The 144,179-nt window shown below is 45.5% G+C and overlaps 1 protein-coding gene across 1 annotated transcript; it reads left to right on the top strand.

Moving 5' to 3' along the window:
• Nucleotides 1–70,220: 70,220 nt before the first annotated feature.
• On the top strand, nt 70,221–117,842 carry ANKRD60 (ankyrin repeat domain 60). The gene is made up of 4 exons (XM_085614579.1): nt 70,221–70,519; nt 82,685–82,815; nt 102,447–102,612; nt 114,532–117,842. The coding sequence occupies exons 1-4, from the start codon at nt 70,261–70,263 to the stop codon at nt 114,996–114,998; spliced, it is 1,023 nt and encodes a 340-aa protein (XP_085470705.1). The 5' UTR covers nt 70,221–70,260; the 3' UTR covers nt 114,999–117,842.
• The last annotated feature ends 26,337 nt before the right edge of the window (nt 117,843–144,179 follow it).

Raw genomic sequence — 144,179 nt, 5'->3', positions numbered from 1 at the left:
ATACCGATGTAGTGATATATAAGACGTGGTGCCACACAGGTAGTTCATCGTTATCAATTGTATATCTCAGTGACGGCATGATAGATCATAAGGATATTCATAGGAGCCCATAGGGTATATACTTCTATCCTCAACTCAAGGCATGGTGTTTAGCATTGGTGAAACGAGGATATCATTTGTTCAGCTGGCTCCATGGTATACAGTCATTGAGTCCCTTTTCATGCGTTTTCAAACGATACACCCAGCGTTGTTCCCTGTCCAGAAGTCTTTTCTGCAGATTTCTGGTACCATTGATCTTCTCAATGATTGTCCATCGTATATCTGTGTCTTTATGTTGTTTTTCCATGAAATGTGCTGTTAGTCTGGTAGCTGTGATCATACGTCTGATTGTGCTTCTATGTTCACTTATCCGTATTTTTATTTTGCGGCTGGTCATGCCTATGTAAGCCAAATCACAGGGGCACTTAATAAGGTAGATAACTGCTTCTGAGTTGCAGTTTGTATGTGATCTTTGTTCCCATGGGGTACGTAGGCCAAGTTCCAGAGTTTTAGTGTGTCTGGTGAATTCACAGGCTACACAAGATCCACACGGGTAATGTCCGGTTACTGGCGGTGTATTCCATAATGTCGTTTGGACGTCGCCCACGGTCCCAGACAGACCCAAAAATAAAGGGAAACTGGGGATCTGCCTGAGGTATTTTATCTAGTTAACCCCCTCTGTCTTTAACATATTAAAAGCACTCCCAACACTGTGGTCGAGCCCACCCGGACTTCTAGGGGTCTGGGTGACCCGATGATGAAGCATGACACCACTAGGGTGTGTGAGGGTAACTTAAAGAAATACTTATCTCCCCCACGATCATGGTTGGATTAGGCACAACCTTTATTTCAGAATCTTTCACTTTCCTCTTTCCCTCAGTTTTTTGGATCCTTCTCTAGGTCCATTAGAGTATTTTTTTGTGAATACTATTCTCATTGCTGTCATGAGCAGTAGTCCCATTGGTATCATGAGCGCTATTCTCATTGTTGTCATGGGCACTAGTCCCAAGGTTATCAGTGCTATTCTCATTGTTGGCATCGGCACTAGTCCCATTGTTATCACCAGTGCTATTCTCATTGTTGGCATCGGCACTAGTCCCATTATTATCACCAGTGCTATTCTCATTGTTGGCATCGGCATTAGTCCCATTGTTATCGTCAGTGCTATTCTCATTGTTGGCATCGGTACTAGTCCCATTGTTATTATCAGTGCTATCCCCGTTGTCATGAGCACTAGTCCCACTGGTATCATCAGCGTTATTCTCATTGTTTTCATGGGCACTAGTCCCATTGTTATCATCAGTGATATTCTCATTGTTGGCATCAGCACTAGTCCCATTGGTATCATCAGTGATATTCTCATTGTTGGCATCAGCACTAGTCCCATTGGTATCATCAGCGCTATTCTCATTGTTGTCATGGGCACTAGTCCCATTGGTATCATCAGCGCTATTCTCATTGCGGTCATGGGCACTAGTCCTATTGGTATCATCAGCGCTATTCTCATTGTTGGCATTGGCACTAGTCCCATTGGTATCATCAGCGCTATTCTCTTTGTTGTCATGGGTACTAGTCCCATGGTTATCAGTGCTATTCTCATTGTTGGCATCAGCACTAGTCCCGTTGTTATCATCAGTGATATTCTCATTGTTGGCATCGGCACTAGTTCCATTGTTATCATCCATGCTATTCTCATTGTTGGCATCGGCACTTGTCCCATTGTTATCATCCGTGCTATTCTCATTGTTGTCAGGAGCACTAGTCCCATTGGTATCATCAGCGCTATTCTCATTGTTGTCATGGGCACTAGTCCCATGATTATCAGTGCTGTTCTCGTTGTCATGGGCAGTAGTCCTATTGTTATCATCAGTGCTATTCTCATTGTTGGCATCGGCACTAGTCCCATTGGTATCATCATCGCTATTCTCATTGATGTCATGGGCACTAGACCCATGGTTATCAGTGCTATTCTCATAGTTGGCATCGGCACTAGTCCCAATGGTATCATCAGCGCTATTCTCATTGTTGTTATGGGCACTAGTCCCATGGTTATCAGTGCTATTCTCATTGTTGGCATCGGCACTAGTCCCATTGGTATCATCAGCGCTATTCTCATTGTTGTCATGGGCACTAGTCCCATTGGTATCATCACCGCTATTCTCATTGCTGTCATGGGCACTAGTCCTATTGGTATCATCAGCGCTATTCTCATTGTTGGCATCGGCACTAGTCCCATTGGTATCATCAGCGCTATTCTCATTGTTGTCATGGGCACTAGTCCCATGGTTATCAGTGCTACTCTCATTGTTGGCATCAGCACTAGTCCCATTGTTATCATCAGTGCTATTCTCATTGTTGGCATCGGCACTAGTCCCATTGTTATCATCAGCGCTATTCTCATTATTGTCATGGGCTGTAGTCCCATTGGTATCATCAGTGCTATTCTCATTGTTGGCATCTGCACTAGTTCCATTGTTATCATCAGTGCTATTCTCATTGTTCGCATCGGCACTAGTCCCTTTGTTATCATCGTTGCTATTCTCATTGTTGGCATCGGCACTAGTCCTATTGGTATCATCAGTGCTATTCTCATTGTTGTCATGGGCTGTAGTCCCATTGGTATCATCAGTGCTATTCTCATTGTTTGCATGGGCACTAGTCCCATTGTTATCATCAGTGCTATTCTCATTGTTGGCATCGGCACTAGTTCCATTGTTATCATCAGTGCTATTCTCATTGTTGGCATTGGCACTAGTCCCATTGTTATCATCAGTGCTATTCCTATTGTTGGCATCGGCACTAGTCCCATTGGTATCATCAGTGCTATTCTCATTGTTGGCATCGGCACTAGTCCCATTGTTATCATCAGTGATATTCTCATTGTTGTCATGGGCACTAGTCCCATTGTTATCATCAGTGATATTCTCATTGTTGGCATCGTCACTAGTTCCATTGTTATCATCCGTGCTATTCTCATTGTTGGCATCGGCACTAGTCCCATTGTTATCATCAGTGCTATTCTCATTGTTGTCAGGAGCACTAGTCCCATTGGTATCATCAGCGCTATTCTCATTGTTGTCATGGGCACTGGTCCCATTAGTATCATCAGTGCTATTCTCATTGTTGTCATGGGCACTAACTAGTCCCATTGGTATAATCAGCGCTATTCTCATTGTTGGCATCAGCACTAGTCCCATTGTTATCATCAGTGCTATTCTCATTGTTGTCATGGGCACTAGTCCCATTGTGGTCATCAGCGCCATTCTCATTGTTGTCATGGGCACTAGTCCCATTGGTATCATCAGTGCTATTCTCATTGTTGGCATCGGCATGAGACCCATTGTTATCATCAGTGCTATTCTCATTGTTGGCATCGGCACTAGTCCCATTGTTATCACCAGTGCTATTCTCATTGTTGGCATCGGCACTAGTCCCATTATTATCACCAGTGCTATTCTCATTGTTGGCATCGGCACTGGTCCCATTGTTATCATCAGCGCTATTCTCATTGTTGGCATCGGCACTAGTTCCATTGTTATCATCCGTGCTATTCTCATTGTTGGCATCGGCACTTGTCCCATTGTTATCATCAGTGCTATTCTCATTGTTGTCAGGAGCACTAGTCCCATTGGTATCATCAGCGCTATTCTCATTGTTGTCATGGGCACTAGTCCCATGATTATCAGTGCTGTTCTCGTTGTCATGGGCAGTAGTCCCATTGTTATCATCAGTGCTATTCTCATTGTTGGCATCGGCACTAGTCCCATTGGTATCATCATCGCTATTCTCATTGATGTCATGGGCCTAAGACCCATGGTTATCCGTGCTATTCTCATAGTTGGCATCGGCACTAGTCCCAATGGTATCATCAGCGCTCTTCTCATTGTTGTTATGGGCACTAGTCCCATGGTTATCAGTGCTATTCTCATTGTTGGCATCGGCACTAGTCCCATTGGTATCATCAGCGCTATTCTCATTGTTGTCATGGGCACTAGTCCCATTGGTATCATCACCGCTATTCTCATTGCTGTCATGGGCACTAGTCCTATTGGTATCATCAGCGCTATTCTCATTGTTGGCATCGGCACTAGTCCCATTGGTATCATCAGCGCTATTCTCATTGTTGTCATGGGCACTAGTCCCATGGTTATCAGTGCTATTCTCATTGTTGGCATCAGCACTAGTCCCATTGTTATCATCAGTGCTATTCTCATTGTTGGCATCGGCACTAGTCCCGTTGTTATCATCAGCGCTATTCTCATTATTGTCATGGGCTGTAGTCCCATTGGTCTCATCAGTGCTATTCTCATTGTTGGCATCTGCACTAGTTCCATTGTTATCATCAGTGCTATTCTCATTGTTCGCATCGGCACTAGTCCCATTGTTATCATCGTTGCTATTCTCATTGTTGGCATCGGCACTAGTCCTATTGGTATCATCAGTGCTATTCTCATTGTTGTCATGGGCACTAGTCCCATGGTTATCAGTGCTATTCTCATTATTTGCATGGGCACTAGTCCCATTGTTATCATCAGTGCTATTCCCATTGTTGGCATCGGCACTAGTTCCATTGTTATCATCAGTGCTATTCTCATTGTTGGCATTGGCACTAGTCCCATTGTTATCATCAGTGCTATTCCTATTGTTGGCATCGGCACTAGTCCCATTGGTATCATCAGTGCTATTCTCATTGTTGGCATCGGCACTAGTCCCATTGTTATCATCAGTGATATTCTCATTGTTGGCATCGTCACTAGTTCCATTGTTATCATCCGTGCTATTCTCATTGTTGGCATCGGCACTAGTCCCATTGTTATCATCAGTGCTATTCTCATTGTTGTCAGGAGCACTAGTCCCATTGGTATCATCAGCGCTATTCTCATTGTTGTCATGGGCACTAACTAGTCCCATTGGTATAATCAGCGCTATTCTCATTGTTGGCATCAGCACTAGTCCCATGGTTATTAGTGCTATTCTCATTGTTGGCATCAGCACTAGTCCCATTGTTATCATCAGCGCTATTCTCATTGTTGTCATGGGCACTAGTCCCATCGTTATCATCATTGCTATTCTCATTGTTGGCATCGGCACTAGTCCCATTGTTATCATCAGTGCTATTCTCATTGTTGTCATGGGCACTAGTCCCATTGTGGTCATCAGCGCCATTCTCATTGTTGTCATGGGCACTAGTCCCATTGGTATCATCAGTGCTATTCTCATTGTTGGCATCGGCATGAGACCCGTTGTTATCATCAGTGCTATTCTCATTGTTGGCATCGGCACTAGTCCCATTGTTATCACCAGTGCTATTCTCATTGTTGGCATCGCACTAGTCCCATTATTATCACCAGTGCTATTCTCATTGTTGGCATCGGCACTGGTCCCATTGTTATCATCAGCGCTATTCTCATTGTTAGCATCGGCACTAGTCCCATTGTTATCATCAGTGCTATCCTCGTTGTCATGAGCACTAGTCCCACTGGTATCATCAGCGTTATTCTCATTGTTGTCATGGGCACTAGTCCCATTGTGATCATCAGCGCCATTCTCATTGTTGTCATGGGCACTAGTCCCATTGGTATCATCAGTGCTATTCTCATTGTTGGCATCGGCATGAGACCCATTGTTATGATCAGTGCTATTCTCATTGTTGGCATCGGCACTAGTCCCATTGTTATCACCAGTGCTATTCTCATTGTTGGCATCGGCGCTAGTCCCATTATTATCACCAGTGCTATTCTCATTGTTGGCATCGGCACTAGTCCCATTGTTATCATCAGTGCTATTCTCATTGTTCGCATCGGCACTAGTCCCATTGTTATCATCATTGCTATTCTCATTGTTGGCATCGGCACTAGTCCTATTGGTATCATCAGTGCTATTCTCATTGTTGTCATGGGCACTAGTCCCATGGTTATCAGTGCTATTCTCATTGTTTGCATGGGCACTAGTCCCATTGTTATCATCAGTGCTATTCTCATTGTTGGCATTGGCATTAGTCCCATTGTTATCATCAGTGCTATTCCTATTGTTGGCATCGGCACTAGTCCCATTGGTATCATCAGTGATATTCTCATTGTTGGCATCGGCACTAGTCCCATTGTTATCATCAGTGATATTCTCATTGTTGGCATTGTCACTAGTTCCATTGTTATCATCCGTGCTATTCTCATTGTTGGCATCGGCACTAGTCCCATTGTTATCATCAGTGCTATTCTCATTGTTGTCAGGAGCACTAGTCCCATTGGTATCATCAGCGCTATTCTCATTGTTGTCATGGGCACTAACTAGTCCCATTGGTATCATCAGCGCTATTCTTATTGTTGGCATCAGCACTAGTCCCATTGTTATCATCAGTGCTATTCTCATTGTTGTCATGGGCACTAGTCCCATTGTTATCGTCAGTGATATTCTTATTGTTGGCATCGGCACTAGTCCCATTGTTATCATCAGTGATATTCTCATTGTTGTCATGGGCACTAGTCCCATTGTTATCATCAGTGATCTTCTCATTGTTGGCATCGGCACTAGTGCCATTGTTATCATCCGTGCTATTCTCATTGTTGGCATCGGCACTAGTCTGATTGTTATCATCAGTGCTATTCTCATTGTTGTCAGGAGCACTAGTCCCATTGCAATCATCAGCGCTATTCTTATTGTTGTCATGGGCACTAGTCCCATGATTATAAGTGCTATTCACATTGTTGTCATGGGCACTAGTCCCATTGCTATCATCAGCGCTATTCTCATTGTTGGCATCGGCACTAGTCCCATTGTTATCATCAGTGCTATTCTCATTGTTGGCATCAGCACTAGTCCCGTTGTTATCATCAGTGATCTTCTCATTGTTGGCATCGGCACTAGTTCCATTGTTATCATCCGTGCTATTCTCATTGTTGGCATCGGCACTTGTCCCATTGTTATTATCAGTGCTATTCTCATTGTTGGCATCGGCACTATTGCCATTGTTATCGCCAGTGCTATTCTCATTGTTGGCATCGGCACTAGTCCCATTATTATCACCAGTGCTATTCTCATTGTTGGCATCGGCACTAGTCCCATTGTTATCATCAGTGCTATTCTCATTGTTGGCATCGGCACTAGTCCCATTGTTATCATCAGTGCTATCCTCGTTGTCATGAGCACTAGTCCCACTGGTATCATCAGCGTTATTCTCATTGTTGTCATGGGCACTAGTCCCATTGTTATCATCAGTGATATTCTCATTGTTGGCATCGGCACTAGTTCCATTGTTATTATCCGTGCTATTCTCATTGTTGGCATCGGCACTAGTCCGATTGTTATCATCAGTGCTATTCTCATTGTTTTCAGGAGCACTAGTCCCATTGCTATCATCAGCGCTATTCTCATTGTTGTCATGAGCACGAGTCCCCTTGGTATCATCAGCGCTATTCTCATTGTTGTCATGGGCACTAGTCCCATGGTTATCAGTGCTATTCTCATTGTTGGCATCAGCACTAGTCCCGTTGTTATCATCAGTGATATTTTCATTGTTGGCATCGGCACTAGTTCCATTGATATCATCCGTGCTATTCTCATTGTTGGCATTGGCACTTGTCCCATTGTTATCATCAGTGCTATTCTCATTTTTGTCATGGGCACTAGTCCCATTGTTATCATCAGTGCTATTCTCATTGTTGTCATGGGCACTAGTCCCATTGTTATCATCAGTGATATTCTCGTTGTCATGGGCACTAGTCCAATTGTTATCATCAGTGCTATCCTCATTGTTGTCATGAGCACTAGTCCCCTTGGTATCATCAGCGTTATTCTCATTGTTGTCATGGGTACTAGTCCCATTGTTATCATCAGTGCTATTCTCATTGTTGTCATGGGCACTAGTCCCATTGTTATCATCAGTGATATTCTCATTGTTGTCATGGGCACTAGTCCCATTGTTATCATCAGTGATATTCTCATTGTTGGCATCGTCACTAGTTCCATTGTTATCATCCGTGCTATTCTCATTGTTGGCATCGGCACTAGTCCCATTGTTATCATCAGTGCTATTCTCATTGTTGCCAGGAGCACTAGTCCCATTGGTATCATCAGGCTATTCTCATTGTTGCCAGGAGCACTAGTCCCATTGGTATCATCAGGCTATTCTCATTGTTGTTATGGGCACTAGTCCCATGGTTATCAGTGCTATTCTCATTGTTGACATCAGCACTAGTCCTGTTGTTATCATCAGTGATATTCTCATTGTTGGCATCGGCACTAGTTCCATTGTTATCATCCGTGCTGTTCTCATTGTTGGCATCGGCACTTGTCCCATTGTTATCATCAGTGCTATTCTCATTGTTGTCAGGAGCACTAGTCCCATTGGTATCATCAGCGCTATTCTCATTGTTGTCATGGGCACTAGTCCCATGATTATCAGTGCTATTCTCGTTGTCATGGGCACTAGTCCCATTGTTATCATCAGTGCTATTCTCATTGTTGGCATCGGCAATAGTCCCATTGGTATCATCAGGGCTATTCTCATTGTTGTCATGGGCACTAGTCTCATGGTTATCAGTGCTATTCTCATAGTTGGCATCGGCACTAGTCCCATTGGTATCATCAGCACTATTCTCATTGTTTTTATGGGCACTAGTCCCATGGTTATCAGTGCTATTCTCATTGTTGGCATCGGCACTAGTCCCATTGGTATCATCAGCGCTATTCTCGTTGTTGTCATGGGCACTAGTCCCATTGGTATCATCAGCGCTATTCTCATTGCTGTCATGGGCACTAGTCCTATTGGTATCATCAGCACTTTTCTCATTGTTGGCATCGGCACTAGTCCCATTGGTATCATCAGCGCTATTCTCATTGTTGCCATGGGCACCAGTCCCATTGGTATCATCAGCGCTATTCTCATTGTTGGCATCGGCACTAGTCCCATTGGTATCATCAGCGCTATTCTCATTGTTGGCATCAGCACCAGTCCCATTGGTATCATCGGCGCTATTCTCATTGTTGGCATGGGCACTAGTCCTATTGGTATCATCAGCGCTATTCTCATTGTTGGCATCAGCACTAGTCCCATTGGTATCATCAGTGCTATTCTCATTGTTGGCATTGGCACTAGTCCCATGATTATCAGTGCTATTTTCATTTTTGGCATCAGCACTAGTCCCATTGTTATCATCATTGCTATTCTCATTGTTGGCATCAGCACTAGTCCCATTGGTATCATCAGCGCTATTCTCATTGTTGGCATTGGCACTAGTCCCATTGTTATCATCAGTGCTATTCTCATTGTTCGCATCGGCACTAGTCCCATTGTTATCATCAGTGCTATTCTCATTGTTCGCATCAGCACTAGTCTCATTGGTATCATCAGTGCTATTCTCATTGTTGTCAGGAGCACTAGTCCCTGTAACAGTCACTCAAGTATAAGGTTTATTGTCAGCTGCATATCTGATGGTCACTAATTTACATTATTAAAAGGCTTCTGCTCCGGTCACCCCACCTGTAGCACAGCGCCTCACTGTGAAGACAGATAATGAGGTGTGAAGAATCAGAGAACAGAAAGTGTGCCAGCAAGAAAGTAGATGAGGCACATTCAGGCTAATGATGTGTCCGAAACCAATGGAATAGGAGGCAAAGAAACACTGAAGGCAACGCATCTCCAAAAAGATCGAACAATAGGAACCAGTGCATCGCACACTTCCAGCTGCACTCACAGTTTTAATTACATTTACATAGCACTTACAACCCGTGGTGAGGCGACGAGTTATGCATGACATACTAAAAAGCCCACACTCCCTCTCAGAAGTCACCCCACTTACATTTACTGTCACTACCTTCAAACTTGTACAGAGCTCCGCAGTCTTTTAATATGGCTCGCTCTACTGCTCCACGCTTCCTTGTGAAATGGATAAAAAAAAAAAGAAGCCTGCGAGTGGTGCGGGCGCCACAGCGAGACATGCTTTCAATTATCGCGCCCGGGTCTGGGCACGATAATTGAAACCACATGGCCTTTGGTGCGCGTAATAGACACCAATAGGCCATGGGCAGAGCAATGCGCCTGCCTTTGCCTATTGCATGCCGTCTTAGTGAAAAACACGCACGCAAAGGCCAATAGCGGGACACAAAAGGAAAACCACACGCACAAGCGTGTGTGATTCCTAGGGCACTCTCTGAAACCCCATTATTAGCTACTAAATGTCTCGCACTGTGCGAGCAGTGCCGCGCACTGCACCGCTAGGCGCGAGACCTAAAAATGTAGTCAAGTGAAAAAAATATAGCCATGAACAGCTAGGTTTTTACTAGGCGGCTAAAACAGCTCATCCTATCATCGCAACTATCCTGCACAAGTACCGATATCCAGCTATTAAGTGATTTGCCCAAAATCACAGGATGGGGATCCGACGCTAGGACTCATACCCAGGCCCCCAGTTTCAAAGTCTGCAGGTGAGCAATGACTAGGTATCGCGAAAAAAAAACCCACCTTCAATCGCTGCCACACATGCTTTTTATCAATAGAGCATTAAATTGATCTGAGCCTGAAGCGCCAATGTTGCGAGACAAGCTCAGACACTGCCTCAATTGTAAGTCGTACATTCAATGCCTGCAGCGTCCCAAAAGCCCATAAATGATGGGATCCTATCCCCATCCCTCCGGAAAGTGCCCACACTCAGTAAAGTCCCCTGAGAGGCGGAATCCTACCTCCAGCTCTCTCACATAAAACACTACATGAGAGTGCCGCATCTTAAAGAAAGGCCGGTTCCCGCCTTTTAAACAAAACGTGCCAGAGTACTCCAAAGAGAGGCAGGAAATCATACCCACCTCACTTGCACGTCTCACCCGCACCCTCAGCCCCACGAAAAAAAAACAAAAGAAACAGCGCATTTTTCTTTTTTCCCTTCAGCCCAATCCATGTGCACATACTCCGGTGCAGCAGCACGTTAATCTCCTCACTCTGCCTCACTCAGTAGAACTTGGCTTCTGCTTCCTTTACAACCAGGGACCGCTGTTGCATGGTAGCCCGGAAGCTACCAAAACTAGCCCAAAGGCAGCCTGTTGGGGCAATTGATGCATGCAAGGAAAGAGGATGTGCCATAACAGAGACAGCGGCCGACTTTGAAGCTGGGGACAGTGCGAATCTCCACAGGAGGCTCAACATCCAGTGATTGTGTGCAGATCACTTAATTTCACCATAACTAAATTTAAAAAGCGAGTTTAAATAAAAAAAGACGAAGATAACGCAACCCCCGAATATTGTCATGGAAGTGACGTATTCTCTCAGCCCCCAAACCGTGCCTGGGTAGCACTAGAGACTCATACCCCCACACTCGCCCCGACTTCTCCACCTTCAACTTTACTAAAACGTCCCACCACACAAACCAGAAAGATCCCCCACCCTGGACACGGGAAACAAACGATCTACCTATGCAGCCCCCTCTCACCCACCATACTCCTGCCACACCGCCTCTCGGAGCTTTAGCGTGAAAATAGGAATATCCTGGGGGAGAATAACATACCAAAATAAACATCTGAGGGCGAAAGGATATTGTTTTTGAAACAGAGAAATTCGTAGTCTGGGTGAGAGGCGCTCTTGTGTCTGCCATGTCAACTGTATTGAACCAGGATATATAGCGATGTAGGATCTTGGGCAAATTACACCGTCTCCCCTGTCCGTCTGGTCGCGCAGCTGTAAAAAAACAAATAATATTTGCATTGCAATAGGTCTTGCATTTCAATGCGAGACCTATGGCCCTGGAATGCCGGCCGCCATTGTCCCGGCTGCTTACTGCTGGCACGACGTGCTTTGCTTATATTTAAACACGTCGTGCATGCAGTAAGAGATTGTTATTAATAGTGCTCACAGACTAAATAAAATGAAGGCGGTGTTGTGTAGCTGCAAGAGCACTGTCTGAACGGAGGAAAGGCAGCGCCGTATGTGTGCTGTGGAGTGCGAGGGCTGCCGTAAATAAAAATAACTTGCACGGAGGAGGTGGGGGGAGCAGCCAAGTGGACACGGACTGGAATTTATGGCATCAGATTAGCCGGAAAAGCCAATGCATCCAGGGCAGAATTACGAGGTGTGTGCGCGCTTCACAGGAAAAACACATTCAGCACCTTCACATGTGATCTAAAAACAAACCCCTTAATTTTATATTATTACGATGCTGACGAGAGGTACAATAAAACGAGAATGGAGCCTGACCAGTTTAAGGCAAAGGATAGCCCTCTGAAGTTAAGGTGGAAGTCTCCCCGCGCTCCCTACTCATACTGCTGCACGCACATCCGGAACTGGAAACAAAAAGCGGCGCTTATGTGAAAGTGGCACTGTTCAAAAAGTGAAAGCGGCGCCGTTCACAAACCATTAAAGGCGTGCTTAACGTTAAAGCATCCCCGTTCACTAACAATTAAAGGTGTGCCTAAAGTGAAAGGCCACCATTCACAACTAAATAACAAGCTGTCGTCATTGCGCGATTGAGTAAAAAAAGTGCCCACCGACTAATTGAAGGAGACAATATAACGCCGCAAGTAAACGATCCAGTCCTGATGGGGAGTCCCAAAAGGAGACAGAGCAGTAACAAGGAGGAACTAAGAAGCCTCATTTTCAATCGGAAGCCAGCATTTACCATGGAAGATGACGTCAGCTAATGAAAAAGACGGGCGGAGGTTCCACTCCACTTCTAAAACATGCCCTACTACAATGAGCCTCGCAGAGCGTGAAGCGCATGCGTGCTGCAATGCTAGGCGAGACCTAAAAATGAGCCACAGAGACATTGGGGAGGGGCATTTAAGGATGTTCTCGGGTCAGTATTTCAGTGCCTCAGCCTTCTCTCAACCATTGCTTTCTGAGGCTAGTCATAGGCCTAGAAGGTTCTCTCCTGTTAAAAAGATGGAATGAAACGCCTGCTCCTCCTGTCCTCTCAAGTGCTGCCCCACACCTCTTAGCATTGTGCCTATTGTTCCTTCTGCCTTCATCTCACCTATCCAGCTCTCTGTTTCAGTACTTTGAGCCATCTTTTCTGTGACACTGGCTGACAAAGAGCAGAATGATTGTTGTCGTCCACAAAGCACGTGTCTCTTCAATCAAGAAGGAGCTGTTTCATCCTAGGAGAATTTGAGCAGCCACCCTCTTTTCAAGCAGATTGCACACAACCTTTCAAAATACCACGGCGCACGCAAGGGCTATTAGTCCCATTCGTGGGGTTTGAGACCTTTAGCTCTTTATGTCCTGATTTTCCAGCCTACTATGGATTCTGAGCACCTGGGCCAAGTGCCTCTTCTGCACTTTACAGGAGCTCGAGTGGCGAGGCGAAGCAAAGCGGGAGAGGCCTGGTATTGCAATTGCATTTCTCATGTGACAGTTTTGTTTCCCCGATTATTGATTGTTTTTTTTAAAGCTTGAAATGGTTTGGTGGTATCCCATTACAACTACCAGCCCCAGAATGCACCATAATTATGGAATCAAGGAATAATAAAAACCAACGAGGGAAAACGCTGGTTGTTGACCGCCATTCTTTTGCTTTAAAGGCTGCCCATGAGGAAGGGCGTAATGCTTGAAACGCATCGGCAGCAAATTCTAAGGGGCATTGTACATGAGACTTGAGCGACGATCCGGAATGTGCCTCCACAGCAAGGGAACTTTGTTTGTAGATATATATATATTCACTGAAAAAACCATAGGTTTCACACACGTTATAGTTAGGAATTAGCATTTAAAAAACCTTGCAAATTCAGTGAAAAAACCATAGGTTTCACACATGTTATAGTTAGCTGGACATTTTACTGATAAAAAACCATTGAAATTCCCCCGTTATAGTTAGTGCAGGCAACTATAACTCACGCGACCGCAATCCTCTGCTGATGCTAATACTGTATTTAGACACTTATTTACCCATGTCTTCTTCCATTAAATTTTAGCTATACATATATTACAAATATTTTTTTTTCATAAAGACACATATGTCATCAGCAGAGGATTGCGGTCGCGTGAGTTATAGTTGCCTGCACTAACTATAACGGGGGAATTTCAATGGTTTTTTATCAGTAAAATGTCCAGCTAACTATAACGTGTGTGAAACCTATGGTTTTTTCAGTGAATTTGTACGGTTTTTTAAATGCTAAGTTACTTTACGCCATTCGTGGCGTGCGCGCCCACTTAACGCAGTTCGTTCCGTGCGCGCACGGTGCGCTTCGCGCACCGTGCGCGCACAGTGAGCACCGTGAGCACAGTGAGAATTTTTCTTAAAGCACTACATGCCATCCACAAATGGTGCCCTTCGTGCACCATTTGCACACGGAGTGGGGAGAGTATGGATAATTTTTTTTTTTTTTAATTTTTACCGTACGCGTACGGTAAGCGTAATCGGCGAAATTTTCAAAAAAATTAAAATTGCCTTTTTGGCCTTGGGGGATCTTTGGGGACTCCGTCATCATGGCTATGTGCTTAGGAGCTGTCTAAATAGCCCCTTTACATGTTTTTGGCCTTTGTTTTTCAACCCCCCCACAGAGTGCGAGAGAGAAAATGGCGGCCGCCGCTTCCTGGTTTCGACCTATTCGAATGTTTACTAAGATCTAACAGCCAATCAGATTCGCGCTCGCGCACGGCACCGTACGCGTACGGTAAGCTTACCGTAAGCGCACCGTAAGCGCACCGTAAGCGCACCGTAAGCTGCCACAGATATATATATTGATTTAAATGCTATTTTCTCAGGAACTACTGAACAGATTTACACCAGACCTACAAAAGGCACTTCCTTGACCTGAGGACTACCTCTCTGCCAAATTTCAAGTAACTCTGTTCAGCCGTTCGGGCTGTAGCTGTGTCTAAAGGTCCTATGGAAAAATGCATGGGAAAAACGCGTTTTGGGACCCCCCTTTTTTCTCAGCCCCCGCTTGACGAATCCCCCCGAGACTTTCAGGGTAGGAGCAGAGCGTAGCGCCCCACCTATTTTGAAAATTTCGGGAGGATTCGTCGACCGGCGCCAAAGTTATTCCAAATAGAATGTTGCGGTTTTCCTATGGAAACAGGGTCCTAACTATAACTACCTACTGGCGACCGCCAGTAGGTAATATAGTCATCTTATGCTGCGACGTTGATTTTAGTTTAAAAGATTTCTTGTGCAGGTCAAAATGTCTTTGTATTTTTTGCGGTTATTTAAAATCGTCTGTGCAAGAGTGTGTGCTAGTGTTTTAAGCGTGCTGGTTTGCAGTAGATTTGACTAAAAAAAGGAAATGTCATTAATGTGCACTTAATGGTAAAAGATGAAAAGAACATTAGGGTGCTGTATTCTGGAATGATAGCTCATGTGGTAAATAGGTTCCAAAGAATTGTGGGCACCATTTCAGTTTCCAGTCAATAAGACTTCCACGTGCTTTGATATTTTAATTCTTGTTTTCTTGTATTTATTCATTTATTCAATTCGTTTAGCATATCTGTTATTCCCCTGTTTAAGATTTTTTAATCTATTTTTGAAACTAACAAGGGGTTTCTTTTTTCTATTTTTGGGCATTTAAAGAGGTGCTACCAGCACTTGTATAAAAAAGGTCTTTCTTTCAAGCTTTCTGAGTATATTGTTTTCTATTGCTGTATATATAACATAGCAAGCAAAGCAAATAACTTTATTTCGGTTCATTGAGCCATAAAAGTACAGATGCAATATTACAACATATTAAGATACAACCAAAGCCGTTTGATTCAAAATCGGAACACATCAAGCGAATAAAATAAATTCACAAGTAAAACACAGGTAAGAATACCAGTCAGTAAAAATGTTGGGGGGAGATGTGCTTTCAAAGGTATGTAGAATTATAAATCAATCTTAAAACGTGCCAGGATTCTTATACAATACAAGTCATAAGCATATGTTTAGTACCCTCTGTACTCCTCTGGTATTTAAAATGCTGTACAGTCAGGGAGGACACAGAGCCTCGAGAGTATCAGGGGATTGGTTGCTGTCAACCTTTTGCCTGATACTCCACACAATTAGCAAATAACGTGATACAGCAAAAACCAGGCTTTGCCTCGCATCTGATTTTAAAATCCGAAAGGCTCCTGCAAATCTTCTGATTCTTAAATTCCGACAGACAGGAAATAACCATTTTCTCCTTCCATCCGGGTAGGCTGGGCAGAAGAACAAAACATGCTCTTTTGTTTCCTTATTATACCCACAAGAGGGGCATGCAGACCTGGCTGGCTCATGAGTCTTATTCCATGTAGCAGTGAAGGAGGCAAGCGGAAGTGTAATATTTTTATTTATTTTTTCTTTGCAGATTTTATATAGCGCAAACTCGACCCGAAGGTATTGGAGCGCTTTACTTGAGCACCGGTTCCTTTACACATTCATGCACGAGGAGATGAAGGGATTTGCCCAGAATCACAGGATGTGGACGCGACCTCGAGGCTCGAACCCTGGTTTCCAGCACCAAAGTTGGCAGTCTAGCCGATGGACCACATCCTCTCCTATAACAAAATTGAAGATATAACTTCCTGGCTGTTGGAGGGTCCGTCTCATCAAGGAGCTTTTCTAGCTTAAATTCGTTCTTCATCAAAAGAAAAGAATCAGTCAGGGTGCCTAGTGAAGGCGGAGCCTGCAATTGTGTCAGTTTGTTCTGCGCATAATTTCTCTTTAAAAATAATTTGTTAGTAGTGGCAGCTACCGGCGGATCATCCCACAGGTTCCCCCGTCCCATATTACCCTGTGTTTCACGGTATGCTTTCAGACCCAGGGATGTCTAAGACTTCTTTTGATAGGAGCAGAGCTCAGGGGTAGCCCAGTTAAGTCTCCAATAAAGGACTGGTCTGAGTCACCCTCTGTCTGAGATGTGTCTGAGCCCCATATCTAGTCTTGGAGGAAGCAGGGGGGTGCTCGTTGGTAAACGTATCAGCAGATGTAAAACTCGATTTATCACTGATTCCATTTTAGTCATATCCTTGTTGTTACAGTCAGCGCTCTAGCGTTTGCCGCTAGAGCGCCCTTGTCACCCATGACGTGCGTACGCCACGACGGTGGCGTACGCGCAGAGCTTAAATAAAGGGGGCGTGCCCGAGTAGGGCATTCGCGCACCGACACAGTGAGCTGGTGTGGTCTCCGTCATTGCGCGCTGCTGCTGCCAGGACCGCGCTGCGCGACAGCTTAACACTGGCGATGAGGCGGCCGGACCCGCCGCGTGACCCAGTGACAGCGCCACCTCCCGCTGAGCGCATCGCGGCAGCCCCGCGATCGCGCACCTGATGCGCCTGGAAGCCCTCGAGCCTGCCCTGCGGCCGCACCCGTTGTCTCTGCACTGTACAGGCCTGCTCTTTGAGGTGAGCACGTGTGCACCAACCACGGACCACACTACTTTGCGGATGAAGATTCCCGCCCTCCAGCCCTGCCTCAAGCCCGCCTCCTCCCGCCACTGCTTTTAACAAGGCCCACGTGCCAGCCGTTGCCTGAGGCCCCGGCTGTGCTGCCCGTCGTCCGGCCTCTGTGCACCCACCCCACCGCCCGGAGTCACCCTCCACTGCAGTGCCATGGCGGATGACAACGCTCCGCCGCCTACCCACCCATTCCACCCGCCCACAGGCGTCCTGCCTCCTTTTAGTGAGACTGCTGACCCGGCGACAGCCGCACCACGCTGGCAAACGTGGATTGGGCGATTGAACAATTATTTCATCGGCTCCAGGGAGACGGATGGCGCGGTAAAGCGGTCACTCCTTCTTCACTACGCTGGGGAGGAAGTCTACCTGTTGTTCAAGCACCTCCCGAACACTGGCGGAGCAGACGACTACGATGCAGCCGTGATGGCCCTCAACACGCACTTTGACCCCCAGATGAATCCAGATTTCGAGATGTTCAAAATGCGTCAGGCGAAGCAAAAAGAAGGGGAGTCGGTAGACGCATTCCATGTACGGCTGAGGGTGCTGGCAGACACCCATCTGGTCGGCGACCGCGCGAAGGAGGAAATCAGAGCGCAGCTCATCTACGGCATCCGTAGTAAGAAGTTGCGGAGCCTCATCCTCCGCCAACCGAACATTCCAATGGCCGATATCCTGGTGCTAGCCCGCTCCCACGATCTATCCGACGCGCGGGCGGAAGAGATGGAACAAGCACTTAAGCGAGGCGCGGGGCCAAGCGTGACCATCAAAACAGAGCGCGCAGACGCAGTGCGGACGCACGAGAAGAAACGCAGACCAGCAGCCAGACAGTCACCCCCGACGCAGTGCGACTACTGCGGGTATGAAGAACATCAAGGGAAAACCTGCCCAGCGAAAGGAAAGACGTGCACGAACTGTGGCACACTGAACCATTTCTCCTCCGTCTGCAGGAAGCGCGCCACAAGGAAGGATGCTCGAGGGAAGAGGCCCACAAGAGGCATGGTGAGGCAACTGTCCCAACTATCCCTCTCCTCCAGAACCGACACAGGGCCTCGACACACACAAGCCCTACAAGAAGACGACTCGGAGTCCGACGACGAAGAAGAGACATACGTGGTCTCGTTCACCAGGGCCTTAAAAAGCACGAGACGTCCCCAGCCTCGGTGCGACATCATGGTCGCTGGATCAAAGGTGAACGCCGTGATCGACACGGGAGCATCCGTCACTGTTATGGGAGTGCAGCAGTACAACCGCCTCCGACCAAAGCCAGAGCTCAAAACCTCGAAGGCCCGGATCTATGCCTACGGCAGCGATGTTCCTTTGCCCCTCCTGGGGAAGATGACAGTGCCGGTGGGGACGGAGGATGCCGAAATCACCATTGAAGTGCACATCATCAATCAAGAGGTAGACACCCTCCTGAGTGGGCATGCCGCTGAAGACCTGGGGCTCCTGATGTTCCTCCGGAAAGTTCAAGACACGCAAACGGCCGACCTTCTGGATCAGTTCCCTGAACTATTCACCGGCCTAGGGAACATCAAACGCCCACCAGTCAAACTCCACATCGACCGCTCCGTCGCGCCCACAGCCCTGAAGCACAGGCGAATCCCGTTCTGTCTACGACCTCTGGTAGAGGAAGAACTCAGGAAACTCGAAGAACAAGGGGTCATAGAGACAGTCACCGGCCCCACTCCGTGGGTGTCCCCGATGGTAATCGCGGAAAAACCTCGTCAACCAGGCAAGATCCGGGTGTGCATCGACATGAGGCTCCCCAACAAAGCCATCAAGAGGGAGAGGCACATCACGCCCACCATGGATGACATCATCGCAGACCTGAACGGCGCGCGGTGGTTCTCCAAACTGGACCTAAACGCAGGTTACCACCAGTTAACGTTGGCCAAGGAGAGTAGGTACATCACCACTTTCAGCACGCACCTAGGGCTGAGACGATACCGGCGACTCAACTTCGGGATATCGTCAGCGGAGGAGATCTTCCAGAACACTATCAGAGACATCCTACAAGGCCTGCCTGGGGTCATGAATGTGAGTGACGATATCCTGATTCACTCTACAACCGTAGACGAACACTATCGGCGGGTCAGAGCCACACTGACACGCCTCAGAGAATACGGAGTCCCTCTTCACAAAGACAAGTGCCAGCTGTTTCAGCAGCGGATAGAGTTTTTCGGATACACGTTTACAAACGACGGCATCCAAGTGGACCCCCGGAAATCACAAGCCATCAAGGACGCTCCTGCACCCACATCTGCCGCAGAGGTGCGCAGCTTTCTGGGGATGGCCACGTATTGTGGAAGATTCATTCCGAACCTAGCAACAATTGCAGAGCCGCTCCGACAGCTCACGAAAAAGGACGCCCCATGGCAATGGGGGCCCCAAGAAGACTTGGCGTTCCAATCCGTCAAAACAGCGTTCCTTGACCAGGCCACCTTAGTATACTTCGACCCGGCAAAGAAGACAGAGCTGATAGTTGACGCCAGCCCAGTAGGACTTGGGGCTGTCCTCACCCAAGAGCAAGAACCAGGCCGGTGGGCCACGTTGGCCTACGCAAGCAAGGCCCTCACAGCGACCGAACGGAGATATTCCCAGATTGAGCGAGAGGCACTGGCCATACGATGGGGCTGTCGATACTTCCACCTGTACGTCTGTGGCCATCCGTTCACGGTCGTGACGGACCATCAACCGCTGGTACCCCTGTTCAGAGGAACAGCTCCGCACCCCCCGCCACGAATAGAACGGTGGGCTATCGGACTGCAACAGTACCACATGGACATAACGTACCGGCCTGGAGCCAAGAACCCAGCCGATTTCTTGTCCAGGCACCCGGGCCATCGCGAACACATCCCGTAGGGGACAACGGAGGAAGACGATGCCGAAGCACACCTCGATTTCATCGCGGCACTAACATGCCCACAAGTGCTGACGTTACAAGAGATAATGCAAGCCGCGGAACAAGACCCCGTGATGACCAGGACCAAGGAAGCCCTACTGCGAGGGTCATGGGCCAACTTCCTACAGTCCGCCAACACGTGGACACCGGAAGAAAGGGCGGACTTGCAGCAGATCTGGCGAGTACGAAACGAGCTCAGCACCACCAGAGACGGAATAGTCCTGAGAGGGGCCAGGATCGTCGTGCCAACAGCGTTGCGACGCCAAGCCACCCTTCTGGCCCACAAAGGACATCAAGGGACAGAGAAAATGAAGGCCAGGATGCGAGAAAAGGTGTGGTTCCCAGGACTGGATGCCCTGGTGGGTGATATCGTAAGGAGCTGTCCAGCGTGTCAGATGACTAGCGGACCAGAACATCCAGCCCCCATCGCAACTGAAGAGCCAGGAAGACACCCCTGGGCCAAAATCAGTGTTGACTTTGGGACCCTCCCCGAAGGCAGAGTCACGCTAGTAGTGATGGACAACTTCTCCAAGTACCCACTGGTGGAGGCGCTGCCATCCACCGCGTTCACATTTGTAGGGCCAGCACTGGAAAAGATATTCCACATGTTCGGACGCCCGTCGGAACTAAAAAGTGACAACGGGCCGCCGTTTCAAGGCCACGAGTTTAAGGAGTTCCTCGCCCTCCAAGGAATACGACACCGGCGGATCACCCCGCAGTGGCCTCAGGCAAACGGCGAGGTCGAACGCTTTATGAGGACACTGAACAAGACCCTCCGCATTGCCAGTGCCGAACGACTGGACCCCGAGCGAGAAATTCAGCGTTTTCTCGGAGAGTATCGAAGCACACCCCACTGCTCCATCAAGCAAACCCCCTGGGCCCTCATGCTGAAGGGGACCCGCCGGGATGGTCTACCCACAGTCCCAGGATGGGCCCCCCCCCCACCATTTGAGGCGGAACAAGCGCTACGACGACAAGCGCACCGAAACCAGCAGGTGAGCCGGGCGAGAGGGTGTCGGGAGCGCGCCCTCGGGCCGGGGGCCAATGTCCTCATCAGGGACCGACGACCGGGGGGAAAGTTCAAGCCACGATACGAGCCGGGAAGTTGGACGGTAGAACGACGCCGGGGGACAATGGTCACGATTCGCCGGGGAAACGAGTCAGCCACCCGAAACATCTCGTGGTTCAAACGCATTCCCACAGCCATAAGACACCGGCTAGAGTCCGAGGGAGAGGAAGAGGGGGGTGCCCGGGGCCCTGTGAGAGAACAGTCACCACCGCCCGACCACCCCGAAGAGACGGCAGCCCGGGACGGGCCCAGCTCCGAAGCTGAGGAGGCGGAACGTGACGGCCCGGCGACTACCAACACCCGAGCGACGGCCAGGTATGAACTGCGACGGAACCCCCCGCCAAGCAGCCGTCTCAAAGACTTTGCCTGCCAAGTAAGTGACTGAAAAGAGGGACTCCTGGTCCAAGTTTCATTTAGCCAAGTTGGATAGGGATGTTACAGTCAGCGCTCTAGCGTTTGCCGCTAGAGCGCCCTTGTCACCCACGACGTGCGTACGCCACGACGGTGGCGTACGCGCAGAGCTTAAATAAAGGGGGCGTGCCCGAGTGGGGCATTCGCGCACCGACACAGTGAGCTGGTGTGGTCTCCGTCATTGCGCGCTGCTGCTGCCAGGCCCGCGCTGCGCGACAGCTTAACACTTGTGACCCCCAGAGCTCCACCCCATAAAAAGCTGTTCCTAGCCCGGCTTTTTAGGTCTCGCCTGACCCAGCGCATGCGCTGGGTCAGGCGAGACTTTTTGTGAGGGCTTACAAAAAATGCTACCATGGCCAGCCTAGAGCTACAGTGCATGTGCGCGGGTGCGTGCTGCGCTTGATCACGATCACTTTCACTTTCACGGCCGCTTTGATGTTTGATGTGCTCTGTGAGCCAATGCTTGTTTACAAATTGAGCACAGGGCAAAATCTCACTTAGGCTGCGTGCTTCACCAGTGCAGCTGACATATTTGTTTGTGCCATCTGCTCCTAACTATCTAGCAACTCATCCGCCCGCTCTTCTCTGTCTGCCATTAATTCTACCAGTCTCAGCCTCAGCTTTTCCATGGGCAGTCAAGCTGCTGTCTTCTAGCATTTCACTTTGGTTTTCATTCTGATTCATTCCAGGCAACTTTTTCAGACATATCACTAGCCCTGTGCTAGCCATCACTTCTCAGGCACAGCCCGGAAGAGCACACATGCTATTGCGCTGAAGACACTCTCTCATTGTCAGGATGGGGTCTGTCAGATGCCAGGAGCCAGGGTGTCAAACCGTGAGCGGCCTCCGTGCTTTTTCCCGGGTAACACTCCAAAGGCTTCAAAACCAATAACTCCGACCCGCTCGTGCACGCACCAAGCTTTGAAAGAGAAAGCAAAAGTGTTTTGGGGGCCACACTAATAGGAGCGATCACTTTATATGTGAAACAACTTAAGAGCACCCCAACAGCAGAGGTACTTACAATGGGCTCCCAGTGTCTGCTGATGCATTAAATGACTGAAGACTAGTGGAGCCAGGCCATCGAGCCCTTTACCTCTGACATTTCCATAGGCTCACCACATGTGCAGGCTCAGTGTGCAGAGCCTAGAGAGATGCTTTGCAGCTTCTGGCCATTGTTGCTGTTACACCTCGCATGACCAGGGCAAGAGTGTTGCACCCGTTATACTGTACTTTTTAGGCCATTACAATACACATCATGAAATAAAATGTAGCCTTAATCTCATTACATGGCCATAAATTATTTGTTCCGTTCATGATAAAGAGTCACACAAAGTGCCACTCATGAGGAATTAAAAAGTCACACATAAACACATTGCAATCATAGAAATGTTACACATACACAACCTGAAAAGAGGCAGCTGTGAATAGGTGAAAAAAGGTTTGTAAAGCAGTCACTGTCTGTTTGGGTTTCCTCTGTTTCCAACACTGTAAGCTCAGTTTGCATAAAAACGTATTATGTTTATGGAGTGGTGGCTGGCTTCCTGGTTGATTCCTGTTGTCATGATGGCATCTTGTATGAAGTGACCTTTATGAACAATACCTGTATGATTTTGCGTCTAGAATTTCTAACCCGATATCTTGGAGGTGCGAGGATTCTAGAAGCATTTCCTCTGCTTGTGGCTTTGGGAGCTTAGACTGCCGTTGTGGTACTTGATTATTAGCCCTTAGAACCAGAGTCCCACAAACTCAGTTTAGAAGGCAAAATGGAAATTCATAGAGTACCCGCTTCTGAGACTGAGCCAGGTCTGCACACTGCATGTGAACAGTATGTCCCATTGGGTCCGCCATCAGAATCTTCTGCGCTTGGGGGGTTTTGACCATGCTGCAGTCGCTGGCTTTGGTGCAGGTCACAGGGCTGACCATTGCCCCCTCATTGATCCTCCTCTTCCCAGTCATTACATAATGAGGAGGCGGTCCCACCTCCCAACAGGCACTGTAACATGCTAGTATTTTTTTTATTACAATAGAATAAAGGCCCCTCCCACCCGCCTCCATGCCTGCTTGCTTTTCTGTCTGTTGACAGGTAAGAGTACGTGCTGGTTTTTGCTGTGTTTTGTGTTTTTAGGTCTCACCTGAGCCAGCGCATGCGGTGCTCTGGCAAGACATTTAGTAACTGGGTTTTCAAAGTGCTACCCACAGGCTTTTGCCAGCCTCCAGCTTGCTGTTACGCGCACAAGCACGCGCGACGTGCACAGCTGCCATCTGGCTTTCTAAGCCTTACAGCGCGTGAGTCCCCTCCCCTACCCCCTCCCTTCTCCCACTCCCTCCTCGGCAGCTTCATTTTCCTTTCACTTTCGCGGCCACGCAGCCATTGCTTGTTACTCTCCCATTTTCTCTCCACTTGTTGCCTAGCCACGTAATTAACAAGTGCCCCTTGGCTCTCGATTTTTTTATTCCTTGAGAACCCCCTCCTGCTGTTATTTTTCGATGCATTTTTTACTTGTCTCCTTTTCACTGTGATATTTAATTACGCGCTCTCTCGCCGCATTTTCTGTACCATCGACAAGTTCCCAACCTTTCTATAATGCGTTCAACACACAGCTCCATTCCCCCCCCCCACTTACATCTCTTTGCTCCAAACCCCAGTTAGGGTCCTCCCCGCACATCTCCCAACCTCTCTGTTCTTCCCCGTCACTTTCGATCCGTTACCATCCCTGTTTATTTACTTTGCCCCATTTTTCTCTTTCCTATATCCCTTCCTTTTATTTCCCATTTTTCGCGCCTGCCTCATCTGTCCATTTATCTGGCATGCTGTGTGGCAGTTGCGATTTCCTCACTAACTCCTTTGTTTGTTTCCTAGTAGTAAGTGAAAGGGCGAGTTGTGTGGCCCTCAGTGTGGCCTCGAAACCTTCAAATCGACCAGTCTGTCCATCCCTTACAGCCACGTGCTGATTTGGCCATTATTAATTTTTTATTTTAAGTGACTGTGCCTGAAGAGAGCGCTGAACATGCTCCCCCTGGGAGCCCTATTGGCGCATTGGAAAGCTGATACATGCGGTTTAATGTCACCAACACCCAAACAAAGACATTTCACATTCTTGGCGATGCTTTTCCTCTCACAATACTGAACAGTAACTACCTTTAATGTTTTTAATTTATTTGCTTTCTTGTTTGTACTTCTGCCTTCCCTTGTTTTTTTAGTTCTCTAAATGGTTGTTAACATGGTACATGCTTCAGAGGGGGCATTGACAATTTTAGAATCAAAGTTATTTCTGCTTTCAAGTTGCGCTCAATGTTTGTTGTATAAAGTGCCCTAGGCAGCGCTAGGCTGCTTTGAGGCACACAGCCGGAAAGACTATTAAGGAGGCATTGTAGCTGACAATGCGTGTTCCTCAACTCCGCATCCTTCTTAAAACATGTCTTGTGCTGCTTGTCTAACTTTCGGTTGGTATGGTAGCACTGTACATATGTTTAACAGTACTTAGTTTAGCGGTGAGTCAGCTGGTCGGCCACAGTGGTGCCATTTGAATTTCATTTGGTTACAAGTGGCAGAGCGCAGCTTTCTTGTCGGAGGTATTTTCTGATCCAGATTTTTAGTTTGTCTAGGCCACTTTCCCAGTAAGACGTCGTGTGTTTCAACATTTAATCACATGTCGTGTTTGACATTGCTTCTGGATTGCCGCTTACAATTGATGCCTGTGGCAGAATTTGAATAACTTCTCCTGTCTTTTTCTATTTTTAGCAAATGTATATGAAATCGGTTAAGTGATTGCTCAGCATTGTGCTTGGTCCTGATATTGAAAAGCCCACTCATAATTTGTATGACTTATCCGTGCAATGCTTCTTTAGACAATAGAATACAGTAAACATAATTATTATAACATTGTAGGGAATTAAAACGCATATTTTATGGTTCCATCATGTTTGTTTATTTTCTGATTTGGTGGTATGGGCATGTGCCACGTTTCTGTTCAAAATGTTTTTTCTTTCTCTGTTGCTGATGCTTGTGTGTATGGTGGCTCCACGACATAGAGTATGCAAGGGTACAGGTGCTTGTCTTTGTGGAGATGCAGACATGTTTTCATCCCATGAAGTCCAGGTCAGCAACTCTAGGGCAGCAAACGCAAATATGTTTCAATGTCTTTGCTTAGAGACCACCGTTGTAGTGGTCTCCCACACAGGGGTCTATGTTACGCCACTGCTCCCACCTCTGAATGACATGGCAAATCGTGGATCAGTGCTTCCTGAAATGTCTTGCATTTTTTAGTTCTTCTATGGAATGCAGGGTGGAATAACAACAAGCTTTGGCATAGCCAATAGGTCTCGCCTTTGGGACCTTATAAGTGTTTAGCCATGCAACAGTTGATGTTCTTGCACCAAGGATATTGTGCTGCATAACTAAATACTTATAAGGTTCCAAAAGCGAGACCTATTGGCTATGCAAATGCTTGTTGTATATTTGAATTACTGGCGAGATTGGGCAAAAGTGAAATCCTCGTTGCACTTTGACCAGCCCCTCGGTGATTTGATCTAATTTAAGCCTGCACTTTTCGATATGGCGCCGTGAATCTAGTTGCTCTGTGAGGGTCAGTCCCAGGTATTCAAAGGTATGCACACGTTCCAAGGGGGACCGTTTGAATTTAGGATTAGACCTCGTAGAGTGACAGATATTTAGAGCCATGTATTTGGTTTTTGCTACGCTTATTTCCAAACCCCTTTGACTGCAAAAGTTCTCAAAACAGTTTAAGATTTTTTGAAGGCCCATTGGTGATTTAGACAGTAGCAATGGGTCATCGGCAAACATTTAGTCAGGAACCCTAATGGCTGACAGACTTTTAACTTACAGACACAAATTTCACCTTCAAGGGATCCAATGCAACTACTTCAGGACTACTGTTCAAGCCCTTATGCTCTTGCATTAAAATGGGGGCAAAGACCATGGAACATGGCCTCCAATACTCTACACTGACCCTCAAGAGCATCCTACATATGGCAGCATGTCACATTGATGGTCAGAAGAAATGTTATCAGATAGCCCCATCCTGATGTAACTCCGCTGGCTCTCCTTGCCAACCTGCACCATCTTCAGAACTTTTTGCATTGTTTAAAAATCAGCACAGAAGCACCTCCAACTTTATGGCTGACAAGCCCACCATCTCTAGTGGCTCTCCACTTACTCACAGTGAGAACATCATCAAACAGGAAGCATGGAAATATGAGGCTTCTTCCAAGGGCAAATAGTGCCTAATTTGACATTTTATGTGCATGAAAAAGCAAATATTTTATAAAGCTCGCTGTCTATCAGATACAGCCAGATTTGCGGAAGCCACTGAAAACCTTGAAGAAATTAAGATGATTTGGTGCTCTTTTTGTGTCCCTATAGCATTTTGGACAGACATCCAACCAGGAACAAGTTGGCAAGGTGGCTACGTGATGCACCCAAACCGATCCTGTGATCTCAAGGCCCAAGAGCATGCTTAAGTGAGAATATTGATTGAAGATCAACGATTAAGTGATACAATATGACTCTAAGGTATGTGATTCTAATAACGGCAAAGGGGTCATCAAAGGTAGAGTGATGGCTTGATCACTCAATGTACTCAGAAGACTAGTGACCATATTATGTTGAGTGCCCTGGTGGCACAATGGGTGTTTACACCCACTTCCTGCATCCCTGGGGCACTTTGGTATTATAGAAGGTACTGCAGATACGTGTGCGGCCATTCTGTGATAAGGACTGCAATGATGCACATTTTTTGCGGATGCAATCACAAGGTGGAATTCCCTCATTTGCTTGGGGCTCACGCAAATGAGGAAACAATTTGCCCCTATGCCCACACCGTACAACTCAAGCAGGCTCAAAGGCAAAGGAACTGATTGGAGGCACACTGATTGTGTTCCACATGGATGTTGTGTAGAGTAAATGTTACCAAACAAGAGTCACTCTCAAGGGCACACTCCAAAACGGGGTGCAGGTGTGTGCTGTCACTCATGGCACCATCTGCAGGGGCATCCTTGTTCCTCTTTAAATTGCAGACTGGGTCACCATCTTCAAAGCGAAAGGCGTGCCAGTAGCATTAAACAGCCAGTCCACCTTTCACTTATGAATTACTCGAGGGCAAGCAGAAGTCTGTGGTTGTGTGGGGGACACAGCATTTACTATAATAGGGTGTGCTGTTCTAGTCTGCAACCTTTGCACCCATTTGAATGCACACTACTGTGTAAACATGATGGGAGGAAACTTGACAAACGCTCCTACAAAGAAATCAGCAAGAAAACTGCTAACTTCAATAGAAATGATCAAGATGACAAGCGTCCTGTGTGTTACAGATGTGGTTATAAAGGCCACAATGCCACAGAGAAATGGTGTTACCGCTTTGTAAGGATGCCATTCGGCCTTGCTTCAACTGCTGCAGTATTTCAAAGATGAATGCTTAAACTGTTTAAAGGCATTAAAGGAATAACCTACTTCCAAGACGACATTTTAATAATGGGTCGTAACATAAATTAGCATGATGAAAGACTAAAAATAGTATTAAATAAATTGGCGGTAAAAGGGTTAACTGCTGAACTTAAAAAATGCAAATTTAGAATGAAGTCTGTAACATATCTAGGTCACAAAGTAGGTGGTGATGGTATTTCACCAAATAAATGTTTAATTGATGCTATTGAAAAAGCGTCTTCATCCAAATCTAAAGATGAAGTACGATCCTTCCCTGTGGTTGGCGAAATTCTATTACAAATTTGTAAAGAATTTTGCCACAAGAACATATAATTTAGGACAATTGCTTAAAGTCACACATGAATTTGTCTGGAATGATGAACTTGAATGTGATTTTAAGAAAATTAAGAATTATCTAATTTCTGCTTTTCCACTTCAAGCCTTTAACAACCTTGCACAGAGCATCATCACGACCGATGCTAGCGGCAAGGGTCTAGGAGCTGTACTGTCACAAATAAATGATGATGGTGAAGAGGTGACCATTGCGTTTGCTTCTCGTTCATTATCTCCAACTGAGGAAAAATACTCAGTGATAGAAAAAGAGATGCTAGCCACTGTATGGTCAATGGAAAAATTTAGACAATTTGTTTGGGGTAACAGGTTCACCCTCCGTACGGACCATAAACCATTGCTTAAGGTATTAACCTCAGAAGGAATACTCAAAGCCACCCTAGGATTGCAAAAATGAATTGGAGGCTATTTGACTTCACCTATGATGTTGAGTACTTACCTGGGGAGAGGAATCAGGTGGTGGACTACCTTAGGAGATCTCCATTACCTTATGAATCTGATTTATGTCCAGATTGTGATGATTTCAACGTGGCTGTTGTATTTGATGACACTTGTGCAATTATTAAAGAGGAATGGGACAGTGGTTATTCACATGATGATGTGCGGTGTAAAGCCTCAAATCTCATCACCAAAGGTTGGTCAAGTAAAAACGATCTACAGGGAGATCTAAGAGCCATGTGGGAGATCCAGGATGAACTATCTATTGACAACTCAGGTTACATCTGTAGGGGTGAAAGAATTATTGTTCCCACTACAATACTAAAGTGTTAGAAATAAATCACAAGGGTCATCTTGGCATCATAAAGTTGAAGTCCAGAATCAAAATGTTCTATTGGTGGCCAGGTATGGACAGAGATATGCTGATGCAGATAAATCTCAGCAAGCACTTAGACCCACACTTGGCACCAGAGTTCTTCCTGACTGTCCATGGGAAAATCTCAGCATTGACTGGTTAGGTTCAATTGAAGATGAAGAAGGAAATCATATAAACACATTCTTGTTGTTATCGATGACTACTCTAAATGGCCTGACATTAAAATTACTGAAAATTTTGATACTAAACAAATCATCAATTTTTTAGAAAGTCTGTTTTTGCAGGAGGGAATTCCCAAAACAATTCTAAGTGACAACTGGCCACAATTTACATCTAGGAAATATATATATTTATTTTTAGAAAGGAATGGTATTTGCAGGAAGAATACACCAGTCTACAATCCTGCTGGGAATGGAATTGTTGAAAGGTTCAACAGAGTTATCATGGGCAGTATTCAAGCATCTATGAATGCAGGTAAAAATTGGGAAAAAGGACTCATGAGTACATTTTGGGGTTATAGGATCACACCTAATGGCACAGGTTATAGCCCTTTCAGAATTTTAAGAGGCAGAGAACCTTTTACCAAGGACAATGTAACTTGGAACGCGATGAAAGTATGCAGCAAATGGTCACCTGCTCTAGTCCGATCCAATTTAAGGAAGATGCATGATACCTGCAAATTTCAATTTGATAAGACACACAACACTAATGACATTAAATTGAAAACAAGTGATTAGGTTAAAGTAAAGCTATATTCGAAAGTTAAAAAAGGACAAAGCAAATATTCTGCACCGCTACAAGTTATTTCTCCTTACTCAAAATCTGCCAAACTAAGCGATGGGAATGTTTGGCATTACAACAGAATGGCTTTTGTGGTGATTCTTGATCAGGAAAAAAGCTTGTAAAACCGATTTCCTCCATGAATTGGATGTGGGATGAAGTTATAAGTTCATCTAATGCTAATTATGGGTCGTCCAGTTCTCAGCCAGCAAGAGTCATCTCTAAAGCTTCCATTCAACCTTCAAGTCGCACTAATAGATTAACACGAGCTGGTAGAGCAATAAGTTTACCAGTGAAATTCAGGAGTTATGTAATGTGATTTATAAATAAATTGCAAAGGAAGAGGATAGAGGTTTACTGTGCATTTTTCTTCATTTTTTTATATTTTAGCAAAAACCTTTGTTGGTTAAGTTATAGTTTATTAGTTGAATTGTACTCATGTGTTTCTTTTGTTTTATTTTTATTCAATGTTATGTATTATCTTATGCGTCCTATATTTAATGCAGGCCTGGGTACTCAGTCCTTGTGGTTTTTTTAATCAGTTTATTATGTATAGTTGTTTTAGTTGGACTAACACATCTGATGGAAATGCTTTTAAGGATGCCCCAGCTCCTGAAGATATGGAGCTACAATATAAGTAGCCCAGTGTCAGGAGACCAAGATAACTTGGGCCAGAATCACTAATTCTGGTTGGTTATATCTCAACTGCAACTCCGCCAGAATGGGGAATAACATGCAGGTCATAGGTTTTCTGTGCTCATTCCAGTATATTTTTCCCGAATCTGGTTGTGCAGAAATACAGAGGGAGACACCACAGGCCATATTACTGGAGTGCCTCGGGGTGCACCTAAAGCGCCAGCGCTATCATCAGAGGGCGTTCCCTCATTTGCATGGAGGCATGGCCCCATGCAAATGAGGGAATCCCTTTGCCCCTGCACCTGCACCCACTGATGGCAGCCCTCTGGAAGGAGGAAAGAGGGTCCCATGGATCCTCCAGACATCCCCATGCAGGCGGGTGCAGTCACTCACTGCACCCACCTGCAAGGGGATATCTAACCCCCCTACACAGTGCAGGCAAGTTGCAGCCTGCACTGTGAACAAGCATTGCCATAGCCAATAGGTCTCGCCTTTGGGACCTTATAAGTGTTTAGCCATGCAACAGTTGGGTGCCGATTACGATCCGGCAAAAAAATTCCCCGTACGACTCGTATCCGGTCTTTTTACCGTACGAATCGTACAAGTGCCGTACAAACTGCCAATCACGATTCGCATGGTAAAAAGTCCATACGAACCACATTGGGAATTATTCCCCACACGTCCTCGGGTCGGAAAATGTGTCCGCCACGTCCTCGGACGATTTACCGTACAAATGTGAAAAGTGAAGTCCGACCGCGGAATCACGATCCATCCCGTGCATCCGATGTTACAACCGTATGGGAAAAACACCGTCCGCACCGAACACCCATAGCAACCATGGAGACATGTGACCGCATACGCTCCGACCCCCCCCCCCAGCCCCGTATGTACGCGCCGACCCCCCCCAGCCCCCGTATGTACGCGCCGACCCCCCCAGCCCCCGTATGTACGCACCGACCCCCCCCAGCCCCCCGTATGTACGCGCCGACCCCCCCAGCCCCTGTATGTACACGCCGACCCCCCCCAGCCCCCGTACATACGCGCCGACCCCCCCAGCCCCCGTACGTACGTGTCGACCCCCCTGTGTATGTACACCCGTGTACGTGTCGACCCCCCGTGTATGTACACCCGTACGTACGTGTCGTACCCCCGTGTATGTACACCCGTGTATGTGTCGTACCCCCCATGTTTGTACACCCGTATGTACGTGTCGTACCCCCCGTGTATGTACACCCGTGTACGTGTCGTACCCCCCATGTATGTACACCCGTACGTACGTGTTGTACCCCCCCGTGTATGTACACCCGTGTACGTGTTGACCCCCCGTGTATGTACACCCGTACGTACGTGTCGTACCCCCGTGTATGTACACCCGTGTACGTGTCGTACCCCCGTGTATGTATACCCGTACGTACGTGTCGTACCCCCGTGTATGTACACCCGTACGTACGTGTCGTACCCCCCGTGTATGTACACCTGTACGTACGTGTCGTACCCCCCGTGTATGTACACCCGTGTACGTTCGAGTCGTACCCCCACCCGTGTATGTACGGTGCGTACCCCCAGCGCGTGCGCTGGGGGTACGCACCGTACATACACGGGTGGGGGTACGACTCGAACGTACACGGGTGTACATACACGGGGGGGTACGACACGTACGTACGGGTGTACATACACGGGGGGTACGACACGTACGTACGGGTGTACATACACGGGGGGTACGACACGTACGTACGGGTGTACATACACGGGGGGGTCGACACGTACACGGGTGTACATACACGGGGGGTACGACACGTACATACGGGGGCTGGGGGGGGTCGGCGCATACATACGGGGGCTGGGGGGGGGGGGGTACGGCACGTACCGGGCCACCTACTCTGGTCGTTTCGCGCTGTACTTCGCTTTTCCGGCACTTTTTGGGTGCCGTGAAAATATCGCCGTCCGGACTGCTGTCGGTTCGAATCGTACTTCCTGGGTCGTGAAACGCTGCCTGAAAGCGTCCCGACGTCACGTCGCAGCATTCCCGGATCACATTCGTACGTATATTTTCGTCGGTCGGTGTTTTTTACGATTCGTACGGAAAAGGTGTTTCCGTGCGAATCGTAATTCCATGTTTGTAAAGTTTTCCGACCGGGTACGAGTCGGACGGAGAAAACTCTCCGACCGACGGTTCGTACCCGGTTTTTACCGGATCGTAATCGGCACCTTAATGTTGTTGCAGTAAGGATATTGTGCTGCATAACTAAACACTTATAAGGTCCCAAAGGCGAGACCTATTGGCTATGCCAATGCTTGTTTTAAGTTGTGCGAGTAAAATCCAGATGAGCCGCCCACGAACAGAAAAGAAATAAAAAAGCAGCCAAGAAGCTGAGCTGCACTAAATGCAAGAGGCCACGATCTAGCCTGCTTCTTCGACCCCAAGGTTCGCCAAGTGATTGTCCAAGCCACAATTCTCTCCCGCTTGGACTACGCCAATGTCTTACTTCTGGGCGCCAACAAAGCGGAGATAGCACGATTGCAACGTGTACAGAACACCGCGGCAAGAGCCCTGGTCGGTCTTCCACGCAGATGTTCAGCCAAAGCCACAATCCGAAAGCTGCACTGGCTCCCCATCGAATCTCGTATCCAGTTTAAAACCCTTATCATGATCTTTAAAATCCTTAAAACTGGACGCCCAGATCTTCTCCGATCACTCCTCTCACCTTATGTGCCTCAGCGCAACCTGCGCTCTCTAGGCCAACATCTGCTGATGGTCCCCCGCACAAAGCTAGCCCGCACTGGTGGACGTTCTTTCAGAGTGCTGGGAGCCAAACTTTGGAACACCCTGCCAGTGAACATTCGCTCATTGGAAAATCTGTCTACCTTCCGGAAAGCCGTCAAAACTCACCTATTCCCCTCCCTTTAGGCCTCCTAGTTGCTTTCTCTTCTGTCCTCCGCTGAGTTTCCGTGGTTCTTTAGCACCGGGACGCCTCTTTGCTGGGGCAGCTGTTTGCGCTTTATCAAATTATAACATAACATAACATAACAGGTGAAGTTTGTGCTCCAGAAACAATCAATAAATAAATAGGTATACAAGTCCCAAAAAAACAGAAGGGCTTCGCTGGATTTATTGATCATGTTTGACCTAGCGGACCATGTCCGAATATGGTGGGGATAGCACCCTGATTCAGACAAACATTTAAACTTTGAGACCGTGCATCCGGGTCCAGATAGATAATTGGGACCTAAATAGACAAATCCCAATTCGAAATGAGCTCAAACATGGTTGTATGGACATTTTATGTACAGCACAAAAGATTCACAAAGGGATGCAAATTTGCTCCTTCGCATGCTAACATCATGATGGGATGTAGGAAATACAATATACCTGGAATCTGACTGCTGATGACTTTATGTAACGTAATTACTTGACTAAGATTCATTGACGATATTTTTATCATTGGGAAAGGTGAAAAAAATCTAAATTGTGTTACCGATCTTAGCTGTCATGATAACTTCAGATTGACGTCACTAAAAATTAAACTATATTTTTGCATATCTTGGTTACGTGCAATGAAGACAAACTGACCACCTTTATTCATAGAAAAGAAACTGCATTAAATTCTCTACTCCATGCAGAATCATGTCATAGGAGTTCCTTAATTTAAAGTAATCCATGTATTTGTGAGCAGAGCCCCTTGTAGCATACACAAAGGTTTTGCGTAGGAAGGAAAACAATTGAAAACCCACTTTCTGAAATGAGGTTATAAATCTAAGATACTCCAAAATATCTCATCAAGACATCTAATTAAAATAGATGTGTCCTCATATTTGATAAAATTGAAGAAGGTGATTTAAACATACATTGCCATCTATTAAACCAAGAGACCGGACATTTACCTATTTCTTCTCATTACATTTAGTAAGTTGCCTAACACTGGAGATATTTTAACTAAATTACATTTTTCCTGTCATAAAAACCATAAATCCTCAGTACACGATTGCTGCTGGCGCTATATGTAAATAATGAAAATATAGTCGATTAAATTTCCACTAGATGGAGCCAAAGAATCATTGTCGTTCACGAAAAGCAGAAAATGGTGTCATGTTTCGCCACAGCAACAGTTTGATTCAATTAACGGTAATTTATACATGGAAGTGCGGATAAGCCTCTAAAGATTTAAATTTTAGATGGCGAATTTGAATTTCACAACTCCTGGTTACTTTAAATTTAAGTTCATTGAGCGCCTGTAATTACAAATGCCCTAAAGCTCGGGAATGATTAAATCTATTAAAGGCGGCGAAGTCCGGTGTCCCTCTAACACCCTGATGAAGAGTGTGTTTCGCGACCTTTTGCTTTGACGAAGATGTAATAATCTTTATTACAACTGGAATGTTCGCATACACAGTGTGCTCTGTCCTCAAGCCAGCGCGTTTAAACCGGAATACGCCCCTCCCCAGATATGCAATAAATTGTGCACTATACACATGTACATGCGAAAGTGAACTAAAAATAAACACAGTTTGTTGTGTCCTGTGCTTATATGTGTGAGGCCTCAAGTGGCCCTTGGCAGACTCCTTACAATGATTACGTAATCTGGTGGGAGTGACTGGGTGTAGTTAAAAATGTTTGTGGCACAGTACGTTCAGTTAACGGTTGCATGCTGAAGAATAAAGGCGTGCAAACTAGAGCTCGGTTTGTGGTGTGGTCTGTGGTCTGTTACCTGCTCCTGGGCTGGGGAGGATGCAGCTCTGCTAAGTATCACGCATCAGGCGTGATACTAACGCATTGCAGTGTGGTCGCACTGAAATACAAAAGTCACGCATAATAGAGACTCCTTAGCTGTAAAGCTGGAGCTCTAGTATTAATGCACCATATTAAGACTGAAACTAAGCTGGAGAGGCAGCGCGCCGTGGTTGCAGCTCCCGGCATGCTTGGGGGCTGGCACAGAGTCCGCGGCACTAGCTGGTACTGTGATACAATGTAACAATATTGACCTGATACTGCACTGTGCGTGTTTGTTATAAATCCGTGAGGAGTGATGACTCGCACCTATAACAAAGGCGGGACGTCCTGACGCTGCCGCCCGGGGCTGCGCTGCCGCAGTCCAACATAATAAAGTTACAGACTGCTTGCACCGCGTGTGCCACGGACGTGAAATTATTTAAAAATGGAGATCCCACGAGTCGACCAGGTCACCCCCGACAACCGCCACCGGTAAACTACATGGACAGCAGAGAGTCACAGGTCTGTCCTCCTGCTCAGCCACCATCTGCGGTGCAAGTGGGAGAAATGAGTTTCGGCAGCGCTTTAAATTTCTGCCCAAGAAGTCACTGAGTGCGGTGCCGATACAGCTCCTCCGAACTCGTTGCAAGAACCAGCGCAGTCTAGTGCAGGTGACCCGCAGTGCTGGGCGCCAGGACAAGGCACAGTCTGCCAGCAGCTGCGCACCGCCCTCGACCGGTAATAAATCGATGATCAATTGTAATGCGGAAATATGAGATGCCGCCCGCACTCGACCCCAGGCCCACCAGCGCCAGTTGAGAGTGACTTAGTATGGAGGCAGGCCATTGTTACAGTCAGTAAGTGAAGTTAGTGCAGCAAATATAGGTTGCATCAGTGTAACTGCACATTAAAGCGGGAGGAAGCCTGAATGTAACCTGGGCCGCGGCGCCGCCTCAGCAGCTGCTGTGAGAAGGAGTCCGCAGGCTGCACGTCAAGTGCCTGAGAGAGTGAGCGCAGGTAAAGTGTATTTATCCTAATTAAACTAAGTAAACATTGTTTGTGCCACAAATAATGTGTTAATTGCTTAAAAGACTACTAGACTGTGCAACTTACTCTTTTATTATACAACTCAGTTACTCAGTGTGTGTCTTTTTTAAAAATAAATTACAGCCTGCTGCGGCTGGGCTGTGACCCCTAGGCTGTTGATGTGCCTCTCCTGCCCTGCGATTTCAGGTGCTTTGCTGAAGTTCTAAGATCATCTTAGTGTTTCTTGTTGCTCAAATGGGTGTAATGCCTAATATTTATTTGTTTCCCTGGTCTTCATTGCTTAATTTTGCCTTTGACAAAGTGTCACTCATAGTCGTTGAAATGTCACTCATAATGACACTGCAATTATAAAAATGTCACACATAGCGATTTGAAATCTTGGCAGCTATAAGGGCGCTACTGCTGGCGACGAGATAGGGGATACGTGCCCCAAAGATGCAAGACTGCTCTCCCTGAGAGTTTGCAATGGTCCAGTAAACTTCTCGGCGTGCTTCAAAAAGCAGTCTACGGTTGGCGTAGGTGGAGTCAAAGCACAGCTCTAGCTTTTGAGCTGTCCTCTAAGAGGGTGAAGGACCTACAGAGGAGCACAGTTAGTAAGCCTGCAAAAAATCTACTTGTAAGGCCATAATAATAGATACTGTGCCATAGCCTAACACAGAGCCGGCACCGATACAAAGCAGAAGTGCTAAAGACAGTAACAACCAGATATAAAGAAGCGCTAAAGGCAGTGACATCCAGGTGCAAGAAAACGCTAGAGGCAGAGATGACCAGGTGCAAAGAAACGCTAAAGGCAGCAACAGCCAGGCACAACTCCTAAAGTCCAGAGCGGTGAGGAGAACATGCAGGAAGCAAAATCATTACTCACCTTGAAGGAGGAAGATAGCGCCCGTCAACCTCAGCTCGGGCACGATGACCCCCAGCACCAGTGAACATGATGCTTGCAGAGGTGCCACCCAGCCAAGAGGCGCTGAGGATCAAACGCTGTCTGAACAGCATGTACTCTTGACGTCAGTAGGAAACAGCACAAAGCACAATGCTGCTGTGTGTCTGAAACCATCGCCTCCTTTCGATGCCGTCAAGAAGCACAATATTTTGCATCTTCCACCCTGTGCTCCTGAGCAGGGGCGTAACTTAGTCAGTGAGATTCAGGTGGTGTGAATTTCAAATTTTCCAATGGAAAAAGCAATGACCTAGTTGACCAAGGTGCGGATGGACTGTTGAATGAGGAGCAAGGGCAATAGTGATTTTCATTAGGTCAACCTCAGGGGCTGATTCAGAGTTTTGTAGACAGATACTCTGTTGCAACGGTGATGGTGTATAATGTCACTCAAACTCATGGCCGTCTGCCCGGTTTTAGTTTGGCGGACTACAAGTTTTACGCCGATGGAGCTAAATTTTGTGTGAAACTTCCTTTGATACCTCATCGGAGTAGGTGCCATTGGAAGTAAGCCATCCAACTGTACGACCTAATCGAGGTCTGAGGCCAGATGGCTTTATAAATTTGTTTTACTGACCATCACCAACAAGTCTCTACCCCAAAAGGGAACCCACAGACCTCTTTTACTGTACTTCACTTATACATACAGTGCACATACCGTACTGGGTAAATAGCTAAGCCCATAAAATATTCACTTGGGAAGTTAGCGCTAGGCACCTTTCGTATAAATGGTTTCTCTGCTGTACCTTAGAAACAATCTAGAATGGGTTTAAGTAACAAAATAAGGAATACGTCTCACTGTACATTGGCAATATCTTCTCAGCCAGTGTCAAATAACTAATTTTCTTAATGAGTAAAACACCCTTTAATGTAAAATAGTGTGGGAAGATCATTACATGAGACTTTTCGTAAAGAAAGCTTCTGTGCCACCTCCCCTTGTGTAGTGTACACCAACCTTAGCATAATCCTGACAATATTTTAAAGGGTTGCCCTAGGCTTGGCACACAGCAGGCTCAGGTTCTTAATGTTTAAATGATGTGTACACTTAGACTCGCTTGTTTATGCTCTCTGCCCCAGACATGGAGCACTGAATGTAATGTTTCTTTCTACATATTACACCCTCAGATTGGTGCTTGTCTCAGAAAGAGTCCCACAATACTGCATAAAAATTGACTTAGACTTCCTTCTGCTTGATTCCTTTCTTTTCTCAGAGTGACCTCCTTTTTATTAGCTGCATGCCTTCTATTTCTGAGTACAGCCTCCTCTCGGTCTGCCGTCATCTCTCTTATTTTGATTCTGAAATTGAATATAGGTCGCAACCATCACATTATCTAATCTCTGCCAGCCTATTTATCTCCCCAATCTTTCATCTGAAAACATATACCCCCCACCAATGATCCCACCTAAGTGGTATTATTGTTATCTACGACAACGTAACTAGTGTACATGCATGTAATTTTGAGTGCACATGACTAATCATAATAATTAACAATAACCAGTGGATTAACAACTAACCTTGGACATCAGCAATCAGTCTAGCACACACATTTTAGTGTCCACCATTATCGAAAAAACAGACAATGGTAAGCTCCATCATGACATAAGGAACAACATGGCATAGCAACTGAACTACTAAGCCAGTTTCTGGACCAAAAATGAGCATGAGTTATCTGCCTATTCCGTTGGCTTCTACTGAACTACCTGCCTTATTGGACTTTTCACTGCAACCCTGCTTGAAATCCCTGACCTGCAGAAGGAAGACAAGAGGTGAAGTAATATTTCTCCAAGAAACTCATCTGAGACACAAAGGGTTGGATAAACATAAATTGGTAAGTTAGTCTCCCTCCATCAAGAGGAACACAAATGGTGTGGGTATTCTGAGGAACAGAGGCCACATTGTCAAAGCAATCTTAGCTAACAGAGATGGCCAAATATATATGTTAATTATAGTAATCAACAATACACCTTGATTCATGTGCAAAAGCCATGGGATACTCAGAAAGTGACTATTAGGGGAAAGATAATAAATACTGAAACTCAAAACTGCATATCACTGAAGAAAATAATACAACAATCTGATTTAGAGGATGATCTAAAAATATAATTTACCTTGGGATAGAATTCAATAAAAAATCCTCTCTCACAGCGGGGCAGTCCTTCATTACAATGATAGTGAAATACCAGGGATAAAGAAGCAAAGCTTGCAAACTACTTACTAATTATCTCGAACAAAAGACAGACTGAGGGGAGTCAAATCCATCTAAATCGCAAATACCAATCCCAGCCTGAAAGACAACAACAGCAAAGTTTTCTCTAAATATTACAAAAGGCCTCATAAGAGTGATCCGAGAGGAAATAAGAAGACATTACAATACAGTGTAAGACTATCCAACCATCAGAAAAATGCAGAATCTGAAAGAAAAAATGTATGAAAAACATAAAAGCCTGGGTCTTGATATCCCAAAAGAGTTCTGCCACACTAGAGTTCCACTAAATTGCTCCCCTCGATCAAGGTAGATAAGCATTCACAAAACGGTCTCTCGAAGGCAATAAAAATGTGTATTCCAAAAACATAAATAAATGAGTTACCCATATGCAAAACCAAAGTCAGGGTTTGTTAATTAATGTCTTTATGTACAGGCTACAAAATGTAAGCCATCTGCTTATGCAGCTGTTATCCTCTTTTTAATGCCCACCCCCTTGAGCTACAGTCAAGAATTCCTAGACAAAACCAATTCATTTTTACAAGAGATGTAAGTAAACTGAATAAGGCACTGTTCATCCTGACATCCTTGGTGTGGTTTTCCCTCAACTTTTTGCCTTCCAGACTCCTGTTTTCACTGACTTCATTCTGCTGTCTTTGGGACTCTGCACACTTTACCACTGCTTACCAATGCTAAAGTGTTTGTGCTCTCGCCAATAAACATGGTAACATTGGCTTGCATCCATTTGGCATATTTAATTTGCTTTCAGCACCCATTGTGCCTCCCACTTAAGTAGCCCTTTTAACCTGTTTCAGACCTGCCATAGGAGCCTGTGTGTGTAGTTTTAAACTGCCTTCCCGACCTGGCAAAATAATTTTTTGCGATGCCGAATGCTTCCTTTTAAATACACATAACTCACTCCTAGGATAGGCCATAAATAGCCCATACGGCCGTGTGCAGTGTATTCAAAACGTTAGACAAGTGCTTTCAGCTTTTTCATTTCCTGTTGGTCTACCTCTTCCATAGGATAATATTGGGTTAACTTATTACATTTAATAAGTGATAACTTTCATTTTAGGAGCAGGTAGGAATATCGAGTTTGAGTGTCTAACAAATTGTAATTTCAAGCCCTATTGAATGGGAACAGGCTCCAACCATCTTGAACCCAGCACCTGGACCTGCTGTGAGTCTTGCCCCCAAGTGGTGCCACCCAGTCCTGGAGCCTCGGAAGTGGACGTGAAGATGCTCTGCCAGTGATCCTATGGCAGAAACGACACACCACAACGCATCTCTTCGCAGCTCCACTTTGGAACCACCACTGCAAGGTGCTTCCCTGATGCAGGAAAGTGCATCACAGCCCACAGTCTCCTCAAAACTGCCACTGCACAATGCATCCTTGACACAGACCTTCGCATCGCAAGCCCCTCATCAATGCCATCCTTGACGACGTTGCAGGACACCACATTGTAAGCTGCACAACTTCTTCGTAACCACTGGTGTATGACTCATCTTCAACGCAGGACTTTGCATCTCAAGCCCCTCATCGACGCCATCCTTAACAGTGATGCAGGACCTCACATCGCAGCCTTAAAGCTCCTCAGAACCACCCTTGCATGATGCATCCTCAACGCAGGAACTCAGAATGCTCCACAATCAGGATTTAAGGTACTCTTGTTCACAGGCCTCACCTGGTCCCTGTACCCAGACAGCACTCCATCACGGTCAGCCTGAATTGTGGATTTGTCCCAGCCCAATGCAACCAGATATCCAAAGTTAGCGCTTTCTGGTTCTAAGCACTATTTTTCACATAAATCTTTAACATTACATTTCTCCAGTTCTACTGATTGGATTTTGTTGTTTTGGTGTCAAATGAGTTATTAAAAGTTACTCTATTTTTCTAAATTGGTGTGGGATTTTACTAGAGCTGTGTTTCACTTTATTACTGTTTGAAGTGCTTCAAATAATTTACACATTGCCTCTAAGTTAAGTCTGACTGCTTTGTGCCAAGCTACCAGAGGGTTAAGCACAGGTTAATTTGGGGTTTGCTTGTGAATTTACCATGACTGAAATTGTGGATGCTGCTTGAGTAGGGTTTCATCCCCTCTCAACCAGTAACCTAATTCCCAACAGAAGCAAAATGAAAATATATATATAACGTTGACTATTGCTACCAATAGGCAATAACGGAGTTTGCAATATGTTGGAGCTCAACACCTAGACACACACCACCTGCCCCCTCTACCACAGCATACTTAAGAGGCCGGGATGCGTGTCTGCGACGTGACTTGAACACGGACACATAACGCTGTGTAGCTCTGTAAAGGCGCCAACTGTTTACTTCCTTGTAGGTCCTTGGGGGCCATATTGGGAGATGCCTGGGTCCAATTAGTTTTTCGCTTCGTCACACCAAGGCATTGCTGACATTTTATTCCGTTTTTGTTTTGTAGTCTTTTACTCACTTTTATTTTAGCTTCGTTTTGGTTACCAGTATTCTGGCCTTTCAGGGGAGCCTGTACTGCCTCTGAATGGGGGTTGCGGGACCCCAGTTTCCTTCTTATTTCTCCACTGCTTTTATTGGAATCACTCTAGCACGTCTTTGCCTATTGGGACCTCCTCCTGACACGGCCCCTCTATCACAGCCCACTTAAGAGGCCAGGATGCACACCAAAGACAAACCTGTCTGCGCCCGTCCGCAGCCGGACAGCGTCAAGCGCCAGAACCCCTGGCCTTTTTACCTCCCTTTCTTACTCCGGAGACAAACCTATCGAAATTGGTAAAAAAGGTAAGCCTACCTTTTAGCCTCAGTATGATTTCAATATACCTGCCTCCCTGCCTAAACTGTTGTTTTATTCCCGAACCTCTTTGTGGTCACAGTATGAGGGGTCATCCTCACACACCCTAGAATCTTAACCAATAATGTCCATCGCAAGGTTAATTATTTCTCCTTAAAACTCGCCTGCTTATAACGCACAAATTGGACGTTGCTGATGTTATAGATCAAGAAAAACAACCATACTGCTTTTTTGATGGAAACATGGGAAGATGAAGCATCTGACCCAGATTTTAAAGCAGGCATACCTGAAAGCTGTGATTTATTTAGGGAGGACAGGCAACACAAGAGAGGTGGTGGGATAGCAAATATATTAAGACCACCTACAAACCCCTCTCACATTTGAACTATGAAGCACTTCTGTTCAGTTTAAACATTCATAAAGCTACTCCTAAAACTGCCTCTTAATTTACCATCCTCCTGGCACGAGGAAGAACTTTATTCAGTCACTGCCAGGATTCATGGAATCCTGCGAAGACTTACCCAATGTTACCATTTTAGAGGATACTAACTTTTATCTGTAATGTCTGAATGATAAAAAAACAGATCATTTATTTATAATCTACAGAGTTTTGACCTCCAACTGATTAAACTTCCCACTCATGATGCCAACCATTGTTTGATGGTATATTCCCAAACACTCCTGACTTGGAGGTTGGAAAAAATCTGCCTCTGTTCTGGACAGATCATAGGGCCATTATGTTTAAACTAAACAGTCCAATTTCAAATTTCGTTTCCCCAAAGGCACCAGTAGTGCGTAAAGGTCGGGCTTGAAAGAAAATCGACAACTTTAAACTAATCATTATGCTGTGCGAAGCCGAGGGCCTCATTTATGAAGCCCCTTGTGCTGCCGGAACGTCACTTTTTGTGTCTTTTAGTAGGGCAGGAGCATTCTCCATATTTACGAGGCAGCACTAAGCCACTTTTTGTAGCTTAATGCTGCCTTGTAAATATAGATCCCTTTAACACAGTTTTCTGTGTTATAGGGGTGTGCAGTGGGCGTTGCTGGGGGCGTTCCCAGCAACATACATGGCTTTTTGACACTGCCCCAGATTTATGAGAAATTGTAACCCTGCGGCAGCACCAAAAACTTACACCTCCCCAGGGGAGGCATAAGAGAGGCACAACGAGGAGAAATATCTTTATTTCTCCTCGTTTTTCCTTTTTCAATGTGTGCTGTATTCTGCAGCACACATAGAAAAAAGAAAAAGCCTCTTGTACAGGAAGGTTTACCTTCCTGTACAAAAATAATCATCCATGCAACGCAGACATCCTTCACCATGGTGCAAAGTTGTATGTGTTGGTGCACGGCAGCCCATTGTGCGCCGGGGCAGGGGAAAGGGACAGGAATGAACCGTATCTGATAGATACGGTGCATTCCTGTCCTTTTCTTTTGCCATAGGGCAGCGCTGCAGGAAGGCCTGCGGCGCTGCCGTATGGCAAAACCGCATAAATGAGGCCCCAAGCCTTTAATTAATGAGAATATGGAGCAGGCTACCCCCACTTATGATGCGTGGGTCGGTGCAGCTGTCTCCCATTTAGCACCGCTAAGAATAAGGCCAAACTATCGGATGACGCCTTCTGCACCATGGTTTTCTCAATAGCTTAGAGAACTTTAAAACAATGTAGGCACTAAGAACAGTGCTGGAGGATGAACTATGACCTAGAGGAAAAACTAAAATATAAACATCGAATACATGACTGTAAAACACAAATTAAGGCAACTAAAACGAATTTTTTTACAGACAAGAATAGAGCAGCCAACACCACCTCTAAGGAGTTATTTGACACAGTTAGGTCACTATCCATATTTGGTACAGAAACACGGTCACTCCCAACCAAACATTTTGCGATAAACTAGCTTATTTCTTCTTCACTAAGGTAAACATAATATTCCAGGACTTCAACACAATACTGATGGACTTGGCCCTTTTTGGCTAAAGTTCCTTAAACTTTTTGCCTTCCTCCTAGACCTTTTTCTGACACTATGTTGCTGACTTAGATGCTTTGGGCACTTTGTCACTGCTGATCAGTGTCAAAGTGCAAGTGCTCCCTGTATAAAGTGTTATGGTAATTGGTTGTCCATAATTGGTATGTTTGCCTTACTAGTGAAGTCCCTAGTAAAGTGCACTATGTGTGCCAGGGCTGGTAATGCAAATTCTACTAGTGGGCCTGCAGCACTAATTGTGCCACCCACAGACGTAGCCCTAAGAAGAGATCTCAGGCCTGTCACTGCAGTGCCTGGGCGCAGTTTTGTGGAAAATGAATATTTTTCGTTATTTATGTCCCATTATACACCCTCTCTTTCACGTCCCGAGCTCATCATGATGGAGACTAGAAAACCCGGGCACATAAACGTAAGGTTGCACACAACACACTTCTTGCCCTAACTGCAACCACACATTTTTATGGTCAGGCCGATTCCAAGAAATAAGCCCCCGTTTGCCAAGACACAACGACCAATTCCGAGAAACCAGCGCCTGTTTGCTAAGACATGACACCAGACATCCTGTCACAACCATTTCTCTCTCTCTCATCTAAGGAGCCAGCCTAGGGTTATTCCACAACACTCTGCTTCTGCCGTGACTTCCTCATGATTATGACACAGTTACGCTGCTCCTGTCATGACTTCTTTATGATTACAACACGAATAACTGAAATTTGCTCAAGGGAAGCTCCTTCCTCTTTTCTATGTCAAGAATGTATAAATACCATGTTTTCTTTGATTAAAGTAGAGACTATTCCTGAGCCTCCTTAGGTGACGAAGCTCTCCCTTAACTCGAGTTACTGAATAAAGACCCTGAATTCTAACCACCACGGACTCTGCTCTTCATGCTTGACCTTATCGATATTATAGAAATCCCTTTCTCCCCACACGCCGGTGATGCGGACCCGAACCTGTCTCTCCAGATACCGACGGACTTCAAAGTGCACACTGCAGGGTGTTCCTGCATGAACTCCTTCGTGTCAAAGAGGGACCGAGCCGCGGCCTGGCCATCCACACGAGTTGGTGAGGACGACAGCGGAAGTCTCGACCCAGAGCCCGAATCTTGTGAAGTTGCCGAGTCCGAGGTCTTCAGAACCCCGACAAGTCCCTGATCAAGAGCGCAGCGTAACTAGTCCAGTGTCCAGATCTTCAAGGTCTTCAAGTTCTCTGCACCTCGGTGAGTACTGCTAGGGGTGTATCAAGACGGGTTCTGATTTTTCAGAACACGGTCAAGACGGGTTCTAGGTTTTCTAGAAAACGGTATGTTTGTACTCTGATACTCAGGGTATATCAAGTTACCAAGTGTAAATTTTATTGTTTGTTGACGCAATGCCTTTGTTTTCTAAATTATGTAAACTGGGTACCCGGAAGGGGTTACTGGAACAAGATGAACCAGTCCCCCCAAGGGATACTCCTGGTTTCTTCATGTATACGAAATATGGAATTGGTGCCGTTTTGTACTTAGATCTTTGGGAAGATTACACTCAAGATTTAGAAATTACGATTAGTTGGCCAAAGAGTGGCACATGGGATTTAAATTGTATCATGGCAGTTGAAAAGAAATGTTGGGAAAAGAAAGCAAGACCCTCGATGTTAGAGAGTATCGAAATATGACGAAAGGAAGCACATCGAAGGGAACAGAAAGAGCAAAGGAAAGTAGAGAAAGCAAAATGAATGTCAGAAGAAAGTAAGATGAGAAAGTTACAGGATCAGAATGATGATATTAATTTCGAACAAAGAAAAAGGGAGGTCTCGGCCTCCGTGACGGGTATATATCCCATCCTTTCACAAAAGACCGATTCCGATGGTAGTTCAGACCCTAGCATCCCCACAGCACCTCCATGTCCTAAAATTCCTACTGTATCCGAAGACTTCATTACCACCTATTTAATGGAACCACTTCCTGCTTATACTAATCAAACAGCGGTCAGACGGATAGTTACCCAGACGGAACCCATCCCTGACACTTCGGCTGGTGTTCTACCTATGTTAGAATGTGAATACGACCCGACTCCAGGGGAAGGTCCACAAGCAGATGTCTCCTATCGCTTACGGGAAGCTATAGAAGGCATACGGGAGGTACCAAATATCACAAATTGCCTAAATAAAATTTACGAAGCTCTCCGAACAGGAGAAAATTTAGAAGTCCTACAAGAGGCTATTAAAAATAGACCTATCGCTCATAAAAAATGTCTCTCACGATTTATGATTACCTGTTTTATCCGTATGATCTCAAGTGCTGGGAAAAAGGTTCCCGACGACTTACTTCAGCTAGATCAAGCAGTGGTAGCGGGGAATTATAATAAAATAAAAGAAATAGATTTCTTCATCCCTCTCTTTTCCAGTAAGGTTTCCGACTCTCACCAGAAAAATGCCCCTACCCAAGAGACCGAGAATGGGGTTGCAGACGAAAACAGGGAAGAAGAAACTGCTTTTCAAGGAGCAGTACGTTCCCGTATCCCTCGTTCCCAAAGTAGCGGACAACTCAGGAATAAGACTAAAAAATTGTCAGCTTCTTCAGATAGATCGTTCCAACTAACACAAGAAGTTTTGGAGGATTGGATGGACGACGAACCTCCACTCACCACACAAGAAAAAGAACTTGCTCGATCAAGCACCCATTGGGTGTCCCAATACACTATATACGGCCCTGACATAGTCGCTCAAATGTTTTTATCGCTCCCCATGACATCTCAAAGACTAGCCAGTATCTATATGGTTCAACACCTCATTACATTGTATGAAGACACTAGCTACCCGCCCAAAATATTACATCCTCTCTTACGAGACTGTCTAGAAGGGAGGTAGGTGACAAGGGGACAAGAATTCCTAAACATGTTCCTAGATCAACGACAACGCTATGTCCAATACCTTTCTAATGTTTATGACTCAAATCCCCCCCAGTATGGCCAAGGTCAATTTCCTATCCGAGAAGTACATCCCGTTGTAGATTCTGCAGGAAAGCTACAACAAACATTTGTCTACACTCCCCTAACAAAACTAGAGATATTAGAAATTAAGAAAATGGTCCCTTCTCATGAAAAAGATCCTACGGGTTTCCATAGGGAACTCAAAGATATTCTTCAAATGGGTTCCTTTACTTATAAGGACCTCAATATTCTCCTCAAAGTCCTACTGCCTCAAGGAACATACGACAAACTAAAGGGGAAAGATTGAGAGGTGGAAGGGAAAAAGATAGCATGGACAGCTTTAGAGACAGAAGAAACTACTCGTACTCCTGGACAAGGCCTGGGGCCTCTAGTCCTGGAACTCCCTCACCTTCTCCCGAAAATACTCTCCCAGTTATTGGCCACCAAAAAGGAAGATTGGGATGCTATCTCTGCATGCAAACAAAAACCAGATGAGGATATAGGGGACTATTATACAAGATTAGAGAAATGTTTTCTTATCAATAGCGGTCTCTCCTCAGTCCTCAGGTGGAGACGGCTATAGTCGGTTGTTTGTCTCAAAATTTGTAGAAAATGCCTTACCTCAGATCAAAGATAGGGTATTAAAGGTTGAAAGCACTTGGCAAGCAAGTTCCCCTTCACAAGCACTTCAGATGCTCCAGTACCATCAGAACAGAATTAGAGATGAACAGGAACAGGAGAAAAAGAGGACAAAAGATACTAAAATGAAGGTACTGGTAGCACAGACCAATACAATTCCTCAGACTCATAAGCAATGTCCAGTAACACAAGAAAAGGTTACCTGTAATTATTGCAAAAAGCCTGGCCATTTTGTACGTGACTGTCCAGTCTTATAACACAATATTGCAACTGGAAAGACACAACCTCGCACCTATACCACTCGTCCCCCTACTCCAACATCAACCTCCCCAGCTGATACTAAATTAGCCACACAACTCTATCAGTATCCAGTGGCATCCTATCCTGAATTCCCTACAATTTCATGAGACAGCTGGGAGGAACACGATAGTCGTCCACTGATCCCGGTCTCGGTTGACCAAAAGGGTCCCTATGTACATGCTAAGCTCCTAGGTAAAGAAACAACATTTCTGATTGACACCGGGGCCAGTAGGACGACAGTACAACACAACAAAGTTCCCAAGGTACCCCTCTCTGGCTCAAATAGTATTTCCTTGGGTTTTTCAGGTACACCAGTCATTAACAAAGTTTCTGAACCAGTATCACTTCAGGTTGGCCCTCTTACAGCTTCCACCGATTTGGTACTTACTAAGTCCTGTCCTGAAAATCTACTTGGCATCCAGACATTAAAGGAACTGGGTGCTGTGATATGCTGTTCCCCGGAAGGAATCCGACTATATCTCAGAGATTTCAAAGGTCATTTCACGACACGAGAATTAGATGTCAGATTAAGGGACATTCCTACTACATTATGGGCTACGGATCCAACTGACGTAGGGTTCATGGATATTACGCCACACATTGTCTAGTTGAAGGAAGGTGTTGTCCTACCTCGTGTCCGCCAATACAAGTTACCTCCAGATGCGGAACAAGCCCTTATTCAGATTATAGATGACTTAATACAAAAAGGAGTAGTCAGAGAGGTACCTTCCAACATATGTAATTCACCAGTTTTACCAGTGCGAAAGAAGACAGATGACGGTGCACCACCAGTTTACAGATTTGTGGTTGATTTACGTGAACTCAATAAATGTGTGGTACCACAGTACCCTGTGGTCTCAGACATCAGTAGTCTGCTGACAGCTATAGATTCTGATGCCACACATTTTACAGTTATTGACCTTAAAAATGCTTTCTTCAGTATACCCATTCATCCAGACAGTCAACATCTATTCGGATTCTCACTGCAAGGTCGTAGTTTTTGTTTCACAAGAGCTCCTCAAGGATACACAGAAATTCCCAGTATCTACAGTCAGGTACTTAAAAGACAGTTGGATGACATTGTTCTGCCCTCCAATACGACACTGTTACAATATGTCGATGACTTACTGATCACTGCACGTTCCGAACAAGAATGCGAACAAGCCTCACGAACTGTCCTAATGTTTCTTGCACAACATGGCCACAAAGTGTCACCCTCTAAATTGCAATTGTGTTTACAGCAGGTGGCATACTTAGGACACCTGCTGTCAAAGGAGGGTAGGGCACTCACACCTGAAAGAATCAAACTCATTTTCAACATTCCTGTCGCTAAGACACAGAAAGAAGTCCGTGCCTTTATTGGCCTCACTTCCTATTGTAGGCAGTGGATTCCCCCGTTCGCCTATTTGGCCAAACCCCTGATACAATTAACGACCTCCAATTTTGCCACCTCTTCTCCATTACCATGGACACCTGAACATACCTTTGCTTTTGACACTCTCAAACAAGCATTATGCTCTGCATCTGTCCTAGCTACACCCGATTATGCCAAACCTTTTGTCCTCTTCGTCACGGAACGGGAAGGTACAGCCTTGTCAGTGCTCACACAAACACAGGCCAATAAACATCGTCCCTGTGCTTATTTCTCCTGTACTCTTGACCCTGTTGCACAAGGTTTGCCTGCCTGTTTAAAATCCGTTGCAGCTACGGCGCTGGCAATTCGACAAAGTGATTCCATAGTGCTAGCACATCCTCTTGAGGTACAAGTCCCACCTGCGGTAGAATTACTCTTGAATAGGACACAGACACAACACTTGACCATAGCTTGTCTCACAGGTTATGAAGTCACATTATTCCAACCCCACATTATCATCAAACGATGCAATATCCTCAACCCAGCTACACTGCTACCCACTGTTCCGGAAGGCAACCAAACTCACGACTGCTTAGAGATAGTCGAACTAGTCACAAAGCCCCGGTCTGATCTTGTAGACGTACCTCTAAGTACACCCGAACACACACTGTTCGTAGATGGTTCCTGCATGCGCCTCCAAACAGGCGAACTTTCAGCAGCTTATGCTGTCACTACAGAAAATACGGTCCTCCTAGCAGCCAGAATACCCGTGCATTCAGCCCAAGCAGCGGAACTCATAGCCCTTACACAAGCATGCGAGTGGTCCAAAGGGAGACGAGTTATCATCTACACCGATTCGCAATATGCGTTCGGGGTAGTCCACAACTTTGGAATTTTGTGGAAGGAGAGAGGTTTTCTGACCTCTCATGGAACTAAAATACAACACGGGGATCTTATTCTTCAGCTACTAGAATCAATACACAGACCCACAGTAGTAGCTATACTGAAATGCACGGCACACACAAAAGTCATGGACTCCATCACCCGAGGTAATGCTCTGGCGGATGCCACAGCTAAACACGCTGCTCAGACAGGAACACTGGATACTGAAACCACCATTAAGACTGTTTATCCAGTTATCGATCCTACCAAAGATGTAGTAGAAATCCAAAACCAAGCTACAGAGACCGAAAAGAGAAAATGGGAAGAAGAGGGAGGTTCTCACACAGATCAGGGCTGGGTAACAAAAGATAAATCCAAATGGTTTCTCCCTGACATAATGGTTCCTGTAATCATAGAAACTGCCCATGTTCCTGCACATCTAGGAGAAAAAGGAATGTTAGACAGCCTAAATTTGGTATGGCATAAGAAGCATCTGCGTTCAGCAGCCAAACAAAAAGTACGAACCTGTATGATTTGCTGTCAGTTCAATCCAGGGAAAAGTGTCTCGGTTGAACAAGGAGGGTTCCATCCCCCAAATCACCCCTTTGAAGTCCTCCAAATGGACTACATACAAATGGATAGATGTCGGGGACATAAGTATGTCCTCGTAGTAGTCTGTACCTTGACCCGATGGACTGAAGCATACCCTGTCCCAGACTACGGTGCCCAAATGACAGCTAAACAATTAGTGAGGGAATTTTTCCCCGGATATGGGTTGCCGAGAGTCATATACTCCGACAACGGACAACCATTTTCCTCTAAACTAATGGAGGCTGTTTCCTTACTGTTAGTATATACCTCGAAATTCCACTGTGTTCGACACCCCCAAGCAGCAGGCTTAGTCGAATGACATAATCAGCCTCTAAAGACCAAACTAGCTAAAATATGTGCTGACAAACAAATAGACTGGGTTACAGCTCTTCCGGTTGCTCTCTTCTACATGCCAATGGTGGCACATTCCCGGACGGGTCTGTCCCCCTTCGAAGTCACATATGGGAGACCTCCGAATATCTGGGGAGTCCCATCCCCTAGAAAGTTAACTGATATTGATTCAAATGTTTTGACGGATTACCTAGCTTCCTTGATGTCTGCACTACGTTCTTGTCGTTCACAGGTGGCCGCAGCTTTTCCAGACAAAACAACGCCCGAGGAACACGCCATCCAACCCGGGGACTGGATCCTCATAAGGAATTTTGACCGTGCCAGCCCCCTGGAAAGAAGGTGGACGTCTCCCAAGTTGGTGCTACTCACAACGAGGACTGCAGTCAAGGTCGAAGGAAGAAAAGGATGGCTCCACGCTAGCCACTGCAAGAAATTCTTCGGACCAACTCCTACTGACATTTTTTCTAACCCCGAGAAAATAGACACTGAAGCGACAGACTTTATTTCACCCCTTCCTGAACTTTCCCCTCAAGAAGAGTACCGATCATGGCTGCGATCCCATCAGAAACAAGTTTGAGACATTGCATCTGACCTCGACCTACCAGTGGCTGATTAAGTCCAAGACGTAGTTTTGGTGAAGCGGTTGCTGGGAAGTGTCCGGTCACGTATGTATAATTGACTCAGACTAGCAACAAATCATGGAAAATATGTTTAAATACGTAAAATTATTGCATAACAAAGTTTCAATTTTCCTCTCTATCATGATTCTTATTTTTTGTATCACGGCTTGCCTAGGTTGGTTCCTTCATCTAACTTTCCCACCTTCTTCCCCCACGCTTTTGAATAACACAACTATGCATTCACATGTAGATCTCCCTCCACATCTCGAAAATAGAAGAAAATAATTTTTTAATAACACATTCATCTCCACACTCCACCAACACCAAATGGTTATTAACAGAACCAACTGTTGGGTCTGTGGTTTAATGCCACATTCCGTACACGGAGGAATGCCTTTTATTCCTCTCCCTTTCGGCTATGCTGGATCTAAATATGCATTCTCTATGATATTCTCCGCTTCTGTTAGAAACATTCCTGAGATCAAGGCCAAGAACACTAGTACCTGGAACGAGATAAAAACAAAGACAGTACGAGCCATTGAAAAGATGGTAAATTTCACCGCGACATGGGGAGGAGCAGATAATAATGAAAATTCCAGTTATTCCCTTTTTAACGACACTACCTCCTTTAGGGAAACGTTTTCCGTCCAAAAAAGACAGACAGAACAGGGAGGATGGGCTGTGCCCCATAAGGGCCTATTTTGTGTAAGGGGAAAGGGCAAGGGTCAGAAAATGGGAGACAGCGAGTGTAATAAGACATACACCCTACCTGACCTAAATTTCCCAACGATGACCACTGCCCCCAACACCTATTTTATCTGTGGACCTCACGCACGTACTTGGCTACCTCAAGGCTGGTCCAGGAAGTGCTACATTGCATTCCTCCTCCCCCCTTCCTACACCGCCCCAGCAGATTACCATTTAAGGGACCCTCCGACCGTAATTAATAGATGGCGAAGGGGGGCCATAGATGCTGAAGATACAGTGGACCAAGAGGCTGGCGATTTCTTTAAAGGAATCATCCCTTTCTGGGGGCCTATGATCAAACAGCCGCCACATAAGACAACTGACTCGTGTAGTCCAGGGAGCCATAAACGAAACCGCCGGTGCATTAAGCAACATCACGGCTGAGATGGCTGCCGACAGACTCAGGACGTTGCAGAACCGTATGGTCCTAGACATTATATTGGCCGACCGTCGTGGTGGATGCGAACTGATCGGGTCCAGCTGCTGTATATATATTCCGGATAATGCACCCTCGGTGTATTCTGCTATTTCCCGCCTACATGTACTTTCCAGAAAACTAGATGCAGACACTGGTGCTTGGTCCCTGACGGGATGGCTCTGGGGCCTCCTGTCCTCATGGGGATGGAAGGCACTTACAATCATAGGTCTCGCTCTAGCCGTTCTCTTCACCTGTTGCCTCTGTATTCAATGTGGCCCAGCACTCTGTAGTCTCTGTATCACCACCTGCATTCCCAGACCCCAAACTAGAAAGAAAAATAAGGAAGAGATCATGTTACAGGAACAAGTGGACAACCTAATGAACATAGAGGTAGATTAAGAAAGACAATCTTAAAAGGGTATATTATGGGACAAGGAGGGAATGTGGAAAATGAATATTTTTCGTTATTTATGTCCCATTATACACCCTCTCTTTCACGTCCCGAGCTCATCATGATGGAGACTAGAAAACCTGGGCACATAAATGTAAGGTTGCACACAACACACTTCTTGCTCTAACTGCAACCACACATTTTTATGGTCAGGCCGATTCCGAGAAATAAGCCCCCGTTTGCCAAGACACAACGACCAATTCCGAGAAACCAGCGCCTGTTTGCTAAGACATGACACCAGACATCCTGTCACGACCATTTCTCTCTCTCTCATCTAAGGAACCAGCCTAGGGTTATTCCTCAACACTCTGGTTCTGCCGTGACTTCCTCATGATTATGACAAAGTTACGCTGCTCCTGTCATGACTTCTGTATGATTACAACACGGATAACTGAAATTTGCTCAAGGGAAGCTCCTTCCTCTTTTCTATGTCAAGAATGTATAAATACCATGTTTTCTTTGATTAAAGTAGAGACTATTCCCGAGCCTCCTTAGGTGACGGAGCTCTCCCTTAACTCGAGTTACTGAATAAAGACCCTGAATTCTAACCACCACGGACTCTGCTCTTCATGCTTGACCTTATCGATATTATAGAAATTCCGATCAAGGTAAATTACTAAAATATTTACCACAGTTTGTTAACTGCCTTGTTGTCCTGGCACATGCACCCTCTTGCCAGGCCTTACCTTACCTTTTTATGCACATCAGACACTCTTATTGTAGGACCAAGGTACCCCCCGGGCAGGGTGCAGTGTATGTGAAAGGTAGGACATGTACTGAGATGTGTACCATGTCCTGACAGTGAAATACTGCCAAATTAGTTTTTCACTGTTGCAAGGCCATCTTGCCCATAGGACGGAATGGGGAATGCTGTGTCCCATGTTTCCAGCATATCTTCCAAAAGGCATAAGATGGAGAGATGGAGTTTAGTGTGCCTGAACTCAGAATTTGATAACACGTCTTTTTGTGAAAATGTTTTTTAAATTGTGTGCTTAGAAAACATGTTTTTAAAAGTGGCTGGTTTCTTGTCTTAAACCATCCTGTGTGCCTCTGCCTGTTTGTGTATTGACCATCTGGGTTTGCATGTGACAGGGTCTGGGAAGTGTCCTGACCCCAGGGAGGAGTAGGTGAGACAGCAACAGGCTGGCCTATGTTTGATATGGGCGTAGGAGTAGCCCCCTGGATGTGAAGAGGGCTGTGTTGCTGCCCCCAGAGGATGGCTCCACCTCCTGCTGATCGTCTGGGCCCCAGACCCTGACTATCAAAGGAAGAGGGTGTGCACTGGAAGGAAGACACCCAGATCTGGTTTGGACCGAGGTCAGAGCCCACTGAACACAAAGACTTCAAAGGCATTTAGGGGTATAAATGTAAGAGCTGAAACCCCTGAACTCAAGACTGAAATCCAGACTGAAAAAGGATTGAACCTACTTTGTGATCAAGAGGAACCTCTGCCAAAGAAGAACAGCTGAAGAGACTGAAGAGAAGGACTGCCCTTGCTGTGTGTTCTGGGGCTGGCCTGCAGTTTGCTGGTTTGACTAAGGAGAGAACAAGGGACTTTGCTGTGTGCTGTGTCCCCCTGCTTGTGAGGACTTTGCTGTGTCCTGAAGTAGCGTGTCTCCAAGGGCCCGAGGAGAGCTGGTCCCCTGTTGTGGAAACTCAGGAACATAATATTTTCCAACCGTGTCTCAGCGATGCTTGGTGCGTGGTGCTTTTGCACGCCTGAGACTGCCGTGTGGTCCGTGGTACTGTTTACGAGGTGCCCCGTGATCGCATTGCCCCCGCAGCATGAAACATCATCCACACTGCTGCATTGCTGTTTGTGGCCCGAGCCGTCATCGTAACTGAGGCTGTGAGTAAAGATTACTGCTGCCGGCCCAAACCGCAAGGTGCTAACGGCTGACTTGAAACTAAGGACTGTGTCTCAGCGACACTGTGTGCGTGGTGCTTTTTACATGCCTGAGACTGCCGTGTGGTCTGTGGTACTGTTTACGACGTGCCCAGTGATCGCATTGCCCCCGCAGCGTGAAACATCGTCGACTCTGCTGCATTGCTGTTTGTGACCTGAGCCGTCACCGTAACTGAGGCTGTGAGTAAGGATCATCGCCGCCGGCCCGAGCCGCAACGTGCTAAAGGATTTCTTGAAGCTAAGGAAGCTACAAGGTGAAAGGGATCGTGATTGTTGTTCGTCAAAAGGAATCTGCCCAAGATCATTAACGAAGGAGAAGGCAGCGCCGTAACCCCTCCGGCTACAGCGTTGCCTAGCAACCTAGCAACAGAGCCGCAACGTGATCGGGATCACCCAGCAGGACGTCCGGCGAGCAGAGAGAGAGAGCGAGGCAGCGCACTCCCCCAGGTAAGGCTTGGACTCCGGTCGGGAGCCGCAAGCGTGTGGGGCCTGGGGAGGTGTGCAGGAGGAGTACAGGAGCGCTCCGAGCTCTCTCCCGCTGCACTGCATTAGACTCGCTGAGTCCCCGAGCGGCCCGTACCTGCCTAGCAGTACTGAAGCCGCCCATGTAAGCTTACGACCGTTGTCTCTGCTTTTGGGGCCTAGTGGGGCCCGAGTTAAATGCGCAGATTGGCTAACCGCATTATTCTTGCATTACGAACCGCATTATTCTTGCATTACGAACTGCCTAAATTTTGCATTACGAACCGCATGATTATTGCATTACGAACTGCCTGATTTTTGCATTACGAACTGCATTATTATTACATTACGAACTGCCTGATTCTTGCATTACGAATCGCATTATTCTTGCATTACAAACTGCCTGATTCTTGCATTAAGGACTGTCTTATTACTACATTACGAACTGCATAGCATTGCATTAGGACTGCATTAGAGATCGTGAATTGCTCATTAATACCGCAAGGACCTACAAGTGATTGCTGGCCTAATTACCGGCCAAGTGAATTATTATGAATACTCATATGTTGGATTTCTATCGTTTGGTCTCATTGTATTCCTTTTTATAAAGAAACCGCTATTTTTATAAAACCGGTGTGGTGTTCATTTGTGGTGTTATCACTGTGTTACTAGGAGTGTGGTTGCAAATACTTGGGAAACATCGTGTTTACACCGCAAAACCTTTACAACGCGGGTATTACAATGCAAGTCATTACAATGACTTGCGCTGGATGGCGCTCTAACCTAAGGAATAGTATGATTTACCATTCCAACACCTTCCCTACTGTACGTAGACTGGAGTTGGAATAGTAAATCATACTATTCCTAAGTCCAGCGCCCTCCATGTAACGACTTGCATTGTAATGCTTGCGTTGTAAAGGTATCGCGATGTAAACACCGCGATGTAATGTCGTATATTCCAAATAATTTACACATTTCCTTGGAGATAAGCCTGGCTGCTTGTGCCAAGCTACCAGGGGGTTAGCAGGGGTTATCTAATGGTGTGTCCCTCCTTACCCTGACTAGAAGAAAGGGTGCCTATTTGGACTAAGGTACCTACCTCAGCCAACTAGAGATCCCCAGTTCTAACAAATACCAAATAATATTATTTCCTCCCCAAAGACAGTTACGTTTGGGGAACATTTAGGCGATAAACTCACTGACAGCCCCCAGGTTCTTAGATCATTTACTCCTCTTATGAAGAGAAGGTCGCCTCTCTCATAAAAATAACTAAATCAGGATGTCCGGTAGATGGGTGTCCTCTGCAGATACCTCATCCGGTTTCAGAAACCATTGCTGCTCATCTTACCTTGGTATTAAACAAGATTCTTGGTTCAGGCTACTTTCTGGTAGCCTGGAAGAAAGCTTCTATCTTACTTCTTGTAAACAAACCCTCAGTCCACCCTTTAGAGGTGAACAATTATAGGCCCATCTCGCGCCTTCCTCTTCCTGTCAAGATTTTAGAAAAAGCCATGAATCAGGAGATTTAGATTTTTTAAATGTTCAACTATCTTGATGCGGCACAGCATGGGTTCAGACCCAAACATTGTACGCAAACTGCCATTTTGGCAGCTAGGGAAAGAAAACAGAACCATTGTTGTTCTGAGGTGACAATACTGCCTTAATCATGTTGAATTTGTCGCTGCATTTGGCACAGTTGACCACTCTTGTCTGGTTAACCATCTTGAAAGGATAGGTATTAAAGGGACAGCTCTCAAATTGATCAGGTCCTTTCTATCTAATAGAAAGCAAGTAGCGGCATTAGAGGATTTTACATCTGCCCCCTTTACTATTTCCTCAGGTATCCTCATTAAGTTCAATCCTGTTTAATGCCTACATCACTCCATTAACTTATATGAACCTGTGGGTTCTCAGTATTTTCCTATGCCGACGATACCTAATTAGTGGTATCTGTCTCTTCAGACCCAGAAAAAGTGGCTTTCCAGTTCAATCCATGTAAGAGTAGCATCGCTCATTGGATGCAGATGAACTGTTTGAAGCTCAGCTCGAAAAAACTGAGGTGTTGTTATTTGGTAACAACACCGCATTCTGGAACAACTCCTGGTGGCCACCAAACCATGGATCCCTTTCATCCCCATTGCAGAAGACAAGTAATTTGGGGTTCGTTTTTGACAACAAATTAGCCTTCATGGTGCATTCTCAGCAGGTTACATCTTTCAGATTTCCTATGTTAAGAATTCTGAAGAAGATTTTGCCTTTTTCCCATTAGAGCTAAGGAAAAGTTAACTTGGCTCCGGTCATTTCTAAAATAGACTATTGTAAAGTGCTATATGGAAGCTCTCAAATACTCCTTCTCAACAAATTGCAGACATTTCAAAACGCAGCTGCCAGAGTGCTGATGAATCTTCCAAAATTCTGCTCAGCCTCCAAAGCTGTCAAAGAACTGCATATGGCTCCCTATTAAAGCATGAATACAGTTTAAGGCCCTGTGCTGGGCCTATAAGGCCCTACATCAGGACGGTCCTCACTTTCTGCAGGGCATCTTCGAACGGAACTCTCCTTCTTCTACCTTACAGTCTAGCTAAGAAAGTAGCTCCCCAGAATAAAAAAATCACATTGGGGAGGAAGACGTTTTTCTTATTTCGCATCTAAATATTGGAACTCTCTGCCTAAACAGCTCTTGCTCAGTCCAATCTATGGAAGTTTAAGAAGGATTTGAAAACTTGGCTTTTTAGCTCTTTAGTCTACATCTCTTTCTTAATTTCCCAAGGATCTTTTTTAGGTCCGGTTCCCAGGCTTAGTTACTTACCCCCACTTTCGCTCAGTTTAATTTGTGGTTCAATTGACACTAGCTCCAAGACTATTCATCAAAAGGGAATGGATCACTTGTACCTGTAATTCCAGGGTCAGGTGTTGTGACTTGCGTTAAAACCCTTAAGCACGTTCTACAGCGAGGGCGGTATATCTTGATTCTCCGCCGCTATGAACGTGAAAGCATCATCATAGGGTTTAGTTCTGGAATGCTTTCCTCCACCTGGAGGTAGGACCACTAAGTCTCACAGTAGTGACCTGAAATAGTAACAAAAGTGAGGTGAGGGTAGGCGAGAGTGAGTTAAAATTGCTTTGCTCTTCTTCCCAAACACTCTTTATTCAGAAGGAGTGGTAGCAAGGTTAAAAATGAGTTGGTGCTTATATAGAAGTGTTAATGTTCTATAGTACCGTGCTGTTGTAGTGAAAATCAAACAGTCGACATGTTTCAGCCTTGTATTATTGCCCAGGAGGGGTCGGAGGGCTTTCTTCAGGACCAACGTGCAAGTTTGGGTCACAATAATTATAAGTACCCAGAAGGGGTGGTTAACTGACTCACCCTCCTTCTTAGTCACAGGTTAGTGTTACCTATCACTGGAAGAAACAAGATAACAAACATAACACAGGCTTACATATGCATTCTACGTTACATACAGAAGAAGTAAGGAAAGCGGTGATAAGCCAGGTGGTAAAGAGGCCAAGGGAATTGTCCTTGATGGAGGTACACAAAAATTAAAATAACTAAGCAGTACTAAAGAGAAGATGATGCACCAATGCAGTTACTTATGAAAAAAAGACAAATTTACACATTGTTATTCATAAAGTGTATGGGTAGTCACAAAGTATGTGTAAAAATACTGGTAGATGTGGGGGAATGAAGGAATGAGAAATCACAGTCAATGTGCTGTGACAGTATAAAGCAAAAACTATTCATTGACATAGTATGCTGAGAAATCTTCTGTGAATCGCTAACCAAGCTGTAATTGTTGGTAAAGTGGTATTGGGGTTAACGTTTGCTAGCATCATGACTACATAACAAAACGCTATGCGCTTCACTTGTGTTTCAGGAATCTATCGATGAGAGCCGGGCGATACAGTGCCGGCGTTTTCCTCGCAGCGCGGCTCTACAAATGTGCGGTCACGTAGCTTAACTATTCTAAAATGCGGTCTCCTCGGGGGACATGCGGGCAAAGGGTTCTGCCTGTTGATGCAATAATGGAGGAGGGGTGGATTATTACAAGGCGCGGTGTGTCAACAGAATACTCTTGTGAAAGAGTCTCCGCGCTTACCTGAACATTGCAGGCTCCCTTCCTTTTCATTCCTCTGATGGTGCCCCGATGACGCGGGCCCTTCAGAGCGTTGTTAAAATGGCCGTGAGCCTGCATGGTGAAAAGTATATGAAAACTCTCCGAGCTCTTGTCCTCATAATAAGTGAGAGGTTAAAAAGAAACGTTTTGTGTATGTTGCGGGACATGATTTACAAAGAATTATAAAATAAACAAGACTAGTAGTATGGTGTTTTGAATTCACCAGTCAGTTGTTCCCTTGGGATTGGGCAACATAGCAAAGAGACTACGTGCTAGTAATCTATCATGGGGGGTTTGGAAATTGTCTGTTTTTTCTTCAAAGTTCCTGAGTTCGTAACAAACCATGTATACACCAGTCACTAAATATGTCCAGTATTCCCACATGTTGTAGTGTTTGATGGTGTAATGACAACATAGGGGGCTCTGGTTTGGTGAAGTATTATAGCCTGATTAAGAGAATCATAGGGCTCATGTAAGGGTGCTGGACTCTATATGGTCACGTTATGTTAGAGGTAAGGACTGAACTTAAAATTCTGGTTCAGTAGGGTCGGTATATGGTAGAACCTGCTAAGCGAATGTGTGCCAGGGGATGTCATCATTCAAACCTGATTGGTGTGTTCTAAGACAGAACTAAACCCTATGATGATGCTTTCACGTTCATAGAGGCGGAGAATCAAAATATACCGCCCTCGCTGTTGAATGTGCCTGAGGGTTTTAACACAGGTCACAACACCTGACCCTGGAATTACAGGTACAAGTGATCCATTCCTTTTTGATTACTAGCCTATAATAGGAAGTTGAATGGATCAAAGCTTCTCCCTCCCCCTTTTGATTATATAGTACTGAAGCAGCGCGCAGCTGTGGGAGGCCTATCTCCTAATTTCCACTACAACGTCACCTTGAACAATTATCAAGGTTGAAGAACTCAAGAAACCACCAAATTCGGTTCGGGCAAAAGAGATATTAACTCAATGCAAGAGAAGATGGCAGAGCACCAAGGCCTCAGTTACACTGATGAAGACATTACTGCGATACTTGCAGCACCGTCGCTACTAAAGGATAATTAACTGACTCAAACATTATCACAAACTAACGAATGGGACGAACTATCAGAGACTAAGAAAGAACAGGTCAGGACAGCCATACATGGCCTGATAATGACGGAATTCCTCCGCACGAACACAGCCCCTAAGTGACTATGGGTTCACAACGCTCCACGGATCTTTTTACAAGATTTAGCATTTCGAAAGGATTGGTCGGCGATCTCTTAAAAGTGCACCAGGGATTACCTAGTCCTGATTATAAAGACAGCCAATAGACTCTCCGAGGCCTTGGCTATCAAAATCCAACTCAGAGAAGCTAAGTTAAAAACCACAGTGGTAATCTCAGTCTCTAAAAAGAGACTGGAAGAGATCAACCGAGAAATGAACGAAACCAAGGAGTATATCACACAGAATAAAATTCAGAAGCTAGGAAAAGATCTTAAAAGGTTCTCACAAGAAGAAATGCATCCCTATACCAGAGATGATTACACAGTACAGGATCAGCAGAATGACAAAGATACTTCAGGTGACAACTCCTCTGACACCTCGGACTGGAGCGGGGATGACACTCTGCGCACACAGTGTAATAGAGGCCAGAACAGACGCCAACAACGCCGGTGGCAACAACGGGCACATGCCACGATTTGGAGATCACCACCCACCAATGTTCCAACCATATGTACCAAACTATCAAGGATGGATGAACCCTTTCCTACAAGGTCCACCACCCATGGGACCAGTGATGGGCTAACAACAAACACAACGGCCCCATTTTTTAGGAAGAGGCCGGAACAATTCTAGAGGGAGGAGGAAAGGAGTTACTTGGACAGAACAGGAACGCCAAGTTTTGACCCGCAGCATGTCCAAGGAAAGACCAGGCCCAAGCATAACGACACGCTAGTATAGAACTTGACAGACCACACCCTGACAGAAGCACAACGAGAAGTTCTTAATAAAGGACTAGGGTTCGTACCTACCCCTCCGTTGGATACTTTCAAACTTAAATGCGAACTTGCAGAATTCTGTAGAAAGATTAAACTGAAAGCCTTTTTTGCATACAGAGAGGATGAGCGTAATAATGAGGGAACTAACCTGTGCAATATGTCCACTTGCAACCCCCCACACTATCTAGTTCCAGTTGAAATCCAAGCTTTCGAGCAAGCGATAATGAAGGAGGCAGAAGAGGTTCAACAGGCAGTAAAGAAACCATTTGTGAACCTCACCAACCTTGAACGACAAGCCATGGAAGAATTCCGACAAAAATTCTGACCTGGTTATAAAACCGGCGGACAAGGTAGGTGGGATTATGATCCTGACCAAGGAAGGGTACAACAGACAGTGTACAGATCTTCTATCAGACACAAAATTCTACTATAGACTTCAAGAAGATCCTACGAAGAGACTAAGACAAACCATAGATCTTCTGGTAGACGAAGCCGAGTTAAACTCTTGGGACTCCAAAACTGAAGCAGACTTCCTTAGGACTAAATCACCAAGAATACCGTATTTCTACTCTCTGCCCAAGGTACACAAGAACAGGACACCCCCACCAAGACGACCAATCGTCTCCGGCATTGGCTCAGTGTTAGAGCCCTTATCCCAATTTGCAGATTACTTCCTGAAACCCTTGGTGCAGAACACTCCGACCTACCTCAAGGACACCAGAGACCTACTTAATCTACTGAAAGATCGACCTTACCAAGAGAACTCAATGTGCCTTGTGGGCCTTGACATCGAGAGCCTGTATACGAGCCTCCCACAAGTAAAAACCCTGGAGACCATAGAAGAGATACTCTTTTCACAACAGTGGCCACACAGAACACCACGGCACTTTGTATTAGAATGCTGTTGAATGGCCTTGATGGAAATCTTTTTTGAATATGAAGGGAATCTCTACCTACAATGCCACGGGACTTCCATGGTCAGCACGTTCGCCCCTAGTGTAGCCGGGCTATACGTGAGTAATTTCGAACAAACCCATTTCCTAAATAAAAACAACCCATTCAAGAGGAAGATCTTGTTTTGGAGGCGCTACATAGACGATGTCATTATGATATGGAATTACACAGCAGAGAGCATACCGGAATTCCAAGAATGGATCAACACCAGGGACGAGTTCTTAAAATTCACCTACACAGCTGACAAGCACAAATTAAACTTCCTAGACATCACGATCTTTGTGGAAGACAACATCCTGAATACAAAGACATATTATAAACCCACGTCCAAAAACAGTCTCTTATCCTACAAGAGCTTCCACCCACGACCCCTCAGGGAGAACCTACCCTACAGCCAATTCTTATGTATCAGGAGGAATTGTAGCAGACTGGAGGACTACAAGTACCAAGCTTCTAATCTCTGCCTGAAACTGAAGAACAGAGATTACCCTCTCAAAACAATAAGGAAGTGTCAGAAAAGGGCAAGAAATCCACCCAGAGATTCTTTACTTGAAACAACCCCCAAAACTACCACTGACACCCTCACCTGTGTCACAACATACAGTGTAGCATCCAATACAATCAAGAAGATTGTGAATAAAAACTGGGAAATCCTGACTTCGGGAAACTACAATTGGCCTAAACCCAGTGACGGCCCGTGTAGTGCGTTTTACCAGGGCGGTGACGTGGCCAAATGCGATGCAGTGCGCCCAACCAAATTAGTTTTATTAATTTTTTTTGTAACTTACCTGAAATCGGTCGTTTGCCGCATTTTGCAACCCCCCACCCTGCCCCTCCTCTGCGCCACGTCACCGCCCCGGTAAAACGCCCTACACGGGCCGTCACTGCCTAAACCTAGATTTGTGAATAAAAGAACCCGCAATATTAAAGACATCCTTGTCCACACGCGACCTCAAAAAACTCCACCAAGAAAGGAGACGATCACATCAGTATGGAACATGACTCCAATTACCGGCCACTACCCCTGTGGCACATGCTCGGTGTGTAAGTTAACCCAACCAACAAAGATCATACAATTGACACCAAACTTGACCTGGACGATCCGGCACCATACTAATTGCAACACAACACATGTTACTTACATGATTACTTTCGCTTGAGGCACGAGGTACATTGGCATGACCTGTCGCAAAATCAAACAACGGATTCGCGAACATAGGAGCAACATCAAGTGCAAAAAAGTGACTACCAAAATGAGCAACCACTTTGTAGAAGTGAACCACACCATCGAGGAGCTGCGTTGGATCGTCCTAGAAACACTATTGATCAAAGATCACAATGCAGAACGGATTCTTTATGAAAAAGAACAACGCTGGGTCCACCGTCTTAGAACACACCAATCAGGTTTGAATGATGACATCCCCTGGCACACATTCGCTTAGCAGGTTCTACCATATACCAACCCTACTGAACCAGAATTTTAAGTATAGTCCTTACCTCCAACATACCGTGACCATATAGAGTCCAGCCCCTTACATGAGCCCTATGATTCTCTTAATCAGGCTATAATACTTCACTAAACCAGAGCCCCCTATGTTGTCATAACACCATCAAACACTACAACATGTGGGAATACTGGACATATTTAGTGACTGGTGTATACATGGTTTGTTACAAACTCAGGAACTTTGAAGAAAAAACAGACAATTCCCAAACCCCCCCATGATAGATTACTAGCACGTAGTCTCTTTACTGTGTTGCCCAATCCCAAGGGAACAACTGACTGGTGAATTCAAAACACCGTACTCCTAGTCTTGTTTATTTTATAATTCTTTGTAAATCATATCCCGCAACTTACACAATATGTTTCTTTTTAACCTCTCACTGATTATGAGGACAAGAGCTCAGAGAGTTTTCATAGTCTTTTCACCATGCAGGCTCCCGGCCATTTAACCAACGCTCTGACAGGCCCGCGTCACTGGGGCACCGTCAGAGGAATGAGACGGAAGGGAGCCTGCAATGTTCAGGTAAGCGCGGAGACTCTTTCACGAGAGTATTCTGTCGACACACCATGCCTTGTAATAATCCACCCCTCCTCCATTATTGCATCAACAGGCAGAAACCTTAGCCCGCCGGTCCCCCGAGGAGGCCGCAATTTGGCATAGTTAAGGTACATGACCACACATTTGTAGAGCCGTGCTGCGAGGAAAACGCTGGCACTGTATCACCCGGCTCTCATCGATAGATTCCTGAAACACAGGTGAAGCGTGTAGCGTTTTGTTATGTAGTCATGAAGCTAGCAAACGTTAACCCCAATACCACGCTACCAACAATTAAAGCTTGGTTAGCAATTCACAGAAGATTTTTCAGCATACTATGCCAATGAATAGTTTTTGCTTTATACTGTCGCAGCACATTGACTGTGATTTCTCATTCCTTCATCTACCAGTATTTTTACACATACTTTGCGACTTACTCATACACTTTATGAATAACAATGTGTAAATGTGTCTTTTTTTATAAGTAACTGCATTGGTGAATCATCTTCTCTTTAGTACTGCTTAGTTATTTTAATTTTGTGTACCTTCGTCAAGGACAATTTCCTTGGCCTCTTTACCACCTGGCTTAACACCGCTTTCCTTACTTCTGTATGTAACGTAGAACGCATATTTAAGCCTGTGTTATGTTTGTTATCTTGTTTCTTCCAGTTATAAGTAACACTAACCTGTGACTAAGAAGAAGGGTGAGTCAGTTAACCACCCCTTCTGGGTAATTATATTTATTGTGACGCAAACTTGCACGTTGGTCCTGAAGAAAGCCCTCCGACCCCTCCTGGGCGATGATACAGGGTTGAAACATGTCGACCGTTTGATTTTCACTAAAACAGCACGGTGCTATAAAACATTAACACTTCTATAGAAGCACCAACTCTTTTTTAACCTTGCTACCACTCCTTCTGAATAAAGAGTGTTTGGGAAGAAGAGCGAAGCAATTTTAACTCACTCTCACCTACCCTCACCTCACTTTTGTTCCTATTTCTGGTGACTACTGTTAGAACCAGCGGTCCTACCTCCAGGTGGAGGAAAGCATTCCAGAACTAAACCCTATGATGATGCTTTCACGTTCATAGAGGCGGAGAATCAAGATATACCGCCCTCGCTGTTGAACGTGCTGGAGGGTTTTAACGCAGGTCACAACACCTGACCCTGGAATTACAGGTACAAGTGATCCATTCCCTTTTGATTACTAGCCTATAATAGGAAGCTGAATGGATCAACGCTTTTCCCTCCCCCTTTTGATTATATAGTACTAGCTCCAAGACGTCATATGATATTCACACGCTTTATAAACTCATCAATATTAACTTAGTAAACTTCCTATTCAACAATATTTTCTTACTATAAACATTCTATTTGATTATCAAGAGAACATCACATTGTGACAGAATCTGTTATCGGTGTATCAGTGGGTCGTGCGCTGAATACTTTAGTCTTGACATTTTGTCCATAATATCATAGTAGCTCAATATTTTGTCCACTATATCTTAGTAGCACAATATTTCTGGAGCCGATAGTTCAACATTCACACGTATCAGAGCCAATACATACCAATTGCATGGGTTGTAGCCATTCCTGCACCAGCGATGCAGTCCATCCAGACTCATGTATTGCACCTCTGTATCAAGTTCTTGGTGAAGCCTAGATTCAGAATCTGCCCTATCTTAGTCTTTCAATGCACGCCATGGGACCCTCTCTATTTCCCTCAAAGTTCTGCTGAAGCCTTTTCCCTCGCCTGTTACCTTTTCAGCCATCATAGACCAATCCGTATTGCTCTTCATTGTTTTCCCATATATCAATTTACAGGAGCCACTGGTTACTCCCACAGTCTTGTTGTGTCTCTTTTGCCCAGCATTGTCCCAACATCATAAATAGTGCTCCCGGTTTTCCGTTTTTACAAATTTTTACAGATAAATACACACAGAATACTATTTATTTTCCTGTCTGCATTTATTTTTAAATACAGAAACATACAGAAAATAGGTCTTCTTTGGATTTTTTTTTCTACTGTTAATCATGAGTGCAATGTCAGTAGGTGTACAGATTGAGAGGTTGGGGAGATGAAAAAAACAATAGATTTCATAATTAAGCTTACTTAAGTGCAGATCTACAGTTATTTATGCTATTCTACAAAGCAAGTGTTTTCAGATAACTCTATTACACTGTATACTGCTGAAAGCTTTTGGACATTCAAATGCAAATATACATTTATCATTCAAATAAATGTGGAAAAATACCCATTGCAGCTTCATTTATACCGAAAACACAAAATAAATATGGATAAATACAGACAGAAATGTAGGAAAATTAAATACCATGAAACCGGAAGCCCTAATTATAAAATCATTTATCATATTTTGAGGTGGTGTGATCTCCCCACATTCTTAGAAATGCTTCCCAGGATCTATTTCCAAAGTGTTTTCCTTCTCCGCTGCCATTCGTTCCAGCACCATCTTTCAGAACTCTCTGAATCGTGGACACTCCCAGATTATGTGAGTACATTTACTCTCTTGGCCCCGACCCCATAAAGCACATAGCGGCATCCGTCTCGCTAAACCCCAGCATCTGCATCCTGGTATTTTGAGCAAGAGTGAGTGAAATCTAGAGTGTATTTCCACTGCAGGAGGAAACCCATACTAAAAAGCACTAGCTGGAATCTAGGGGTACTTAGGAGTATTAAATTAACCTTGTGGTGAGGAGGGGATTGGACACAATAAAAGTTATCACCCCAGCACTCCATAGGCACTGTCTTCGCTCCTCTTCCTCCCCATGCTAGTTTCCGAAACAAGATAATAATACTCTCTCCGAAAAATATAGGCAGGAAAACCCCTACACAAAAATCCTACAAATTGACATAGGCCCAAGGAAACTGGAGATGTGAAATTCTCAAATTCAAACATATTACAAAGCCTTTTCCCTTGATGAATCTGCAGTCTAGTCTGCTGAAACTAAGGGCAGCCAAAGACCACAATACATCACTCTTGATGCAGCCCAAACAAATCTTCTCCCACCAGCACTATACTCTCACTTTGACCTTGCATGAGACTAGCACTAACTTTGTGACCCACACAAAGAAAGTCTTTATGGATTGAGGAAGAACGCAGACGGTCAACTCCTCAACTAACGGGTCAATCGAGATAGCTAGATAAATAGGGGCAACAACGTTCTAGAATTACAAGTTGCTAAAACAACGCTCTTTTAGGCAAACATGAGAGGGTTTCAGGCCCTTTGCCTTGCTCATCTGATCTACTTCAGTCATGGACCTGATGTATCCCTATGTTTCTCTCCACCCTCTGTGATCTGTAGTCTAATCTATGCTTGTTTTTCTACACTTTAAGCAAGTGTGTCTAAGGTGCTTTCCCTTTTCATGACACTGTAGTTGTGGAACTGTCTGCCCATTGACCATCCACTCATTGCTAACCTTTATTGCAGGGATCTTAAAGCCACTTTGATCTCTTAAGGGATCCGTGAAGCAACTTTTCTCTAAGCAGTCCAAGCACCAAGGTTCCTTCAGATGAAAGTTCTGCTGACAATTGCAAAAAAAGTTTAAAAAGAAGGAACTAAAATTCTAGAAAGTTCTGGAGTGCCCATAACTTCTGTGGTAAGCACTTGTCCCTTATATTGTAAACAGTTCAGAGTTGCACAACATCTAAAACCAAAACCCAGTCCAAAAAACGTCATTGCCAGGTCCTGATTGGAAACCCATATCTGCCCTTACAAAAATGTTCAAACCAGCCTCAGACTGCAGGTGCCACAAATAAATGTAGTCATGGGGGCTGGTTGAGTCATGGTAGCCCAACCTGATCATCAAGCAGCCACTGAGCCTGCAGCCTAGATGGAAAATGTCAGAGAGTTTGATTGGCCAGGCTGGCCATATTTAGTGCAAACAGAAGCCTGTGGCTCCCACCAAGATTGCACGAAGCAGCCGTTTACAATCGCCATTTGGTGAAAACCTGTCTCTTTAACTGATCCTAGTTGCAGAACACCTACTAAGCGCCCTGGATACTCTACCGGGGGACACGTTTACTTTGTAAACAAAAGTGGGCCCAAAATCAGGCACATATCATACATGTCAATAGACCCGATTCAGGCGGGAGACTACCGATTTTTCAGGCCAAAAATGGCTTTATTTTAGGTGTCTCCCACCTGAAATTGCATTTTCTACATTGGAAGTCAATGGGGAATTTTCATTCTCCCGATTTTTTATTTTAAATCTCCCACGTCCCTGTCCTTAAATGATGGCATGTATGACATATGCATTCATAAGATTCAGAGTTTGAAGGGTCCCTTGAGGGACGTCCATTCTGACCGATCGAACCCATCCATCTATTCATTTATGCATTTGTTATTTATTCATGCATTCAGTCACTCTGTCATCCATGCACTCACTGACTTAGCCATCCAACTGCTGACTCATTCGCATATTCACTCACAAAACCGCACAACAGATTCGCCAGTGAAGAAGAACTACTTTCACGTATATAATAGTCGTGCCTATTGGTTTTGTCGATCTGTTACTAAATGTACCCGCTACTCTTTATTTTTTATTCGGATTGGTTTTTTTTATTTTTTAGCACAGACGTTAATCTCTTTCCTGGTTCCATTATTTTTGTCGGCGCTTCAGAGTAAGAAGCGTATTGTGGAGGCAATTATAACGCAATTACTTCAAACCAATGAAACAATTTATACAACACCGTGCCCACCCGCCTGATGCGCTTCAGCGGCACTGCAACAGGGTATGCCCTATAAAAGCAATGATACAATATTACTACGGAACTCTAAAAAAAATATCGCGTAAACGCATTCGGCGTCTTTCTGGTAGATGTAAAAAGTGAGCAAGGTTTCATATAACGACGTTATTTTAAATCTGCCAGCCTCTGAGAAGCAACCCAGTATGTCCCCCGCCGGAATGAGGCTTTTTCCTTCTCTTTTAGGGAGGCGTTTGAAATGTTAATGCCTTCCTCTGTGTAGGGAGGAGGACTTATGGCCCCTGTCACCTAGCGACGCGTCTGTCCCGCTCCCAAAGACACCGGACCAGGCGGGTGCGCTGAGGGCTCTGCTTCGGCCATGGCGCGCCCCATCGGCCTCGTCGCCTCCTCCCCGAGCCGGCCTCTGGCTACAGGCTACCGGCTCCAGGGGCTCCCCAAGCTGGCCTCCTCCCACGGCGGGCGGCAGTACACCGTCACCGTGCGCCTAGAAGCCAGCGGGGAGCTGTTCTCTGTCCCGGGGTGCAGCCCCCAGACCCGGCTCCGGGAGCTGAAGGAACGGCTGGAGACCGTGGCCGGGGTCCCGGCCGAGCTGCAGAGGCTCAGCTACCTGGACGAAGGTGGGATGTGGGGGTGGGGGTGCATGGGGCGGGGGAACTGTACTGTAGGATCTGTAGGTAGTAGGGTCAGTGAGGTGTATACTAGGTTAATAATTATGAGATCGCTCGGAACTTTCGAAACGATTTAAAAGGTGGTTTCAAAACCTTAATGCAGTGTAGAGTGATCATCCAATGTTATAGCAGCCCCTCCCCCCCTCCCCCCGCCAGCATGGACCCAGAGCACGCAGGGTGTTTGGTGCCCGGGCCGGGGACAGTAGCATATCAGGCCTACCTTCATTCTTTGCGTTCTGGTGCTGTACAAGCCACTCCCCCTTTATACATGTAGGCATGCATGTCCTAAAATGCAAAAGAAAAGGGATTGGATGCGCTGAGCTGTTCTTTTCGAACACGGTTCCAGCGCCTCTTCAGGGCTAGTAATGGCTATATAGGTACCCGTAGTCCACCACACCATACTATGCCATACTTGGGGGCTACAGATCTCCGCGAGTGCTCGCCACAGTGTGACCCTGTGCACATCATGATTATTCGCAAAGTTACACTGTACACTGGCACCTGCATACAATAGTGGCTTTTGCATAAATACTGCATAGTTCGTAAATTACGACTGAGATTCGCAGAACTTCAGACTTAAAGCCAGATGTATGAACAATTTTAGCATGCGCAAACCGGTTAGCGACCCGTTTGCTCATGCTAAAATTGTCATGGACATGTACCAAGACAATTTTGCGAGTCGCAAATAAATTGCGATTCACAAAAAAGTGTTTAGACACTCGCTAATTGGAAGGGGCATTCCCTTCCAAATAGTGAGTCTCAAACCCATGTACTAATGTTTTGCGACCACAATTGCGGTCGCAAAACACTCACAATTACCACCTACTTCAAGTAGGTGGTAATGCATTCGCAAATGGGAAGGATTCCCCTTTGCAAATGCATGCAAAATTATTTTTTAAGGGCAGGCAGTGTTCCCAGGGACCACTGCCTGCCCTTAAAAAATTAAACGAAAACGTTTCATTTTTTTCCTTGTTAAATGTATCCCGTTTTCCTTTAAGGAAAACGGGCTGCATTTAAAAAAAAAAAAGATAAACTGCTTTATTTAAAAGCAGTCCCAGACATGGTGGTCTGCTGAGCCCAGCAGGCCACCATCCATGGGAGGGCCTGTAATTCCCAATGGGTTAGCAAAATCGACCCTATTGGGAATCGGTGTCCCTTCCTGCGCATAAACAATCACCCCTGCAACGCAGGCACCATTTGCACTGGTTTTTACAAACAAATAGAAGAGGGTGAAGGCTATGTTACCGCACCTGTCAAGTGAATAGTGTCGGTATAATATAGTTTTATAGTGCAAAGAACCGAGGAGCACTCCCCTCTAAGCTCCTCAATCAGGAACAAGTCCTATCAAAATCATACATACAAAAGGGTTCAGCACTATTGATAAGAAGTCCGTTACAATTAAAGGAATGTCCAAGACGTAGAACTGTTTTTCAAAACGAATTCCTTTCTTTATTTGGTTTTTTTCACAGGCATAGAATATCACAGCCTTGATAACATAAGATAGCCATAGCCAACGCGTTTCGTCTCCTGCATGGAGACTTCTTCAGGGCTATAGAAAAAATACAAAATATACTTTAATACCACAGTTATCAACAAAATAAGTACATACAAAGACCAAAACATTCTAGATAGTTACATTTGTACATCAGTTGTTACAACCATGTACGTCATATCTGATGGTATAGCGTCAATAGTCTATTCACATTTAGGACAAAGAAAAAGAAAGAAAAAAGAAGAAAGAGGGCCTATATGACAAAAAAATGTGCTCATCATTTAAAAATTGCGTTAACATGTATATGCAAGTGCAACATTCACATGAACTCAAAATGTAGACTAGACGTCTCATTACTAATTCATGGCAAAACATGAAAAGCAGAAGATCTTAACATCAATATTGGTTTAAGGGAATGAGGTCATGAGGAATGAGGAATGTTCTTGCCTTGTTATGACCTCATTCCCTTAAACCAATATTGATGTTAAGATCTTCTGCTTTTCATGTTTTGCCATGAATTAGTAATGAGACGTCTAGTCTACATTTTGAGTTCATGTGAATGTTGCACTTGCATATACATGTTAACGCAATTTTTAAATGATGAGCACATTTTTTTGTCATATAGGCCCTCTTTCTTCTTTTTTCTTTCTTTTTCTTTGTCCTAAATGTGAATAGACTATTGACGCTATACCATCAGATATGACGTACATGGTTGTAACAACTGATGTACAAATGTAACTATCTAGAATGTTTTGGTCTTTGTATGTACTTATTTTGTTGATAACTGTGGTATTAAAGTATATTTTGTATTTTTTCTATAGCCCTGAAGAAGTCTCCATGCAGGAGACGAAACGCGTTGGCTATGGCTATCTTATGTTATCAAGGCTGTGATATTCTATGCCTGTGAAAAAAACCAAATAAAGAAAGGAATTCGTTTTGAAAAACAGTTCTACGTCTTGGACATTCCTTTAATTGTAACGAACTTCTTATCAATAGTGCTGAACCCTTTTGTATGTACCATTTGCACTGGTGCTAGGCAGCTTCTTTAACGTCAGAGCTAGGGCAACGCAGGGGTGCACCTTATTTTTGTAAATATGGCGCATCCCTGCGTTTTAAAAATGTCGGAGTGTGGCATTGAAAAATTTGGTGTTACACCGCGCCTATGCATTTGCTTGTAAATATCCCCCATGCTCTTTTGTCTGTTGCACTTAGCTACAGCTTCTTGCTCTAAGCTTCTAGACCTCTCATGGCATGAGAGCGCAACATCCTTCCCGCCGATGCTGTCATAATGTTATGGAAAGAGTGCCCGTGGTGTGCTTTGCATTTAAAGCAATAAGGGCTGTTCATAGCGTGATTAAATTGTTCAATTGTAACAAGTACGTTTAAATTCCACTAATATGAAATAGAGTGAAGAATTGTGGGCACCGCATTGGCCTATGTACTTTAAGAGAGCAGCATTACAAGGGTTGGAACTACAATCCCCCCTTTTTTTTTTTTATTTTTTTTTTTATTAATTTCTTTATTGCGGTTTTGAGGTTCACTGCACATAGTAAAACAGTACTATTTTTCAAACAATTCCGAATAAGAAGCCTCACAGTCTCTGTCCAGCAACAGTTAGTCCGATTGAGGTGGCCTTTGAAGTGTGCAACAAACCAGCAATAAGCATGAACACTGCTAATAACAATCATACGAACTTGTAACTAAACATCCCCCCCTTCCACCCTCCCCCCCCTCGCCGGGCCCACCCACCTAGAGGTCTATCTAACAACATCTCAATCAGGGGTATCCTCCCATCTCTCCCCCTGCCCGGGGGATTCAATCCCCATATGACTAACATCTGACACCACTGTCTGCTCCTCCCTATCTCCTGGACCATTAGCCCCCACGCCTGCAATACTTCCGGGAGCTTGGCATCCCTCCTAGTGCTGCGCATATGTCCCTCCTCCGCTAACGCCCATTCCTGCAGGTTCGTCTTCCAGTTCGCAACCAGCGGCCCACTCTGTTGCAGCCAGTGGATTGCTATTCGCCGCCTAGCAATCACAAGTCCCAACATCAGGAACTTCCTGCTGATTTTATGTTTAGGGTCCCGAGGAATCAGTCCAAGGGGACAAGTACGCAGCTCCAGGGCAACTCTCCATCCTGTTATTCTGTGCAGGTCCTCTAGGATAGCTGTCCAGTATATCTGAATCATCGGACACGACCAAACCATGTGTGGGAAATCTGCCTGTGCATAGTGGCATCTGGGGCACCTGGGATCCCTCAAGCTATCAATAGTGTGTAGGCGCTTGGGTGAGAGGTACGTCATGTGGACCATATTGTATTGTATCTGCTTAAATCTATTGGACACCGCCACCTTACGTACACCCTCGTGAAATTTTTCCCACTCCTGTGGTGTAATCTCCTGTGGGCTCACTTCCTGCCATCTACCTTCTATTTTGAGGGGTGCATATTTTTTGTCTTCCCGTAAAGCCCTGTACAGGTGAGTGACAAGTTTCCGCCCTCCCGCCATGGCTATCATCTTGACCAGAGTATGCCTGTGCTCCGGGGCTTCCGGGAATGTAGGCCATAGATGTCGTGCTGTTGCCGCAGTTTTGGCGTATTGCAAGAATTGCCCCGGCCCCAGCTCATAAGAGTCCACTGCATCTTGGTATGTTATGAACCATAGGTCAGGGTAAAGGTCTGACAGCATAAGACACCCTCCCGCCTTCCATTTGTCAGTAGACATGACCCGGTCAATGTGGGCGAAGGGCGGCATCAGCCAGAAGTCTACCTCTGGGGCAAACGGTCGCACCTGTATAAGTCGTCGAACCACCCTGGCCCAAATGGCAACCAACAATCTATCCAGTGGAGGACATGGGTCCTGTCGCCCTTTTGCATGCCAAAGAAGCGCCCCCAGCTGTCGATCCCCATATGTGTTTGCCAGGAGCGATCGTTCCCATGAAGGGTCCGTATCGAGCCAGGCCACTGCGTGCTGTAATTGGGACGCGAAATAATAAAGTTCAAGGTCCGGGATTTCTAAACCGCCCCTACCCCAAGTACGTTTCATAATTTCTAGGCTTACCCGACAACGTTTTCCATTCCACAATAGTTGTATAAGTATTGCATCGAGATCCCGGAAGACCTGGTGTGGGAGTTCAAAGAAGGAGCCCTGCATTGTGAAGAGACATCGAGGCAACACCACCATTTTAATCAAGGCAATCTTCCCTATCAGCGAGAGCCTGAGTGTGTTCCAGAAGGCAATGCTGCTTCGGAGACCTCTAAGAATCCTCCCTATATTATGTTGGTAAAAAACTTCTCTGTCCCTACTGATCCAGATCCCGAGATAGCGCAACGCATCCGACACCCATGGAAGCCCCAGCTCTGGGAGATGAACCCGGCTCCCCACAGCCTCCGACCCAACCGGGTATAATTGTGATTTAGTGTTATTGACATAGAGTCCAGAGGCCTCGGCAAACTGACCCAGAGTCGCCATCAGCAGCGGAAGCGAGTGCGCTGGCTCCCGTAGATACACCAGTGCATCATCTGCGTACAGTGATACAATATGTTCCATGGCCCCAATTTGGATACCCTGCCCCGTGAGGACCCTACGGAGATGGCATGCTAATGGCTCCATTGCCAGGGCGAACAGTAAGGGGGAGAGCGGACACCCCTGTCGCGTCCCCCTGGCTAGTGATATCACATCCGAGACATAGCGTCCCGTACGGACCCTTGCCACCGGCTGAGTATAGAGAAGTCTCACCCAATTCATAAACCCCTCACCAATCCCCATTTTTAGGAGCACCTGCCATAGATAGTCCCACCGGAGCGAGTCCAACGCCTGTTCGATATCTAGGAATACCAGGGTGTTCCGTTCGGCCCTGCCCTCTAGCGATTGCATGACATGGGCGAGGCGGCGGATATTCCGCAGCGCGTTCCTTCCCGGAATAAAAACGGACTGGTCGTCATGTGCCAAACGCCTGAGATACGGAAGTAATCTGTTGGCCAATACCTGACTAATGATCTTACGGTCTACATTGAGCATTGAGATTGGCCTGTAAGAGGCAGGGGAGTAAGGGGTCCTTCCCTGGCTTGGGGATCATCACAATCAGCGCCTCAGGCAATACGCCAGTCTCACCGGCCTCCAAAACTATGTCGAGGAGCCTAGGGACCAGGACTCCCCCCAACTATTTATATAACTCCGCTGCTATGCCATCCATTCTGGGGGATTTAGCTGTCTTCAAATGGGCGATCGCGGCTCTCACCTCCTCCCCTCTGAAGGGTGCCCCCAGGGATTCCTGACTGTCTGGGTCAAGGCAGGGTAACTCCATCTCAGCAAGGTAGGCTTCCAAAGCCTGTGGGGCGACTCTGGGTGTGGGTTCGGAATATATTTTTTGTAGGTGGGAGGTGAATACTGCGTTAATCTCATTCTGGGTATAGACCATTCGGTCCTGACCAGCTTTAAGGGCCAGTATCGGGAGAGGCTGAGTCTCCACCCTAATCAAGCGCGCCAATATGTGCCCGGCTTTATCACCCTCAGTGTACCATCAACGCCTACTCGTGGTCCTATTATACTTGCCCAGTGACTCCCATAGATCCCATAGATCCCCTATCCTTTGTCGCTGCTCTGTCCATTTGGCCGGCCCCTCAGGGTCTGTGGGAAGTTCTACCTTTAGGGTCCGTAAGCGTTGCGTTGCTCCTGTTGTTTTAGGTCCCGCTCTAACACTCTCCTCACCCCCACCTCCGTGGCCAGGCATATCCCCCTCAACACCACTTTCATTGCATCCCATTTGGACACCCTTGAGCTTGCCGTGTTCCAGTTCACCTTGAAATACCCTGTCGCGATCGCCTCCTTGTAAACCTGGTCCGTCAAGGCCTCAGTATTCAATCTCCATAACGGTATTTTGGAACGCAGGCGGCCCAAAGTGTAGGCCACTAGCAGGGGGGAGTGATCGGACAAATATCGAGCCAAGTATTGTGTCTCAAAAATCCGACCAGCCGCTGTTTCCTGAATAAAACAATAATCCAGCCTGCTATGCGTTTTAGCTGCCGGAGTATAACAGGAGGAGACCCGAGTATCGGGATTACGGTGCTGCCATATATCTAGTAAGTGATAATTATCAATCATCTGGCATATGGATTCCCGTGTCTTAGGTTTAGCATCTACCTTTGGGTGGTATCTATTCCGTTCCCTATCCAAGGCACAATTAAAGTCTCCTGCTATAATGAGTTCCATGTCAGGTGTCAGGTCTAGTTTCCCCAGGACCTTAGCCAGAAAGTCCCCATCGTCGGTGTTTGGAGCATAAACGTTCACTAAACACATATGTCTCCCATTCAGTGTCCCTTTCACCACCACGTATCTCCCATCGGCGTCAGGACTGCATTTTAAACCCTTAAAGGGGACTCCAGGCCCCACCCATATAAGTGCCCCCCTGGCAAACCCTGAGTAGGAGGTCACGAAAAACTGGCCCCTCCACCGCCGTTGGACATACTTCAGGCAATCCCCCCAGAGGTGCGTCTCTTGTAGAAAGGCCACACTTATCTTATATCGCCTCAGGTAAGTTGCTATCCGAATCCGTTTGAGCCCCCTAACATTCCACGTTATAAGTTTATAGATCTGCTGGTCGCCTGCCATAAATAGAGAGTTCCGGTTGACCGCAATACCTGATGCAGAAGTGGTAAAAACCACAATGTATAGGGATGGGAACCCCTCTGTCCCTTCGGAAGGTTCTCATGACCTCTGGTGACCCGGCATAGAACATTCCCCTCATAGAACAATAAAACAAAACGGTGTAAACCCTCCCCCCCACCCACAGGCAGTAGAACCTCATTCGCACAACCCAACCTAGATCCGAGAACTCGGGACTCCGCCCCATAACCACCACCCTCCCCTAAAACCCCCCCCGCAACAATGTAAACAACAATGACAATCTACTAAAGGAAGAACCCCAGTCCTTGATGTACAACCAAACTGCCCGATGCTGCACAGCCCCGCCCAACCAGCGGCCTAGCCGAGCTGGCACAGCACTCCACAGCTGGGATACCTAGACTGCAGTGTGGCGGAGCCGCGCCCCCCAACATCTACGCTCCCACCCCCCTTATAGTCCCCGAAACCTAGGACTTCCCCACAGACGCTCCACAGTAGAGCAAGGGCACAGTAGCGATGAGGTCCTTACTTACAGCATCTAGTGCAGCCCCGTCGACCACCATCCCCCAATTGGCAGTTCCCATACTTGCAAATATGTGACTCACGAGCCACCAGCTAGTAGGTCAGCAGTGCCTTCCGTTTCCAATTGAGTTTCTTGGACGAGGCATAGTGGGGAAAACTGATTTTGCGTCGGTATGCCCCCCAGCTCTTCTCTCAGGGTGCCATCCGGCCCCACCATGATGCGACCTCCGTCTGATGTCCCCTGTGGCGCGGACCGCTGTCCTCCAGTGCGACCAGACTGAGAACGCTGCCGACCGCTCCGTCTCTTCCGCTCCTGCCATCCTTGATGTTGATCTTGCCCCACCAGGCCCGTCGAATCCATCCAGTCCGTGGACTCGCTAAAAAAGTGGACCCTGTCTGCATACTGTACTCTGAGCCGGGCTGGAAACATTAGGCTGTATTTTATATTGAGATCTCTCAACCTCCTCTTGACCCTTCTATAGTAATTTCACAAGTTTTGCACCTTTTTTGTGTAGTCCGGGTAGATATGGATCTCTCGGTTCTCAAACCGGGGGGGACCATTCTTGCGAATGAACTGTAGGATCGCGTCCCGGTCTCTAAAGTTGAACAGACGAGCGATCAGAGTTCTAGGCGGGGACCCCGGTCTCGCGGGGGGGGGGGGGGGGGCAAGGGAGCGGTGGGCTCTTTCCACTGCGAACATCCTGGATAGTCGAAGTCCTCGGAGGGCGGACCCGATCCACCCCTCCAGAAATAGGTCCGCTGCCGGCCCCTCCACCTTTTCCGGAAAGCCCAAAAAACGGAGATTGTTTCTCCTCGAGCGCCCCTCCGCGTCTTCCGCCCTGTCTTCAAGATGAGAGGTGTGCTCCTTCAAGGCAGACACCGTCGCTTGCAAGTGTTGGACCTCCGCTTGCAAGGAGGTCAAGTCCCCCTCCGTAGTAGTGACCCGATCCGCCACCTTCCGTAGGTCCAGGCGCAGGTGATTGATATCCATGGCCATACCATCCATCTTGGCTTCCAATGCTGCCCGTGAGTCTCGAATGGCCTCCAGGATATCTGCCTTATCTTGCGCCGCCGATCCCTGCGGCGGTCCCTGCTCAGGGTTCGGTCTGGGGCGCTCCGCCGACGTTGGGCCCGGTACTGTGTATTGCATAATTTTATTCGCTTGTGCTCCTCTAAGGGGTCTATCTTTCCCCATTTCCAGTGCGGGCTGGCCGGGAGCGTCCTCGAGGCCCTCCAATCCTTAACCCCTGGCCCGGAAAAGCCGTCACGGGGTAACTCGGACCCAAGAGAAGTGTGTATGAGTCCCTCACTGCACCTCAATCCCTTTGCTCTCCAGACTAATGGCGCAGGACCAGCCCAGGGCACCGTCGGATCCGGAGGATATCCACCCTGCCACCATGCATTATCCCAAGTCCGGGTCAATATGGCACAACAAAATGAATCGCCCCCTCAGCCGCCTCGCTCTGTACACGGGGCTCACCAGCGGTCCCCACCGGCCTGCTCTCCACTACGGGACACGTATGTTAGTTATTGTCCAACTCCCCTGGCCCACGGCTGGGCGGCCCCACCACCAACCTGCAGAGCGAGTGCTCTAGCCACCGGTGACCGCCACCAACTCTACGGTCCTGGCCTCCTCAGCTACTGTCTGCACAGGGGGTGCGGCAGGCTCGTCCCCAAATCGAGAGCCCCAGCCTCGCAGTCCAGTCCCGCCGACCGCCAGGCGTCGCGGACACCGCTGCCCCGCCACCGTCAGCGGCGAGTCCCAGGCGTATGCAACAGGGTATCAGGTGGGCCAGTCGCGGTCCAAACTACAGCGCCTGGCTCGCGTAGAGCGTGCACCCGGATCTCTCTCCACGGAGCTGGGGGGGGGGGGGCGATCCACAACACCCCATCACCTCCGGTCGTGCCGTTGCAGGGCCTCCACTCGGCGCGGCGAGGTCAGCGGCTCCAGCCGGGTCTCTGACACGGGTCTCCGCCCCGGGGCCAGTCAGGATCGGCTTACGGCGCGGCCCTTGATCCTCCGGCAAAGGCCAGCGCCGCCATCTTGCGCACCAATGAGCCGCCGCATCTCAGGGCGTCTCATGGCAATTTCCCCTTCTGCGGGCTGTCTTTTCACCTCCAGACAGGGACCCTCGAGGTCAGGGGGAGCTCCGATATCAGTTTCTACAAAGAGAGTCACAACTCCGCCAGGATTTGTGCCAGATTTTTACATACGGGGCAGGAGCTACGCAGAGATGCGACTAGCCGGCCATGCTGTTAGGCCACGCCCCCCCGAACTACAATCCCCGTATTTGAGCTATGGCATGAAAAATTTGCTAGGTTAAACAATTTAACAAGAAACTGGTACATTCCTTTCACTTCCAGACTGATGAGGAGTGGAAGATTTGGAATCCCCATTCCTGGTGAAGCGTGAAGAAATGTGTTGGAATTTTCTCATAGATTTCTTGTCACTAAGTTGGGGAGTCAAACATCTAGAAGAAGAGAATGTAGAATTCGATCTTGTATGCTTTTTCACAGTGTCTAACTCTGAACAGTTGGATCCTGAGCTCTTTGAAACCCCAAAACATTTTCTAATCCTCATTGGAACAAAATCCATGCCTCGTCTCTTGTCTAGTATACTTGGGTAGTGGGAGTGTGCTAGAAATGCCGGATATTCTTGGAGGGTGTTCTTCTTGCTTAGATCTTTCCTTGGTGTAGTCTCCTATCCTATTCTAGGGAAGGCTGATGCACCTGCTGGTGACAAGCAGAACTCAGTCTTGCAGATGCAGTTCTTCTTCTGAAAGAAAAGGTGTGTCTTCATATCTTGGACTTTGCTAGCAAATTCCTCCAGTGGGCCAAACCATTGCAGAGCAGGGGCCCTGCCCTCTTAAGCAAAGTTATGAGAAGATGGTTGCGTTTGCCATGCAGAAGTAGTTTACAAAATTCTCTGCACTCTTCAAATTCTTGGTAGACTACTGCAATCTGCCTTCCAGTTTCTCATCCATGGATGTCTCCTTGCAGCTACAAGACTTCTGGCTGGACTCATCTAACATGATGAGGCTTGCACTTTATTTTTTCTCTGAAGGCCTGATACATCTTCCCATCAGAAAGTTCTTGTATAAGCATTGTGAAGTGTAGAAAATGCAAAACCCTCTCCATAGGCAAGATTCCTCCCTGTGGGGGCTGTTCTTATGATCTCTCTCCGAAATCTTATTCATGGGACCTTGAGGCATGGATCTTTCATAGCAGCTTAGGTTTTGAATGTCAGATTAAAAGGCAGACAGTCTGTTAGCAAGATCTAAAGATCATTGGTATATATCCTTCATGTACTACATCCTTGATATAAAGCATAGGACTGTTATCATCCTAACACCAAGGGTTGCCTCTTTGTCTTCACTTAACTCAGTCTCAGTGCAGACATCGAGCGGGTGGGGAGATACTACCCGTGCGACCTTCTTGATACTCCTTTGTTTCTAGGTTCAAAAAGTGTGTGGCAGGGGAAGAAAATAAGCAGGATCTAAAAGTCCTTTTTTATTTTTTTGTAGTTCTAAGTCCTTTCCCCCGACTCTTACCCTTCACTAGCAAATGTGAGGGTAGTGTGATGTTGTGTGTGATGGGTGACATGACTTCAGCTGCGGATTGCTTTTTTGGTGAATCATTGTTTATGGGTGGTAAAAGTTCATATTAATGGAAATTGCAGGCTGTCTTAATCTCTTACTGTATTGTGTCCCAATCCTAGTGAAAAAACAATCTATTCGCAAGTGCAGGTGAATTTTTACAAGACTTAAGGTGGACCTAGCAAAATGTGACTAATGATGTGTATGATACCCTCCAAGGTGAAAAACAATAACTATGTAAGTTTAAGACTGGTTAAAATAGCACATTAGTGCTTGACCAGAGTAAACCATTATGAGCTAAACTATTCCTATATGAGCAGTACCAAGGCAGATTTGCACTTTGCTGGATACTGTCTGAGATGACATGGTGGACAAAAAAAGTTGAACTAAATATCAGTAGTTGAGATTAATTAAAGCATTCCACCCATCACTTTTTTGTTTTCCTCTGTGCAATGCCCTAAGTTTCATTGCGTATGCCCACACATGAGCAATGTAATCAAAGTGCCATAGAACACAAACTATACTTTATGGACAAGGCCTAACTAGGCTGTACCCAGTCTGAGGTTACTTGTGTTCCCATTCAGAGGTGACCTGACTTGGCATTTTTGGCTGGACTGTTTCTATTCGAGCAGGACGAAGGCTTATTTACTTAAGACTGGTTGCTCTGATAGCATTGCACCATGGGCAAAGAATGATAGACTGGAGCGCATCGTGAATAATTAATAGTGACTGAGATCAGTTCAATTTTTCCACCCTTCACATTTTTATTTTCCACAGTGCCTCATCTCTAAAATAACATTTTTAATGAAACTGTAGATGGAATTCTTAAATTTTGCTTTGTACTCTGTCATGTCTGAACACACTTGCCTTGTCTTCCCTAGGAGATATGCCAAATGAATCCACGTTTAAGTTCAATGATATTGTTCCTGGTGGGACTATTACTCTGCGTCTTTGGTCTCAGGATGGATGGAAGGAACTGGTCCAAGCTGCTGCAGAAGGGGACATCATGAAGGTGATTATTACATATTGAAATTTGGCACTAACAAAGTGAAGATATGGTGCATAAATAATGAATGACTATATTTGTAGGGCACAGTCTACCTTCGAAAAGGTCTCCTGGTGCCAGTATTGTGAAGGGTGCATGACACCAATCCGTAAAGTGTTACATCACATCTATATCCTTCACGTGTGCCTATACAATGACACTTCTGTATTTGTATATCCCTGATGGCTGTTCCATCCTCCTATCCAACTCTCACATCATATGTCTTTATCTGTTTGAACAAAAGTACACCCCTTCGTCCTACCAATCCTGTCACTGTTGACCTTGACATATTGTTCTCTTTTGATGTTCGCCCCTCATGGTTTAACATCCTGACGTTCAAAGCTCCATCCTGACTATGCCCATTCTGACAATCCTCATATGCTCTTGGCTTTGAGCTGCTGAAATTTCCTTTCTTACTTGTCACATAGTTATGGACTTTCTAAGCCTCTTACAGCAATTACCACCTCTGTTTATCCTGCAGACCTGGGCATTTTTTTCCACCCCGCAGTAAGGGGAGTGGATCGCTGTGTAAATCCATTGAATTTTGACGATCCGCTTCTGTCTGCCGTGGATGACATCACGAACTACCCAGGTTGTTGAGAGTTCAGGTGGTTCTGTGGTTACCCTTGTACCATGTTTTTACTACCTAGGCAGATATAGGACCAGCAAAAAATGCCAGAAATCCACTCATGTCTCTGGTCAGCTTGTGGAGCAAAAGTGGGTAGTTTGTACAGGACAATTTGAGTCCACAGGCATACTGAGAAAAAAAGGTGAATTTCTCCCTTTTTTGCCATTTGTAACAGTTTTATGCCCATCCCTAGTTACCCCCCTGGTGTACTTTCAGTTTAGGATCTTGCAATCCTTTGAATATGTGCCATGCTCATATTGACTTTTCACAGTAATTACTCTTTATATATATTATCTATTTACTTCATGTATTAATGTTCTATTATGAGACATTTAACCACTATTTCATATATTAGCTTAAAAGTGTTGTATATTCACAGGTGTTTCTTATCACAGACATTTATTTTTTGTACTCATTTGCTAATCTCATCTCCTCAATTAATCAGAACATATCTAACCAATGTTAAACACTTACTTAGGTCATTATATGCCCTGGTTTTCTGTACATTATCAAATTTTTATCACCCATGAAATGAGTACAGTCAAAACATCTTTTACTATTGTGTCGCAGTACATTGCACAGAGCCCCCAACCCTGGACAGGTGAAATTTGTGCTAGAGAAGACAATAAATAGAGCAGGGTTTGTACCCCATACCTGTTACGCTCTAGAGTGTTCCCAAACATGGACACTTTTCAGCTACGAAAGTTGTAACCACGTCCCTGCCTCTTACCCGCTAGACAGGTACCCTGCATGTTCCAAGGAGGGACCATACCTCAGTGAAAGTCCCACTCTCCTGGCACAAACGACTTTAATTTAGACATATGTGCTTAATGTTACTGACATGAAACCAGCATGGGTAGGTGGTCTCTGTCTGCACAACTCTGGGGCGACCCTGCCAAAGAAATTCATCTTCTGTAGATTCTAGGTGCTGCTACTTTCAAGATTTGTTGACATTTTATGTATCGCCACTATGGTGTCAGTGGGATTGTTCTGAGCTTGCAGCAGTCAAACAAAACAATAAGGAGAAATCGTGAAATACAGACAGTTGCAGTAATCAGTGACTAGCACGAGACTCGTCGTTGACCAGTGTGACTGCTTTCTTTTACCCTACTTATTTATGTTTTACGTAGTAATTGTAAATGGGGCTTGAGTTGGTGTGATGTTGTAGATGGAGTGCTGGGTCTTCATACAAAAGCCTGGAACCATTCAGGTATGGCTAACTTTTTTATTTCTTGTTAGGCCATAGGTCCTTCTATGGCTCCAGCGGTCATCAATCCCACGATTTACCCAGTGTTGGAGCACGGGGTTTCCATATCACGTACTCATCAATCATAAACCCGGCATACAGGTCAATGAATCTTTGATGCCGACTGAGATGTTATGAGCTGAAGTCAATATAAAGTGTTATCAATTATCATTTCTATTAGTTCAACCACTAAAGAGAGTTAGTGTGAGTTAAAAGGTTTTATTTTCAAATCTTTTAGTTATTCATTCTTTTATTAAGGTATTATTTTCCAAGTCTAATCATTAAAAGATAATATAATCAATCAACTGATATTTGGTAATAAAGTAAATCAATAAGGCACGATACAATAATGATGAAACAAGCGTGTTCCATAAAGAAACCTCCCTATTCAAAATAAATCAAACTGAATGCGAGAAGGAAAAAAGGTCAGTTCAGATACCCATGAAGGGTCTTGATGAGAGAATCAAGCATCTTGCCTAATTAGCTGGAAAGTATTCTCAGCTCAATTAACCGCAGACCAAGAGATAAGCTAAGAGGTCTCACAAAATGATCTCTAAGAGAGCTCAGTGAAGAATCTTCTCTTAGAAAGTCTGGGATAAGGGGCACACCTGCTGCTTTAACTAGACTTTGAATACACACTGCTATAAATGCCCATTTTCTATGTTGCTACATTAATATTCTTTCTTCTTCGTGTTGACCAATAATATTTCAGCACACTCCTAGGAATAGGTTTGCTCCCTATCTTGTCAACAGAGTAGAATCATGTTTTAGCCATGTGTCCTTGAATGTTGCGGCACATCCTTTCTTGTTATCGAAAAGCGTTTTCCTTGAATCATTCTCCCTGTTGTCTGCATCTTTTGCGGTGAGGACCTCCCAATTAGCCATCTAATACAAACAAGATTCTATCCACTAGCTAATAAAGAGTAGCTTCTGAAATTGCAACATCTGTACCAAAGAGAAGAAAAACATCTTGCACAATGGTTGTTTAAATGTCTTGTTATTCATTCATGGGGGAAGTGTAGCCCTTGAGTTCCACAGCAATAGTATCAAAACAGAGATAGAGAGAATCCCTCACAAGGATGCTGGCGTTCTGCAATGCAAGCTGGCTGAAAGGAAACAATGGAAGCTGCTTACTGAAGTGCGATGACTATATATTTTAAAAGAAAGGAACAAAAAATCAGACGACTTAAGCATCTAGCATTGCACCCAATATTCGACTGGGTTCATCGAAAGCTGCTTATTAAAATCCGATTTACAGAATGCATTTAAAGAGGGAGCTTATTTTCGGATGATTTAAACATTCAGCATTGCACCCTTTTTTCAACTGGATTTTGGATAAATATCCTTCCTGAAGTTTTTTCAACTACTAGAATTTCAATTTCTATATGACTGCGCAATCTGTCACAATTTTGGTGCTTCCTATATATTTTACGTTCTGGTGATGACCCTGCTTTGAATAACTTATGCCCAGAGGTCGAAACATTGATGACACAACATATGTGGACTGTGTTTTTTTAGAATTTGATGGTGGCTATCAATACTCACTTGACGAGTATTGAATTCAAACAATCTATTATCCCTATCAGCCACATGCATATATTTTTATACATAGCACGTATGCACTTTTCACTATTGATCACTCTCACTGTGCCGTCACTTTATAGGAGCACCATATCTTTTTATGATATAAGTAATGCATAATATTCGCTATAAAATTGATGTATATATTCATGTCTGAGAAGATACATAAGAATAAATGCACTAAACTCATAATTGAAAACCTACCCTAGTAAGGGGTTCTCTCTATCTCTGTTTTGACACTATTGCCGTGGAAGTCAAGGTCTACATTTCCCCCATGGGGACCATCTTTTACATATTTACTGTCCAGCACAGGTCCCTGGGTTATTGGGTTGCCCCTTTTTGTTCAAGAGAATTGTTATTCATTCATGGCATCCTCAGTTATGTCAAGTTAAGAACTCAGGGCCCGATTCACAGAACTAACTTAACCTCTTCAGTGCCCATGACGAGATAGTCTCGTCATGGAGCACGGTTGCGCTGTGCCCATGACGAGACTATCTCGTCATGAACCCCGCCCGCTAATGTAACGCCCGGCACAGGGAAAGGGCAGGGCACTGAAGGGGTTAAGACAAAATCCTAAACTTACTATCATTTTGGTATTCACAGAAGGCACTTACTCATTTTGCTATTCACAGAAGGAACTTACTCATTTCGGTATTCACAGAAGTTAGGAGTCCTAACTTTAGGACTCCTAAATGCCTTCTGTGAATACCGAAAGCCTTAAAATTAGGATTTTTCTCAGTTTAGTAGTAGTACAGTTAGGACTCCTAACTTTAGGACTCCTAAATGCCTTCTTTGAATATCGAAAGTCTTAAAATTAGGATTTTTCTCAATTTAGTAGTAGTAAAGTTAGGACTCCTAACTTTAGGACTCCTAAATGCCTTCTGTGAATACCGAAAGCCTTAAAATTAGGATTTTTCTCAGTTTAGTAGTAGTAAAGTTAGGAGTCCTAACTTTAGGACTCCTAAACTGCGAAAAATCCTAATTTTAAGACTTTCGGTATTCACAGAAGGCATTTAGGAGTCCTAAAGTTAGGACTCCTAACTTCTGTGAATACCGAAATGAGTAGGTGCCTTCTGTGAATACCAAAATGGTAGTAAGTTTAGGATTTTGTCTTAAGTTAGTTCTGTGAATCGGGCCCTCATGCTTTATTTCTATGTTACAGGCCTATAGTTTTTAAGTATGGTTGCCTACTACAAATTTTGCATTTAACAAATGTCTTTTTTAAACGTTAGCTCTGCACATTATACTTTTACTAAAGTATTTTTGCAAATATCTAAATTTGCTGCAGCATCAGCACACAGACCAACATTCCATGCATCGTCACATTCTCACAGCATCCATTCTCACATCCTACAGCAAGGACGCACAGCCCATGCATACATAGACTCATCACATCCACTACATCATCCCCTTTCTTTACACACAGGATGAACCAGACAATCCACATCACTACATATGACTGAATGTTACTGAGTATGAGTGACTGTGGCTAAATGCCTTTTAAGTGATTGTGAGTAAAGTATATTGGCAGCACTCAGTAAGGAGGGGCTAAATTAATCTAGGTGGATTGGTTGTGAAATTGTTCTGCTCTTATCCTCCACTGAGGGAAAATGGGTGTCTAAATCAGTTCCCCTTTCAAGGACAGGGGCAGGTACTGCGTCTGGCCAATTTATGTATGGCACAAGTACGTAAGTAAAACACTTGATCAGATTGTAGATACAAGCAACGACTGAGCTCTGAAATACAAAAACATGTAGTACAGTTTAAATGAGGTAAAACAGTCATCATGGATCCAAAACCTATCCGAACTAAAAGCAGTGAACCTCAGAGAAAAGGGTTGCCTTGAATGATTTTTTAAAATATATTTGATCATGTTAACACAGGGAAAAAACTTTACTTGTCTAGGTCCTGTCATATAAGCCAAATTTAGAAACATACAGGTTTACTCAACTTTGTAATCGGAGAATGGCAAGCAAGTAGGAAGAGAAAGCAAACACCACCCATCTGACAGGCCTCTAGATTGAAACCAAAAAAACAGTCAAAAAACATCAAGGGACACCTTCTTCAGCAGGTTCTCAAAAACTATTACCAGTATTCTACATCGTCATTTAACCTCTGATCATTCAGAATCCGAATTATGTGCTCTCACAAATCACTCCTTCGCATCTCAATTATAGGGCCAGCAGTCTCGAGCCAGTGTATTGCAATATGTCTCTTGGTTAACAGTAGGCATAGTCTCACAGATGTGGAGCATATTTCCCCCTTTTCGGTCTCATAAAACATTTGTTTACAGATAGTCTCTTGCGAGGGATTCTACTGCATGCTTCAATCCTTCCACCACCAGCCACCAAGTAGCATTCAACTACCTTACATGTCCCGATCATATGTAGGAAACTTTCTTAGTAGATGTAAAAATACAGTGCTTAATTTGTAAAAAGTTAGGTGCCAGGAACCTCATCAAGAGGCCACTGCAGCATGTTCAACCCAGTGCCCCTGCCAGTGCTGCCAATGACAATTCAGACTATTCCAGGCCCCCAAAGCTGTTAGAATGGTTTGGGAGGCAGCTATAAGTCATTTTTATTATATATTATATGAATAATAAACAGTTGTTCTGCTCATCTCTAAATTAGAGAGACAGCGCCACCATGTGGCAGCTGTCATAAGTGCCGTTGTTGACAATTAAGTGCCGGTGCCGAGCACCGGAAACCACCAACTCAAATTAAGCACTGTAAAAATACTATCCTACATGGTAAGTTTCAAAGTTGCCTTACTGTGTCCTCACACTTGGACCTAATTTTAAATATCGCAGAGGTATGGTCTCTGCAGAGGGCCCTATCAACAGTTGAAACAATGATAGTGCCCCCCAGGTTTCCCAGTGTGACAGTCAGGAAGCCTGCTAGAAAAATAATGAAGATCGAAAGACTTACTCATCTTCTTCAACCTTGAATATTCAGCTGTGTGCCCACACAAAGGACCATGATCCCTATCTTCTTCAAGAAACAGGCACAGGCTTGTTCTTCTAAAAACCTTATCTAGCACCTTGAAGCACGGCACACTGATCAGAAGGCAAATCACCTGTTTTTCTGGGTTCTTGTGCATTTAATATCCATGATGGAAAGGGAAACTCAGCTCTTCCAGAGGTATACTGACTGATCTTTCCCCTCCGACTATGTCCAAAAGCACATACATGTCACCACCTGGAACATGTCTTGTGCTTCTGCCAACACCTACACCAAAGGAGCTTCTGTCTACAACAAGGTGAACTCTTCTGTACGTCAAAGGAAACCTTCCTCAAGAGGGCACTCTTCAAACCCAGAAAGGCTGGTAAGGTCAGGATGTGGTTGGCTGTAGCCAGGCTCCTTTATATAAGGAGACCAACAGCTTATGTTGACATAACCCCTGTGCTTCCTTGTCCCAATATCAATATCCCTCTAGGGTTGTTTCAAGAAAAGGTCCCATGGGTCTAGATGATCAACTTAGGAGCTTATTTATAAGGCCAATGCACCGTGTGTGCCTCACTTTTTTTGAGGCACCAGCTGTGCAGTGGGCTCACTGTACTTACAAGGTCATGTAAAGTCACCCTGCGTGACTTTTCATGGCCTTGTAAATATGTTTCCCATTCACAGATAACTGCATGAAAGGGTGGGTGTTGCTGTGGGTGTTTCCACGCAACATCAATGGAACCTGGCGCATTTCCAGATTTTCAACATTTTGTAAACTGGAAATGCGTCAGAATCCTACCTCTCCCCAGGAGAGGCGTATGTAGGACCATCGAGGAGAAATACTTTCATTTCTCTTCGTTTTTTCCTCTTTCTATGCGTGCTGCATTCTGCTGCATGCATAGAAAGAGGCAAATGCCTTTAATAATTTTGTTTTGTGCAGGAATGTGTTCCATCCTACACAAAAACAATCATTCCCTGGGCACAAGCACCCTTCTACAATCATCCCCTCAGGGCAGGCACCCTTGCAAAATGACACAAGGGGGCCTGCGCTGGCACAAGGCTGCTGTTAGTGCCAGGAATGCGCAGAATCTTGTAGATATGGCACATTCCTGCCCTTTTATTTTGACACACAGCAGCGCAGCAGCAAGGCTTGCTGCGCTGCAGTGCGTCAACATATTGTAAATGAGGACCTTGGTGGTTGCTATTAGCCTGTATACAGTTTGTGCACCCACTTGAGTCAGTGGATATGTGGTCAGAAGACCCTAACTTTCTCGCTCTAGCAGACAGGAACAGGCATCCAAGCATATATTAGTACATACATGGGGGGAAAATGACAGCCTTCAGAGACTCTGGTGTTTTTATCACAAATGCTGATGAAGCACATATCAACCTGACAAGATCTTAGAGGGTCAAGTTAGCTGCTGAGGAACTTACTTTGATTAAAAGCAGTAGCAGATATGGCAGATGCCCGCGTCAATCTATGGGTGGATGACAAAGTTCAAACAGTGAGGTGAGTGTTCGGGACAATCTTTTCAGTGAGTTTTCTCGTGGGTGATCGCCTCATGGCGTTGTAGATGATGACTTCACGCTTGACTCTTTAACATATAGCACACCTGGTGTGCTTTGGAGGAGTTCACCTTGAGACAGATACTCCACCAGGACCGAGCAAAATGAAGGTGTATTGTGCCAAACATTTCTGCAGAAGGCGCAAAGCTTCCTTCCCCACTTGTTAAGATACTGATATGGCATCAAAATCTGACAAGGACTTCTCTACGGTACATGACATGTCGCAGAACTGATGCCCTGACATAAGAAGAGTGTTGTGCTCTGGCAGATTCAAGCTCAATGTGGAAGCAGCTGGGTGCTCCTTAGACTCCCAGAAGGGATACTATTATAGACCAATCTTTCCAGTCTTGAACATGGCACAAATCAGTGACTGGAAGTACCTTATTGCTATGGAAATTCTCACTGGCACACGATCTCACCTTAGCCAGACACCTTGGTTGAAGAAGGGAGAGGAAAGGCTTTTTCCACATTTTTAGGTCGAGCCTGGACAGCGCATGCGCTTCTCTGCGAGGCATGCTGTATTCGAGTATGGACTTGAAGCTCTGTCCACTCTCCGCCCATATTTGTCAATGGCCTGTGTCATTGTCTTTCGTAAATGCTGGCTTCTGATTTGTTAATAGGCTTGTTAGTCCCTTCTTAGTACCACCTTATCGTCATTTGTATCCTCCCATGAGGACTGGCCTTTTTACTTCGGTTGTTACACGGTATTTCTTACTTAGTCTGTAAGCACTATTTTCTTTAATAGGTTTCTCCTACTGCAGGCACAACATGCTTTCCTGCAACATTCAGCGCGCCATGAGTGCTTTCACATTCCAAGGAGCCCGGGACAAAGGCGGGCGCTTCTTTGAAATGCAGTAGGTCTTACATTTACAAGAGTTTGAGCTATTGGCATTGCAAATGACAATGCATGTAATTTATGTGTTAATTATCAAAACAGATAAATAAAAGGCATTGTCATTTACAATGCCAATAGCTTACACTCTCGCAAATGCAAGACCTATTGCATTGCAAATGCTTGTTATTTTTATTATCATCCACAAATTTACCTAGCATAGGTTGTGAATGCAGCTATGTATTGCTGAACATGCTGGACATATTTGTTTTTTGTTTTGGGAATCGTCAAGGTCAGATAATGACTCCTCTTATACTACTGCCTTGTGATAGAGGATAATGTCCACTGCATAAGTGTGCAATTCTCAGATAGTGTATTAGTTAACAGGAGCTATTGCTCAGTTTCTGCTTTGAGGCCATATGTGGATGCAGGATGTGGGAGATGGACATGCACACTCAGTAACACAAACACACTCAGACATCCAGGAGAGGGAAGACCGTACCCTGCCTAATACTAATCATATGAAGCACCCTACAAACCTTGACTAGATTCATTCGGTGGAGACCCAAATCGGGAACCCACTCCCCTCATGTATCCAAACATATAGACACACTTTTATTACTTTCATAGGAAACTAGTGTGCACTTCATGACAGACTATACAGAATTTACCAGGGAGAGCTAGTAGGTTGGCTATCAGCTTTGAGTGTAGGCAGAGAAGTCTGTACCACACATTTATGGCTGGGTTACCACCAATCATTAGCCAACTCATGGCTTGGTCATGGTTATGGTAGTCACTAATGATAAAGGGAGTATCACTTTCGGTGGGTACCTACGTCCCAACAGAATCTAGCAATATTTGTGTATCAGTACAGAAATCATGTAGAGCAGCTCTCAAAAAACCTGTGACACAAGTCTTCTGCATCGAAAAACAATTTAACCGACTAGAATTATAAAATGAGGAGCTGGGCGGCACATGACTATTTCACCAATCACTTTCGACTTTGTGGCCTCTTTAGAGTCCTTAACAGATTATTTTTCCTAAACCGGGTATTTCTGACAGTGGAATCAATTTCATATCCACATACTTGAAGACAATGTGTGAGAAGTGTGGAGTTTATTAAAAGTTCTCCTCATTGTACTGTCCCAAGACCAATGGTCTTGTAGAGTACTTTAATATTATAGGCAGTCTAAAAGCCTCGTAAAGGAGAAAGTGGGTCATCCTCCTATCCGGCCTGTCCGCAGGCCTTCCCACCCAGATTGCTCTCGAGAATGGTGCACAAGGGAACCTGAAGTCACCCACTGTGGTTGTGTTTGACTCTGTTTAGAATTAAGATAAAGATAGTCCAACGCCTGAATAAAGCCAAGGGCAGCCTCCCAGCAAGGAAGGAATGTATACAGAGTTTGTGTAACCAAACAACCTCTCTTGTAGGTATCAGAAAACCCATGAAATTCTCATATTGGAATGCTTTTGTTTTCAATTGTTAACCTTCGGTCTAGAATTTGTTCAAAGAACTTTAGACTATATCAGGGCCTCTTTGTGCCTCTTTTTAAAAATGGTGTATCTGTGATGAAAGACAGTGAAGCAATTAATCATATTGCATCTTTTTGGTAGCCAGGATCCTGAAGCAGTCCTCTGCAACATCCATTTGGAGTCAAATCAATTCATAACGAAGTGTTAGCCAACCACCTGCATTGGCGAACTGAATGTACCCTTTTTGATATAGAGGACAAAATACAGAACTTTGAGAAAATGGGAAAATGTAGCAGGAAAAAGACTTGGGGCTGCTTTGCTAACAGAGCAGAGGAGGGGAGGAGTAGTTTGCCCTCCCATAGTGCACATGAATGTTTGACCGGCGGTCTAGGGCCAGCCAAACAGCCATGCGCACTTTGGATGTTCTCCACACAAGCTGCATTATACAGCCTGTGAGGAGAACATGCTCAGGCCCCCAGTCTCTGTCTGAGCACTGAACCACGGTGGTCAGACCAATCATAACGCTGTGTTGTGATTAGCTTAGGCGAGCCAATCACAAGGCTGCATTTCAGCATTGTAATTGGCTCGGGAGTCTGGATGCTGCTCTGTGTTCCTGTTCTGGAGACGACGGTGGAGAGAGCGGCAAGACGCTGCGAGAAGGTAAGTTTTTTCTTTTCTTCTTTAACAAGCACCCACCCACCCCTGATGTGTGTCATCCACCACTGTGTAAAGTTTGGTCATTTACTAAGGAATTTAAAGCGCCCCAAGCAGGTGTCTCGACCTGCATAGTTGTAGATATAAGATTTGGAAAGGCAGATCAGTATAAATAGTCCGGTGCCAGAAAGTAGAGATTATTGTGGAGTGCCAGAGGCCTCTGTCTGTCTCTCTCGCTCTCGCTCTCGCTCTCTCTCTCTCTCTCTCTCTCTCTCTCTATTGCTCTTTCACTCTGACCCTTATTCAGTGAATTTGCCTGAAGGTCTGTTGATTCTGTGCAAAATACTCTGTTTTAGGGAGGACAAGTTTTGGATGCAAGTCCCTTTTTATACCTTCATGCGGGGATGCCTCTTCCCAGCAATAAATAACAAGGCATGGACAACATCAATCAGATGCTGGTTTCCAAGACTCTGCCATGCCAAAGTGTGCAATGTAACAACATGGTCATAGTATTCACTCCCCAATGTTTTAAAAGACTGGACAGGAAGGAAGAATGATAATGGTGGCCTGGTGAAGTCCCCTGTTGTCCCTATTCCAGGCTTTGGCAATCCTCTGGGATTCTCTCTTAAAACCCTCACTTCTTGCAGACTAAAATGGGTGGTATTAATCCGCAGAATATTTTGGCAAAATTATGGGGAGGCATTGAAGCTAGTGTTTATGAGATGTAGCTTGCCACCACTCTCTGAAAGCTCTTTATTTTATTTCATTCACACTTTCATACCAATGGGATTGAGTTTTGCCACAAAAGGAACCTCAACAGTTGAACTTCCTCTGTTATCACATTGGTTTTCCATATCCTCCTTATATTTGATTGGACCCCTCCATCTTTTCATAGTTTTGATTTCAGTTGTCTTGCACACGGCTTCTAGGTTGCTTTGAGGAGTGTGCTTGGTGTGCCCAAGAAGAAGATTTAAAGAGTATTGATTTTAGGTGCCTTGCATGGGTCACATTGGTTGCGCACTCTGAAAGACCATGGAACGCGTCTATTAATCGATCCGTGGTCACAGGGGAATTGGGCCTGGGAACGAAAATGGCAGGCAAGAATTTGGTATAACCTACCTGATAATGTTATTCTTTAGCATGGTTTTGGGGCCAAAAAAGGCAAATCTTCTATAAACTGCATGGGTGTCTGTAGGCGTGTGTTGAAGTTACTTCAAGTTTGGGAGTTTACCGCTGCAAGGGTTTCTCTGCCTCAAGGCTGCAGCTAATTTGGGGCATTTATCGACATGTGCTGTTTCTGTAGTTTAACTTCGACTACGGTGTTTGGTGGGAAGAAATTCCTCTATATTGCTTTATAAAGCTGCACTGTCCTGCCCGTGTCTCTTTTCTGACCTGTCCAGCATCTTTTTTCCTCAAAAATCTCAATATTCATGCAAGCTCACTTTGCGTTGACTACTGTTCCCTCTACCCAGGTCATGCGGCACTGACAGTGGTACACTACAAGATTTTGGTTAGGGCCCCAGGTTGTTTTACCTGTACCTTTGTGGGGGAGAGGGATTGCCTCCGGATAGTTCTGTTCAGTCCCTCATAACTTGGTCCTTTGACTTCAGGATGTTTGGCACATGCACTGACCGTCCTGCTCACATCAGTGTCCATGCCTGTAGGGTTTCACATGTGTGCCTAAGAGGTAATTGGTAGAGATGATTGGACTCCTTGCGTGTGGGTTGCACCCGATAGTGATCTAGTTCATGCTGGCCCGCCAATGCTCATTTTCCGTATTGATAACTGCAAGTATACATATTCTGCACTCCTCACCGAAACCACTTGTCTCTTTTTGATGGTGGGTGGGTGGTTTTTCCAGATTGCTTCTTGTAGCCACAGGTCCCTTGCCAGAGTGGATAAGTACTATTCCCCTTAATCAGTGCATTGTTCACCGTTTAACTCTTACTACTGACATGGTTCTCAGCCACCACCAAAAGGAAACAAGAGAACTGAACCTGGAGTGAGACTTCTGCAAAGCCGTGACCTTCTTTACACACTGTGCCTAAGTCCAGCTCAAAGTGGAGTGACGTTCTCAGGAGGAAATTTCCCTCCCCACACCAGACTGCTAAAGCCCAGCGGCCTGAAAGGACTTGAGCGTGAGAGCCCCAAATTAAATGAGACTGCACAGCAGTGGCGTAGCTGGAGAGGGGGGGGGGGGGCGGTCCGCCCCAGGTGGCACTATTTTGTGGGCGGACAAAGGCATTCAGATAAGGCTTGGCTTGCTTTCGTGGACGTTCGGGACGGGCAGAGAAGGAATAGGACGCGGGCAATGTCCTCTTCTTTTTTGTGCTGGCAGGTGTCCCACCTCTCTTCCTATTATTCCCTCTCTTTCTGTCTTGCTCCTCACTTACTGAAAACCATAACTTGAAGAAACGGTTCACAACCTCTTTCCTTCTTTCATTTAGTTGCTTCCCTGTGAAATGGATCCAAAAAAGAAAAACACTCTTGCGGGAAATGCCCTTTTTCTGACATTTTTCTATTCCAAAGTGCAGCGGGATGGAGAGAAATAGAAGGTTTTAAATATGAAAAATAAATACATAACTAAATAAAGGAAGACAGAGTGGTTGCAAAGTGGCCAGAGTGGTTTTATTCACATCCAAACACATCAGCCTCACTTTACAGACTTTGCAGTGAAGCGCTACTTTTGTTTTCTCGTCTTTCTTTGAACAGCATTGTTGCTCCCAGATGGGAAAGTGTACCATTCCTGGAGGGACTGCAATACCTGGTTGATGGATGGATTGGAAAACAAAATGTGTACCATGACTCTGTTTATGGATGTGGTCTTTTTAAACCATACTGCTTACGTTTATTAAGGATATAAGCAATGGACATTGAAACGGTTCCCTTCAGGGCCCTGTAGTCATGTCCTTAACTTTTCAGGTAAAACCACTCACTGATTTCTGAATAGTGAGGGAGAGATCGTTAAGGTAACCATGTTGTTTCTGCTTACATTTCACATGCTTTACTTAATCTTTCATTCCCTATGAGTGTTTGCTTTTACTTTTTTTTTAGGCAGCATATTACTCTTATCAAGTGCATAATTTGAATTGAGCCACATCCAAGTGTTTATAGCGGGCACAATTAGGTTGTAGCTGAAAGCAGTGCGAGTTTCTCTCAGTGGGGCAGTATGTTGTTCAGTGGGGGAGAGGATGTGGCACTATGGCCAGAGCTGTGGAATTTGGAACTGGGGAACTGGGTTCAGCCTTCATGACCAGTCCACCAGACCACTCTTCTGAGGGAGCATATTCCCATGCTAGACCTTACAAGGCCCCACTAGACCTTAGAAGGCTTGATGTCTTAGCACAAGCAGGTGTACCCTAGTGGTGTCAATTGTGAGTTAACCTTGAAGGCCTGTCCACCACAATCCATACTGAAGTTCATATCCAGTCTTGCGGGCAGGCCTACGAAGCAGCACACCCTAGAGCAACAGTGATCCAGTCACTGTGACTCTGTCACTGAGGTCACATGAACCTTGAGCAGGTTAGGGCGGTGCAAACGGTGTGACGGCACTGGGTACCTATTTCGGGTGGGTGTGTAGTGTTTGCAAGTATATTATGGTTTAAAAAAAACTTCCTGGCACCTTCCTGGCCTCCAGCAATTTTCAGAAACAATAAAAATGTCATGATAACTTCGGTGATTAATGTTCTTCCTAGAGAGAGATCCGAGTATTGTCTAGTGGAAGGGTTGACTCCTGGAAAGGTAGCACAGAGGGTTAATATGCCTGCTGCAAAGTACATGTACCATGCAGATCACAATGTGCACTGCTTTAATGGGGGGACCATGATGAATGGTCATTTAATGTCAGCTGTAGATGATGGATCCCTGAACAGTGTCATGTATGTGCATGTTTGCATTGTGCTGAGGGGATTACCAGGTAATTGTTCACGCAGCTCTCTGATGGATGTCACATGCGGTTTTTCTGAATCCCCAGATAGATTATGCAGTCTGTGTTCTCTTTTGTACTGCCAGTCACTGCCATTCACCGGTGTATTCAACTGTGTAGCCTTGGACCGTGTCATGTATGTGCATGTAACTTGCATGATCGCGGTAACTATTAGCGGCGATACTACGTGTCTCTTGATCCTCTTTCAAGTTCTTGCCATCCTTTTTCCCCAGCAACCCAGCAATCCAGGGGCGGCAATCTGAGGGATAGCCCCGGGCACCACAAGCTCTAGCTACGCCTCTGCTGCACAGGAGACACAAGGCATTCCATCAGCCGATCAGCGAGCACGCTGACAAATGGGTCTAGGAAAGACTAGGTTGCCTTCATTCACCAATAAAGATAACCCTGCTTCATCACTGACCCATCCCTCCCTCTCAGATCATTCCTGGGGGTCTTCAAACATCCCAATTTCAAACCTTGCCCGGGATCCCGATGGCATCAGCTGGAGGAAGTTGCCCTGATTCCAGAACACTTGGGATTATCCCAACAGATCAAACAGTTGTGGAGTTATGGTGGTTAAATCCCATTCCCAGGCCAGCAGCCAACTGCCACTGTACTTTCCAGTGCCCTTTGTGAGTGCACCCAACCCTGTGTGGGCATCATGATACAGGCTCCTCCACCACGTTGAGCGATGAGGCATCCTAGTCTGTCACTGTCCGCAACCCATAGTCAAGTTCAGCTAGCACTCTAGTGGCTGTGACTTATTTTGTGTGGACAGAATATAGTGTCAAAAATATCGTGGAACAAAATATCAAGAAGATAAGTGCAAATAGGTAAGTATAAGTCCACATCTACATACCCTGAAGTTTAATATATCGTCATGATAATTATATGCGGAGTTAAGTATATTAAAACTTTGTTTGTCCTTGATATTCTTGACACAATATTTGGTACACACAATATTTATTCTAATATTTTTTTCAGACACCCCTTCTAGACGGTGACAATGATTGGTCAACTTGGCTCCTCCCCCGTATTTAACTCACGCAAGCTCTGTAAGAAATGTGTTTTAGTTATCTTTGAGAAGGATGGGCACTTAGTATCATTAATAATAGGCTTGTGGACTTTGGCTTTGTTACATTTTGAAAATGAAGTTCTAATACAGGATCTCTCTCTAAAGATTATTTTATTAAAAAAAGGGCGCTGTAGCAGTGGTAAGTAAACACATAAAAATGACTACACTCTCAAATGATGGATGTTAAAATGTATTCATATCATAAATGTAACATTCTTTTACCTCTAAATTAACCGCTTTATATATATATAGAGGAAAAAGTTTGGTGGGAAGAGGAATTGTTAAGCAACCCAAGGAAACAGATTAATTAGGATCTAGTACTGGTAAGCAAATAGATTTTTAATTTAAATTTGTAGCTTAAGTAGCCCTTTATTTACTCTTCTGACCCATCACAAAAGGGATTAGAAACACGAGACAGGGCCGTAGTATACAAACCTCATTGGTAGGATTGAAATTGACAAAACCTGAACTTCCATACCCAGTTGTTGGTGTGCGATGTCCGATTCAACGCCTCCTCAATGCTTCATATGGTGCCCCCAGTAAACACAGTATGACCGAGATTTTGGTAGCCCGTGAGCTGCAGTTTCATCCATCACGATGGGCCCAATGTAGGTTGAACGCCTTTTTTCTGAAGTTTCATCCCCCACAGGGCACATTTGGAGATTCTTCTTTGTGAGTGGAATTTATGGGATATCTATTGTAGGAAAGGTGGATCTTTTATGGTTTATCCCCCACTTTTTGCCTGGTGCTATGCGGTTTATGACTAGTCTCACTGGGATCCTGATAATCAGGACCCCAGTCTCTCTGCTTTCTCCCCTAAATTGTTATGGTAAGTACTTAGGTACATCCCAGATTGGATACTGGGGTGCCCTTATAAGTCCCTAGTATGTGGTACTAAGGTACCCAGGGCATAGGTACCCCAGGGGTCACCCATGGGCTGAAGCATGTATTATGCCACCCATGGGAGACCATTCAAACTGTCACTACAGGCCTGCCATTGCAGCCTGGGTAAGCTAGTGCTAACACCACTTACGAAAGATATAGGTTCCCAATGTCTAGGGTCACTGCACTTAAAACCTATAAGTCTAGCCTTACAGCAGGCCTTTACAATCCTGAAGACAGGGTGCTCGGTTCTAAGTGTGAGGGTGCCCCTGCATGAGCAGGACATCCCTACAGCCTTCATAGTCTATTCTCCTGGGTTGTAAATGAGACAGCCATCTAACATATAGAGGGGCACCGCGTCATTACGCGATGACCATCTTGAAACTGGCTGTAACAAACCCTGTCATGTTTGGTATCAAACATGTTGGAATCATACCTGGGAGGTATGATTCCAAACACTGCAAAGGCCCTCCATTTGCTCCCAGTACCAGTCTTCTAGACCCGGACAGCACAACATGTCAGCTGCAGGTTAGAGACATGATTCTGCCCTCCTGCTGCTGAGCCAAGCTCAAGCAGGGGAAGGCAGAACAATAGGTATCCTGTCACAGGGAGGTGCGACCACCTCTCAGACAGAGTTTAGGTATTGGGGCCGGGTGGGAACGCTTGGCAGCGCCACTCAGACTGCTTGAGGGGCACACTTGGTGCCCTCCTTGTATAGTCCAGTTCAAACCAGCTCAGGGAGCCGTTGGCAACCGCTCTGGTGCGAAACTGTACAAAGTACATGGGAGTATCCTCCCCACTGTCTGACCCCTACCCTGGGAGAGAACCATGAATCGTCTCAACCCTTTCAATAGGGTTCTTAAGGGCTTACCTGACGGTGGGTCCCTAGATTAATTTCAGACACCATTTTAACTTCGACCATCTGGGCACTCTGGACTTCGCTAGATTTCGCTCTGGGCATCAAGGCTGCAACTGGAAAGATTCCTGCTGCTCCTGATCTCTTAGCCCTCCTCGTCTGCTGCAACGTCCGTGCCTGTGCTCCATGCAGGAAACCTTCCAAGACCTGTGGGCATCCAAGACACCTGAAGGAATCTCCCTTGAAGTGAAGGAGTCACTTCCCTGCATCTGTATGCACTGCAACTAAGCTGACCGGTCTGCTGATCCTGGGCTCCCACAGACTCTGAAAGGCTCAGCAACACATGTGGTGGTTCTTCACATCCCTCGAGGTCTGCCCTTCCCTCTCACCAAGTTTGAGGCCAAAACCCGTCATCGGAGCCGCAGGAACCGAACCCCTGTGCACAGCATCGACTTGTCGTTGCAAAGCCTTGTTGACTTCCTGACATTAAAATCTTCAGGCTCCAAGTAGCCCCAACCTCAAGCATCTCCAGTGACCAGAATCTTTGACCACACAGCATCGCTTGCAGCGTGGCCTGCATCTTTTGGTGTGCTGCTCGAGGTCCTCTTGCGTCTCCAGTGCCTCCAGCCTGCGAGTCCTGTTGAGAGTCGCCTTTGAATTCTTTGGGCTCCCCTGATTTCTTAGGCCCTGCCATGGCTCCCCTGCTTGTGATGAGTCACCTGAACCTTGCTGGTCCCGACACTGCACCTCCTTCGCTTTCCATGTTGGTTGTAGTTGACAAGGTTTGTTGGTGCTCTCAACTGACACCGACCCCTCAACTCTTAACATCAGAGAGTTTTACTCAGCATCACCTGGTCCTCACAGCTGCAGTTCCAAGGTCACCGTCATCTTTCGTGCAGCACACGACATCAGTGGGCACTCGTCTTCCATGCCACCTGGTTGCTCCCGAGTGATCTAGACTATGTCCCCTCTGCTTGCAGGTACTCTTCACCTCGAGTCCACCTTTGGGTTCCACTGGTCACTTTCACCTTTTCCAGCAGCGGCATCCTCCTATAGTCTCCCATTGAGTTTGACAATGGTTTCCGATGCCACTTCACACCTATGCACCCGGCTCTCCAACCACTTGTCTTCTACGGGGTTTCTTCAGGGTCCTCTTTCTTTAAAATTGCAACCGCGACTTACACGTTGATGTGTACGGAGAACGTGGTCGTGTTCCCACACTGCACACGACCTCCGTGAGGTTTCTAGCTACTCACCTTGGGTGATTCTTCGGGTCCCCGACACTTCTAAGTCTTCTGGGTATATTCTTGACTTGAGTTGTGGTCCGCATACCACTATTTTAATATATGGTTTGGTCTCCACCTGGGGACCACTGTGTATTCTGTGCTACTACGTGTTTCTATTGCAAAGTATTGTGTGCATTGTGTATATCTCTGGTTAGGAGATATCTGTATGCGTTAGTGAGTGTCTTATAATAAATACATATTTTTATAAATATCATGTGTGGTTCCTTTTTATTTAATCTACACCTATAAGATTATGTTCTGGTAAAAAAAGCTGCTTTACACTCCATCTAGACTAAGCCTGAAGGCTGATCTCCACAGCTACCGCTTAGAGAGCATTCTAAGGTTGTCTAAGATCACTAAAATCACCATAAGGGTTGTCTGGATCAGTGCAAGGTGTCCACTTACATAAGTGTACATCATATACTGAGCCAGTCTCTCACATATATCTACAGTCATAACACTGACTCTGTAGGTAGGTATCTCATACATACTTCCCATTTCTTCCATATACTATAATCTGAAACTAGACTTAATGGCAACAAAAATTGAAATTGTAAAATGAATGTGTAATTTTGTCATAGGAGACCTTAACACATTTCAAACCCAAATAATATTTATGCATAGCCTAATTAAATATTTCTGTCTTTTCCAGCTGCAACGTTTGGGGGTTACTAAAGATTCCAAATACAACACTCCCAACTCAGAGCGTTTGACACCAAATCAGAAGTTATCCTGGATTGCACGAAGAGCCTTTGTGGCTTTGTATGTTTCGGCTCACCGAGGTCATCTGCAAATTGTGAAATTTCTTCTAGAAAATGGTAAGATGGACCAATCCTTCAGAAGTACTTCTACCTCCAGGCTGGCTCTTTTACTAAATCCTGTTTAATAATTTCTAAACTTTTAATAGTGTTTTTATTGAAGATTTTATACAACATTTAAATAACAGCGAAAAGATGTATTGATTTTGCAAAACAATTAAAACGTAGACCGCTTCATGAAGAAGAGCTAGAGTAGGCAATATTGCCCAGTAGGAGTAGATGGCATCTCTAAAATGGAAAACAAGTGTTAAGAGTGAGTAATGAGTATGAATGTGTGGTTCTCTTGCTGAGAAATCCAGGATTTTGAAGCATTAAGGAGAAAAAGACCCAAAGCATAATTGGGAAAATGGACTAAACGTGTGAAGAACCTTAAACAATTGACCAACCATGTGGAAAGCAAAATATTGTTTAATTGAAGTGTTACCATGCACCTCATTAACCAGAATGCATCTGAGTGTGCTCCCGCCCTGTTTTTGTTTGATAAGGCTCTCTTGAGCAAGTTGAGCCGACGAGCTCTCAATGATGCCCCTACGCTCAAAGAGTGGTACTTAGACCTGAAAAGACTATTGCACAGCATTTCCAGAACCTCTAGATGTATGTGTTACTATCTACTGATGAAGGACAACTATCCTGAAACACGTGCTAATGTATGGAGCTAGTCAGCACTGGCTGCACCAACCATGGTGCAAGCAAAAGATTGTTAAATGGACGTGTTATCATGCACTGCATTTACCAGAATGCATCTGAGTGAACTGGGGGCTGGGATGTTAAGCCAGTGTTCTCCCACCCTGTTTTTACCCTGCTTCTGTTGGCCAACCATGTATTATATTACACTAAAAACAGATAGACTTCTACAATAATAAAGGAAAGAAGAGCAGGGTTTGGAAGCAGGCTTGGTCTTCGGTCATGCCCTGCACTAACCTATGCCCAACCTCTGGGTAGCCAATTCCTTTTGGGCATGGCCTTGAGACTGTGTAAAGCAAGGGTTTCCCCAGATGGCCAAGCCATATCCTTTGGCTCAACCCTGGTCAGAGCCTGGTCCGCTTTTTTGTTGTTGCATTGTTCTATTTTATTTATGTGGTTGTAACGATTACTGAGGAACACGTTGAAGTAGTTTACATTTGCACTTTGGCTGACATTGCTAGCCTTGGTACTCTGATGTCCTTAACAAGATTAGACTCTGCATGGTGGCTCTTAAATCACTTAACTCCAGAATCTCGGGGGAGGCTGTCATTTCTTATTCTTTTAATTCGGTTAATTCCAACCATCTTACTTAAAGTGACATTTCCTTGTAAAAGGTAGCCTGTAGCCATATACATTTTGGTATAGTCTTTATATTTATGTTAATTTGATTGTTCAGTATAAATGACTGTAATCTACCCATGGTACGTAGACTGCAGGATTGGGGCTGGCGCACACAGGCTAAATTTGTTTTGGGCAGAATCTACATTTTAATGATCTTTGGTTGCCTGTCAGCTTAAGGAATGTGTCAAGCCTTCTTTCATGCACTTATTCGTATTTTATTTGTGTTTATTTTTTAAGGAGTTCAAACAAAAAGGTTTTACCCAAGATACATCAAAATGTACCTGGAAACTTCATTGTATTAGCTGAAACCCAGCATTTGGGAGAGATGAAAGGGTTTGAGACCCAGCAAGCCAACTGCTGAATTTATATCTAGCCTTAGATATCAGTATACAGGTGTTCATGGGATATTACACACTATAGGAGACTGATTTTAAGGAGGCGCGCGTGAGGGCCACTTTGTACTCACAGATTAGGGCATGTGGCCCTTCAGATGGATAGGTGCCTGAAATAAACTCTGATCTCAGCCAAATTCACAGTCTCCATTTGCTTTGAATTTCAGTAGAGCTGTATACAAATTCCGCATGTTGTCATGTTATTGACATTTGTATATAGATGACCACCGTTGTTGTGCCATTGCTGCACGTTTTGTGTCTTGCGCCCACTTTTGCAAGGATCTCAAAACCTGGACCCTGCGTCTGACTTTTGCAAAACAATCTCTGTAGCTGATACTTTCTTTACCTGTCACCTTCAATCTCTGTAGTTTTTTTTTCTTACTAGGAAAGGAAAAGGAAATAAACCACAACAGAGGTCAAAATACACAGCTGAATGTGACAAACAAAATAAACCAGGTGTTCTATCAAGAGGCCGGGGCTTTAAAGCACCTAAGAGCATGGGGGATTTGAAATATAAAGTACAAAATGGAAATGTGCGAGTAACAACACTTAAATGATGCGGGATTCAACAATGTGGTAATGCCCAAGAGAGTCAAATTCAGCCCAGGTTTTTCATTCCTTTAGTTCCTAGCAATACTGTGTTTGAGGGCATGACAATCTTAGACTTCTGTTCTCCCTTGTATAAGGTTAGGGCCTCAACACCTCTACATTGAGAAGCTGTTACCAGTCGAGAGCAGCTTCTCAATGGGTAAAGGGGTGAACCCAAATATAAAGATCCCAGCACCATTGAGTAGTGGCTAATCTAGCCAGTTAAGACACTTATGAATAACCTGTAAAAATGGGACAAGTAACAAACATATGGAACCTGTAAAGCTTTTAACTTCTCCTGCCCAGGCTCTAACTCCAAGCTGCACTGAATATTTACTAGACCTGGGTAATACCAGTACCTAGGGTGTGAGGGTAGCAAAGTTGCATCTTTTGCAGGGCCACCCCAGATTGTTCCCCTTTTCTGGACCCTGTTTTTGCTGGTTTAAGACTCAGTGCACTTTACCATGGTAAATAGTAGTAAAGTGGCTGTGCTTCCACTCTAAATGCTGTGTTGTACATTGCAACCCTTTATTTGGCCTAATTAATTTCCCGGTAAGTCCATTGTAAATGGTGCCTTACGTGAGCCTGTGGTATGGAAAGGTAACTTTCATATGTTGGCTGCAGAGTGTATTTGCATCACCCACTTGTATAACAAAAATATATTTTGCCCGGAGAACTGCTGTGCTCTGGCTAGACTGCAGTTTAAATGCACCACAGTGGCATTTGACAGGAAAACTGCCATGTAGAACAACACTATTGTTATATATTTACAAGTCATCCCTCAAGTGTGCTTTGTAAAGCCATAGAGCAGGGTACTAATATGTAAAAATAGGGCACAGAACCTTTTGGGGTTTGTGTGCGCTTACAGTGAAATAAAAGCCAAAGGCTATTTCACTCTGCAGGCCTTGCTAGGTTTTCTTCTAATAGGCCAAGTTGGGATTACAATCTTTATCTTCCAGCTCCACTTAGGGAAGGGCTAGAAAAAAAGCTTCAAAGTTATTCCCTGCTTAGATTTTAAAATATTACTTAATGTTGAAATTGAATTTTTGATAACCTAATCAGAAAAGTAACTTTGTAAAAATGTATTTTAGAGTTCCTGCACACAACTGGTTTAAAACCAGTTCTTCCAGTCACATCTCTAGTGCTTGAATTTAAAATGTTTGCATGGGAGGCTTACACCCCTGGTCCAGATGTACAATGGCTTGCCTCTGGGCCCAGAAAAGGCCAGCAAGTGTTAACTATTGACCACTTACAGGGGTTAGATATCTGAGAGTGGACAGGAAGAGTTGGCAGGACAAAAGGGCACCTTTAGGACTACGTCTTTTGACTTGGAGATGCCAGTAAGAGCTTCTCCTGTTAAGTTCAGGGACCCTCCCGTCCTCAGTTGCAGTAGGTAGGAAGGAAAGCCAGTTCTACTACCTATCACACTGTGAAAGCTGGAAACACATCTCCGTCTGTGTGAGGTGAAAACTCTGGTTTGAACGACAATGGCTGTGAGAAGTTGACCTGGTATATGCTGTCCACTAATTAAAGTGGGCACCTTGCATCAGTCCAAACAACCCTTATGGTGATTTAAGAGGTCAAAGATAACCTTAGTAAGCTATCCAAGTGGTAGCTGTGGAGAGCAGCCTTCAGGCTTAGTCTTGAAGGAATGTTAAGCAGCTTGTTTTACCAGAATGCAACCATAATGTATTGGTTAAATGAAAGGAGAACCACACAGTAGTTATAGAAATATGTATTTATTATTATAACACACCTTAAATACCTTGCAGTATGTGCTACACGCAGATAAACACGAAGCACACAATACTGTAGCACCGTAACAATCGTAAGCACTAATACACAGTGGGTTCACGGGGAGACCAAACCGTATACTAAAATAGTGGTACAAGAATCACAACGCGAGTCAACAAGGTATCTAGAGGATGTAGAATCGCTGGGACCCCAAGGAACCACCCAAGGTGAGCAAGTAGGGACCCCACGGAGAACAAGTGCAGTGTAAGAACACGACCGCGTGCCACGTACCATTCAATGGGGGAGTCACAGTTACAGTTTTAGTGTTTAAGGACCCTTCCCAGTGGATTACGAGGAAACCCTTTGAAACATAGAAGGTTGGAGAGCCACACCACCCCCTGGATAGTGAAGTACCAGAGCAACCTATCCCAGGGAAACCGGGTGCATAGGGTCGAAGTGGTGTCCGAAACTGCAGGCGTTCTCAATGGGAGTCTTCAAAGAAATGCCACTGCTGGATAGAAGAAAAGTGTCCGGTGGAACCCACAGGTGGATTCTTGATGGAAAGAACCTGAAAGCTGAGGGGACAGATTCTGGGCTCAATAGACAAATGCCCACCGATGTTGGGTGCTTCAGGTGTGAAGATGGAGACCTTGACTCTACAGCTGCAGGGACCAGGAGACATCGAGGACAACCAGGAGCTGGATACGAGCTGTCCCATGAAGGATGTCGAGCGCTGAGGGGTCGGTGACTGGTGTAAGCACCAACAAGCCTTGGCAGCGGCAACCCACAAAGAAGGTCAAAGAAGGTTATGGTCTGGCCCAGCAAGATCAAGGGAACTCATCACAGCAAGGGTCAGGCCTGGAGCAACCAAGGGAGCCCAAGAAAAGCAGTGTTGTCCCTCAAGTGGAACAACAGGATGAAGGCACAGGAGTTGTGAGGGGACCTCCAGCAGTTTCAAAAATTCACAGCTTGCAGGGCACAGAGTGCGAGGAGGCCAAAGTCTTTTGTAAAATATGTGCGCAGAGGTTGGGGCTATCAACAGCCCAATGCACTTAGTTGGGGAACGCCAACAAGCATATGGGTTGCAAAAGTATGCGGTGCATAGGGGTTTGGGTTATGCGGTCTCCACGAGGAATATTGGCCTCAGACTCAGTGAGAGGGCAGCTCAACCTCAAGGAACATAGGAACCCACCTCCTGTGTTGCTGGAGCCTTCAGAGTCCGCAGGAGCTCAGTATCAGCAGACCTGTCAGTTGTGTTATGATGCCTGCGAATGCAGGGGAGTGACTCCTTCATCCCAAAGGAGATACTTCAGTTGTCCTTGATGCTTCACAGGTCCTGCAAGGAGCCTGTATGGTGCACGGGAAAGATGATGCTTTGGACGGAGAGGGAGATGAAGTCGGGCCCAGTCGAAGTCCAGCGAAGTCCAAAGTGTCCAGATGGACGAAGGTCAGTGGTTTCTTGATCAGAATCTTCTCCATGTCGAATCTAGGGTCCTACAGCCAGGTAAGCGCTTTTGTACCCATGGGAGAGTGTTGGACAGATTCAGGGGACCCTCCCAGGGGAGGGTCAGGACAGTGGAGAGGTTACTCCCATGTCCTTTGTCCAGTTTTGCACCAGAGCAGGGGCCAATCGCTCCCAGGACTGGTTTGAATTGAACTATGCACAGGAACACCAAATGTGCCCCTCGTGCACACTTTCAGGCACTTTGGAAGTGCACTCACCCAGCCCCAATGCACTAAATCCTGTCTGGGAGGTGGTCACACCTCCCTGTGACAGGATGCTTATTGTGCTGGCTTCCTCTGCTCGAGCTTGGCTCAACAGCAGGAGGGCAGAAATGTGTCTCTGGTCGTCAGCAACCATTTTGTGCTGTCCGGGTCGAGAAGGCTGGTACCGGGAAGACCAGGGACCCCACAAAGCTTGATTCTGAAGGGTGGAATCATACCTCTCACACCGGTTACTGGTGTGGAGGTATGATTCCAAGGTCTTTGATACCAAACACAACATGGTTTCTTGCAGCCGTTTTTTAGATAGAATTTTACGTGAGCATATAATGCACTTCTACTATATGTCTGGCTGCATCACCGACAACCCGGGAGAATGGTCTCCGCAGGCTGCAGGGGTGCTCTGCTCATGCAGGGGCACCCTCTCACATAAAACCCAGCACCCTGCCTTCAGGATTGTCAAGGCCTGTTATAGGGCTGACTTATAGGTTTTAAGTGTAGTGACCTATAGATCTAGTAAACCAATATCTAAAGTAAGTGGGGCATGTACCATCTTACACAGGCTGCAATGGCAGGCCTGTAGTTCAATTTTGCATGGCCTCTCATGGGTGGCATAATACATGCTTCAGCCCATGGGAGGCCTCTGGGGTACCTATGCATACATGTGCACCATATACTAGGGACTGACAAGGGTACCCCAGTATCCAATCTGGAGCGTACCTAAGTACATGACATAACATTTTAGGGAGAAAATATATAGACTGGCGTACTGATCAGCAGGATCCCAGTCAGGCTAGTCAAAAACAGTGTAACATCAAGCGAAAAGTATGGGTAACCATAAGAAACAGATCCTACTTTCCTATAATGGCTTTGTTCTGGGTCAAGTAAAGGCCAATGTGTGTTAACTGTTGGCCACTTATCAGAGACCAGCTATACATTAGTGGAAAAGAACAGTTGGCAGAACAAAGGGTGATTAAAAACTACCTTGTTTGACCTGGAGATGTCAAGGAGGGCCTCTTCTAAGAGTACTCACCCAGCCAGTTATGCTCCAGCCACAGTAGGGTGGAAAACCAGTTTTGACCCTTTCATGTAGAGAGTGTCCAAGCACCTTAAGATAGGCCTGTCTGGTGGTAACTTAGACCTGTCATCTTGAAACAGTGGCTTCTGGGTAATTGTACAGTAAAGCAAAGAGAAATTGCTAAAAGAAAAATATAAGTTGGGGAACAGTGAGTGTAGGAAGGTGGAATCTGACTTCATGGTTACCCCCACCTTTTGCCTGGTGTTTTGCCGGTTTTTGACTTAGTTTGACTGGGATCCTGCTATTCAGGACCCCGGTCTATCTGCTTTCTCCCTAAATTGGTTGTTCATGTACTTTAGGTACACTTCAGATTGGATTCTGGGTTACCCTTATAAGTCCCTAGAATATGGTATTCTATATACCCAGGGCATAAGTACCCCAGAGGACTCTCAGGGGCTGCAGCATGTATTATGCCACCCTTGGGAGACCATTCAAAATGACACAACAGGTCTGCTACAGCAGCCTGTGTAAGGTGGTGTATGCACCCCTTACTTAGATATAGATTCACTATATCTATCCATATCACTGCACATATAAACCTATCAGTCACCCCTATGGCAGGCCTTATCAATCCTGAAGGCAGGGTGCTGAGTTTTATGTGAGAGGGTGCCCATGCATGAGCAGAGCCCCTCTGCAGCCTTCGGAACCTCTATTCCGGGGTTGTTTGTGATGCAGCCAACCATATACTCTTAAGTGCATTATACCCTCACGGTAAATGCTAACTTCAAAATAGCTGCATGGAAACATGCCGTGTTTGGTGTCAAACACCTTGGAATCATACCTCCACACCAGCAACTGGTGTGGGAGGTATGATTCCACCCTACTAGAGGGAGAAATATGATAGCACCGGTACACCCAGTACCAACTTCACAGACCCTAGCATCACAAAATGGATGCTGACAGCCACAGACACGACTCTGCCCTCCTGCTGCTGGATGAAACTCCATCAGGGGATGGCTGGACAATAGGTTTCCTGTCACAGGGAGGTGTGACGACCTCCCAGACAGGCTTTAGTGTATTGGGGCTGGGTGTGTGCACTCCAAGAGTGCTTTGATGTCTGCACTGGTGGCACATGTGGTGTCCCTGTGCATAGTCCAGCTCAAACCGGTTGCAGGGGCTATCAGCCCTTGTTCTGGCACAAAACTGGACAAAGGACATGGGTGTAGCCACCCCTTTGTCCTGACCCTCCCATAGGTGGGTCCTCAGAGTTGTCCCACCCCTTCCTTGGGTATAAAGTAGGAACCCCTGGCTACAGGACTTTAGATTTACCTGGACAAAACTCTGCTACAGAAACCAAGTACTTCAACTATCTACACTACGTTGGATGACCGAAGAATCTCCCTTGGAGTAAAGGAGTTACTCCCCTGCAGGGCAGGCACCAAAGACGCATCTGACCGGTTTGCATCTACGCAACTCCTGAAGGACTCCGAAGAATTTGCAACACAGGAGGTGGGTTCCTAAGCTTCCCCCAGGCCGACCAGTGCTCTCAGAAAACCTGAGACCCGCAGCTCTCGTGGGGACCGTGCAACTCGTACCCCTGGACACCGTGCACATTTGCAGCAGCATATGCTTTTTGGCGATCCCTGAGGCTGTGCTTTAGGCTATTTGTAGTCCAGACCCCGAGCAGTGATTCCACTGAAGATTACCAGCCTACACTCCACGAGTGTTCCGTGGGCTGGTATGTTGTGATTCCTCTTGAGGTCCATTTGCGATCCCTGGTCCGTCGACCTGTGGGTCCCTGAGAAGAGACCTTTAACTTTCAGTGGGCTTTCCTGATTACTCCAGACGTGCCCTGACTCTCCATTGCTTGGGGAGTCCACAGGACCTTGCTGGTCCACACAAAAGCATCTTTTCTCTGACCGCGTGGTTTGCAGTTGCCAAGGCTTGTTGCTCTCAAATCCGGACACTGACCTCCCAGCACTTGACATCCTTTGTGGGACAGCTTGCCTGTGGACTTTGGTCATTGTCGACGTCTCCGGGTTCCCGTGGCTTCAGAGTCAAACTTCACCTCTTTGCACCTGAAACACCCGACATCAGTGGGCATTCGTTTAACGAGCCCCTGGTCACCCTGAAGTGACCCAGACTCTGTCCCCTCTGCTTTCAGGTTCTTCTCATCTCTAATCCAGGCTTGGATCACACCGGACACTTCTCATTTACCCGGCAGCAGCACTTTGCAGCATCACGCCATTATAAACGACAAAGATTCCCGACACCATTTGACACCTATGCACCCGGCTTCCCGGAGTTAGGTAACACGAGTTCTCCGGTGCTCACATGGGTGCTGGTCTTAGAACCTTCTAAGTTTGAAAGGGTTTGCTCAAAGTCCTCTCCTAAGTGTCCTTAAGCTTTAAAATGCCAACTGCGACTTTCCCACATGATTGTACAGAGCTCGCGGCTGTGTTCTCACACTGCACGCGTCCCCCGTGGGTCCCCTGTGTCACTACCTTGGGTGCTTCCTTGGGGTCCCAGCGATTCTACATGCTCTAGGCACTGTGTCTAGTCAAGTTGTGGTTGTTATACCACTTTCTTAATATATGGTTTGGTCTCCCCCTGGGGCCCACTGTGTGTTGTGCTATTTACTGTAGTTCTAGTGTGTTAATATTGTGTACCTTGTTCTCTAATCTCATAAAGAGGTTAGTTTAGTAATAAATACATATATTTTATATATATATACCTTGTGTGGTTCTCCTTTCATTTGGGAGGTTATAATCTGGTAAACCAAGCTGCCTTACATTCCTTCGAGACTTAGCCTTAAGGCTGCTCTCCATAGCTACCACTAGGGTAGCTTTCAATAACGGTTGTCTTTAACCTAATCATCAATAAAAGTTGTTTGGACTGGTGCAAGGTGCCCACTTTAACTAGTGCACAGCGTATACCAGGCCAACTTCTCACAGTGAGAACATTGTTAGGACTGGTTGGTAGAATTCCCCCAATCATTGGGTAGCTTGCAGGATAAATCTGGCACATACACCACGATTTCTTCAGACCATTCCTGTACATGGGAAGACTCCATCTGAAGAAAAAGGCCCTGCTGGAAGAAGAATCCTGAGTTCAGGCTCCTAACTACTGGCTTGTGCTGAAAGAAGAGGACTCACAAATGGACTCAAGGACTCCTGAATCCTGATGATACCCAGGAACTGTAACTAATCTCTAAGGGTGAAGTAGTTGACCTCTGGTTTCCTGTTTTAGTGAAGGCAAAAAACCATGGTACTCCTCACTTCAGGAAGGTCATTTGACTAAAGAGTACTAGACTCTGCAGTGGACCTGGCTGGAGAGAGACCTGTTGCCAAGAAGCCTACCCTGAGGAGCTACTTGCTGCAGGCCTGACCCGAAGTTGTTTTCCAAGCAGTTGGAGACTATGTCTTAAGGTAAAACCTTTGACTGCAGCAAATCACATTGTGTATCCAATGTCCGCTCCATCGTGGTCGGCCTGAAATTGCCCCTAGGTCGAGGCCCACTGTCAATTTTTTTTTTAGTGTTCTCTAATTGCCTTTTTCCATACACATTTTAAAAATCAGATATTCAGTTCCTCTTAACCTGTTGTGATGATCTTGGTGTCTTTTTGCTCATTACAGTTTTTGCTATTTTTGAAAATTGGTTTAGGAATTTTTCTTTGTGTTGTGTACTTTACTTTGAAATTGTTGGTACTTCTTAAACCTAGCACACACTTCTCGGGGATTGCCTGCTGCTTCTGCCATAGCTACATAGGGTTGAGATGAGATTATGTCAGGACTGTGGGCCTCATTTTTATGAGTTTTTACCGTAGGGCAGCACAGCAGGCCTTCTACTAGATACGGCGTATTCCTGTCATTTTCCACTGCACTGGTGCACAATGGTTCAAGGGTGCCGGCGTTGCAGTAATGATTATGTTTGTGCAGGATGGGAAACCTTCCTGCACAAAACAATATCAAGAGGCTAGCAGCACACATAGAAAAAGGAAACACAAGGAGAAATAAAGATATTTCTCCTCGCTGCCTCAGAGTTACAATTTCTTGTAAATATGGGGCAGTGTCAGAAAGCCATGGATGTTGCAGAGAATGCCCCCAGCAACACCCATTGCACGCCCCTTTAAAGGTAACAAAATTTACAAGGCAACATTAAGCCCAATAAAGTGGCTTAGTGCTGCCTGGAAAATATGGAGCAGGCTCATGCGCCAGCGGAGCATCACAAAAAGTGACACACTAGAGATGCAAGGGTCTTATAAATAAGCCCCTGTGTTTTTAGCTGACCAGAGTGGGTTAATTGAGTTGGTAGGGGTATCCCCACCCACATTAATAGTCCAGTTTCTGACCGTGTGTATTAACTGGGTGAGATGAATACCTGCTATCCCTGAGTTTCAAATTGGAAACTAGGCAGAAAATGGAGAATTGGTATTTAACAACCTGAATTCCAGATATTTTCTTTTTTTCTGGGACTTTTCTCTCAACTACTGTTTGGCATGTTTGATCTGCCCATATCAATCAGGGTAAAACTACCAATGTGTAATAATTATCACACACCTCATACCTCTGATACCTGTGCAAACTCCTGTTTGTACATGGAATGGAGTTTAGTCTGGAACTTATAATCAGGGCATGGCCTTATGAGTGTGCTAGAATGTAGCGAGGTGCTTACTGTGCCCAGTAAGTACTGATACCTCAAGATGCTTTCTTTATCAGGAGTGGTGAATACCTCGTCTTCTGAGTTGATAGTCAGATGATTGGGAATTACATGTGGAAATAGTTGCTTGCTGAACCCCTTATCTCATGTACAGAGTTTCCCTACATGTTGTCCCACGTACAGTTTTGCTGGTTAAATATGACCACGTTTACCAGGGAAACATTGCATGTGTGCAGCAATTACCCCATCACTTTCAACTTTAAACCCTGCATAAACTCCTGCTCACGTAGGGATCATAATTTAGCCCTGCGCTGATACTCATCGCCCATGCCACTTGGATGATAAGCCTTTCACTGCATAATCATGGTAGCTGTCATAACTCTGCCACCCTTTTTAATCAAGGTCTATTTGCCAAACACGCGTGCTGGATAAAATACACTGATTCAATTGCCCCTCTCTGTGGTTGCCACACTCATGTAATTGTGTATTATCATTTTGCAGGTGCAGATGTTTGTGCAAAGACACAGCTTGGCACAAGTGCTCTCCATGTTGCTGCTTCCATGGGGAGATCAGACTGTCTAGAGGAGCTTCTTGCCCACGGTGCGCAGATCAGCGATGTGGATGGAAAGGGGCGGACGGCTCTGGAGCTGGCACACATCTGGGGCCACAAGACGAGTGAACGCAGGTTGTTTCTTTTCAAGTGGCGGCAAAGAGCAGCGGGCGTCAAAGTGAAGATGCACCTTGATGAATCTGACCTTTTTGCACATCAGAAGTTTGACTCCAAGCTGAAGACGTGGAGGTCAGGCACACACGCCAAGCGCTATATGGCCAATCTTCTTAAAAAGGGAGAATTTCAGGGCTCGAGTTTTAGTGCTTCCAAAAACCAGTGTACCAAATCTTATCCCTCTGAAGCATTCAAGAAGCGACCTAATTTGAACACCAAATCTGACCAGGTAATGGTGCCCTGACAGTATTTCTTTGAGTCAAACGTATGAGGGACACTTCGGTAAGAGGTTTACACAATGCTGCTGTAGCTTAAGACAATACTCTTGCATTGCTGTAGCAGAAACTCCTGCACTTTGAATAGATGTTGGAAATTTCTGCTGTCACTAGAATCCTTCAAAAAGCTGGGGCCAGGGGAACAACCTCAAAACTACAGAGATTCATAAAGTTGTCTTGAATCAAATTATTACATGCTGTAGGGTGGAAATTGCACTGTAACATCCCAACTGAAAACGCTCACTTATCCCAACACTGACTTTCCCAAGAATCATCCTTGTTAAACCACTCAACAATGAATTGCTGATAATTATGTAAAGAATTCCACTCTCAGGATGCATTCACCTCTTCAGTGGAGCAATTCCAAAGTCATTGGCTTGAAGGATTAGCTTGAGATTTTGTCAATACAGGTTCCAAGTTCAAGAAACCTTATTCTATATTAGATAAAATCCTCAAAGAGCAAAATCACAGATAAAAACATTAAACAGACATGTCGCATTTTTGCTAATTACACGCAGTTGCAAAAGGTTGTTAATCCCCATACCGAAGGGCACAAGGTGATCGCTATGGCCAAAAAACTTAAGAGGGGTCAGCAGTGCGGAACATCTGACGCTGTTACTCAGACAGACTTTTTGACTGATAATGCACCAGTGATGGCACAAGGGTTTTTGGTGGCCCAGCCTCCGAGGTCCTCAGAGACAGACACTACTATATCGCCCCCGACCCTGGTCTGAAGGAGTTGCCTGTCTTGTTCTGACTTGGTCTGAGCTTTCTCGTATCCTTACTCGTGTGGGGGCTCTTGAAACCCAGCTTATGTCTATCCTGGCTCAGCAGCCTCTGCCCCTGCTAAACTCCCCAAAAGCAACCCTGCACAACCCTATTGCCTCATACCGGCAATCGAATTTAATGGTGATAGGGGTTCCTTGTAATGCTCACCCTGTTCCCTTACCTATCACCGAAACATCAGCTCCCACTCCTATTGAGGGAGATAGAAAGCGTAGCTAACCACGACCTGCTTCCCTATCGTACCGTTATAAATCTTTCTCCAGCTGTATGTCGCTATGTGGTGGTTTTGACTGGGGTACGCCCTCCTGCGGATACACTGTGAGAAGTCATATCCGGAGCTGCGCAGTAAAGTATTGGATTGGTTAGCGCGAAACAGGGATGTCCCCCCTCACCCTTGCTGATGAAATCCTGTTTACACAAAGGATTGGTTGGATAGGTCCTGGCCCCATTACCTCTCAAGGGGACCGTGTTATTATTAATTTTAAATCCCTGTCCCTGCATAGGTGATATTGGGTAGGAACCTGAGTCTATCTACCCTAGTAGGTTCTATAGTCCCTGTTCCCCTTGGGATAATTCTACAAACCACACCCTTGGAGTGTGCTGTCTAAAAAATCACAGTGTCCGGCAGTACGGGGGCGGGGTCAATGCTTTTATGGAGTTGAGACCAGCATCTATACTACAGGGTCATTCGGCTATGCCCCCACCCCCAATCCCCGTCAAGTATTGTTTAGATATATCAGTTGGGAAGCATTTCGACATCCTATGCGTAGTGGATTGACTGCCCCTATCACCCTCCAGAAGTCTGATAACTGAAGTGTTTAGGAGAGCTGTCTCTATACATAAGGGGCTTGATGCAAGGGAATTAAAGCCGGGCTGTTGCTCTTCACATGTAAGTTGGAACGTGCCAGGACATTGTCAATCATGTCTTGGCTCTGTTCTGTGCAGTATTCATGTCTAGTCTAGTACTATTGGCTGTTTGGTTTAGCTTCCCATCTCCATTCAAGTGCTTGCATTTAACTGTATGCAGGACTACTTTACTATGATGTTCCTTTCTGTCCGCTCCTGCGAACTCCCTCTCTTCTGTTCTGCTCTAAGGTGCTGATGACCTTCAGCTCTTAATCGCGATGCCTCGCAATTGCCCGGCTAACTTTTCCCGTTTCCGTTGCCGCGTGCCTCAATTCACGACGCCTTCTGAGGCAATTGTTTACGGGCAATTTTATTTAATAGTCCTGATGATGATCCGATATCCTCTTGATAAGGATCGAAACGCCGTCGACACAGTTGTCAGCCTTACACACTTTATTCCATGTATATAATTTATTGTGAATTTGACCCTCTGTTAATTAGTTGTTTCGCCATTTAAGTATTTACTGACTGAAACAACCACGAAATTGCCTTAGCCTTTTTGTATTCTATTGTCTTTGTGATATGTAAGTTCTTGGATACAGGCTTGTATCCCACTGTGATTTAACTTACATCCTATATACTACTGTTCAAATATATTGTATATTAAAAATGCCTTTGTCCGGCTGGATACTGGCTCAAATATAGCACTGATTGAGGCTATATTCATTGTACTAATATCCTCTAATTTCTCAGGGACCACTGTCTCCTGTAACATATCAGTTCCCAAGGTCCCTGACCGATCTCCTTTGGGTGCCCTTGTTCTTTGCATATACTAAGGTGCTGATGCTGCATGCTTCAGCACATTAAACCCTGACATTTTGGCTTTGCCAACGTGTGCCTGAATGTGATGCCAGTCAAAAAAAATAGGTTTCTACAAATGTGGATGGGGAAAAGCTTAGGAATGAGCAGCCTAGAACACCACCCCGTGTGACATGCTTATTTTTGTGTAATTTACACCCAAATTACATGAGATTTTTGGCATTAGCTGCATTAGTCTCAGAGCATGTTCGCAGCATCGCACTGGCCGTGCCAAACTGCAGTGGCAAGGCTAGAGCTTTTGCAGCCCGGGGCAATCCCTTAGTTTGCCGCCCAGTGCAGGTAGGAGCGGGGGGATGCTGGAGATGGACTATGAAAGCGGGTGGGGGGCGGTGCCTGTGACAGACGTCGACGAGCGGGTGGGGGGGTGGTAGACACAGACGAGGGAGAATTTCAAACAAAGAACACTTACCTTGTGCTCCCCGCCGCCCCCAAAACAGTGACGCCCCAGGCGAGCCGCCTCCCACTGCCATGCCCTAGCTATGCCACTGCCAAACTGTGAGATTATGCATATTTGATTGTAGTACCTCTTTCAGAGATATCTATCTTTGGTTCCAAAAGTCATGTTAAAAGCCACACTACCTATTGATTAGGACATAGCAGCAATTATTATTATTTTTTTTTAACTTGCTTATTTTCTTTCCAATGCTGATCTCGACTAGGGCCAAAATCCTGTGAATGCGGGAACTGGGGTTGTAAATCTGGGGAAAATTGTATGGGCACATTCAAACATGGAAAGCATGTAATATTAGAGCATTTTCCCAATCTCCAGAGTTGCATCTTTGCTATATTCACATGCTTGAATCAGTCCCACAGTGATTTGCGATGGCAGAGAGCGTCATTGCTGTGCCTGAAAGTCTGTAAATCCGGCTGTATTTATTAGCCCATTAACCTCATTGAAAAACATCCAAACCTCAGCCAATGAAGTGAATGTGCTCTGAGCTCCGCCCCCTCAAGAGTCAGCCACGGTGCAGATTTCTACTGGATGTCATGTGTGAAAGGGATCCACTGAGAGCTTTGCTCTAACATTGAGATAAGAAGGTACTTCTGTTTTCCTCTTCATTAGCGTGGTCTACGGCTACCACCTACCCCCGGCTGCCTCTCCACCTGAGGAGGATTGTTTTAGGGTGCTTTGACCACGGGAAACAATTCTTCAGTATGGCTGATTCATCCGAAAAGCTCCAGTGTGAGCCATATAGCACTCTCAGACATCAGGAACCACAGTTACCCACGTTTCGGCACTCTCTAGATGCATGTCAACATCATCAATGCGGTTATGGAGGCGTTTTTTGTGCTGCCTTGAGTAAAAACGAATACCAGCAGGAAGAAAAGAGGTGGAGAGAATGATTTTATAGATCTATACAGACCAGTTTTGTAGGCAGTTATTTCCCACCTCAGATTATTTTCATATTTACAGTGAAGTCAAGGCTTTGAAGCGTCCCAAGCATCTTGCATCTGTTCTTAAAGGTCTGATTTCACCTTCATGTCTGCATCTTAAAGTGTCGCCTGCTGAGACACTCGAATGATAAATATTCATCAGCAAAACTGTGAAGAAGGCTGTTTATCATAGGAAATGTTAATGCCAGCAATGAACCAGGAATAACTCCCACTCCGAGCTCCAGAGAACAGCTTTTGAACCTTCAAGGGATGCTCATAATGAAATAGGTATACTTTATATTACAAAACTACTGCAAGACGTTTGGCTGCATTTTAAATGCTGTTGACGGCGTTTGTCGCTGTCTACCTCCCTCATCCTGGTATCAGCATCGGACTCCAGTGTGCTCAGATCTAAATAACTTTATTTTTCCTTCTGTTCTTCAGTTATAAGCAAATATAATTTTTGTGACGCAAACCATCAAATAATATCTATGAGGCTTTGCGTGGCTTAGAATAGCCTCATTGACATGGAGTAAAGAAAGGCAGCTCAAATCGGTTACTCTGCGCAAGGGAGGTGTTCCATGGGCATTGCGGTGTGTGGTCCCACGCATCTCCTATGGTTTTTTTACGCTTCCAAAATTTTACAAGGACTTGTAAACCTGGTAATGCGTCAAAATCTTACACCTCCCAAGGTGAGGCGTAACGAGGAGTAATATCTTTAATTCTCCTTGTTTTTCCTCTTTCTATGTGTGCTGCATTTTGCAGCACACATAGAGAGAGGAAAACGCGGACCGGAAAAGCAAGATGGCGGCAGCCTAGGTCAGACTGCTGCGGTAGCGCGATGGTGTGATCCAGTGACCCCTCTTTTGTGGAAAACGAATATCGCAATGTGCTTCGGAGTTCTTGGAGATGTATGGCCCTAGCAAGAATCTAGTCCTCGACAACAGAGGTGAACGGATTAACTACTGTAACATAGCCTCGAAGGCTATATCGACTCTTACCTGCTGGCAAGTTTGGTATATGGTGACCTCTAGAGTCGACACGAGCAGTAAGCAAAGCTGCGAGCAGAGAGGACCTTCGGCGGAGCAGCGTTACACGGAACGCGAGGAGATGAAACCTAAGCCCAGGATGAAAGCAGCTGCCAAGGACCCAGTCGATGATACTCCTCCTCCGGGAAAGACGAGCGGCATAGCAGCGAAATCTGTCCAGAGGCCGGAGGGTGTTGCGGCTGCAGGAGGAGATGAGGCTCAGACAGAACTCAACCCGGAAGGATTGCCTGGGAAGAAGAACGCCCCAGCAACTATCAACCGGCCCCACTGTAATGGAACTGCTTACGAAGAGCCGGGAGAGGCAAACAAAGCAGGTGAAACATGACGAGAAGGAACAGATCAGCGGCGCCAGGCAGGAAGGACTTGATACGGTGAGAAATGACATTGCTAGTCAAAACGCTACACAAGTGCGCTCTCCGCAGATAATTGACATATCGGAGTCGGTGATTACTGGGGGGGTCACTTTGGATGTGCCTACTATACCTTTAGCCTCTCAAGGAAAGAATGATACAAATGTGGAGAGCAGTGTGATGACCGATGGGGCTCAGGATAATCAACATGAGGAGGTAATAGGTAATATTAATGCTGCTCTATCTGACGAGGAAGCCGATCCAGTAGAAGGAAGCCAATCAATGCAACAGCAGCAGCAGAAGGCAAAAGGCAAGCAGGCTAAGGGGGGTCTTGACCAAGATAACGACAAACCCAAAAAGGCAATTCCGACATATTTAGATAAAGATGAAGTCAATCCAAGTTCCCGCAGTCCCCGTAAGCTAAAGGATAAAACAATGAAAGCACTGGATGATCCAGCTCAGTTGCGACCCCAGCAGCTTTTACGGAGAATACAACAAGGGAAGGAGACGGACATTGAGATGACAGATTACTACTACTCCCTCTCTGAAGACACAGAATCACTGGTGGGGTCTGCCCAATCTACAAGTGGTAGCAACAGCGAGATGGAAGACGACAGTCCACATAACACAAGTGGTAGAGAAACCAGTGGTAGAGACTCCGCAACAACGATACGTAGGCCAGCTAAATCTTTGGCAGCTATAAATAAAAAAAAAAGGGGAACACAAGATCTAAACTGGGATTATACATCCACCAGTCAGTTGGTGGGGGATAATTCTGGAACACCCCCCAATACGGAATCAGTACCTCTATCAACCTTGGACGCAATATTGCAGTCGGTCATGGCACACAGGGATGAATCCAAACAAGACAATAGGCGATCCCAGGCTGCCATTCGGAAAATCCAAGGCTCAGTCCGTAAAATTGCCAAAGTATGTACAGAGATCTCGGACCGTCTAACAGATCTCAAGGTTAGAACGAGTAATATGGAGACAGAGCTGATGATAACACAGCAGCAGACCACTGCTCATGAGGCCAGACTTGTAGATATACAATGGAAACTTGAAGATCAGGAAAACCGCCAGCGTAGGAATAATCTGCGGTTCATGGGTATACCAGAAGATAAAGGGGCGGCGGATATTAGAACTTATATGGTTGAATTGTTGGCTAAGGCATTCCCCGAGGTCGAAGGATGGAATTGGGATCAGGAAGTGCAACATGCAAATAGGGTCCCAATAACTCAGAAACAACAGACAAGCCCCACTACAAGACCTCGCGCGGTGCTTGTTTTTTTTGGAAATTATCTTTTACGTCAGTTAATTTTTGAAAAAGCAAGACCAGATCGTAAGAGACATATGGAGGTGGTGGAATTTTTTTTACAAGGCCAGACTTTTGCCATGTGACAGTGGAGAGACGTTGGCGGCTACGGCAGATGATTACACCTTTCCAAGAAAAAGGAGCTCAGGCATTCCTTCTGAACCCTGCAAAACTTAAAATCATAATTGGAGATAGAACTCGCTTTTTCACTTCAGAAATTAAAGCCAAAGAATTTTTGGAGGAGATAAGCAAAAAAATTTAGAAGGAGTAGATTAGATATATATGGATAAGCTAGGAAAACGTGAGAGTGCACTTAGGGTGATATGATATGAAGAATGTATAAAACAAAAGGTGGATAAGTGAATTTGGATAATTAATCCGTCATAAACATTTTCAGGGATATATTGATTTTTTTCTTGGGTAAATAGGAATTGGGGGGTCATTTCGGATTACACATAGAGCTGACACATCACTACTAGACCAAGGTCTAGTGGCTTTCATGGGCAGGTTAAGGGTAGGGTGGATTGGGTGGGTTGGGAGGGATGGAAGGGTGGAGAGGGGGGTTGGGGGAGGGTTAGGGGGGAAGAAATGCCAGTTCAGGTACATGAAGCTGAATAGAACTAGAAGCGTAGAAAAGGAAGGGATAAATAAAAGTTGGAATGGTAAATTGTCAAGATGGTATAATCTTATAGTAAAGTATGGATAAATTACAGATTTGTTCAGTTAATATTGCAGGCTTGAATGATAGAGCCAAGAGATCAAAAGTGTTTGAGTTTTTTCGATTTATTGCCCCAGAAATTATCTGCGTACAGGAGACCCATATTCCGTGGAACAACCGGGATGTTCTACAGATAATAGGATACGATCTGGCAATATGCTCCTCGCAGACCTGAATGATAAGAGGTGTAGCTATTTTTATTAAACGCCAAGTAGGTATTATTAAACGGACTTTGGCAGACAAATGGGGTAGATGGGCTATCATAGCATTAGACACTGGTGTAACAATTGTGTCTGTCTATGCGTCAAATCAAGACGATCCAGAACTCTGGGAGGAGTTAGAACTAGAGCTCGCTACATGGTCAACCCCACTAATAGTATGTGGCGACTTTAATATTCATACTGATAGCTCAAAGGTAGTGGGGGATAAGTATAAAGGACGTAAACCACAGGTGAATAAGGCTATAAACAACTTTAAGTTCAGTCATGGCCTGATAGATGTATGGGAATATAAAAAAGACATAGATCCAGGATATACTTATTTTTCCTATCCGCATCAAAAATACTTTCGTTTAGATAATTTTTTGATGTCTGCCAATTTACTGGTGGAAGCAGAGATCAATAAATTGCCACGTATCTTCTCGGATCACAATCCACTTATGCTAAGAATTAGAGGTCAGATTTTGGAAAGAGAATCCCGCTCCTGGTCGTATGATAGGAAATTACTGACAGATGAAAAGTTTATAAAGTATATTAAAAAATGGACTAGAGGATTCTTTGAAATAAACCGATATACTGCTTCGCGAGCAATTGTATGGGATACATATAAAGGGTGTTTGAGGGGCGAAATAATAAGCTATGTGGGGCAACAGCGGAAAGTATGGAAAAACCAGATCACCTCTTTAATGAGCAACTTAGCACAGCTAGAAACGGAATACACTAAACTTCAATCTCAGGGGCAGGGGGAGACGGATAGATTAATGACCATTAAAAACCAGATAATGATAGGCAAATCAGAGATTAATAACGTGTTTCACAAGCAGACAGCTTAGACATACCAAACATACCGTAATGAGATGTACGAATATGGGGAAAAGGCAGGTAAGCTTCTGGCCCTTCGGACCAGACAAAAGGCTACCAGAAATAATATAAAAGAAATCAAAAATTTGGAGGGACACGTCGAAACAGCCCCTGCTAAGATAATGGAGGTTTTTAAGCAATATTATAGTAAACGATATCAACAAGATCCCCGTGATAACAACTTAGAAACGGAAGGGGGATATCTACAGCTTAGAAAACTAGACCCAGCTATACGCTTGGAATTAGAAGAAGAGATTACGTTGGAAGAGACGCTTCTAGCTATAAATTCACTCTCTTCAGGGAAGGCCGCTGGCCCAGACAAAATCCCGATAGTGTTATTTAAATTGCTTCATGGTGATCTGGCTGTTTTTCTTCAGGATCTGTTTTTAGATGTTCACTATCGTGGGATTCACCCTAATACATGGAAGGAAACAGATATAATTATATTTCATAAGAAGGGAAAACCACCAGCAGCACCAGGGTCATATCGGTCCATCTCATTGATAAATTCAGATGCAAAAATATACTCTAAGATCCTAGCAACTCGGCTCCAGAGAATCATAGCCAGTTTGGTCTCACCCTGGCAACATGGCTTTGTGCCAGAAAGGGGAACAACGGATCATACTAGATGAATAATATCTTTGCTAGATATAGCTGCAGTAGGGGGGGGATGAACTGGCAGTGATTCTCTTGGACGCCGAGAAGGCCTTTGACAGAGTGACGTGGCAATATCTCTGGGAGGCATTAGCGGAGCGAGGGATCGGCCCCAAAATGATAACAGCCATTCAGGCAATGTACCGTCAACCTTATGCCAGATTACAAATGATGGGAATGGCATCAGGCCCGATAGAGGTGGCAAGGGGTACACGGCAAGGATGTCCATGCTCCCCAATCCTATTTGCTATATATCTGGATCCATTTATTAATCAGATAATAGAGAACTCTGTGATTGAACCTTATAAAACCAATGGATATGAGACAAAAATACTTGCATATGCCGACGATATTGCTGTAGTTACATCAAATCCAATAACAGCAATAGCAGAAGTCGAAAGATTGGCAGAGGAATTTGAGAATAGATCAGGCTATTGTCTGAATAAAGGGAAGACGCAGATAATCTCCACTAGATTGGTAAGCTTACAAGATCACCGGCAGATAGAGATTGCAACCTACCTTGGGGTAAAGATTGGGCCTGATATGGATACACTATGGGCAAACAATATTGACCCAATATTAGAGGATATATCCTCTGAGCTTCGAAGATTGGATAAACTACATTTAACGATAGTGGGTAGAGTCAATGTGTTAAAAATGAAGATCTTCCCTAGAATTTTGTATGTATATCGAGCAATTCCCTTAGAACTATCACCTCGTACATTTCAGAGAATGAATTCAATGTTTTCCAATTTTATTTGGAACTACCAAAAAACAAGATGGGCTATGCGGACAATGACTCTCCCACGAGAGAGAGGGGGTGGGCTGCTCCAAATTTATATTATTACTATCTGTCAACCTTCCTGCAAGAAATGGGCGTTCTGTTGGGTACAGATAGTTGTGTGGGCGAGGACGATTTACCCTCCATATATCAACTTATAGTGGGGAAAGAAGCAGCAGGGCTCTTCCTCAGACAATTAGAACCTAAATATTATTTAAAAAAACATTCCAAATGCTTGAAAGCTGCCAGAACGGTATGGAGCAAAATAAGTAAAATGATGAACATTTCAAAATGTAATAGATATACTCCATTGTGGGGAACTACGATATTTCCACTTGAACTCTTGGATAATATGGCTAGAGAGTGGGTACAGGTAGGTATTCAGAGAGTTGGTGACCTACTTAATGATAAGTTAGACATACTACCGTTTCAAGAATTGGCTCAGAAATGTAAGATTAATAATAGATCATATTTTAAATATATTCAAACAAGGGGATGTATTAAGAATCAAGCCAGGAAACAGGAGAGTCTCAGAGTAATACCGTTAATGGAAAAGATATATCGGGGAAAAGAGAGGATTGGGGTGCTCTATAAAATACTAATGGAAACAATACCCGATGATCTGGAGAAAACAGAGACAAAGTGGGCATCTAAACTAGGGGATGATGATATAGATTTAGATATGTCATTAAAGCTGAGTGAGAATACCTTTTTGGCCGCTAACCTTCAGGCCCAACATTATAAAGCCCTCTTTAATTTATATTACACCCCAGTAAAACTTTACGGATGGGGTAAATGAGATAATGATCAATGCCCCAGATGTCATCTTAGCCCTGCGGATATCACTCATATGTTTTATGCATGTAAAACTTTGATACCTTTGAAAAAGGGTATAGAAACTTTCTGGTATGAATCGATCAATTGTACAATCGAAATAAGTGCTTCGCTGATGCTTTTGGGATATGATAGTCGAATTAGCCTAGCATCGATACATCGGGATTTTGTCTTTGCTTCAATAGCAGTCGCTAGGCTACTAATAGCCACGGCTTGGAAAGACATGGAACCACCGGTATATGCACACTGGCTTTATCGTTTACTGAATATATACAATATGGAAATGGCTCTAAATAAAAGCAAGGGCCATCGTGCTAGGAAAAAAGGGGATAAGATCTGGGCCCCAGTAACTAACTGGTTAGAAAGAAGTCATGGCGAGTTGGAGGAGAGAACAGGAATAGGGTAAAGGGGATAAGAGAAGATTTGAAATGGAAATGGCTAAGTCCTTCCATGGTTCCTCTATGCTATATTTCCTCTTCGGTTCCTATGTATGTCTGATTTTATTAATTCTGACTGTTATAAGATTGATGTATAATTTTTCTATTTCCTTATTTGCATGTCTGTTTAAAGATGTACCTGACGACATAAAATAAAAAAATAAAAATAGAAAGAGGAAAACGCATCAATGGATTGTGTTTGTGCAGGAAGGTGACCCTCCTGCAAAAACAATCCTGCCGACAACACAGGCACCCACGCACCATGGGGAAAGGACATCACTGTAATGGATAAATACGGTGCATTTCTGCCCTTTCCCTGTGGTGCAGGGCAGCGCAGCAAGGGAACTTCCTGCGCTGCACTGCCCTGCGCCACCAATCCCATGAATATGCCCCTAGGTTTGCTTATGATGTTACATTTTTATTAGTTTAATAATTTTAAATGACTTCAAATACATATTTCCTTTGTCTAAAGGAATCATAACGCAAGAGCAAAAATGGACCTAGGAACTCAGAGTCTGTAAAGTTTCTGATTGCAAATACCAGTGTGCCTGCTGTCCTCACTCTATCTCTAAAGCTAACCATAAAAATGTATTATATTGTATTATTTTGTCAGTATCCAGGCTGTATTTGTACAGTATTTCATAGAGAAACGTTTCATCAACAAACCTTCTAAAATCTCTCTATTTGTGAGCAATAACTCTGAATAAACTGCTATCTTCTACTAACAAACGCTGCAGATTTATGCAGAACTGGAATCCTACATGTATTAACATTTACAACATAAAACAGTGCCTCTAATACATATACTCATGCACATTTGCATTTATTTTGGTTTTAATGTTAAAACGCTCGTGGGAGTACATTTGTTAACATTTTAAGATTACCTCTGCCAGGAAATCCATTGTATGATACCCAAGGCTACAATAACAGTCCGAGTAACACAAAACCCACAAAGCTCCTTTGCAGGTTATGTGTATGGACATGTAAACATTTCTCCATGTTACTTATGGGGTTTACATGTTAACCTCATATGTCAAAAAATAATTCAATGATGATTAATCCTGCTTAACCAGTTTGATCTTTTACATTGACTGGCAATAAATACGTTGATGTGATATTTCGTAAAAATGTGGCGGATATTCCGTCCACCGTATTACAAGTGCCTTAGACTATAATCCTTTTGTAATATGCAGGCTGGGGCATCCTTTATGTTTGTGACAGAGTATCCTGTCTGCCAAACCCTAAATAAGGGTCTTAATCCTTTGCAGATTCTTGTAATGAGAGTCTTTCCAAAGTATCCGTTTTATAATTCAGTTTGAGTAAATCTTCCATCTATCCAACTGATCTCGTGGCCTCTTAGTCTTTTGTAATTACATTCAGATCCTAAGTCAGTATCTTTGCTTTAGTCAATAAAGCAATGTGTTTCTGCAGCTTAGGATAATTAGAGCGCTAATTTAAATGACTCTTTGGAGGGACTCATATTTTGTTACTAGTTCTTCTCGTACGTCAGAGCACACAAAGGGATTCACATATTGATCCAATATAGTCACCTCTCTACCGGATTCATCCTCTCATTCATTCTGTCCTACCTGCTCACCTTGCAGTCCACTATAGAGGAAAGGGCTTACTATTTACAGCAATGCTACTTCATTTAAGGATCTTGGTAAGTCACCATTTACTCAGTGATGAACGGTTTGACCTCTCACCTCACCCGTAGGGGTTCACGATACCTCCTCGGAGGGAGGGGGGGGGGGGTCAGCGACTGTTTACAAAATAAAGAATATTAGCATATTAATAAAGGTTATATACATCAGAAACCAATATTTTAAACACTCTGTAAGGGTGAATGAATTTGAAACTGAAGGCTAAAAAAATTAGTTTGTAACCTTACCTAGATTTGTGGGACCAGCATAAATACAGCAAACATTATTGTGGACAGTTGGTGGCTTCAATTGAAGCACTGGTACCCACCATAAGAAACAGAGGATGCATTGGGAGCAAATACAAAAGGGAATATGCTAGAGTCTACCACATTGCTTTATATTTTAGAGCTAAACCACATTTTGAAAAGCCGAAAGCTTCCTATTAAAATTAAAGTTTTGATTTGTTAATATGTTTTGTTGAAGACTAAAATAACACTTAAAAAATTATTTGTTTCAATGGTTCATTGTTTCTGTACATTTGTATATATTTTTGAGGTTTTAATTAAAGAAATTGCTTAGGTTGGGGTCACCCAGTGGCGGCTTCTCCGCTATTCCGGAGCAACATCGCCCCGCCTGCCAGCAGCCGAAAAAATGAAAAATAAAACTATAATAAACCCTTGTTTATTATTGTTTAATTTTTTCTCTTGGAGCTGAGGCTTGGGGGCGGGGCAAGGGTGATGACAGGCTGGAGAGGCAGTGTTGGGCACTGCTATACAGTGCGCATGACGGTCTGGCTGGCTGTCTCAGACTGGCCAAACCGTCATGCGCACTGAAGCTCGCTCCAACCCCAGCTGCGTTGTTGGGATGGAGAGAGCAGACCCAGGCGCCCAGTCTAACTGGAAGTGCAAATCATCGGCGCTAAGGCCAGTCCTGACGCTGCTTTCACAGCAGCATGAAAGTAGTGTCGGGATTGACCGCAGTGCACTCTGGGACCCTGTGGCTGCCGAAGAGAGAGGCGCGTTGCGGCGATGTGGCAGGTAAGTGTTTTTTTTTGTATCGTCCATCTGTCCTCCCTGTACCCTCCCCCCCTTCGTTCCGCCACTCTGTAAGCATATCAGCCGCTACTGGAGTCACTGGCTTCCAATAGTGATTCAGTGGCAATCACAGAAATCAAAAGGATAAGAACTGCTGCTCTAGAACATTACTGCCATGAGCTCACACAGATACTGCATTTACACACACACATACACACACACACAAATGTAAACACCAGAGCACATTAAGCAGATATCGCCCCAGCACAGACAACCTAACTGTAATGTCACTCAGGCACTACATTTTTAAACTTGGTAATGGCATCTAGTTACAAACCATGATAGTACAAAGCTCAATCGTCAATGTATTTGTGGGCATTGGTTCAGTGTGGTAGTCTTTCTTTGTGAAAATATTTGTTGGCAGAGATATTTGCAGGCTTTAGACTGCATGCAGTCTCAATGAGGATCACTTTGGTGACTTCCAGGATTTCCTTGCCTTCTAATTTCTTTGAGGAGCTCTAATTCCCAGCTGTTGTGATTGCTATATGAGGTGTAACCAGCAATATTGTTGATTAGGTAATGGTTGATGTCATGCCTAGGATCTTGAGCACTACATGGGGGGTAATATGGTTGAATGTGGCTGCCACTGAAGTTTTTAACTGTAATGTACAGCGCGTTTCTTAGTTACGGAACTTATACACAACCATAATATCCTTTAACCAAATAATATTTTATAGTGAATTGTTTGGGTTTTGTAATAATGTACTTTAATTAATTTCCCTATTTTGCATGCACCCCTGTCCACACTGCATGTTGGGGTCAGAGTGTAATGCAATGTTGCATTATATACATGTATGTAGCATGACAGTGATCCTGATCTGAATTCCAGTGTAAGTGAAAGGTTGGGAAAAGCTAGCCGAGTGCTGCAATCAGCAGGTTAGAGTCAGGGGAGTGGCTTGGTGAGTAAGATTGGGGGCAAGGGGGGTGTGAGCTTCAGATTTTCCTACAATCAAGCAGGCCTATAATGATTAAACACATTATATGACAAGCAGGGTGCATTCGAGGAACTAAGGGGCAGTAAGAGGAATGCAGAGTGGTAGGAGTACTAAGAGAGACAACACAATATTTTGTAAAATAACCAATATCTTTTTAGGACTCTCAAAACAGAGAGAGGGTGTGTGTGTGTGTGTAAAAAGTCCTGGTGAAATAACGACAGAAATCTCACCATACCCGACTGAAAGCACCCATAGCCAACTGTTTATTGAAAGATACATTTATGAAGGGGGGTAAACCCCCCCGCCCCCCACCGAAGCTACGCCCCTGTTTACAGTGTGGGAGAAATATCAGGTTTTGAGAAGCTTCCTGAATTGAAATGACAAGCCTGATTTGAAGATGAATGGGGAGACTATTTGAAAGTTTGGCAGTGAGATAAAGAAATTCAAGACTGCCAAGCCTAGCTTGACTGTGATCTCTTGGAACACTGCCTCGCCACTGGAAATCCAGTGAAGTTATCATATGCTGAGGATTCCATTGTTGGAGGTTGGGAACTGCCAAAGATCCATATTAAGCAGACACTTGCCTTACCTGTGTCTTCTCCTTTAATGCACTTTTCTGCACTGGCAAAGTCATAGAGCTGGTGACAGTCTGAGGGATATCCACACAAACCGCTTGTCATCCTGGCCTAAATGTAGCTGTAATTGTTCGGCAACATTCAGCAGAGGTGACAGTGGTTAATTTGTAAAAAATACATAAGTGCCGGGGCTCTCGTCAGGAGGCAGCTTGTATCAGCCCATTTCTCCTGTTAGCGCCGCCTAAAACAGAACCAACTACTAACCATGAAAGTGGGGAGAGGATGTGGCGCAATGGCCAGAGCTGCAGATTTCAGAGATGGGGAACCAGGTTCGAGTCTCAACATCCTGTGATTCTGGGCAAATGACTTAATCTCCCTGTATATAAATGTGTCCTTAACTGGTGTTCAAGAAAAACGCTGATGTTGATGATTAAGTGCCGGTGCTGAGAACTGGAAACCACTGGCTCAAATTAAGCACTGAGAGGTGATGTCTTGAAGATTCACAGCGTGTTGTCTATCTGACATTGGTGCCAAGCAGAATTGGCCTGAACAAGACTTACTGGTGAAACGGAGGGTCTGGAGATTTACATTTACTTGTGAGACAGTTATTAAGCAGAGACTAGTGCACATTCCCATTGTGCATAAATGTAAGCCACACAGTGGCAGGCCCTTCTTCAGTGAAACGCACATTTGTATTGCGTTCCATGAATCAAGGTTGTGTGTTTCTTTGTCCGAGCATGAGCAATTTGTTCACACAATATACTTAGGGGTAGATTTACAAACATTTCATGCTGTGACGCTAACCAGCACGAAATGTTTTTTGGGGGGACTTTACTTTAAAGCGCAAAACTTGTTTTGCGCTGGTAAGTACCCTGAAAGCAGCACTCCTTTGCTTTACTTAGCACCAAGGGGGCGTTACATGGGTGGTACATGGGCGTTCGTATGCAACCAACCCTGCCTTTTGATGCAAAACCCTATCTCCAAACAACTGTAGTCCGGGTTTAGTGCTGAAAGTTAGCACCAATTCAAAGGAGGCGCTCACAAGAGAAATGTTTTTATTTTTCCTTTCTTTTCTGACTTTGTATGTGTGCTGCACTGTGCTGGACACATACAAAGTGGAAAAAGCTTATACCCTTCCTGTGCAAAAGCAATGCTAGACTCACGCACACACCCTAGCGCTATGGCTCTAAGGTGTGTGCTTGGCACACGGCCGCTGAAATTCGCGCCGGCGCTAGGGTAAGGGGAAGAGAGAGACATATCTCTGTTGATATATTGTTCTCCTGCACCCTCCCTGTGACGCAACACAACGCAGCCCTTTGGGGGTGGGGCTGTGTTGCGTGCATTTTTAGAAAATCTGTCCCTTAGTATGCACTCACCTATATGACTACATGGAAACGCAAGTGTGAATTCTGATGTAAAAATGTGTGTATGCTGTGCGAATCTTACCATTCTGTGCTCATTTACAATATCCACATGCTGCACTGTACAGCTGAGCCTGCTGTTGTTTCAGTGGGCCATTTATACCTAAATCGTGCCTCACTGTTTCTGCAAATTTGATCAGATTTTTGATAATTCCTCATGCTGTACCAGGTGCTTCCTCAGAGTACCATCTCTGCTTATTCCTTCAGGAAAATATATCCAGCATTGGATAACTATTGCTATATGGTTTAAGAGTATTTACCTAGGTTCTAGGTTTATTCCAGTCTCCCACATAATCTAAATATTGCATCTCCTGCATTGGCCTATGTCTATGGTGCACTGGAGGACATTTTGACCACGGAAAATGTCATGCAAAACATAGCGCCTCCTCCCTTATTCTTAGCTGTTCCTTGGGAACCTTCTCTTCCTTTGGCAAAATGGAAAAAAGTTTTTATTAACTATGCTCGAGTCTGTGGATCAAACTGAAGAGCAGAAAGGAAGTTATCTCTATTGTCATGTTGTATGGTTTCTGAAGTTAAGGATGTTTTGTCTGGAAACCTGCGGCTGTTGTAGCTTTCCAAACCTACTGCTGCCAATGTTTGTGAATTCTAAAAAGTAGTACATTTGGACCCATTCAAGAACCATTTCTTTGGGTACAGATTTGCTACTTGTCACTAAAGGGCATATTTTGAAAGAAGCAGTGCAACGCAACAGCAGAAAAATAAGAACATTTGTTGTGTTGTGTCACCTGCAGAGAGCAGAACTGCGCCATATCTTCACATACATGGCACAACTCTGCTCTTTCTATAAGCTAGCTGATGCACTTTGGGCTGCCTAGTGCCAACACATGCACCGTTGCGCAAGAGGGCAAGGATATCTGCCTTATAATCAGGATTGTTTTTGTGTAGGGGGAGTAGTATCCTTGGAGGTTATCTCCTCTTTGCTTGTGTCCTGCATATTCCTGCGCTAATTTTACTTACAAAGCCATTTGACATTTGTGTGGCTTTGTGAATACCAAAAAGCATTTTACATCTGGCTGCGTCAAAAAAATTATGCAACTGCAACACAAAATCTTCATAAATCTGGACCTAAATATATTAAGTTCCAGTACAATTTAAAAACTCATAGTGAAATCGTGATGACAAGAATAAGCTGACAGACACACGTGGACTCTAACGCAGGGCTCTCAGATCCACCCACCAAGCCATTTATTTATTTGGGGGTTGTCACACCCCAAACACCCCCTAAAGCTACGTCCCTGCCGCTGCACATAAAGAAGTTTAAATGCCCATCTGGTAAAAGGTCCATAACTCTGTAACCATTAGAAATTTAAAGAATTACTAGAAAAAGTACTAAATGAAAAGAAACCGGACAGTTCCGTAATCAGGAAATTATAAAATGCAAGAACAGGGCGAGGTGCTACAGGGTGTTGTACAGAAAGTGTGCTAGGGTGCAACAGGCATTTAAGGTTGCTTCTTGCATGCCAGAGGCACCTTGTAATATAGAACGGGATGGACAGGCATCTGTAGATATGGATCTCACCAATGCACATCATCTGCGACTCAATCCTACAGGGGTTCTTTTACTTACACTGGGACTCGGCATCATGCAAATGAGGGAAAACTTTGCCTTTGTGCCAATCAATCAATTAGGATTTATAAAGCGTGGCGAATCACCCTTGAGGGTCTCAAGGCACTGGAGTCGCTGGCTAGTTCATGGTGCTCTGTTCATTTGAACACTCAGGTCTGGAGTCATTTCCTGAATTTCTGGAGCAATGCGGTGTTTCTAAGGTGCAGGGGATGGTCGTTCCTGGCTTTGACAACTACGTAAGAGAAGGGGCATCCTCAGCTGTTGGCTTGGCGGATCTGGGAGATATCTGTGAGGAAGAAGGAGGTGGATCGCAGGTGTTTGGTCGGTTGGTGGAAGGTCATTTGTTTGTTGATGTATGCTTGTTTTTTGTTGCTCAGAGCTTTGTATGAGTCGGTCAGCATCTTGAACTGGTATCTCTTCTGGAGCGGGAGCCAGTGAATCTTCTTGAGGGGCAGGGTCAGTGGCGTAGCTAGGGGGGGGCGGTCCGCCCCAGGCGGCACTATTTTGGGGGCGGACATAGGCATTCAGATAAGGCTCGGCTTGCTTTCGTGGACGTTCGGGGACGGGCAGAGAAGGAATAGGACTCGGGCAATGTCCTCTTCTTTTTTGTGCTGGCAGCTGTCCCCCCCTCTCTTCCTATTATTTCCTCTCTTTCTGTCTTGCTCCTCACTTACTGAAAACCATAACTTGAAGAAACGGTTCACAACCTCTTTCCTTCTTTCATTTAGTTGCTTCCCTGTGAAATGGATCCAAAAAAGAAAAACACTCTTGCGGGAAATGCCCTTTTTCTGACATTTTTCTATTCCATAGTGCAGCGGGATGGAGAGAAATAGAAGGTTTTAAATATTAAAAATAAATACATAACTAAATAAAGCAAGACAGAGTGGCTAGATTGGTTTTATTCACATCCAAACACATCAGCCTCACTTTACAGACTTTGCAGTGAAGCGCTACTTTTGTTTTCTCGTCTTTCTTTGAACAGCATTGTTGTCCCCAGGTGGGGAAGTGCACCATTCCTGGAGATACTGCAATACCTGGTTGATGGATGGATTGGAAAATAAAATGTGTACCATGGCTCTGTTTATGGATGTGGTCTTTTTACCATACTGCTTACGTTTATTAAGGATATAAGCAATGGAAATTGAAACGGTTCCCTTCAGGGCCCTGTAGTCATGTCCTTAACTTTTCAGGTAAAACCACTCGCTGATTTCTGAATAGTGAATGAGAGATCGTTAAGGTAACCATGTTGTTTCTGCTTACATTTCACATGCTTTACTAAATCTTGCATTCCCTATGAGTGTTTGCTTTTACTTTTTTTTAAATTAATCAATCAATCAGTTAATTTGTAAAGCGCACTACTTACCCGTAAGAGTTTCAAGGCGCTGGGGGGTGCTGCTGCTACTGGTCGAAAAGCCAGGTCTTGAGTTGTTTCCTGAAGGTCAGCAGGTCGTCGGTTTGTCGTAGGTAGAGGGGGGGTGTTCCAGGTCTTGGCGGCGCGGTGGGAGAAGGACCTGCCTCCGGAAGTGGTTCTACGGATGCGCGGGCCCGTGGCCAGGGCGTGGTCAGCGGAGCGGAGTTTCCTGTTGGGTACGTAGAAGGAGAGCCGACTGTTGAGATAGGCTGAGCCGGTTTTGTGGAGTGCCTTGTGTGCGTGGATCAGGAGCTTGAAGGAGATTCTCCTGTTGACGGGGAGCACGTGCAGGTTCCTCAGGTGGGGGGTGATGTGGTCGCGGCGCGGGACGTCGAGGATCAGGCGTGCAGAGGCGTTCTGGATTCTTTGTAGTCTGTTGATGAGCTTGGATGAGGCTCCGGCGTAGAGGATGTTTCCGTAGTTGAGTCTGCTGCCGACTAGGACCTGGGTGACTGTTTTCCTCGTGTTTGTCGGGATCCATCTGTAGATCTTGCGGAGCATGCAGAGGGTGTTGAAGCAGGTGGAGGAGACTGCGTTGACTTGTTTGGTCATGGTGAGATTTGAGTCAAGGATGACTCCCAGGTTGCGTGCGTGGTCGGTGGGGGCCGGGAGGGTCCCCAGTGATGCGGGCCACCATGAGTCATCCCATGCTGAGGGGTTGGACCCGAGGATGAGGATCTCCGTTTTGTCTGAGTTCAGCTTAAGTCGGCTTTCCTTCATCCAGTCGGCGACTGCCTTCATTCCCAGGTGGAGGTTGGTTTTGGCGGTGAGAGGGTCCTTGGTGAGGGAGAGGATCAGCTGCGTGTCGTCGGCGTAGGAGATTATGGTGAGGTCGTGCTGTCGGGTGATGCGTGCTAGTGATGCCATGTAGATGTTGAACAGCGTCGGGCTGAGGGTGGACCCTTGCGGGACGCCGCAGATGATCTCGGAGGCCTCAGACCGGAACGGGGGGAGGCGGACTCTCTGAGTTCTGCCAGAGAGGAAGGAGGTGGTCCAGTCCAAGGCCTTCTCCCGGATCCCTGCATCGTGGAGTCGCGTGCGTAGTGTGTGGTGGCAGACGGTGTCAAAGGCGGCGGAGAGATCCAGGAGGATTAGGACCGCCGTCTCGCCGTTGTCTAGAAGGATCCTGATGTCGTCTGTGGCGGCGATGAGGGCGGTCTCGGTGCTGTGGTTGCTGCAGAATCCTGATTGGGAGGGGTCCTGGATGTTGTTGTCTTCGAGGTGACGGGTGAGCTGGGTGTTAACTATCTTCTCAATGACCTTTGCTGGGAATGGAAGCAGGGAGATGGGCCGGAAGTTCTTGAAGTCGCTCGGATCCGCCTTGGGTTTCTTCAGTAGGGCGTTGATCTCTGTGTGCTTCCAGTTCTCAGGGAAGGTAGCGGTCTCGAAGGAGAGGTTGCTGATGTTGCGCAGGTGGGGTGCGATGGAATTGTCAGCTTTATTGAAGATGTGGTGTGGGAGAGGGTCAGACGGGGATCCGGAGTGGATTGTGGCCATGGTCTTGATTGTGTCCTCGATGCTCACGTTGGCCCAGGTTGTCAGGGAGTCGTGGGCAGTGGGGTGCGGTGGGTCCGGTGCGACGGGGCCCGCAGGGGTTGTCCGGGGTTTGAAACTGTCATGGATGTTGGTGATTTTTTGGTGGAAGAAGGTGGCGAGGGAGTCGCACAGGGCTTTCGATGGAGGGATGTCGTTGGCGCTGGAGCTGGGGTTGGAGAGTTCCTTCACGATGTTGAAGAGCTCCTTGCTGTTGTGTGCATTGTTGTCAAGGCGGTCTGTGAAGGAGGTCCTTTTGGCGGTCCTGATGAGGTGGTGGTGGTTGCGGATGGCGTCTTTGTGGGCAGTGCGGTTGTCCGGCGTCTTGTCGCTGTGCCAAATGTCCTCCAATTTCCGGCAGGTGCGCTTTGAGTCGGAGTTCCGGGGTGAACCAGCTGGCTCTTTTGCTGGTGTCTCTGTTGGTGGGTTTTTTCAGCGGGGCTACGGTGTTGGCGCAGTCGTTCATCCAGCGTTCGAGGGTGAGTGCACCATCATCGGGGTTGGTGGGGTTGGTCGGAGGGTTGAGTGCGAGGCTTGTCTGTAGTTGTTCTTCAGTGACTTTGCCCCAGCAGCGGTGGGGGGTCTGTATGGTGCGGTGGTGTGTGAGAGGTTTTCGGAAGGAGAAGTGGATGCAGTGGTGGTCTGTCCAGGTGAGTTCTGAGGCGTGGCTGAAGGTGACGTGGGGGCTTGAGGAGAAGATGGCATCAAGTGTGTGACCGGCGATGTGGGTTGGCGTCGTGACAATCTGTTTTAGTCCGAGGTTGGCGGGGTTGTCGATCAGGGTGGAGGAGTTGTTGTTGTTGTTGTTCTCCAGATGATAGTTCAGGTCTCCGAGGAGGATGTAGTCGGTGGAGGTCAGCGCGTGTTTGCTAATGAGGTCGGCGTTGGAGTCGCAGAATTGAGTCCGGGGTCCTGGCGGTCTGTAGACGAGTGTGCCTCTTAGGGTGGTCTTGGGGTCCGTGTGGATCTGGAAGTGCATGTGTTCGGCGGTGCTGAGGGTGTCGTTGGTGTTTGTTGAGACCCTGATGGTGTTTTTGTGGACGATGGCAATTCCTCCTCCGGCCCTGTTGGTGCGGTCTCTGTGGGTGATCTTGTACCCGTCAGGGATGGCTATGGCGATGTCTGACGGGGAGCCTTCGTTCATCCAGGTCTCGGTCAAGAAGGCGACGTCCGGGGATGCGGTGTTGAGTAGGTCCCAGAGCTCGACGGTGTGTTTGTGTGCGGAGCGGGTGTTGATCAGGATGCATCTAAGCTGGTTGTGTTCCGTCGTGGCGGGGGTCTCGGCGCTTTCGAGGCAGGAGAAGCTGCAGTTCAGGCAGGTGAAGGGACCGTGGGTGCGCTTCGGGGCGGCCTTGCAGCAGGTGTGGGTCCTTCCTGGGCAGCATATTACTCTTATCAAGTGCATAATTTGAATTGAGCCACATCCAAGTGTTTATAGCGGGCACAATTAGGTTGTAGCTGAAGGAAGTGCGAGTTTCTCTCAGTGGGGCTGCGGGCTGTATGGTGTTCAGTGGGGGAGAGGATGTGGCACTATGGCCAGAGCTGTCAAATTTGGAACTGGGGAACCGGGTTCAGCCTTCATGACCAGTCCACCAGACCTCTCTACTGAGGGAGCATATTCCCATGCTAGACCTTACAATGACCCACTAGACCTTAGTAGGCTTGATGTCTTAGCACAAGCAGGTTCACCCTAGTGGTGTAAATTGGGAGTTAACCTTGAAGGCCTGTCCACCACAATCCATACTGAAATTCATCTCCAGTCTTGCGGGCAGGCCTACGAAGCAGCACACCCTAGAGCAACAATGATCCAGTCACTGTGACTCTGTCACAGAGGTCACATAAACCTTGAGCAGGTTAGGGCGGTGCAAACGGTGTGACCGCACTGGGTACTTATTTCGGGTGGGTGCGTAGTGTTTGCAAGTATATTATGGTTTAAAAAAAACTTGCTGCCACCTTCCTGGCCTCCAGCAATTTTCAGAAACAATAAAAATGTCATGATAACTTCGGTGATTAATGTTCTTCCTAGAGAGAGATCCGAGTTTTGTCTAGTGGAAGGGTTGACTCCTGGAAAGGTAGCACAGAGGGTTAATATGCCTGCTGCAAAGAACATGTACCATGCAGATCACAAAGTGCACTGCTTTAATGGGGGGACCATGATGAATGGTCATTTAATGTCAGCTGTAGATGATGGATCCCTGAACAGTGTCATGTATGTGCATGTTTGCATTGTGCTGCGTGGATTACCAGGTAATTGTTCACGCAGCTCTCTGATGGATGTCACATGCGGTTTTTCTGAGTCCCCAGATAGATCATGCAGTCTGTGTGTTCTCTTTTGTACTACCTGTCACTGCCAATCACCGGTGTATTCAACTGTGTAGCATTGGACCGTGTCATGTATGTGCATGTAACTTGCATGATCGAGGTAACTATTAGCGGCAATACTACGTGTCTCTCGGTCCTCTTTCAAGTGCTTGCCGTCCTTTTTCCCCAGCAACGCCCCCCCCCCAGGGGCGGCAATCTGAGGGATAGCCCCGGGCGCCACAAGCTCTAGCTATGCCTCTGGGCAGGGTGATATAGTCCATCTGGGGAGGTCAAAGATGAGTCTTGCCGCTGAGTTTTTCTATTGCTGTAGTCTCTTCAGGAGGTGTGCAGTGTTCCTACGTAGAGTGTGTTCCCCTACTCCAGCCTTCGGGTGATGAGGGCCTGTGTTACAGTCCTTCTGGTGTTGATTGGAAGCCACCTGAATATCTTACGTACCATGCATACAGTGTGGAAGCAGTTGGACAAGACTGCATTTATCTGTTTCTGCATAGAAGACTTGCTGTCTAAGATAATGCAGAAGTTGCAAGCATGGTCTGTCGGGGTGGTGGAAGGGCTGAGTTCAGCAGTCTGCCAAGTGTCGTTCCTTGGCAAAGTGCTATATCCCAAAGATGAGGACTTCCATCATGCCCGGTTTAAGATGTGGTGGGGACATGGGTCCGTGGGTGCTCCAGAGTGTACAGAGTTCATGGAGATTGTGAGTTGAGTTGTGAGAGGGCCCTAATGGGTGAGCAGGTGTTTGGATTTTGTATTCGTGGGTGTGAGTAGGCTGATGCTGTCGGCGGCAGGGAATTGGAGTTTGAAGTTCTCGTAAATGGCTGAGATCTTGTCATGGAAGAAGTCCGCCAGGGTCTCACACAGTTCTTGAGAGGGGGTGATGTTGTTACTGGTGGCTGAAGGTTTGGAGAACTCTTTCAAGATGACAAAGAGCTCCTTGCTGTGGTTTGTGCTGGCTTCTATGCGGTCTGCTAGAGCGTTCTTTGTTTCTCTCAGTAGGTGGTGGTACTGCTTGAGTGCTGTTTTGAAGTTGGTATGATCTCCTGTCTTTTTGCTAGTACCTCACTTCTTTTCTAGTTGCCGGCAGTTGCGTTTGGAGGATTTTAGCTCCACGGTGAACCCACTGGCTCTTCTGGCTGGTACTTTGGGTTTGGCTAGCGAATGTGTCAACGCATTCTGTGAAGAAGTTCTTCGCAGCCTGTTCTGGGTCGGATGATGTGTCTGGGAGATGGGAGTTGAGAGCTTTGTTCCACTGGTCTTCTGATATCTTTTTCCATTTTCTTTGTGTGGAACTGGGGGTCCTGGTGCCAGTGTTGGTAGATCCTGAAATGGTGAAGTGGACGCTGTAGTGATTGGTCCAGGTGAGCTAAGAGACATGGTTGTACATGACTCTTTTGCTGGACGGAAAAATGGGGTTGAGTGTGTGTCCTGCACTGTGGGTGGGGTCAGTGACAAGTTGTTGGAGGTCAGTGTTGCTCATGCTTGCCAAGAGGTCGGTTGTGTTGGTGTCACCGGGGTTGTCGATGTGGAAGGAAAATTTAGTGCTTGGAGTCGATGGCGATCGGGGTGATGAGGTCAGGGATGGGGTTACAGAAGCTGGGGCGTGGTCCTCGTGGTCTGTTTGTGAGGGTGCTTTTTCCATCTGTGTGAAGTTGGAGATTGAGATTCCCCATTATCGGGCTTGGGTCGTCTGAGGAGGTTGTGCAGCAGATGGTGTCCTTGTAGATAATAGCAATTCCACCTCCATGTTTGTTGATTCGGACGGTTATCATCTCGTAGCCTTCGGGGGTGATGATGGTGATGTCTAGTGTGGAGGCGGGGTTCAACCATGTCTCTGTGAGGAAGAAGACGTCTGGGGTGAAAGAAGAGATCATGTCCCAGATCTCCGAGGCGTGTTTGCAGACATATCTTTTGTGTTGAGTAGAATACACTGGAGTTGTGCAGTGGTGGTATCGATCACCTTGGTGGGCGCAGTTGTGTCTGTGGTGTCTGCAGCGTTGTTGATTGCTTCAGTGTTGCAGGTCAAGCAGCAGTGCTGGCAGGAGAATGGCCCTCTAGTGGTGTGAGGAGTTGTGTTGCAGCAGTTGTTGTCGATGCATCCAGGGTCTAGCGCTCGGAGGCTTGTGGCAGTGTAGCTGCGCATGGTGGAAGAACTGGTGCTGGGCGTTGTCCAGGCACGGACCAGCATAGACAGGCTTGCCTTTGGCACACCTTTGACGCGGCCAAGCTGCAGCCTCCATTAAGTAGGTCCTGGGAGGAGGGAAGGGCATTGGGAGGCAGTTGGAGGGGAAAATAAAAAGAGAAAGCAGTGAAAAATGAGGGAAAAGCAAGGAAAAGGCACACAGAAAACGGGGGAAAAGGAAGGAAAAAGCAGTGAAAATGAGGGAAAAGTAAGGAGAAAGCAGTGAAAATGAAGGAAAACCAAGGGGAAATTACTCAGAAAATGGGGGAAAGGGAAGGAGAAAACAGTGAAGAACAAGAAAAAAGCAAGGAGAAAACAGTGAAAAATGAGGGAAAAGCCACACAGAAAACGGGGTTAAAGGAATGAGAAAGCAGTGAAAAATTAGGGAAAAGCAAGGAGAAAGCAGTGAAAACTGAAGGAAAAGCAAGGGTAAAGCACTCAGAAAATTGGGAAAAGGAAGGAGAAAGCAGTGAAAAACAAGGAAAAAGCAAGGAGAAAGCACACGGAAAATTAGGAAGAAGCAAGGCGAAGACAGGAGTAAGAGCAATGTAGCAGCACGTGGAGAGCTGGGCTTGGGACCTGCTAAATATGGTTGCTCTGCGGCCTCCATTAGGTAGGTCCTGGGAGGAGGGAGGGGCACTAGGAAGTGGTGGGTGGGGCTAGGCAGGAGGTGGGAAAATGGGTGGCAAGCAGAAGTGGCAAAGAGGGAGAAAAACAAGGATAGAACAGTGAAAAACTAGGGAAAAGCAAGGAGAAAGCACTCAAAAAACGGGGGAAAGGAAGGAGAAAGCAGTGAAAAATGAGGGAAAAGCAAGGAGAAAGCACACAGAAAATGAGGCAGAAGCATGAGGAAGACAGGAGCAAGAGCGATGTAGCAGCGCAGGGCCTCGCCCACACCATATTCCGGATATTGGTGCAGAGGCAAAGAAGCTGTCAGGAGGCACACCGACTGTGTGCCACTTAGAAGTGGTGCACTATTAGTGCTCTGTCCAAGGGCACCCATGGGGAGGGAAGAACAGGTATAAGAGGGACCACTCGGGCATCCCTCTGTAGGCAGTTGTAGTAATGCACTGTATTTTCCAGTAGGAGGATGCCTTTCACCTCTTGAAAGAGGGACCAATCTGCCTGCAGAGCTGCAGTTTCAAACCATAGCCCCATCTTTCATGAATACACTCTCCCTGGTGCAGGGGTAACTGGTCAGATATTGCACGTGCACTGAGAGCAGCACATTTATTTTCACAATGGGCTCCAATGTCTCAGGGCTGTGCCTGGTGCACACACGGAAGGGTGCATCATGGCGCAAACAGAAACAGTGTTCGTGGCATGTAATTCCGGCAGGTATATTTTACTATGCTCTAAGGATCTGGAACCCGATTCTAGTTCAGATCCATGAGACTCCATCCTTTCTTTCAAAGTGGTTAATTTGTTAAAAAAAAGAATAAGTGCAGGTGATCCTGCTGGGGTTGCCCAGTACTAAAGCTTTCTCCACCATACACTTCCTTTTTCTTTAAGGCACTCTTGTGAGTTCTGTTCTGTCTCTGTTTTCTCTGTTTGACATTGTTTCCCTGTCTTTCTCTTAATCCTTCTTAATGCCATTTCCTCGCTCTCTCTTTCTCTAGGTCAAAGTCTGTTGGTGAAAAATAGGTCCATGGTCCCCATAAATGTGTATAGGTGCCCACCATCTGCAACAACTGGCACAAACAAATCATTGTTGTTCGCTCCAGCCATGAGCTCTATATTTTCTCTTCAGGCAGCACATCATCACAGTCTAACCACAAAGTTGCAGTATCTTCCTTTAATTGATTCCACCTTTCCCTTTATTAATGCAAACCATCACACTTGCTATGTATATTGGCTCCTCTCTTTCATCTGCTCTATTGAATATCTTACCCTTATGTCTAGGTCTTGTCTGAGACAGCGCATGCACTGTTGCTTATGAGATATTTTGCTGACTTAAGGGAAGCTCAGAGTCTGCCCATTGCTTACAAGTGGTTGGCATCTTCTTCCTCACTCATTTGCTTGCTCCTCTTTGGAAAGCATGTGCTGGCTTGACTTTGTCTTCTTGTGTTGGTCCCTCTCCAGGTGCAAAAACAAAAGTTGATGGACAGAATGCAGAACAATGTCATACATTCACCCCAGTACAGAGATCTGGGCCTAAATCCATCGTTTTTTTGCTCACCATGCCGTTCCAGTTTGAACCCAGTCATATGCAAATCAGTCTTGACCCAGTGCCTCATGGGAACAGTCCAACCCGAACTGCCAAGCCAGGTCCTCCCTGGACTGGAAACAAGCATCCTAGGACCGGTTTCGGGGTTTCACCCCTCTTCAGCCAGGATAGCTTGATTCCAATGGCATGGAGAGCAAGGGAAAACTGGGGTGGTATGGTGAGCAAAAGAATGATGGATTTAACCAGATCTCTTGACTGGGTGTGAATGTTTTGATTTGTTCTGCATTCCGTCCATCAATTGTGTGTCTTTTGCTTTCTCGCCCTAAGTGCGCCAGGTATGCCCAGACGTGGGTCCTGGGCTCACTGTGCCATCAGGAAAAAAGTCTTCTAGGGTGAGATACACTGATATGCATATGTGAGTATAACCGATAAGATTGATTTACAACATATTACTTATGAATACAAATATTTAGTGCTATATTTGGAGCTGGCAGCTGGCTGTTTCTCTAGATTTCATTTGCTCTGTCATAGTTAGAATATAGGGTTATAGGATAAATCTGACCCCCTGTACATGAGAACTATGGGGATTATAATGGGGGAGACACTTTGTCCATATTACCATGCTACAATAACTTTCCTATTACACACATGCTCTGACATCAGAATGCATCTGTAATATGAAAATGTTGGCACTTTTAATAACTTATTACAAGTGTCTTCTAAAGTCTCGGCCAGTGGTGACTGGTGATCTTTGAAAGTGGTGGGGTGTAATACTGGCCAGGAGTTCAGCTCATGTTTTTTCAAAATTTGCCTCACTCATACTCCTCACAATGACTCTCTTTCCCCTCGCTCACGTGAACTCACATTCTCTCACTTACACATTCTCACTCATACTTGCTCCCCCTCTCTCATTTTCACATTCTCACTCATACTTGCTCCCCCTCACTGTGATTCACACACAAACTTACTCATACTCATTTGTTATCATTCTCACTTACTAACACACTTACACCCACTAACTTTGGGCTCTGGTATAACTGCCCTTGCTGCACCATTAATATAGCTGCACCCCTGACCCACTTGTTCACAACCTCCGATTAATCCCTCAGTCTAACACACCCACACTCCTCCACTCCCTCTCTCATACTGACTTACACTTATTCATGCACACTCAAATCTAGAT

Source organism: Triturus cristatus, chromosome 7 (assembly GCF_964204655.1).
Source record: "Triturus cristatus chromosome 7, aTriCri1.1, whole genome shotgun sequence".
NCBI lineage: Eukaryota > Metazoa > Chordata > Amphibia > Caudata > Salamandridae > Triturus > Triturus cristatus.
This window is presented reverse-complemented; position numbering and strand designations above follow the sequence as displayed.

Excerpts from the sequence above, each read along its gene's own strand:
- ANKRD60 (XM_085614579.1), top strand. The coding sequence starts at position 70,261 with ATGGCGCGCCCCATCGGCCTCGTCGCCTCCTCCCCGAGCCGGCCTCTG. Across the intron at positions 70,520-82,684 it reads GCTCAGCTACCTGGACGAAG|GAGATATGCCAAATGAATCC; the intron begins GTGGGATGTGGG and ends TGTCTTCCCTAG. Across the intron at positions 102,613-114,531 it reads GAAATTTCTTCTAGAAAATG|GTGCAGATGTTTGTGCAAAG; the intron begins GTAAGATGGACC and ends ATCATTTTGCAG.